General features: G+C 51.8%; 3 protein-coding genes, 1 long non-coding RNA gene and 1 other non-coding gene across 14 annotated transcripts; 3 read left to right on the top strand and 2 right to left on the bottom strand.

Annotated features, from left to right (window-relative positions):
- The first annotated feature begins 2,219 nt into the window (after nt 1–2,219).
- TNFAIP8L1 (TNF alpha induced protein 8 like 1) lies at nt 2,220–21,281 on the top strand. 3 transcript variants are annotated; one of them, XR_008702520.1, is made up of 3 exons: nt 2,225–2,338; nt 2,627–2,854; nt 11,663–11,795. XR_008702520.1 is itself a non-coding variant. In XM_055546874.1 (2 exons), exon 2 carries the CDS (start codon nt 18,854–18,856, stop codon nt 19,412–19,414), a length of 561 nt encoding a protein of 186 aa, XP_055402849.1. In that variant the 5' UTR covers nt 2,220–2,338; nt 18,849–18,853; the 3' UTR covers nt 19,415–21,281. The 3 variants fall into 3 exon arrangements, 1 of the variants encoding a protein (XP_055402849.1); XR_008702523.1 differs by lacking the exon at nt 11,663–11,795 and adding an exon at nt 6,358–6,653; XM_055546874.1 differs by lacking the exons at nt 2,627–2,854; nt 11,663–11,795 and adding an exon at nt 18,849–21,281 and having other exon boundaries at nt 2,220–2,338.
- On the bottom strand, nt 10,310–35,285 carry MYDGF (myeloid derived growth factor). 2 transcript variants are annotated; one of them, XM_055546891.1, is made up of 6 exons: nt 34,995–35,285; nt 33,584–33,634; nt 28,255–28,316; nt 26,668–26,749; nt 25,130–25,202; nt 10,310–10,440 (listed from the first exon to the last, which is right to left on the bottom strand). In XM_055546891.1, the coding sequence occupies exons 1-6, from the start codon at nt 35,169–35,171 to the stop codon at nt 10,382–10,384; spliced, it is 504 nt and encodes a 167-aa protein (XP_055402866.1). In that variant the 5' UTR covers nt 35,172–35,285; the 3' UTR covers nt 10,310–10,381. The 2 variants fall into 2 exon arrangements, with proteins under 2 accessions (XP_055402866.1, XP_055402862.1); XM_055546887.1 differs by lacking the exon at nt 10,310–10,440 and adding an exon at nt 23,271–23,845 and having other exon boundaries at nt 34,995–35,268.
- A 4,354-nt stretch (nt 35,286–39,639) lies between these two features.
- On the bottom strand, nt 39,640–79,910 carry DPP9 (dipeptidyl peptidase 9). 7 transcript variants are annotated; one of them, XM_055546850.1, is made up of 23 exons: nt 76,328–76,508; nt 75,321–75,373; nt 73,840–74,036; nt 72,544–72,631; nt 68,579–68,832; nt 63,160–63,272; nt 61,930–62,103; nt 61,680–61,848; nt 60,793–60,906; nt 58,363–58,491; nt 56,852–56,913; nt 55,088–55,188; nt 53,984–54,161; nt 53,563–53,725; nt 51,600–51,679; nt 48,903–49,055; nt 48,389–48,524; nt 47,254–47,399; nt 46,373–46,519; nt 45,444–45,596; nt 44,708–44,850; nt 43,412–43,523; nt 39,640–40,760 (listed from the first exon to the last, which is right to left on the bottom strand). In XM_055546850.1, the coding sequence occupies exons 4-23, from the start codon at nt 72,597–72,599 to the stop codon at nt 40,668–40,670; spliced, it is 2,676 nt and encodes an 891-aa protein (XP_055402825.1). In that variant the 5' UTR covers nt 72,600–72,631; nt 73,840–74,036; nt 75,321–75,373; nt 76,328–76,508; the 3' UTR covers nt 39,640–40,667. The 7 variants fall into 7 exon arrangements, with proteins under 7 accessions (XP_055402825.1, XP_055402818.1, XP_055402827.1 ...); XM_055546843.1 differs by lacking the exon at nt 73,840–74,036 and adding an exon at nt 70,864–71,159; XM_055546852.1 differs by lacking the exons at nt 73,840–74,036; nt 76,328–76,508 and adding an exon at nt 79,831–79,910.
- Nucleotides 76,751–76,822, top strand: TRNAG-UCC (transfer RNA glycine (anticodon UCC)). The gene has a single exon. It is a non-coding gene; the product is annotated as a tRNA-Gly (tRNA).
- Nucleotides 79,217–81,055, top strand: LOC129627320 (uncharacterized). Its single transcript, XR_008702554.1, has 3 exons — nt 79,217–79,376; nt 79,754–79,856; nt 80,005–81,055. It is a non-coding gene; the product is annotated as an uncharacterized LOC129627320 (long non-coding RNA).
- The last annotated feature ends 40,841 nt before the right edge of the window (nt 81,056–121,896 follow it).

Genomic DNA, 121,896 nt, shown 5'->3' with positions numbered 1-121,896 from the left:
TTCTCCAACACCACAGTTCAAAAGCGTCTTTAGGCTAGTGTAAATCATACTGCTATTAAAATTGTTATGAAAAAATATACTTGTTGAAGTCCTTTCTTTCAACTCCTTGGGGTATATACCTAGGAGTGGAATTCCTGGATGATATGGTAATTCTAGGTTTAGTTTTCTGAGAAATGACCAAGCTATTTTCCACAGAAGTTTCACCATTTTGTATCCCTACCACAAAGTGTGAAGGTTCTAATTTCTTCATATCCTCCAGGACACTTTTCTTTTTTGGCTGCACTGCCCAGCATGTGGAATCTTAGTTTCCCAAGATCGAACCCATGCCCCCTGCAGTTAAAGTATGGAGTCTTACCTACTGTACCACCAGGGAAGTCCCTCCTGGGCACTTCTTATTCATTCTTTTACTTTTTGGCCTCGTGTCTTGTGGGATCCTAGTTTCCTGACCAGGGATTTAACCTGTGTCCTCCCTGGTGAAAGCATGGAGTCCTAGTCACTGGACCACCAAGGAATTCCTTTTATTCATTCTTATTTGTGGGCTTGTAGGCTTTATTTTTTAAAATTTTATTGTTTTAAATTACAAAAGTATGATGACACATTTATAGGAGACTTGGAAAATGCAGAACAAGGTTACGTATAGTTCCACTATATATTACAATTTTTTTAAGTAGATAAAGAATTTTAGTTGGAGTTTCAATATCAAACTCTCAAAAATTAATAGAATGAATATACAGAAGAGTAGAAGGATATGAAGTGAAGAAGTGAAGTTGCTCAGTTGTGTCCGACTCTTTGCGACCCCATGGACTGTAGCCTACAAGGCTCCTCTGTCCATGGAATTTTCCAGGCAAGAGTACTGGAGTGGGTCACCATTTCCTTCGCCAGGGGATCTTCCCAATCCAGGGATCGAACCTGGGTCGCCCGCATTGCAGGCAGACGCTTTACCGTCTGAGCCACCAGGGAAGCCCCTGTAGAAAGATATAGTAGACCTGAAAATCACTATGAACCAATTCAACATAATTAAGATTTATACAATTTCCACACAACAGTAGGATGCAAATTCTATTATTATTTCCATGTCAGTGCATAGGTATGCCAATACACAGTGTCCCGGATGAGAAACTAGTACCTGGCTGTGAATGGGAGGATGTGGGACAAAAATTACTGGGTTAAAATCCTGGACCTGCCACTTTCGCTTGCAGGTCCTCAGGCAAGTCACTTCCACTCTCTGGGTCACAGTCCCCTGATTTTAAAAAAACAAACAACAAAAAAAGGATGGGATAAAGAGACATTTCATCTCTTTTTGCCTCCTGAAGTCTGTGCCAGGGTTGTGTGTGCCCCACGTAGAGGACAGGACTCAACCTGCACAGGTTGTGCAGCCTGCTCTGGCTCCCCCCGGTCCTAGCTGCAACTGGGACCCAGGGTTGGAGATTCCGGGAGGAAATGGAGCGGCAGGGACTCTGGGAGCTGCTCCTGGGTCCAGTTCCCAGGACTCACAGCTGCATCCTCCGGGGGCCCCAGCTGGCCCCACCGCCCCACCCGCCAGCGGCCTGGAGGCTCCTGCAGATCTCCCTGGCTCATTCCCACGGACATCGTGCCTGGGTCTGGGAAGTCCCCTGGTGGGATCTCCAGGGTCCATCCGCGTAGCGACTGCATGAAACCTAACCTGGAGAATTTATCTGCAACCCAGAAAGATGTATCTTCAACCTTGGGTTAGATTCAGCCCGTCTGGAAGGTACAACAATCTACATTTTTAATGGGCTCCCTCCCTGGTCATTCTGTAGTAAAGGGTTCCCCGGGGCCGTTCTTTAAACGGAGTCCCAGTGGGAGAAAGGGGCAGTCCCAGAGCCACAGAGTTGTTCTGTTTTTCTTTTTGGCTCGCTTTGTCTCCATGGCCCTCATATCTCTGCTTTTGACTCAAGTCTCCTTCCTCTCCTTTCTTGGACTGGCCCGGGGTTGGCCTCTCCGCTGGCATCCGGCCCCTTTCGAGATTCCGGAGGAATCCCCCGAGCCGCCTGGCCCCGCCCCAGGCCCCACCCCTCCCGCGCGGCGACCTTCTCCCATTGGGCTCTTCGTACACCGCCCGCGCTGCCATTGGCTGAGCCTATGTCCTCGCTCGCCCCCACCTCCGTCGGCCCCACTGCGGCCCTTTTCGGGAGGGCGGGGGCGAGGCGGGGCCGCACAGAAGGGCGGGGCAATTGGAGGGCGGGACCGAGCTTCCTGCCCCGCCCCGCCGGGTCCCAGTTCTCAGGCACGAGTCTCGCAGCCACAGCAACAGCCTCTCCGAGGCGGCCGGACAGAACTTCGACGGTCGAACCAACGACTGAATCCCAGAGAACAGGTAAGCGAGCGGTGCTGGGCCGCCCCGCATCTCAGCATATCTCGGGGGCCACGTGGTCGGTCTCTCTGTTTCTCTCGTTCCCTCTGCCCTGACAATCCCCCTTCGATCAGTATTCCTGCCTCTGTTTCCATCTCCCTCTCTCTTCTCTCTTTCCCTCTGTCTCTCTTGCTGTGTGGGTCAGGGGAGGCAGATCTGATCTGCCTCCTCCCCACCCCCCGCATGGGTAGTGCTCTGAGACCAGAGCACACCCAACAACAAGGACTCTGATGGACTCTGCCCGTTTCACAGTGCAGGGTGCCAGGTCCCAGGGCCAGACTCCAGAGCCAGGAGGGCATTCCAGGTGTGGGCAGCCAGGCCAAAGACGTGGAGGTGAGGATGTGTGTGACTTCTGGCTGATCCAGGCAGCTGAGGGAGTCCGGAGCCAGGCCCACCCAGACTGGCCACCTGGGAGTTCCCCAATAGCCTGAAGCCTTGGTCTCAGTTTTGTCAGCTGTGAATTGGGGCTTCGTCATTGAGGTAATTGGCAGTTGACCTGACCCAGATCTGTGTGCATCACCACTCCCTCTATCTGAGGGGGCTCATCTGGAAGAGGGGCAGCCCCATCTGTAAACAGGCCTCTGAGGTTACTTCCTGAGCAGGTCTCAGCCCAGCTGGGGGAGGTGAACATCCTGGGTTTGGGGGTGGGTGGGTAGCATAGCAGGGCGAGGGCAGTTCAGCCCAGTGGTTGGGGAGCTCAGATTTTGGAATCAGACAAACCGGACTTCCTGCTCTGCCACTCACCACCAGTACCTTGAACAAGTTGATTCCATTCTCCCAGCTTCAGTTTCCTGTCTGAGGGACATAATAACCCCCCCAGGGGTGAGGGCAGCTTGCAGGATTAAATGCAGGAACATGGGCCCTGCATGTCTCTCCCCTGGTCCCCACCTCCGCCTTCTCACCCCCCTCACTCACTCTGCTCCAGCCACACAGCCGCCACACTCCACCAACGCACCAGGCATCCTCCTGCCTCAGGGCCTTTGCAGGAGCTGTTCCCTCTACCTGAATGCCAGGTGCCCAGGAGCCAACTTTAAAACATAACAAGTTGCCTAGATGGGCCGGGCCAAGGGCCGGCGGGGCCAGGGCTGGGCAGCTGGGTGGCTGGGAGGGGCGGAGGAGGAGCCGATCCAGGGACGCTGTACCTATGGAAACCAGAACAAAGAACTGTTGTCCCAGCCACAGGAACACCTGGGCTGAGCTTCTCCCACTTGGCAGGCCCAGTGGCCTGGGACGCCAGTGGTGGGTGAGTGCCTAGATCTCTTGAGGGGAGGCAAACTGGGGACTCGAACCCCACTCTGATGGAGGGTGGGGGTCCCTAAGTTAAAAGACCAGTCAGGCAGGTACAGATTGGAGGCCCTGTGGTACCCCTTTCTGCTGTGTGGCCTTGGACAGGTCAGGGGCTGCCTGAGCCTGTTTCCTCAGCTGAGGCCTGGGGACGGGAGGGGCCTTTTGGTTGCTTGGTGATCTGATGTGATGGATTCAGAAGGCCTCAATGTCCCTGTCTGTCAAATGGGTGCCTAGAACAGAACTCCTGCTATTGTCATGGAAATAGCTCCAGAGGCAGGTGCTGAAGAAATGACTCATGCTTGTGCTGGTTCAGCCCCAGGTGTTACAGACTGAGATGACCTAGAGACAGGCAGGACTTGGCCTTACAGAGAACTCGGGCTTTCACCCCGGAATCCCCCACGTATACCCCTCCATCAGACGACTTCCTCCAGAATCTCACCACGTGAGGCATTCAGGAGGCACCTCTGGCCAAGTCCTTGGGATCTTCCAAGGCTCCATCCTCCCGGCCTCACTTTCCCCTTCTGTCCAAAGGGGCGGTGGAGGTTGGGGAGTGTCCACCTGGAAGAGACCCTTCCAGAAGGGTTCGTGTTTTGCTTCTATGTGACCTTAGGATATCTGTCTTTCTCTTTGCCTCAGTTTCCCTGGCTGGATAGTGGGGCCCTTGGACAACATCTCTGACTTCCTTTCTGGCACTGAAAGCCATCTATTCATTGAACAAACTGGTTCTGGGTGCCTACTGTGAGCCAAGCCTGGTGCAGGGTGCCTAGGACCCAGCAATGACCCAAGTCCATGTGGTGCACCCCTCCCTCCCACCCGGATTCAGCTCACAGACATTCATCCAGAGAAAGTCATTAGCCATAGCTGTAATTGCATGAAGGACTGGAGAGACAGATGGATGGGGAAGTTAGTTGAGGTGGGGAATTTGGGAGGGACTCCTGAGAAAGTGACATTTGAATTGAAGCTCAATGGCAAGAAAGAAATAGCCATGCAGAGACGAGGAGCAATCCAGGCAGAGGGCACAACCCATGCAAAGGCCCTGGGGCAGCACCAGGCTCCATGTGCTGGTGGAACAACCAGGAGGCCTTTGTGTCCGGAGCAAAGTGAGTGAGGGGGAGAGAGGAAGGAGGGGAGCACAGGGAGGGGACGGAGAAGGTCGTGCATGGCCTTGTGGGCCACGGGAGGACTTGGGATTTTACTTTGAGGGAGGTGGGAGCCCTGAAGGGCTGTGGGCAAAGGAGAGGGACTCGGGTGTTCACTGGCGCCATCTGGCGGCCTCTCCGGAGAGGAACCCGGGACAGGGGACGGGGACCAGAGACAGGATGGAGGCTGCGGAGAGGTGAGAAGTGGGTGGAGCCGGACTCTAAAGGGCTGTGTCCACAGTCCTTCCCGGTGGGTGACCCTCGAACCTCTGCCACTTGCTGTTAAAAATCAGACTGAGTCCCAGCCTATCCTGTCCTTCTCTGCAGTGGGGTGGGCTTCGGTCTCCCAACATTCATTTTTGCCCATCCATTCTTTACCCCCAACCCCCGTCCCTCGCCCAATCCCAGCTCTTTCTTCAGTGGAGATCTGACCACTGTGGAAAGTGTCTCAGTTTTTGCCGCAGCCTGGCAGGCAGGCAGAGCCTGCCCATCCTTGGGGTGGCCCCCGAAGGCTCTGGGAAACCCGGTTTGAGAACCACTGGTATCCCCTCCCCAACCCCCACCTCAAACAGGTAGCCCCCAACCCCGCTTTCTACATATCCAAATGGGCGCCAAATGTGAGGTCTGAGTGATGGTTGATAAAGGGCTGGAAGCAGCGGGTACCCTGGTGTTGGCTGGAAACAGCAGGTGCTCTGGTGTTGGTGGAGGGTATGGAATGGGAACAAGGACCGTGGGGGCGTTTACCATGGAGGGCGGAGGCCCGGAGCCCCTACCCCAACCCCAGGCTGCCCTGGGCCCCTGCAGTGGGGGGCTGAGGGAGAGAGGTGGGGCGGCAGCCCTGGCCCCAGTGAGCAGGCCCATCAATTATTGATGCCCTTTGTTGGGACATGAAGAATTCATGTGGAGGGCAGGCTGCTCCGTGGACCTGTGGCATGCCGGAGCCAGCCTCACCCCAATCATCGGAGTCACTTGCTGTACTGTTGGGAATTTTGCCACCCAGTTGTTAATATCCCAATTTTGCCACCCAGTCGTTATTAAAAACGACAGACTGTCAATAAAACTGGAAGAAAAAATAAATTTTAAATAATGACAGGCTGTGAACTTACAAATACATTATATTTAAAACAAAGGTATGGATGGGAATTCCCTGGCAGTCCAGTGGTTAGGACTCCCAGCTTTCACTGCAGGGGACCCAGGTTCCATCCCTGGTGGATAAATTAATGGCACAAGCTGCATGGCACTGCCAAAAAGAAGAAAAACACCCACAGGGCTACAGAATACTATCCAGCCATAAAAAGGAGTGAAGGCCTGACACTTGTTACAAGGCAAATAAACCTTGAAAATGGGATGCCCAGTGAGAGAAGCCAGACACAGAATGTGTGATTCCATTTATATGAAAAAATAGGCAAATTCATGGAGATGGAAAGTAAATTAGTGGTTGCCAGGGCCTGGGGGAGGGGATGGGGAGTGACTTCTGATGGGGATGGGATTTCTTTATTTAAAAAAAAAGGGACTTCCCTGGTGATCCAGTGGTTAAGAATCTGCCTTGCAATGCAGAGGACACTGGTTTGATCTCTGGTCCAGGACGATCCGTATGTCTCAGGGCAACTAAACCCGTGCACCACAGCTACTGAGCCTGCTCTCTAGAGCCTGTGAGCTGCGAATACTGAGCCCATGTGCTGCAACTACTGAAGCCCAAGCACCTAGAGCCTCTGTGCACCAAGAGAAGCCGCTGCAATGAGAAACCCACACCCTGCAACCAAGGGTAGGCCCCACTTGGCGCAACTAAAGCCCAGGTGCAACAATGCAGACCCATCATTCCTTCCCCCAACAAAGAATAATAAATAAAATATATAGATATAGATGTATTTTATTTACTGGGTTGCACTGGGATCTTTGAACTTTGCTGTGGCTTACAAACTCTTATATGCCATGCATGCGGGATCCAGTTCCCTGAGCAGGGATCGAACTAGGTCCCATTCTTGGAATCTTAGCCACTGGACAACCAGGGAAGCTCAAGGGCTGGGGTTTCTTTCTGGAGGGATGAGAATGTTTCGGAATTAAATAGTGATGATAGTTACCCAGGTCAGTGAATATATAAAACCCACTGAATTGTACACTTTAAAAGCATGGAGTTTATGGTATGTGACTTAAATACTTCAAAATAACTTATAAAAAAGCAAAGGTCATAAATGGTCAAAAATACTTTCAGGACTTCCTTGGTGGTCCAGTGCTTAAGACTCCGACCTTCCAGTGAAGGGGGCACAGGTTCCATCTCTGGTCTGGAAACTAAGATCCCTCATGCCAGGCAGTGCAGCCAAAAAAAGAAAAAATATATCCTTTCTAATTATTTTACTGCATTGTGCAATGACCTCTATGCTCTCGAGGTTATTTCTGTTTGGTGGAAATGGTGAGCAGTTTGTTCCAACTCTGTGGTCAAGTTGGAAGCTTGAAACTGGCCATGGCAAGAGAATTTACACCATGGATATTGGCAGATGCTACAAATCAGGGTTTGATGTATTGTTCAGTCATCATCTAATCCAGAGGTTGGCCAGCCTTTTTCTATAAAGGGCCAGATAGTAAATATTTTTGGCTTTGCAAGCTGTACAGCCTCTGTTGCCTCTATTCAAAGCTGTGCTTTAATGTGTACACAAATGGGCATGGCTGAGTGCCAATAAAACTTTACAAAAACAGGCAGCTGGCCAGAGTTTGCCACCCCTGGTATAATTCCAGGTAATGTCAATAATGAAAATTAAAGGGTGGTGTGTCTCTAGTTGCTTGCTTTCAAATAGCACAAAAAACCTTGAAGGGATATTCCCTCACTATAGGAAAACCACTGTTGGATTCTGCAAAAAAGTCTGTCACCTGGCCGATGAGTAAGTGAAGTCCAAGTTTTCTCTGTTTGTATGAAAGAGAAGATCCAGCGACATCCATGTCAGAACTGCTTTCATTTATCCACAGCAGCCATAGATTGGCTATTGGTACCAGTTTTACAATTGGGGTTCCCTGGTGGCTCAGTGGTAAAGAACCCGTCTGCCAATGCAGGAGACATGGGTTCGATCCCTGGGTCAGGAAGATCCCCTGGAGGAGGAAACAGCAACCCACTCCAGTATTCTTGCCTAGGAAATCCCATGGACAGAGGAGCCTGATGGGCTGTAGTCCATGGAGTCACAAAATAGACGTGACTTAGCGACTTACCACCACCACCACCACCACATTAGGCAAAACTCACTGAGAGTGTTTATCGAGTATCAACTGGCTGCATGAAATTTACAGCGAGGTTTGCTATTTTCTTAAGTTGCATGGTACACATCCCTTATGTCAGAAAGGTTTATGGAAAACATACGTATGACCTACATGCCTACATCACCCCCCGCCCCCCACCCCGGAGAGCTGGTGGCTAAGAACTTTCCAGCAGGTGGTGAATGGGTTGAGATGTAGCATTCCCAGTGCGCCCGGGGAGCAGAGTGGGCCCCTGGGAGTTGGGGCGGAATCCCTATCATCCCCATGCCCAGCGTCCAGCACTGGGAATGTGTGCATGGAGAGGCCACCCGCAGCGTGCTCAGTTCAGGTTGGAGGGAGGGCCGTGGGGAGAGTCTCCCCACCTGGTGGAGACCCTAAGGCTGGACCGTGCCTAGCATGTTGCAGGGACAGTGAGAGAGGAGATGAACTGGGGAAGGTCACTGATGGGGCAGGGGTTGGGGCTGGCCCTCCTGCAGAGTTTGGGGACTAAGAGGATTGGGAGGAACAGATCTGCCGGGACGGGTGCCCTTCCCCTCTGGGAGGGCTCACCAAGTCCTGCCTTCCCGCCCCTGCCTGGGCAAGGAAAGGATGCTGCATGTCTAGAGCAGCCCGAGGCTCCAGGTCAATGTCTGGTCAGTTTAGGAGCTGGAGTGTCCAAAATGGGGGCAAGGACAAAGGTCAGAGCCAAAGAGACAAAGTGGGGTTGGCAGAGGGCAAAAGTCTGAGGTAGGGATGGAAGGCCAGGGTTCTGAGAAGAACATGGAGAACAGGAGTTGACAGAGTCAGGGACTGGACACTCATTTCACAGATGGGAAAGCTGCCCTCAGGGGCTGGGGCTAGTCTGGGGTCTTGGTGGGGAGACCTCAGAGCTGTGGGAGGACTTGGACAGTGGGCTCCTAAGATGCTGGGGACCAGCCTTCCATCTCCTCTGTGCACTGCCCTGCCCCAGGGCCTTTGCACCTGCTGTTCCCTCTGCCTGGCTCACCTTTCCTCAGACCCCGCCCTTCCAGTCCCAGCTGCAGGGGCTCCTCCTCCAGGAAAACTTCCTGACCGCTGGCCTAGGTCACCTGCCATCCCTGGCTGTCACTGCTTCCCACCCAGGCCTTATTTGTCTGAAATTATCCTGTTTATTCCACGTTCATTGGTTCCTGCTGTCTCCTCCTTCCAGCAGCGGTGACCCCTCTTAGATGGCTGTTTTGGAAATTCGGAGGGCTTTTCCCCCCACTTGTGATAATAACAGGATGTGCTTGCATTTCGGAGGCAGGGACCAGGGACACTAGGCATCCAGCCATGCTCAGGGCGGCCCCTCAGCTCACAACTTCCTCACGTCCTGGCATCTACCAATGTACTTTCTATGAATTTGACTATTCTAGGTATAAGTGAAGTCAAACAGTATTTGTCTGCACCTGATGTATACTAGAATGCATTTTTAAGGTTAACCTGCCATATGTCCTACAAACAGATGGTACCTTTGGAGTTCTTTTTTTGATAGAAATTTGTATCTACATGTTCACTGCGATGCTTCATTAAGGGGCAAACCTCTGACAGATTCACTCCATCCTTGAGTGCAGTGGGCCTGAGGTTTTCTTTTTTGAAGATTTTTGTTTTCTTATGTGGACCATTTTCATTTATCTATTTATTTTATAATTTTGTTTATTTTTGGCTGTGCTGGGTCTTCGTTGCTGCGTGGGCTTTTCTCTAGTTGCTCTAGTGCTTGGGCTTCTCATTGCAGTGACTTCCCCTGTTGTGGAGGTTGGGCTGTAGGGCGCTCGGGCTTCAGAAGTTGCAGTTCCCAGGCTCCAGAGCACAGGCTCGATGGTCGTGGCTCACGGGCTTAGTTGCTTCGCGGCATGTGGGGTCTTCCCACATCAGGGATCAAACCCATGTTTCCTGCATTGGCAGGCAGATTTATTATTACTGAGCCACCAGGGGAAGCCCTTAAAGTCTTTGTTGGAATTTTGTTACAATATTGTTTCTATTTTATGTTTTGGGGGGTTTTTTTTGGCCATGAGACATGTGGGATCTTAGTTCTCCAGCTAGAGACTGAACCCACACCTCCAGGATTAGAAGCACAGAGTCTTAACCACTGGACCATCAGGGAAGTCCCAATTTATTTAACATTTTTTAAAAATTATTTATTATTTTTGGCTGTGTTGGGCCTTTGTTGCTGTGTGGGCTTTCTCTAGTTGGGGCAAGCAGGGGCTACTCTCTAGTTGAGGCGCAGGCTGCTCATTGCGGCGGCTTCTCGATGCAGAGCACGGGCCCTAGGGCGCATGGGCTTCAGTAGCTGTGGCTCGTGGGCTCAGTAGTCGCAGCTCCCAGGCTCTGGAACACAGGCTCAGTAGTTGTGGCACGTGGGCCTAGTTGCTCCCACATCAGGGATCAAACCCATTTCTCCTGCATTGGCAAGCAGATTCTTTACCACTGAGACATCAGGAAAACCCTATTTAACATTTTTAAAGTGAGGCATTATATCTATATAGGCTTCCCTGGTGGCTCAGCAGTAAAGAATCCGCCTGTCAATGCAGGAGATGCCAGTTTGATTCCTGGCAATCCACTCCAGTATTCTTGCTTGGGAAATCCCATGGACAGAGACACCTGGCGGGTTACAGTCCAGGGTGTCACAAAGAGTCAGACACGACTTAGTGACTAAACAACAACAAGTATATAGTAAGGGGCACAAAGGTATAAAATATGTCCACTGGATACAGGTGCAGTGAGTGTTCAGCTTGATGATGCATAATTCACGTATTGTAAAATTCACTAAAGTGTTCACATTCCAAAACATTCTTCTACCCCCAAAAGACATCCTGTCTCCATTAGCAATCACTCTCCATTCTGTGCTCCCAGCCCCTGACAACAGGGACCCACTGTGTCTGCGGATCGGCCTGCTCTGCACGTTTCCCGTCAGTGGAGTCACACCCTGTGCGTCCTTCTGTGTCTGCGTCTCTCACTGAGCACCGTGTTCGCAGGGTCCATCCACGTGGTAGCGAGTGTCATGGCTTCACCCCTTTTCAGGGCTGAGTGATGCTCCCATGTGTGGAGGGACCACATTTGATTGTCCATCTGTATGTGGGTGGGTGTTTGTGTCATTTCCGTGTTTTGGCTAGTACAAATGTGCTGCTATCTATGCCCACGTGTGTGTACGTTTCTATGCGAACATATATTTTCACTTCTTGGGCGGGGTTGATGCTTAGGAGCAGAATCGCTGGGTCATGTGGTGACTGTTTGTTCGAGGACCTGCCAGAAAACGGTTTCCCATGGTAGCTGCGCCGTCTTCTGTTTCTACCAGCCTTGGATGAGGGCTTGTTTCTCCCAACCTCGCCAGCCCTGTGTATTGTCTGTATTTCTGGCAGTAGCCGTTCTTATGGGGTGAGGTATTATATTATGAGCTCGACTTCCATTTTCCTCCTAGCCAGTGATGTTAAGCATCTTTTCACCTGCTTATTGGCCATTTATATACCTTCTTTGGAGAAATGTTGGGTTTTTTTAAATCGAGATCTAATTCATACCCCATAAAATTCACCCCTTGAAAGTTTACAATTTGCTGGGTTTTAGTGTATTCACATTGCTTTGCAACCACCCACTGTAATGACTTTTTACATTCGTGTAAACCCAGATGGAGGCACAGAACCTGAAACACTCCCGGGACTTCCCTGGTGGTCCAGTGGCTAAGATTCCCAACTCCAAATGCTGGGGGCACAGGTTCAATCCCTGTTTGGAGAACTAAGATCCCGCATCCTGTGCAGCATGGCCAAAAAAAAAATAAATAAATTTTTTTTTTAATGAAATATTCCAGAGTTCGCCTGTACAATCCTGCTCACTGTTCTCACCACATATTAATTTTATTTTTATACTGGTGGGTGGACAATGCTGCCTGTGGACTCTGTTTCAGGGAAGTGAGGGCACCCACATTATTTTGGAACAAGGAGGTGGCATGGGATCTAGCAGGCCAGGACCCCTGGGGAGGCAGGGACCCAGTCTCTTCTGGTCCAGCTATAGAATCTGCCTGACGAGCAGGAGAACCGGATTCAATTCCTGGGTCAGGAAGATCCCCTAAAGGAGGAAATGGCAACCCATTCCAGTATTCTTGCCTGTGAAATCCCATGGACAGAGGAGCCTGGAGGGTTACAGTCCACGGGGTCACAAAGAGTCAGACAGGACTGAAGCGACTTAGCACACATATCCCCAGCCCTGGGACACAGCTGGTGCTGAATAAACACTCACTAAGGACCTGAATGAGCGTTCCAGTAGAGCCCTGGCTTCATTGGGCATTTCTGGCTCATGATGGTAGTGGGGTGATCTGGCATTGGGTCCGCTGGGCAGACCCTGGGAAGGCCCTGCCCCCGCCAGGCCCCTCCCGGCTGGCCTGCCCTTGGACCTGGATGAGCACAGCTGGCAGGAAGGAAGGCTGGGGTCTATTTTGGTCCCCAGAGTGCTCCCCCGGGAGAGTAGTCATCTCCCTGTCTGGCTGCTTGGAGGGGGTGGCGTTTCTGATAGAACAATGGATGGAGGAGAACGGGGGGGCTACCATGCAGCTGGGCTGGTCCAGGTGTCACAGATCTGGGGACTGGCCGGAGGGGCTAAGAGTATGGGGTCTCCCACTCCACCCCCCACCCCTCTTCCTCCTATGCTTGGCAGGGTGGGGTGGGGCGAAGCCAGTAAATAGGACCAGCCTCCCCTCTGAACCAACATGCACAAGCTCAGGACTTGCAGACTGGAAGGTCAAGGCCCAGAGAGGGGCAGAGCCCTGCCTGGGGTCACACAGTAAAGGAATAGGGCAGGAAGACCTGAGGGCCAGGGTTCTTGGGATCTGGGGAAAGGCCTTCTCCTGTCTCTGAGATTCAGTTTGTTCATTTGTAAACTGGGGGACCCAGGGTGTTGGGAGTTCCCTCTGGGTTCCAATGTCTGCAGACATCCCTCCCCTTATTCATTCAACAAACACTTACAGGGTGCCTGCTGGGTACTAGGCCCCAGGCTGGCCGCCAGAGCAAGAAACATACAGCCCCTGCCCACACCCTCAGGCCTGGCGTGATGGACACTGAAACCAAGCGCTCAGGGCTGCAATGGAGGACGGATGCCCAGGGAACCATGGGCGCCAACGGGGCACCCGGCACAGCCTGGGACATCCGGGAGTCTTCCAGGAGGAGGTGACAGTAACTCTGAGACTTGAATGGGGAGCAGGAGTTTACAGGTGATGAGAGCAGGAGGGGTCCCCATAGAGGGAACAGAACAGAATGCCCTAGGGACTTCCCAGGCAGTCCAGTGGTTAAGACTCTGTGCTTGCAATGCAGGGGGTGTGGATTTGATCCCAGGAACTAAGATCCCATATGCCACCTAGTGTGATCAAAAAGAAAAAGAATAGACTGTTCTAGAGAAATTGTTGAGAAGGCATCCTTGCTGAGAATATAGAGAAATAGGTCTGTTCAGAGAGCTAAAGGACACAGAGCGTGAAGGTCAGAAGTCAGGACAGTGGTCGAGCCTCTTGCCCAGGGAAAGCTTACAGCCTGGGGGTTGGGGGGGGGCTCTCAGGTTGGCCACAAGTTTCTGCCCTGGGATGGAGTCAGTTCTCCATCCTGACAGTCACCATCTTCCATTTTACAGAGGAAACGGAAGCATAGGGCAGTTATGTTGCTTGGCCACATGGTCAGAGCCAGGAGCAGGCCTCAGATATCAGGGCTGGTTTTGTCACAGGGGATATCTCCCAGCGCCCCAAGGCTGAGGCTGACTCCCAGGCATCAACGAGGGAAGGCAGAGGTAGCTGGGGTGCAGAGAGGGTGGGGCAGGTGGTCCCTGTGTTGCTGTGTGGCCTTGGGGAAATGGCTAAGCCTCCCTGAGCCTGGTTTCTTCTGCAAATGGGCAAGCTCAGTAGAATACCAGGCAGAAGTTGTGAAACAGGCACCAGCCACTGCTCAGGGCCTGCCATGTGATGCTGAGTCACTCGCACCCCTCTCTGGCCCCAGCCTGTGGACAGGGTCTGAAACTGGTGTAGGGGGCAGGGAGGCCCAGGTCATTCATCACCAGGCCTATCCTGACCTCTGTGGGCAGCAAGAGGGCGGCCGAGGGTTGGACTCCTCCCGGCGTCTGAGCTCACACAAAGAGGGGCTTTGTGGGGGCTCCCGTGGCTGAGTGGGCACCCACATGGCATTCCTGGTCTGGCTGGCCTGCAGCTGGGGTGGGGGTGGATTCTGACCAGAGCCTGGGGCAGCAGCGGGGGAGGGTTGGGGGTGGGTCTCAGGCTACCTCATTCATTGGGCAGATGTTTCTGGAGTCTCCAGAAACAGAGTGGATAGGGAATCACGCCATTATGTCCCCTGGGACCTGTGGTGAGGCAGATCACTGAGGCAGCAAAGCCAGGGTGTGCAGCAGAGACGGGATGCCTGGGTACTGGGTGACTACTCATAGGAGAGGCCTCACTGTCAGTTTGGCTGTTCAGGGATGGCTTCCTAGAGGTGGTGTCCAGGCTGAGCTGAGGGATGAAGCTGCCAGGGGAAGAGGCAGGGGCTTGGAGGCCAGGGCTTTGGGGCATATATATGAGTCCATCAAGGAAGAGGCAGGGGTTTGGGGGCTAAGGTATTGAGGGATGTATAGGAGTTCACCAGGGAAGAGGCAGGGACCCAAATGGAGTGTGGGGCTTGGTCTCAAAAGCCATGAGGAGCTTCCAGCTGGTTCTTAGAAGGAAAGGACTATGCTCAGATGTTCAGTTTAGGAAGAATTCTGGTGCTGAGGGGGAGGCTTCAGAGCCTGAGAAATCTGGAAGATGGCCATGGCAGGCAGGACATAAGGGACAGGCAGAAATCCAGGCTTCTGCAGTCAGAGGCGTGGCTGCTGTTCCAAGAGCACCAGCCTGCCACTCACCTCAGCCACCTGCCCGGTCCTTTCCTGGGCGGAAGCTGATGCATGTCAGTGTTTCTGTATCAGAGGAGTCATCAGAACGCTGTGCTTCCAAAAACCCCACAAATGGCCCTGGGGAACCCCCAGCCAGCTGCTGCCCTCTGACTCATCCAGGGCCTGACTAAGGCCTCAGGGATGTCTGCTGTAAACTCACGGGGTTGGGGAGATGGGGGTTGCTAACTGCGCTCCTCCTCCACCCTGAACAGCCTGAGGCTGGGGCTGGGACCCTGTTTCATGGAGTTGTGCAATGAGGCCAGGACCCCGTGTACTCACTCATCCTGAGCCCTTCTCAGCTCACAGCAAGGCTACAGTGGGTTTGTGAGGCTGGAGCCAGGGCCCACGTGTAGTGGGATTCAGAAGGCCCTACTCATTAATATCCAAAATATATAATCAGTTCATACAACTCAGTAACAGAAAAAACAAACATCCCAATCAGAAAATGGACAGACCTAAATAGACATTTCTTCAAAGACATTCAGATGGCCAATAGGCACAAGAAAAGATGCTCAACATCGCTGTAGAAGAGAAATGCAAACCAAAAATACAATGAGGTATCACCCCACACCTCTTAGAATCAGTTCAGTTCAGTTGCTCGGTCCTGTCCAACTCTTCGTGACCCCATGGACTGCAGCACGCCAGGCCTCCCTGTCCATCACCAACTCCCGGAGCTTGCTCAAACTCATGTCCTTCGAGTCAGTGGTGCCATCCAGCCATCTCAGCCTCTGTCATCCTCTTAGAATGGCCATCGTTAAAGGTCAATAGCAAATGCTGGACAGGGTGTGGAGAACAGGGAACCTTTCCATACTATTAGTGAAAATGGACATTGGTGCAGTCACTATGGAGAACAGTATGCAGGTTCCTCAAAAATCTAAAAATAGCACTGCCATATGATCTAGCAATCCCACTCCTGGGCACATATCTGGACAAAACTATAACTCGAAAAGATACATGCACCCCAATGTTCATAGCAGCCAGGACATGGGAGCCACCAAATGTCCATCAATAGATGAGTGGATAAAGATGTGGTGGACATATACAATGGACTATCACTCAGCCATAAAAAGAATGAAATAATGCCATATGCAGCAACATGGACAGACCTAGAGGTTCTCCTACTAAGAGGACTAAGTCAGAGAAAGACAAATACCATGTACAATATCACTTATATGTGGAACCTATGGCACAAATGAACTTATCTACAAAACAAAGATACCAAGGGAACATTTAGAGATACCAAGGGGACATTTCATGCAAAGATGGGCACAAAAAAGGACAGAAACGGTATGGACCTAACAGAAGCAGAAGATGTTAAGAAGAGGTGGCAAGAATACACAGGAGAGCTATACAAAAAAGATCTTTATTACCCAGATAATCACGGTGTGATCACTCACCTAGAGCCAGACATCCTGGAATGTGAAGTCAAGTGGGCCTTAGGAAGCATCACTACAAACAAAGCTAGTGGAGGTGATGGAATTCCAGTTGAGCTATTTCAAATCCTAAAAGATGATGCTATGAAAGTACTGCACTCAGTATGCCAGCAAATTTGGAAAACTCAGCAGTGGCCACAGGACTGGAAAAGATCAGTTTTCATTCCAATCCCAAAGAAAGGCAATGCCAAAAAATGTTCAAACTACCACACAGTTGCATTCATCTCACATGCTAGTAAAGTAATGCTCAAAATTCTCCAAGCCAGGGTTCAACAGTATGTGAACTGTGAACTTCCAGATGTTCAGGCTGGATTTAGAAAAGGCAGAGGAACCAGAGATCAAATTGCCAACATACACTGGATCATCGAAAAAGCAAGAGAGTTCCAGAAAAACATCTACTACTGCTATTATTGACTATGCTTTGACTGTGTGGATCAGAACAAACTGTGGAAAATACTTCAGGAGATGGGAACACCAGATCACCCTACCTGGCTTCCTGAGAAATCTTGTATGCAGGTCAAAAAGCATCAAGTAGAACTGGACATGGAACAACAGATTGGTTCCAAATCTGGAAAGGAGTACGTTAAGGCTGTATATTGTTACCCTGCCTATTTAACTTATATGCAGAGTATATCATGAGAAATGCTGGGCTGGAAGAAGCACAAGCTGGAATCAAGATTGCCGGAAGAAATATCAATAACCTCAGATACGCAGATACCACCACCCTTATGGCAGAAAATGAAGAACTCAAGAGCCTCTTGATGAAAGTGAAAGAGGAGAGTGAAAAAGCTGGCTTAAAACTCAACATTCAGAAAACTAGGATCGTGGCATCTCGTCCCATCACTTTATGGCAAATATATGGGGAACATGGAAACAGTGACAGACTATTTTTGGGGGCTCCAAAATCACTGCAGATGGCGACTGCAGCCAGGAAATTAAAAGACGCTTGCTCCTTGGAAGAAAAGCTATGACCAACCTAGACAGCATATTAAAAAGCAGAGACATTACTATGCCTACAAAGGTCTGTCTAGTTAAAGCTATGGTTTTTTTAGTAGTCATGTATGGATGTGAGAGTTGGACTATAAAGAAAGCTGAGCGTGGAAGAATTGATGTCTTTGAACTGTGGTGTTGGAGAAGACTCTTGAGAGTCCCTTGGATTGCAAGGAGATCCAACCAGTCCATCCTAAAGGAGATCAGTCCTGAATATTCACTGGAAGGACTCATGCTGAAGCTGAAGCTCCAATACTTTGGCCACCTGATGCAAGAACTAACTCACTGGAAAAGACCCTGATGTGGGCAAGATCGAAGGCAGGAGGAGAAGGGGATGACAGAGGATTAGATGGTTGGATGGCATCACCAACTTGATGGACATGAGTCTGAGCAAGCTCTGGGAGTTGGTGATGGACAAGGAAGCCTGGCAGTGCTGCAGTCCATGGGGTCGCAAAGATGGGGCATGAGTGAGTGAAGGAACTGAACTGAACGAAACAGAAACAGACCCACAGACATAGAGAACAGGACTTCCCTGGTGGAGCAGTTTAAGAATCTGCCTGCCAATGCAGGAGACACAAGTTCAATCCCTGATCTTGGAAGATCCCACATGCCATGGAGCAACTAAGCCTGTCTGTCACAACTACTGAACCCTATGTGCCTAGAGCCCAAGCTCAGAAAAAAAAGAAGCCATCACAATGAGAAGTCTGTGACCTGCAACTAGAGTAGCCCCTACCTTCTACAACTAGAGAAAGCCCACGAAGCAACAAAGACCCAGAACAGCCAAAAATAAAGACACAGACAACAGACTTGCACTTGCAAGTCTGGGATTAGTTGGGAGTTTGGGAAAGGCAGGTGCAAAGTATTGTATACAGAAATGGCTAAACCACAGGTCCTAGGGTATAACACAGGGATCTATATTCTGTAATAAACCATAACAGAAGGCCCTGCCCAGATTTCACCACTACACATTAATTCCTTTAAGAAACAAATTCCCTTAGGTCCCTTAGGGTCCCTTGGGTCATTATCTCTTCAGTGTGAATGTTGTTTGTTTTTACAAGCTTTTCCTAAAAATAGCTTTTGCTATTTGTTCACAAGTTTCTGCATCTGGTTCTCCAACAACTCTGAATTTCTCTTCCCTAGGCCTTGGAGCTCCGTAATCTTCCTGCCTGGGATTTCCTCCCCATCTTGTTACCTGTCCCTTTGTCCAGGGCCTTCTTGACCTGCTGGGGAGCCCCTGCTAAGGGCTCTTGCAGCATCGCAGATGGCGGCACTTGCTGTGTTTGGTGCAGGGGGGAGGAAAGGTCTCCCAGTCAGCTCTGCACACCCAGTACCTCTGTGGTGTGGGTACATGGGCTCCCCTGGGGATAGGCTGGTGGCGCGCGCCCATTTCTCGGATGGGGAAGACAGATCTCCAGCATTAGCTGCCTGCCCCTGAAAGTCCCACACAGCTGGGCCCCGCGGGCTGACGGCAGGTCTGTGTGTCTCCCCTCTCAGGGAAGATGGACACCTTCAGCACCAAGAGCCTGGCCCTCCAGGCCCAGAAGAAGCTCCTGAGCAAGATGGCCTCCCGGGCAGTGGCGTCCGCCTTCATCGACGACACCAGCAGTGAGGTGCTGGACGAGTTGTACCGCGCCACCAAGGAGTTCACCCGCAGCCGCAAGGAGGCCCAGAAGCTGGTCAAGAACCTGGTCAAGGTGGCGGTGAAGCTGGGCGTCCTGCTGCGCGCCGGGCAGCTGGGCGCGGAGGAGCTGGCGCGGCTGCAGCGCTTGCGGCAGCAGGCGCGCCGCCTGGCCATGACCGCTGTCAGCTTCCACCAGGTGGACTTCACCTTCGACCGGCGCGTGCTGGCCGCCGCCCTGCTCGAGTGCCGGGACCTGCTGCACCAGGCGGCTGGCGCGCACCTGACCGCCAAGTCCCACAGCCGCATCAACCACGTGTTCGGCCACCTGGCCGACTGCGACTTCCTGGCAGCGCTCTACGGCCCCGCTGAGCCCTACCGCTCCCACCTGCGCCGGATCTGCGACGGCCTCACCCGGATGCTGGATGAGGACAGCATATGACAACTTCCGACACCGCTGCGGTTGCTTGCAGGGGGTGCAGCTTGAAGTGGGACGGAGCTAACCCTTTCCTTCCTGTCTGACTCTGGCCAACCACCCCTCCCACAACACACACACACACAGGTGACTTGTGCAGCTCCAAAGACCCGGGTCCCCTGTCCTCGGGCCCAATCTCACCGGGCTTAGAGCCCGGCTCAGTCTGCCTGTGCCTGCGGCCTCTCCCAGGCACCTGGAGACCCCTGCCTGCTCTGGCATCATCTGAACTATGCCCCTTAAGCCACCGTCTGTACCCCTCAAATCACTGGGTGTCTCTGACAGCTGGGGGCTTCTCACTTCAGTGTTACTTGGGCTTTTTCATTCCCGCAGAGAGGGTCACAGGGAACCAGGAGAAAGGGGGTGTTACAGAGTGAACTGTCTCACCCCACCCCACCTCCCATTTCCCGGATGGAAGTCCTAACCCCTGGGACCTGTGAATGTGACCTGATCTGAAAATCAGGTGATTGCTGATGTAATTGGTTGCAATGAGTTAATATTGGAGCCGGGCAGCCCCTAATCCACCATGACTTGGGGTCCTTTTGAGAAGGGGACATGTGCACAGAGTCAAGAGGGAGAATGCCATGTGAAGGTGGAGGCAGAGACTGGGCGGATGTGTCTATAAGACAAGGAATGCCAAGAGCTGCAAGCCAGCACCAAAAGCTGGGAGAGAGCCTGGGACACCGGCCCAGCCCACACCTTGATGTCGGGCCTCCTGAGCTAAGCAAACAAGCTTCCGTTGTCTCAGCTTCCCAGGCTGGGCACTTTGCTCCGCAGCTCAGAAAATGAGGCCAGGGAGCCGTGGTGAGGGCTGTGGTGGGCTCAGGCCTACTGGTGAGGATGCCCCTCTGTCTGCTTGGCATCGTGGCCCTGACTCCCAGGAGCGAGTGGTCAGAGTGCACCTCCAATGAAGGCCGTTGGGAAAGCCATCTGAGACACATGCCTGTTTTTAAAGGATCATTTCATATTTGGAAACAAATACACATAAACACTTGTTTTTATAAGACAGGCCTCAGAGACAAAGCTCAACAAACCTTGGCTTTGGCAACACCCAGCAGGTGGGACAATGCTTAACTTGGGGCGTGGATGGACACGTGGGGGTGTGGGGGGTGTATCTGCAATTTGTTGGTCAAATTGCAGTGGGCACAGGTTGTAAAAGATCGTGAAGCCCCCTGCAGGTCTGGCTGTGTCGGGTTGTTTTGAGCACCCCGAGGGAGGGGGAACAGTGTCCGTTTCTGTAGAACCTGGTCTGTTTAGGGGAAACACTGCCAACAGGAGGGCTGCAGGCCGTATTAGGTGAGAAGATGGGTTTGCTTAGCCTCATTCAGTGTTTGAGACATTTGGAATTAGTTGCCAACACTTGAAACCAAGGAAATTGCATGTCCCAATCTATCAGTGGATCTTGAAAACTCTAGAAAACTCGCCTGCACTGCCGGTTGGTGAAGCTGCAGAGGCGGCCTGTCTGCTCTGCCACAGCCCTCACCACTCCCTTTTGTCTCTCCATGGCCTGCTGGGCTGGCTGCTAGATTAGGACCCCAGATCCAGGGCAGCATTTCTGTTTGGTTTCGGCTGCCCTGAAAAAGCCAAAGGCTTCCACCCAACGGTCAGCTGTCCCCTCTCCACCTTCGACTTCCAAAGCAACTTCCCCCCTTTGTGTGCCAAGAGACAGATCCTCAATTCAAGAGCAAACGGGTATTTTGATTACACCGAGAAGCCCCAGATGAAATTCTTTGCCCTCTGCTCTGCTGGCTGAAGGACATCCACGTGACAAGGCTTTGGACTTGTCTTCACTCTTTTCATACACTTGAGATTTAATTTAGAAAAAAAAAAAAAAGAACCAGGACTTCCCTGGTGGTCCAGTGGCTAAGACTCCACACTTCCAACGCAGGGGGCCCGGGTTCAGTCCCTGGTCAGGGTACTAGATCCCACGTACCACAGCAAAGACCTGGTGCAGCCAAATAAATAAAAAGAATTTAAAAAAGAACCAAAGAGAACTATGTAAATAAAAGCATCTGATAGCCTTCTCTCACCTGCCCGGGGTTTCTACCTATTAAAAATCAAGTTTGGGGACTTCCCTGGTGGTCCAGTGGTTGAGAATCTGCCTTCCAATGCAGGGAACACAGCCTCCATCTGCGGTCCAGGAACTAAGATCCCACCTGCCACAGGGCAACTTAAGCTTGAGCATGGCAATGAAGACACAGCACAGCCAAAATAAAAAAAAATAACTCCAGATTGCACATAAATGTCATAGGTTCACAGCCTGCTGGCAGGCTGAATTCCCGCTGGGCTTGACACCCTAGCAGAGGTGGCAGAGCTTGGCTCTGGCAGCACAGAGGGGGCTTGGTACCACTCCTCATTGTGACCTGCAGCGGGGCGGCTCTGCTTACCAGGCCCTTGGGGTAAAGGGGAGGCTTCTTTATGTCCAGAGATGCTCTGCCCTGCCCCGCTGCATCGCACCCAGCGCTCTGCCTCTCTGCCAGCACCCGGGATGTGGAAGTGGTAAGTGATTCCCAACTGACCGTACAAAACTCAGTACCCCTCTTGGCTGGGGTCTCCTCATGTAGCTTAGGCCCAGGGACCACCGTTGCCTCTGCCTCTGTCCTGCTGCCTAGCTTCTGCAGGCAGCCCCAGGCAAGCGTCTCCTGGCCCTGTTGAGACCTGCAGGGTGCTGTGCTCGGTGAAGCGAGCATCCCCTAGGACTTGTGTGCGTCCAGAGCTGCTCTGTTGTGCTGTCCAGGGGGCTACAGGACAGAGGACGAGATGGTTGGATGGCATCACCGAATCAATGGACAGGAGTTTGAGCAAGCTCCACAAGATGGTGAAGAACAGGGAAGCCTGTCATGCTGTGGAACATGGAGTCACAAAGAGTCAGACATAACTGAGCAACTGAACAAAAAAAGAGCTGCTCCCGAAGTAGCACAGGGCATGTGCACTTGACCACTGCGGCTGCTGGTTCTTTCCTCAAGTCCTGTGGGCCCAAGGTCCCTGTCAGTCATTACTGGTTCTGAGTGCAGCTGTTCTTCTTGCTGCAACTCCCTTGGGACGGCTCCTACACCAGTAGTGCTGGAGCCCTGGGGCTGGACCCCGTGCCCTCGGTCAGCCGGCTTCTTCTCTGGCGGGCGGGGTCCCAGCAGCGCCTGGCTCCTCAGCAGCACGAGGGGCGGGCCAGGTGACTGACAGACCCAGAGAGGCCTCAGCCAGCCCAGTGCGGTGATTCTGATTATCAAGGACCCGATTCACAGCCACAGGTTTCTTTCCTCCTGGTCAGAGGCCAGGCAGACAGTCCAGTGGGGGTCAGACTCCCAGGCCCTGCTGCTAGGACCGGCTGAGGCATTTGGGGATTTCATTTATTTATTTTTGTTTGCCTGTGGGTGTTTTGTTATTTTTTTTAAGTCACTGAGTTTGCAATCCAGCTTCCAAAAAAATAAGCAGAGCCAACTATAGGGCACAGAACAGTTGGTCTGGGAACTTCCCTGGTGGCCCAGTGGTTAAGACTCCACACATCCAAAGCAGGGTACGCTGGTTCAATCCCTGGCTGGGAAAGTAAGATCCCACATGCCATGCCAAAAAAAAAAAGAAGAGCCAGTCTTCCCCGGTGCATTCCCCTTCAGCTAGGAGTGGCCCCACAGGTGAGGCCATGTGAGCCTTGGTGAGGCTGCCTCGGGTCCAGCACATCTGCACCTGCAGGAAAGTCCTACCAGGAGGTTCCCTCTGCCTGGGGGTGACTCAGTTCGCCCGTCTTTAGCAGCAAAGGAAAGTAGGGGACCCCAGTCCTGCAAGCCCAGCCGGTGGGGGGGGCACCAGCACCGGATGCCAAGACTGTGGGTGCTCTTTAGTTGTCTTATTTATTTAAATATGAAAGAACATTTCATTTCTGCCCAGTGTGAAAGTTGGTCCCCTGGGGAGTGAGAAGAAGGCGGCTGGTGTGGGGTCTCTGGTGGCGGGGGGCTCCCCCGCAGAACATCCTGGAGCCTGGCCTGATCCCAGCGGGGAGGAGGGGATGCCCTGGCTTCACAAAAGCCATGATTCCAGGGAGACGCCCCCCTGTTCCCCTGGCCATGTGTTCTGATGTCTCTTCTGATGAGAAGAGCAGTGGGTCTCAGACCCACAATCTTCGGGGTGAGGGAAGGTGGGAGCCAGGTGAGTCCTAGCCCTCCAGACTCCATTCTGGGGCCTTAGCTGTCCTCCAAACAGGGCAACATCAGCTGGGACAGAAAACCAAGAGCCCCCCCATCCAACCTAGAAAACAAATACTGGGCCTTCTTGGGGTCCAGCTCCTTGCAGGGAGAGGAGGAAAAGCTACCCTCAGAGGGGCTTCAGGTCACAGTTCGCTGCGTGTTGCCTTGGCCACGATCACCAGCTTGGACAGCTCAGCCTTGAAGGCCCCAGGCCTGTGGAACACTGCAAAGGAAGAGACCCTGGGTCGGCGCTCGCCTCTGCAAGTCCTCTGGGTCCTGAGCTGGGGGGTGGGGTGGGGGCAACTATGTGGGCAGGGCAGTGGAGGGGCCTCCAAGTGGACTCCATAAGGAAAGGCTCCTGGCCCTGAGAGGCTTATGGGTGATGGACAGGGAAAGGTGGGGAAGTCGAGGGCCTGACTGGAGGGAAACGAGAGGCCATGGGAGAGGCTGAGGTGGAAAGAGCTGTGATCACTTCTGCCACGTTGAGAACAGCTGGCCATGCCCTGCTCTGCAGCCCCAGCCTGCCTCCCATTCCCTGTCTATCCTCCCCATTGGTGCTCCCTGGGGCTCAGGGTCTGCCAGCATCCCAGGCCCCTCTGTCCTTGATCTCCACTCTGAACAGGCCCTGTGCCCTGGAGGACCTGAGGGCAGGGCGGGCCTCCTTCCGGGCCCTCCTAAAACCCCCAATCACACCACCACATTCCCTCCCCTCCCACTCTCCACTTTGCTGCCTGGTGACACCCATGGCCACATGGGTTCCTCATCTCACTTCTCCCCTGTCCCTCAGGACTCTCAGGCTCCCTGAGTCAGCTCAACTCCATGTCTACTGTCTCACTCACTCATCCCCCATTGCTCTCACCCCTCCGAGCCCCAAGTCTAGCACCCGCTCTTTCTGTTCTGCATTTGGCCTGCATGGCTATAGCTGAACAGGGGTCAGAGGTCACAGGGGTCTCGGAGCCTCAGGATGTGACCCCCTTGCCTCTCCAGTCATGCGGTGCACACGAGGTCCCAACTTCAATACCTGAACCTGTCACAGGGCCCAGGATGCCCCCTCCCCCATACCCCACTGTGGAGCTGAGCAGACTTTTACACCCTCTGTTCTCTGCAAGGGACGGGCCAAGCGTGCCTGCCACCTGTGAGCAAACAGTGGCTTCTACATTTATAAACAGAAATCAAAGGGAACACGGCATCCTGTGGTATGGGAATGTAGTATGACATTCACATGTCAGTGTTCACAAAACAAGGTCTTATTAGCATGCAGCCACCCACATGCACTGACTAGTGGTTCATGCCTGACTTGGCCCTGCGGGGGCAGATCAAGTTATTTCAAAGGGGGGTGTCTGCCCCTAAAACCGAAAATATTTACCAGACGGCCCTTTTTACAGGAGGGATAGCAGCCTCCTCTCACCAGTGGTCCCTGGATCGACCCCTCATGGGGGTCTTGTCCCCCCTCTCACCTTCCCTGCTGGAGAACCTGGGTTCCAGCCCCACAAACCCCTCCACCTACCTGCTGTTTTGGTCACCTCAAACTCCTCATTTTTCAAGGGAACATCGCTCTCTTTCTCAAAAGCAGCTTTCGACTGAAAGAGAACAAGTGGAAACTTTTCTAATCAGAAAAGAACACGGCTCGGTTTGCTTCCTGGAGCAGCAGAAACGACAGACTCGAGATGCTTTTTTAAGCACAGAAAAGAGAATCCGGTGGAAGTGGCGGGTTAATCCACTTACGAGATCGTCAACTGGCTTCAAACCTCATGCCTTGCTGCAAATCCAAGGAGGGAGGCATCTAATTCAGTTTTTCCCTTTAGCTGATGTATGGAAATGGCATACAAGCATGGCAGTCTCTTGAATGTAATTTTTAAAAATCAGAACTGTGTCTTTCTCAGATCAGTTAGAATAATGGAGTTTTATAGTAAGAATAGATTACTTTAGACACAATTTTGTGGTTGTTTAGTCGCTAAGTCGTGTCTGACTCTTGCGACCCCATAGACTGTAGCCTGCCAGGCGCCTGTTCTTTAAGAAGTGGAGTTTCCCAGGTGGCGGAGTGGTAAAGACTCCACCTGCCAATGCAGGAGAGGTAAGAGATGTGGGTTCAATTCCCTGGGTCGGGAAGATCCCCTGGAGGAGGGCATGGCAACCCACTCCAGTATTCTTGCCTGGAGACTCCTCATGGACGGAGGGGCCTGGCAGGCTACAGTCCGTGGGGTTCCAAAAGATTTGGACGTGACTGAGCATGAATGCATGCACAGTGAGAAGAGACCCAAGAGAGTGATGAGTTAACAGACTGATGGTCAGTCTGATGTGTCAACTGGGAGGAGCCGTGGTAGTGTTAGGCAATCAGACCCTGGTGGGGGCTGCTGGGGCGGGGGGCACTGCTCTGACAGAGGTTTATCCTGAGCTAACTTTAAGTCAAAGGGACAGTCCTTGATTACCTGGGGATGCCTAGGGGAAGAGCTGAGGCTTCCCTGGACGAATCCCCGCCAACAGCCAGGCCCCCACAGCAGAAGCCAGTTCCTAAAGTGAATCTCTCATGTCTGTCTCTTGTTGGTTCTGCTTCTCGGGCTGATAAAGTGGTTTTCAAACTGTTCCCAACTCGGATGCAGAAGCAGTCATGGGCTCTGCAGAGTGGCCGGGCCCTGAAGGGGGTTGTGTGGATCAGGAGCATGGCGGAAGGTGCTGGCTGAGCTGTGAACCACAGCTCACTGGGGCCAAAGGACGTGGGACCCTTCCAATCCTAGTGAGCCTGCCCCCTGGGCCCACTTCCGCCCCATCCCCAGGGCTGAGCCCTCCTGCCTCCTCACTTCCTGCCAGCTTGGCTAGCAGGGGACATAAGCGGGAGGCTGGTAAAGCCTTACTGGAGGAAGGCCGGTCTCTAGGGGCCAACTGGGATCCCCTCTGGGTACTGCAACCTGCGACCCCCAGGCCTCCCTCTAAGGGCTTGGTATCCATCTCCTCATTATTGCCGCCTCCCCACCCCCCACCTGGGGGTCTTCAAGGCACAGTCCATGGTGGGCCAGCCAGGCAGCCCCCAGTCTAGGCGACACTCACGTAGGCCATGCCATACTCGATCTCGGCACCCCGCACCTCTGCCTTGAACTGCGTGAAGTACAGGTAGGACTTGCCCTGGGGCCTGCGAAGAAAGGTCGGGAGACAGATCAGCCTGGGGCTACGTGTCCCCCGCTCCCTAAGAATCTATTTGGGGATTCCATTTTGGGGAAGGACAGACTGGGTGCCCTTAACATGATCTGCTCTTTGCCAGAACATTCTTTCAGCTCCACGATGGACACGCCTCTTCCCTTTCTGCACAGGAGCTGTTTGAGGACAGGAACACTTGCGTCCATTTGCTGAACACTTGTCATCCCCTGGACAACATCCCAGGTTTGCAGTGGGGGCAGGGTGGGGCAACATGCCCAGAGGGTGAGAGTACAGGGGTTAACTAGGTAGCAGAGGAGGGTGTCTACAGCTGAGTGTGTCCCTAGGGGCTGCTGCTGGGTGAGTCAGCTAAGAGGCTGCAGGATGAGGACCCCGCTCTGGGCCTGTGTGGCCCAAGTCTATGCCCAGCTGGAGGGCTGGCACTCCCAAGCCCATGTGAGATGATGGTCTACAGGCAAGGGGATGCAGCTGGGATGACTAACCTGTAACGAGGGGGCCCCACCCCGGCTCCTCTCCTCTAGATGCTTCCCTCTGAGGCCAGGAAGGGGCACAGACAGGGTCTCGACAGGGCTGGTGGTGGCGTGTTAAGGACATGAGGCTCCCACCCTCACACTACTCGGTACCCTGGAGTGGGGTACTGCTGCTGTGTGTAAGGTATCTCGCAGGAGACAGGGACTGCACCGAGGCCAGCATGCATTTTCTTTGATTAAATGTCACCCTCCCTGCTCTCTATCATATCCCATTTCTTGATCTGTCCCCTGGATTGACCCCGGTCCCTGATGATGAGAGCGTGGCTGGGACTTCTGCTGTGTTGGACACGTGTCGATGCTTGAGAAATTGGTTCTATGGGACCTCTCTGGCAGTCCAGTGAATAAGAATCCACCCGCCAATGCAGGGGATGCCAGTTCGACCCTACATGCCATGGAGCAAGTGAGCCGTCGTGCAACTACTGAGCCTGTGTGCCACAAGAAGAGAAGCCCCTGCACCGCAGCAAAGATCCCACATGCAGAAACTGAGACACAACACAGCTAAAAAAAATCAGTTCTGCTCAGGTGATCCATTCCAGGCCACAGGGCCCAGAGGAGAAGGGCCAGGATCCGATGACACTGTAGACCCTCCTCCCCATCAGGGGGCTGACCGCCTCCTTCTCAGGCTCCTCGAGCTGGGCTCCAGGCCGTGGGGTTACAAGAAGGGTGGGCATGGTGTCAGCCCCAGGGCAGGAGGTTAAGCCCTTGAATGATGAATGTAACTGAGGGTGACAAAGAAGGGGGCGGCGTCTGGGGAGCCCGACCCCTCTCCCGGGGGCTGCAGCCCCTGCCTCCTGCCCCCTCAACCCCCTCTCAGCCTCAGTGTCATGGTGATCTCCTGGGGAGCTCTCCCCACCCCGGAGGTTCGTAGGACTCTGTCAGCCTGTGGGCCGCCTAGAGCAAAGGTGCCTCATCTGAGGAGGGGGGTAATCCCACCCCCAGGACCCTGGCTTACCTCCAGATGGTGCAGGTGAAGTGCTGGTGGTCTTCGCTGGTGCCCAGACTCATCTGCCACTTCTGGGGAGAGAGGACAGACAGGTCAACCCAGGACACACAGCCTAACATGGTACACAACCTGCACCGCACCGGGGGTGAACCCCGATGTCAGCTCTAGACTTGGGGTGCTGATGTGTCAGTGCAGGTTCACTGACCCCACAAATCCACGTGATCAGGGATGATGGGTGGGGGGACAGGGATACGGGAAATTCCTGTGCCTCCTCCTCAATTTTGCTGTAAAAAATAAAGTCTGTTGGGAAAAATAAAAGAAGGAAAGACAGTATGCTCCTGCTTGCTTGTGTAAGTGCAGAGCAGTTCTTGGAGAAGATGCAAGACTGCGATAACCATGGCGACACACCGGATGTGGTGGGGGCTGGGCAGATGGAAGGTGCCAGAGAGCTTTTCATGGTTTTTTTTTCTCTTTCTGAATGACACATATTAGCTTTTTTAAAAAATTAAATTAAGAAAATAATACTTTAGGGACTTGCCTGGTGGACCAATAGTTAGGTCTTTGTACTTCCACTGCAGGGGCACAGGTTCGACCCCTGGTCAGGGAACTAAGATCATACTTTAAGATGGTTCCAAAACATACCACTACCAGTTTATTCTCATTTTCAGGGCCTCCAAAAAATTGGCCAAATGCAACGTCTGGTGGCCTGAGGTGTTTCTGAGCTTGACTAGTAAAATGAGAGTGTCTTGTTTTTCTGAAAGAGTAAAGATGGATTCCAATTGCTGATAATCTGTTTTAACGCTAGAGCTTTTCCACTAATAAAAACAAGGCTGTTTTTATGTTAATTATGATGGGAATAAATGGTCACTTAGAAGCCTCCTGCTTGCAGCATGAAGGCCGGAGCCAATTACTTAGGTGGGGCAGGCAAGGCAAGTGGACCCATATATTTATTTTCTATTTAAAAACTACTGGGGCTTCCCAGGGGGTCCAGTGGTTAAGACTCCGCACTTCTAGCGCAGGGGGCGTGGATATGATCTCTGGTCGGCGAACTAAGAACCCACATGCTGCACAGTGTGGCCAAAAAATAAAACTGGACAAAACAAACAGAAAAAAAACTCCTGCCCACAGTTTCAAGGGCTCACAGTTTTATGCTGTGAAATATATCTGGGATGGTCTTCTATAGCTCTTAAAAGTTCCATGACAGGCAAATCTTTAAGCATTTTTTTTTAAGACTATGAAAGCAAACTAAATTAAAACCAAGCGTTTCTTAGCAATATGGCCAACCTCCCTCTGAGTGGTTTGTTAAATGAACTTGACTGTGGTCTTGAGGCTGAAGGCTAGGGTGGGCGGTAGGTGCCCTTGGTGAGGCTCAGATTTTGGCATCAGATACTCACATGAGGGTGTGTTTTGGGGCAGCCCGTTCAGACAGAGCCTCTGTGACCTTCTCCGGGAGGCTGGGGAGATCAGGATATAAGCGACCGGGTGTAATTAATACAGGTAAATGGTCACCGCTATTGTTTTTCATTAAGATATATTGATAAGTAACAGATGGTGAAATGGACCCATTTGTGTATTTTTTTTTTAATTTTTGGATGTAGACCATTTTTAAAGTCTTTACTGAATTTTTTACAATATTGCTTTTGTTTTATGTTTTGGTTTTTTGGTCAGGAGGCATGTGGGATCTTAGTTCCTCAACCAGGGATTGAACACTCACCCCCGGTATTGGAAGGCGAAGTCTTAATCAGGACCACCAGGGAAGTCGCTGTGTCTGTTCTGAGTTACCCAACTGTGACACAGGTCAGTTCTGTCTCCCCAGCTGTCTATTCACCACCCCTGTGCAGTCAGTCCCTTCCTGCAAATCCCCAGTCATCACTCATCTGCTCTGTCCTCATAGCTGTGCCTTTGCACAATGCCACCTGAGCGGAATCACACAGGCCACGATCTCCTGAGTCGGTCAGTCTGACTCCACCTAACACATGTCTGATTAATCTGAGTGGTTGCATGTGTATCAAGAGTTCACTTACCTTTAACAGCTTTATTGAGAAACAGTTTATATAATACACAATATGCTCTTTTTAATTGGACACTTCAGTGTTTCCTCGTACTTTCAAAGCTGTGCAACCATCACCTGTATAGCCACTCTCTTTTCCCGGGGATCCTCCCTGCCCAGGGATCGAACCCGGGTCTCCTGCATTGCAGGCAGATTCTTTGCTGTTTGAGCCACAAAAGAAACCCCTATCTAATTCTCACCATCCCCCAAAGAAGTCCTAAACCCATGAGCAGTCACCCGCACTCTCTTCCCCAGGCCCTGACAACCAGGAAACCACTGTGTCTGTGGATCGGGCTGTTCTGGACGTTTCCCATCAGTGGAGTCACACTCTGTGTGCCCTCCTGTGCCTGCTTCTCTCACTGAGCATCGTGTTCTCAGGATCTGGCCACGTGGTAGTAAGTGTCTGGGCCTCACCCCTTTCCATTGCAGAGTGATGCTCCTGTGTGTGAGGGACCAGGCTGTGTTCATTCATCACCTGTTGAGGGACACTTGGGTAGCTTCCACTTGTTGGCTATGGCAAATCATGCTGCTCCGAACAGTCACGTGCAAGTTTTGTGTGGACGTAAGTTCTCATTTCTAACAGGAAGATAAAGAGGATCCAGTGGGCTGTTTCCTGCCACCGGGGCAGTGGGCCAGCAGCCAGAGAGCCTGTGGGTCGCACTGTCGTGTTTCCATGCTCCGCTGGTGGCCCGCGGTCTCTGATGACCAGAGTTCTGGCTGGTGCTGCTAGAACAGGTCATGCCGGACACGTCTGCTCTGAGGTATTTCCTTTGGGAAGAATTCCCTCATCCGAAATGGAAGAACTGAGCCTGTTGCTGGCTCAGAATCTGTGACCCAGCCTCTGTCTCGAGAGTGAGCCTGGCTCTCCCGTGAACTGTCCACCCGCAGGGTCCTGTCAGGGAGGCACTGCTGGTGATGCAGGCTGTGTCCCGCCTCAGGGTAGTGGTCAAAGGTCTGCACCTTGGGGACCTCGGTCACATTCCAGTTGAGGGGGCCTGGGTCCTCAGCCTCAGGGGCTGCCATGTCCTCGTGTGCGAAGTGGAGGTAATGACAGCCTCCCAGGGTTCTGAAGATGAAACGCGACATGTGCCTGGCTTAGCACCGCTTGGGGCGCCTGGTAAACTGCTAGGTGGTTGGGGACATCACGATTTTATTATCCTATGAACTGACCATGGACACATCCATAGGCTTCCCCGGTAGCTCAGACGGTAAAGAATCTGCCTGCAATGCAGGAAACCGGGTTTCGTTCCAGGGGTCGGGAAGATGCCCTGGAGAAGGAAACAGCAACCCACGCCAGTATTCTTGCCTGGAGAATTCCACAGACAGAGGAGCCTAGCAGGTTACAGTCCATGGGGTTGCAAAGAATTGGACACGACTGAGCAACTAACGGTTTCACTTTCACAACCAAACAGGCAAGGAATGCGCTGATGAGGAGAAGGAGCCCAAGAAGGGGCATGGCTCTACCAAGAGGTATGGACCGGGGTAGAATGTTCTACCACATGTCACCACCCCACAGTGGACTGGACTGCTTGGAGAAGCAGCGAGGCCTGGAGGTGTCCGAGGGAGCAGTGGACAATCCCAGGATGCCTGTGGTCCTGGAGGCAGGGGGAAGGGCTGCAACGACCCTTGGTTCCCCTGGGAAGGGTGTCACCAGGCAGTCACTACATTTCATTACAATTCTGTTGCTGGGGGACATTTATTTATAAATCGAATGTATCCAAAATCAGGAAAGTGGATTTCATGTCACTTTTTAATTTTAATTTTCTATTTATTTATTTGGCTGCACTGGGTCTTAGTTGGGGCTTGTGGGATCTAGTTCCCTGACAAGAGATAGAACCTAGGTCTCCAGCATTCGGAGCACAGAGTCTTAGTCACTGGACCACCAGGGAAGCCCCAACTTCATATCATTCTTGCCCAGTGGCTTTCGCCTGGGGGTAATTTTGTCCTCTAGCGGATACTGGAGGACATTTAGACATTGTCTAAATTCACAGGTTCTAGGAAGTAAGATGTGGACACATCTTTTTTGGAGGACCTCATTCAACTCACTACATTATGTGAAGAATTACCACAGATTTAATAGCTTGAAAGCGACACCCATTCATTAGCTTACAGTTCTGTAGGTCAGAAGCATGGGCGTAGCAGGGCTGCGTTGTTTGTTCAGTCTCACAAGCTAAATCAGAGTGTCAGCCAGGGGCTTCCCTGGTGGTCCAGTGGTTAAGACTCTGCCTTGCAATGCAGGGGACGTGGGTTTGATCCCTGGTCGGGGAACTGAGATCCCATGTGCTGCATGGCCCGGTCAATGAAATAAATGAAATAAGAGTGGAAGCCAGACTGCATTCCCAACTAGAGATCTGGAGATTAGGGTCCTCTTCCGATGCACCTGGTTGTGGTGGGGTTCAGTTCCTTGTGATTGGAGGGCTGAAGCCCTGATTTCCCTGCTACCAGCCAGGGGCTGCTCTGAGCTTCTAGAGGCCACACATCCTACCTCCTCAAAGTCAGCTGTGGTGCACTATGCCTGTCTTATGCTTCCAATCTCTCTCACTCCATCTTCTGCCATCAGCTGGAGAAACCAGCCAGCAAGGAACTGGGGACCTCAGTCACACACCAAAAGGAACCAGGTTCTGCCAACAACTTGAATCAGTCTGGAAGAGGGTTCTCCCCAGAGCCTGCAGGTGAGAGCCCAGCTGGGCTGACACCTTGATCTTGGCTTTGTGAAGCATCCAGCTGAGCTGACAGGGACTTCTGACCTTCAGAACCGTGGGACAGGGACTTCCTCTGAGGTCCAGTGGATAAGACTGTGCTCCCAATGCAGGGAGCCTGGGTTCCATCCCAGGTTGGGGAACTAAGATCTCACATACTGTAACTAAGCCCTCGTGCCACAACTACTGAGCCCTCGTGCTCCAGAGTCCATGCACCACAATTAGAGAAGCCCATGTGCCCCAACGAAGACCCAGGGTAGCCAAATAACTGGAAAAAAAACAAACAAACAATGATGCGATAATAATTGGGCACTGTTTTAAGCTGTTCAGTCCATGTTACTCAGCACAGAAGATGAACACGATACTGCTAACGGAGGCTCGTGAGAATGGCAGATTCAGGTCTCACATCCCTCTTTCTGTCCATATGTCTGTTCACTCTAGGGAATTATTAGTAGAATCTGCCATCACCATTGGACTTGAGCACTGTCTTTTATCACTTAGGCAAGAATAGTCCAGTGTCCTCTAGAGAACATGTCTGTATGACAATGGATGCTATCGTACTAAACTACAAGAGTTTTGAACAGCTCACCTCATTGGTCCCTCCTTGAGATGCATAGGTGAACACACAGGTATATTTGTCCTAGAGAATGGAAGGAAAAAACGTCTCAGTAGTAGATAATTGTTAGCGCTGGAGGTTCAGGGTCTCTGAATGTCCCTCTGAGATCCAGAATCAAGATCCTGCTTTTGAGTATCTACACTTAGGGGGAGGAGGTAGAGTCAGAGCTTTCTGGCTGATGTCCCTGGAGGCTGATGTCCCTGGAGGCCTGGAACTCCCCCACCAGCCTTCCCGCTTGGGAAGCTCCTGGCTCTGGACAAACAACCCATGTGGCTTCTAGAAGGGGGAGATCACATCTCTTCCAGCACCCACCCATTTAGGAACATGAAATCTGGAAGTAGGGACCCCTGGGGTCCCTGTGTCCACATCTCTGCTCCGCTGTGGGCCTTGGGCAAAGCTTTCTGTTTCTTCACCTAGAAAATGGGCCTCACATAAAGAATCTGGCAAAATATCAGGTTATAAGAAAGTAATAAACAAATAGTGACTATTGATATCATTGTTAGACTGGAAAGGGGGACTGAGAGAGGAAGCAATTTCTCCAACAAGCTGAGGATGGGCTAGACTAGACCTAGGCCTGCTGCCTCTAGATAAGGAGGGTCTGGCCTCAGATTTCAATGAAAAAGATGGGGGACCTTGTGCAATGGAAGGAAAAGCAACATCTGTCCACTCCCTTCCTGGTCAGAGCTGAGGCAGAACGACTTTCTGTGGGGTCTGGAGGCATATGCCCCTGGGCCTCCAGCTCTCCTCTCCCTACCTCTGGGCCCATCCTGCCCTCCAATAAGGAGAGGCTCACTTGAGTCTAAACCAGACAATCCTGAAGGAAATCAACTCCGAATACTCATTGGAAGGACGAATGACTGATACTGAAGCTGAAGCTCCAGCACTTTGACCACCTGATGTGAAGAGCCGACTCATAAGAAAAGATCCTGATGCTGGGAAAGATAGAAGGCAGGAGGAGAAGGGGGCGACAGACGACGAGATGGTTGGATAGCATCGCTGACTCAATGGACACGAGTTTGAGCAAACTCGGAGAGATAGTGCAGGAAAGGGAAGCCTGGCGTGTTGCAGTCCATGGGGTCGGAGACTCGGACACAACTGAGCGACTGCAGAACAACACTTCGGTCTGAGGGATGGGGCTGCTTGGGCACGATGGGCAAGTGAGATGAGTTAGGGACTGAGGCTAGAAACCCAGCCCCCTCAAAGAAGCCAGCCCCCAGGGGCCTCACCTCCTCTTAATTCAAGTCCCGCCCCCTACCCTCAGGCCCTGCCCACGCCGGGGCCGCCCCCCGGTCCCGCCCCCGACCCCGCCGGTCAGCTCCCCCTCCCCAGGCCATGCCCCGGCTAGCACCATCCCTCAAGCCCCCGGGGTGTCTGAGGTACGTACCCCAGGACCCACGTTCTGGGAGAAAGAATGCACCACGCCGCCAGGCCGCACGTCAAACGCCACCGTCGTGGGCTCAGACACCGTCTCCACCGGCCTCAGCGCCACGGCCGCCAGGAGCAGAGAGACCCACAAGTTCGCGCCGCCGCTGCCATTCCTTCTTCCGCTGGGCGCTGCCATCTTGGAATCAGGTTCGCGGGGGCAGGAACGGCGGACGGAGCGCGGCGAGGGACACGTAGGGAGTCTGGCGGAGGCCACGTCGGCGTCGGGCGCGACCACGTGATCCGAAAGGCCCCGCCCCTCCTACCCGGGCTGCCATCTTGGGGCGGGGCTTGGAAGTCCCAGGAGCGTTCTGGGGCTGAAGGAGTTGAAACAGGTTTCTTGGTTTGGGGTCCATTTGTCCCTCACCAGCCAAGTGACTGACCCTTCAACTCTTCTAGTTAGTACGTGTACAACGAATGAAGGATATTAAGGCGCACCACTGAAATTCAGGTTAATACATGTAGGCAGAAGGAGGGAAATGGAAGATCACCATTGAGCAAACAACTCTTTGATTGTTACTCCAGGATTCGTGGATCCATGCTAAAAACCGGTGGGGAAGAGGATTTTTGCATTATCTCAAAGTATTTCCCCCCGAGATACATAACAGTTACAAAGAGAAAAGTAATTTTACAGGGGCGACACCATCTTTAGCCCACTGAGCAAAGTCAACGTCGTTAAAAAAGACAGTGACTTCATGGAGTCACCACGGATACAGAGGACATTCTGAGTGGCATCTCCTTGGAATTTCTGTGCAACATGCACGGCCTTAATCTGATAGAGCAGATACCAGAGAAACCCAAGTTGAAGGATACCTAGGTAGCTGGCAGTTCTCTTTAAAAATGTTAGGAAAGACAAAGGCTGAGGAACCATCGCAGAATGAGGAGACTAAGACGTCGAAAGGCAACTGGGATCTAGGATTGGATCCTTGCCTTAGTCTGGGTTGTTATAACAATATCTCGCAGACAGGCTGGCTTAAACAACACATTTATTTCTTACAGCCTGTTCTGAGTGGGGGTACTTGCTCCTGTTAAGAAATGCTTTCCTCTTTGCAGCCGGCTGCCGTGGACCTGTTAGGAATTGGCTCCATAAATCGGAGGACGGCAGACTATTTGGTGTTTTCACACAGCACAGTTCTTTTTATGTCTCCATTTCCCTACCTCCCGTGTTTGACCTTCAGTGGGTCCCTATGAAGGATTCAATTAGTGGCCAAATGCTGTAGCTGACAAGGTATTTGGTTGTGAGTGGTTTTGAGTTTCCTACTCAAGAGGGGTAGGTGTGTGTATGTGTGTTTTCTTCTCAGACTGAACCCCAGCCTCTTGTTTCTGTTTTTCCTTTTTGCCTATAAAACAAAAACCAAAATAGGAACAAACAAAAAACTTAAGGGATTTAAAGAAAAAAACCATCATTCCCAAGATTCTGCTTTTTAATTATGACATGAAATCTAGCAGTCAAAAAATATTTGGTAACAACTACCACGGCTTCTGTCTCCATGGTCAGGACACCATAAACAGGGTTGGTGTGGACATCATAGTGTGAAGGAACTCCCTTGTGGTGAATTAACAGCTGTGTGTGTGTGTGTGTGTGTGTGTATATATATATATATATATATATATATATTTTTTTTTTTTCCCCCTGCCATGAGACATGTGGGATCCTAGTTCTCTGGCCCAGGGATCAAACCTGAGTCCCTTGAAGTGGAAGCTCAGTCTTAACCAACAGACTGACCACCAGGGAAGTTCCCAACAGCTCTGTATTTTGACTGTGGTGGTGGTTCTAGGAATCTGTACAGGTGACAGAGTGGAATAGAACTACACACATATGAGTGCCCGTGAAAGCTGATAAAATCTGAATAAGGTCTAAAGTTTAGTTCATTTCGTTGTATTCACATCATGTTCCTGGCATGACAGTGTATTAGGGTTAGGTAAGATGTACGCTGGGTGAGAGTACAGGAGACTCCACACTGTTTTTGCAACTTCTTATGTGTCTGTGGTTAATTTAAAACAAACAAACAGGAACTTCCCTGGTGGTCCAGCGCATGCTTACACCGCAGGGGGCACTTGTTTGATCCTTCGTCAGGGAACTAGGATCCAGCATGTCACAAGGCAGCTCCCCCCACCCAAAAAAAACAGTTTCTGCTTGAGATGGTTGTGGGTTGCCAATTGCCAAGCCTCCTGGGCAATCCTAGTGACTCCTTTCTCATCAACTTCTGTCATTCTGTGACTTGTGATTAGTTGCCTCTCCACTTTCACAGTGGATTACGGGCAAGATATATTCTTATTCCTGAGATGATTATTAGCATTCATTGGCTGAGCTTCCTACCCATCAAACATTTTGAAATCAGCAACATTGTTCAGGTTGCAACATGTATGACAATGCACTTATTTCCTTTACATATAAAGAGTGTCTACAAATGGATGAGGCCAACATATCAAAAGGTGAGCAAGGAATTCCCTGGTGGTCCTGTGGTTAGGACTCTGTGCTTTCACTACCAAGGGCTTGGATTCCATCCCTGGTTGGGGAACTAAGATCCTGCAAGCCAAAGAGAAATTTAAAAAGTTGGCAAATAATTAGCAGTAAACAAGTGCCTTAAAGCATGAAAATATTCATACACACAGAAATATGAGTTCAGATTACAGTGAGCTGCTGTGTTTTACTCCCTAAGCTTTTCAAAAATAACAGGTGGTACTGAAGACTCTTGAGAGTCCCTTGGCCGCAAGGAGATCAAACCAGTCAATCCTAAAGGAAATCAACCCTGATATTCACTGGAATGACTGATATTGAGGCTAAAGTCCCAAAACTTTGGCCACCTTTTCCAGCCGACGCACTGGAAAAGACTCTGATGCTGGGAAACATTGAAGGGAAAGGGAGAAAGGGATGATAGAGGATGGCATCATTGGATGCCATCATTGACTGGCATCATTGGATGGATGGTTGGATGGCATCATTGACTCAATGGACATGAACTTGGGTAAACTCCAGGAGATAGTGAAGGACAGGGAAGCCTGGCATACTGCAGTCCATGGGATCACAAAGAGTCAGACATGACTTAGCAACTGAACAAGAGCAACACTGAAGGAATGGAGCAAGGGGCACATTTCACCAAGAGGTGTGTACATGGAGGCATTCTCCTTGGAAGGCAATATTGCAATATTCTTCAAAATTAAAAATATGCCTTTCGATAATTCTAGGAAATTATCCTATAAATTCAGACATGCCCAAAACATGTACAAGGCTGTTTGTTGCAGGATCTTTTATAGCAGAGGTTGGTCATTGACAACCTGTGGCCAAATTTGGCCAGCTGTGTGGCTTTGTAAATAAAGTTTTATTGTCACACAGCCACATCCACTCATTTATACATTACCCTTGGCTACTTTTGAGTTGCAAGGGCCAGAGCTGAGCAGTTGGAACGGAGACTGCCTGGCCCACAAACCCTGAAATATTTACTCTCTGGTCCTTGACAAAGTCTATTGACCCCTGATTTATACGAAAAGCCCAGAATAACCTTATCCCTTGATAAGTGTCTGGCAAAGTAAATTATGGCATTCCCAGAGCAAAACAGAAGGCAGGTATTAAAAAGAGAGACTGGGGGACTTCCCTATGGTCCAGTGGTTAAGAATTTGCCTGCCAATGCAGGTGACACAGGTTCAATCCCTGGTCCGGGAAGATTCCACCTAACATGGGACAGCTAAGCCTGTGAGCCAAAACTGCTGAGCCCAGGTGCTGCCAGCGATGTGAGCCTGCATGTTCTAGCGCCCACGCTCCACAAGAGAAGCCACTGCAGCTGGAGGAGCCATTGCTTGCCACAACTAGAGACACCCTGAGCACATAAACGAAGACCCAGCACAGCCGAAAATAACATTTTCTTTTTCTAACAAGAGAGACTGGGGAAGGGTTACCGCCCCTGGAGGTGGGGAGGGCATCGTTTTCCTCTCTATACCCTTTTGTACTGGTTTATTTTTGGCCACACTGCGGCATGTGGAACTTCCCCATCGAAGGATCGAACTTGTGCCCCCTGCAGTGGATGCATGGTTTCTTAACCACTGGACCACCCAGGGAAGTCCCTGCTTTATTCTTTAAGCCATTAAAAATAAAAGTGGACCTTCACAAAGGATGGAGCAGGTGACGGCCCTGGGGCCGAGGTCATTGTGCCATTAGAAACTCAAGTACCATGAGTGCCCTCAGCTCGGGCAGGGTCTCCAGTCCTATCTCTCAGCTGTTGAGACAGACTTGAAGAGTCTGCACCCTGCCCCCACTTGTTGGTGTGTCCTGATGCTCCGACCACTGAATCAAGCCTCTGGATAAGGAAAGGTGCAAAAGGAAGTCAGGCCCAGGCTGCCCACGACAGCCTGGGCTGGGTCCCTCAGTGGCACCCACGAGCTGCCTCAGGACCTCTGAGACTGTCCTTTGGGCATCTTCCAGCTGTGGCATGGGACCCCCTGCTGTTTTGTGCCAGGGCAGCAAGGCTGAGCAAGCAGCCCCTCTCCTACCACTGCCAAGACTGCCCTGCCCTTGGCTCAGTTGCCTCCTGGGACTTCCCTGCCCACCCACGGAACCCCCATCACCAGCCCCGGGGAGTTTAGCTTAGAAGGAACCTCAGGCAGGTGGCAACGCTTCCATCTGGAATTGTTTAATGTGTCTACTTCTTACACGCATAATTATAAAAGAATAAGAATTGACAAAAATATTTTCTTTCCATAATATGTAGAGGTGGTTCGGCTCTCTGGTGGGATTTTTTTGTTGTTGGGTTTTTTTTTTTTTTAACCCGCCCCTGGCAGAACTCTTGGCAGGAGGGAAAGGAAGAATAAGGATAACCCTGAGGCAGGGAGGGTTCCACTCCCAACCCTGGAAGCCCGGTTAGTGCGGGCCAGGCAGAAACATGGGACCAGATGGCCCAGCTGGAGAGGGAGCAGCAGCCGCTGGCCAGCAGACCCCAGCCAGTCACGTTTCAGAGCCTGCCTGAAAGCCGGGGGAGAGCCGGGCCAGAGGGCTGCCCGCTCCCCTGCGCACTTGCAGTCTGCTGGGCGCACGGCTCCTCTCTCGGGTGCTGGCTGGGGTGAACCCGGCGGCCGGCGGCAGACCCAGATTCTAGATTTAGGCACCCCTAGCTTTCTGTCTTTTAAATAATAAAGAAAAACGCCCCTCCCACACCCCGCCAAAAAAAAAATCACAAGTGGGCGCAGGTGGGGAGGACAGGCAACCGCATGCTTCTGCACCGCTGGCTGGCCTGAGCCTAGGCCTGGCCACCCCCACCCCACCCTGCCCCCGGGGCGAGCGGTGCAAAGGCCAGGCTTCTCGGAGTCTTTTCAGGCCTCCACGTCCAGTGGAGTTGAGGCTCCCAGACAATGGGGAACGGTGGCATGGCTTGAGGAAGTGCTTTGTGGACATTGGCCTCAGCGCTCCATCCTGGCAACCCTGAAGCAGCAGGCAGAAAACCCAGGAGCATGAACAAAAACGATCAAAGGCGTGGGGGCAAAGGTGGTGGCTCCCGGGGCGGGCAGTCCCGCGGGCCGGTGGGAGGGCGCGGTGCCGGGCCTGCGAGGCCACTCGGTCCCTGCGGCACCCTGCACGCGCGATGGCGGCTGTGGAGCCACTTGTGCTCTGACTGTGCAGGCCCCTCCCGAGGCGGCCCCGGGCTCAGAGGTGTTCCTGAAGAAAGTGCAGCAGTGTGACTTCATAGTGCTCACCGGACTCAGGGCAGCGGATGCTGTGTCTCTCGTTGGGGTAGATCTAGGTGGAAAGAGAAGGCAAGGCTGGTGGCACCGAGGACCCTGCATCCTGAACCTCACCCTCTGAGTCTGGCTCCCAGCGTGTCCCCTCAGGGCCTTGGTCCCACCCTTGCCACCCTGGGAAGAGGTCTTGCTCTGGAACTGAGGGACCCAGGTTTGAATCCCTACTCCATGGACAACTTGCTGGGCAAGTGGCAGCCTCCCCGCAATGAAGGCTGAGTGAAAAATTCAGACCTTGTAGGGTCTGTGTGGCCTGGGCCAGCTAGTGCAGATACGAAAGCACATATGAAAGCCTTGAGAACGTGTGCTGCTCCTCTGTCCCCCAAACCCAGGGAGCGTGAGGAACTCATATCTGCAGAGGGGCTGGAGCTTCAAATCATGGAGACATTTGCTGCCCTCCACTTGAGCCACTGCATTTTACCAACAGGCCCCAATGGGGATTGGACACACCGAGGCTCCAGGAAGCCCTCGCTCTAGGAGGGCCTCCCCTGAGGCTTTGCCAAGTGCTTCCTGGGCCCTCTCAATAACCAAGGGGGGACCCGCCCCTGAGAGAAGTGGCAGTGTGCTGGTGATAGGGGCCATGCCCAAGGAATCACCCAGTCCCTGAGACCTGGCTGAGTGGAAGCAGGCTCTCAGGTGGATGGTGACAGCGAGGCAGGTCTTGCTTCTGGCCATGGAGTGAGGGTTCCTGGGGCAGGTGTGAAACCTGCTTCACACCCTAGGAATGCATCTAACTGCTCAGAGATCTCCCCTCCTCCACCCTTGCCTTCAGTATTCCATCCTGGATGAATCACAAGTCTCATCATACTGTCCCCAGCTCAGAGGAGTTGCCAGGCTGAGATCAAGACCTGGACTCCTGGGTCCTACTGCTCCCAAGGCTTCATAGGTCCCACTCCTTCAGGGCCCGGGGCAGTGGCATGACCTGGGAGAGACACCCACCCCTCTACGCCACCCTGGGTCCTGGGTGCTTGGTCACTTCCTCCTCCTGGGTTGTGAGGGCAAGGAGAGGCTCATCTGGCTCCCCACTCTGCTCCCAACCCCCAGTCGCGGGCCTGGTCTGCGGCAACAATGTGATGTGTGAACAAGTTTGGCCTGTCAGCCTCCAGGCCAAGTGTTTCAGGGTGTCTGAAGCGGAAAGTGGGTGTGCTCCATCCCCCCTCTACCACCCTCCAAGGGAGCATCCTGTCTCACTTTCAACTTCCCCTGGGAGGCAGAGGCAAAGTCTCCAGGCCTCCATGTGCCCAATGTTTTTCCTGAGAGCACTCATTTGACCCTCAACACCTCTCAGAGGCAGGGGTTATCAAGCCCATTTCATAGATAAGGAGACCAGGCCCAAGGTTAAAGGACCTGCCCAAGGTTAAATGACCTGTGGTCATTCAGGGAGAGGGGCTACCCCAACCAGGAGACTCAGGCCTTCAGGCTCAGAAGGGACACTTGAGGATCCACCCTGGCCCTGCCTGACTCCTCAACTCTGATATGCAGCTGCTGCTGGCCTGTGTTGGGGGTGCATGTGAGGTTGGGGGCAGGGTTGCTCCCAACAGCTCCTCACCCTGTGGGAGCCCCGCCGCCCTCCTGTCCTGTCTGGCCAGTGCATGCACAGCCATGGATTTTGAGGCCTATCCCTCCTGCCCGGTGACCTTCAGTTTTTCCATCTGTTGAATGGCAACGTGTCCTCCCCTGACAGGACTGAGCACGTGAAGGTGTCCAGGATGCAGAAAGACTGCGTGGTGGCAGCAGGTAATCAAATCTGTCCTTCTTACCTCCAGCATCAGGCCTCCCCCAACCACCCCCCTCACCCTCCCACCCGCCCCCCCACCATGTCCCACCCCTGGAGTCCACCAGGCCTCTCGCTCCTCACTCCCGGCCCCTTTCCTGCCGGGACAACTGACTGGTGCATGTCCCACTGGTCTCATGAGCCTCTGTCTACATGGCTGCCTGAAAGATGACCAACCTTTCCTCACCCTTAGAAAAAAATACAGCCCTCGCCTGAGACCCACTCCCAAAGCCTGGCCCTTTACCACAAAAGCCCCACCCTTACCACCGAAGCCCCACCCTCTCGTGAGGGCCTGCCCTCGCCTGAGACCCCGCCCTTACTGCTTAAGCCCCGCCCACCACTGGAGGCACCGCCCGCCTGGCCACGCTGGTCACCAGGCCCTGGTCCTCAGCTCTTCTGCTGGCTGCAACCACGCTGGTCTCTTGTCCCTGAGCTGCTCCCTTTCACTAATCTTCTGTGTCTAGTGTCCTCCACAGCCGACCCCTAGGCCTAGCTGAATCCCCACTCACTCATTAGCATCCTTAAATGTCACCTCCTCAGGGAATTCCTCTCCAACAGCTCCCCCCACGCCCCTTATAATTTCTGGGTGGGGTTCCGAGCTTCAAAGCAAGCTTCTTGGTTTAAAATAACGCATGTGCTCCTGCAGTAAGAGCGTGTGCTCCCCCAGTTCCCAGAGGTGGCCAGCAGAGGGCGGAGTGGACCGCGAGGCATCTACTGAATGGACTTGGGGACCCAGGGAGCCAGGGTAATTACCAATTACCGTGAGGAGCCAGGCAGTCAGATATGAGGATGGGGGCAGGGACATGGGTTTCCCCCCACTGCCCCCTACCCACCCACGCTGCTGCCCACCCTGTGAGCTCCTGGGAAGAGCCACTCACCTGGAGCTGGTAAGGCTTTCCTGCGCGGATCAGCTGGGAGACGAGGAAATTTGTATGGAAAAAGTGCACGTTCTCATCCAGGAAGCCGTGCAGGATGAGCAGGCGGTTGGGCCTGGAAGACAAGGTTGGGGTGAGGGTCTGGGGCCGAACCCCCTTCTCCCACCCTGCCCCATGGCAGTGAGGAGGCAGCAGCAGCAACTTGGCAACAGATGGTGGAGCAACCCAATGATCTGGCATGACTGGCACGTCTGGGAGACACCTGGCCAGGAGGGGAGGGTGTGGCCGATGGTACCTGGAATGCCCTGAGGTCCCAGAAGCTTCTGGAATGTGCTAGACCTGCCTCACCCAACACCACCAGTGGCTACCAAGCACTTGACATGTGGCATGGGTGGTGGAGGATGATTCCTTTTGAAATTTTGACATAAAAATAGCTTACTGAGGTGATACATGATCTAAAATTCACTCATTTTAAAGAGAACAATTCAGGGGCATTTGGTGCATTCACAATGTCAAGTAGCCATCACCTGGATCCTGTTACAGGACATTTCCATCACCCTGAAGCAAACTCTATACCCATGAGCAGTCGCTCCCAGTCCCTGGCAACCACCAGGCTTCTGTCTTTTATTATTCCAGTGAACTGAGATGAATGCAAAAGTGGATGGAAGTGGCTGCAGAGCTGTGGGTTCTGAGCTTGGCTGCACCATGGTGGCCCCTGGAGTCACCCTCTAGACTGAAGAGAATGGCCTCGCAGGGAGAGAGGCCAGGGCGGGGTCAGTCTGGGACAAGAACCTTGGCACTAAAAGTGAGGCCAGGGTGGATGTTCACCAGACACAAGGCACATCAGAAATGGCCACGCCATTTTCTTTCCGATGGGAAAATCAGAAACCAGTGCCCAAAGCATACATGGAATATCAGAGCTGGGCCAACACACGTAGGTTTTACAACCACTGTGGACCTGGGTTCTGAGGCAGAACCCACAAGACAGGCGGTTAGGGTTCAAAACTGACTCACAGGGCCCACAGCAGGCCATGTGCTTAGGAGCTAAGGGGTGCCAGGGTGTCCAAAGTAGTATCATTCTAGAGCTTCCTCTCCATGTTTCTGGGGGCAGGGCTGGGGGCTTCCCTCCCTCCTTGGGCCAAGAGAACCCGGGGGCCTGCTTTCTGTGAGGCGGATGGAGGAAGAGGAGGGGGCGCCGGCAGACAGAGAAGCGGGTGTGGAAGCCACGCCCACACGGCCCCAGGAGAACCCAGCTTCAGGGAGGGCCGGCCTTGGTGACCTGGCGGCAGGGGGCCTTACTCATTGGGCAGCTTCTCCACGTGCAGGGCCACGGAACCCGCCTCGTAGCCAAGCTGGTTGTTCTCTGGGACATCCATGTAACGTTCTGTGTAGCCCGTGTCGTAGGCCATCCACACTGTGACCGGGGCGCCTGCGATGGCCACCTGGGGGCCACCGTGGGTGAAGGGGTGCAGAGAAAGAGAGAGACACACACACACAGGGGTCACGTCCTGGGAGCCTGCGTTTGGCCTGTGGTCCCGGGGCCTCCCCCGGAGGACATGAGGAGCGGGCATGCACACGGGGGCTGGCAGGGAGGGGCCCTCCGTGTGTCTCCCCCGTGGACCGTGCACTGTCGTGGGAGGGTGGGTGAGCTAGGCGAGCGCTCAGGCTTAACTTGGCCCCTCCCTGGGCCCACTGCCTTCCTGCCTCCTCCTCCTCATCGCCCTGGCAGCGCCGCCGGCCTGGGGGCCCCTCCCCCGACGCTCTCCACACCATGCCCCACCTCTGCCCGTCCGGGGCCGGGGTCCCGAGCTCAGCCTCCCACAGAGAGCTGCTGGCGGGGTTTTGTGCAGCCGGACGCCATCCTGGGGTCAGCAGTGGCGGGCAATGAGGAGGGGGGCTCGTCCCCGTGGGGCTGCTGCGGGGAGAAACAGCCACGTGGCAAGGCCCCTGCCGAGATGCCTCCCCCAGGGGGGGTGGGCTCCAAGGGGCACGAGGGCGCTGGCAGACAGGGGGGAGAAGGCGGGGCAGGACCCACCTTGAACACCTGGGGCTTGTGGATCAGCCCCATGAGCGAGAGGAAGCCTCCGTAGGACCAGCCGTGGATGGCCACCCGGCTCAGGTCAATGAAGCCATACTTCTCGGCCACGAACTGCAAGCCCTCCACCTGGTCCTCGATTTCCACCTGGCCCTAGGAGATGAGGCCAGGTACCCCTCAGTGGCCTCCTCCCAGGCCCATGCCCCACTGTCTCCCTTCCCTCGCAGGGGGCCCTCTCTGGAAGTCACCCTCTCTCCAGGTCCTGTGCAAACCTCTTGGGGTGGTGGTCAGCTGGACCTGGCACCAACCCTGCCCTGCCATCTCCTGGCTGGCTCTGATAAAGTCACATCCCCTCTCTGGGCCCTCAGTTTCCCCATCCCCCAAATAAGGAGGTTAACATGAAGAGTACGGATTTTACAGTGGGTGTGAGGATGAAATGAAATGCAAGGTATCCTGTATTCCGAGGCCTGGTGTGTGCCAAGACTCAAACAGCTGGTGTTATCACCACCACCAGCACCACCACCTCCATCCTCATCACCATCAAATTCCTCATCATCACCAGCATCACCCCCACCACCATCAATATCCCCACCATCATCACCATCTCACCACCACCACCACCACCACTTCCACAGCCACCAGCGCCTATCTGGCCTAGCCCTCGGGGCTTCCTGCTGATGGGGCCTATACTGACATGCCTGGCTGCATCTGGGTCTTAGACACCATGTAGGGTATATGTATACCTGTCTCCCCACGGGGCACCGCTCAGAGCTGAGCAGCAGAGTGGACATTCCTCTAGTTCCATAGGCCGCCCCATAGGGCTGACACCCTGGCCAAGACTGTCCTTGAGGAAGGTGCCTCAGGGCCTCCCCCAAACCCCAGGTCCCCCCACCTTCACCACACAAGAAGGGAATGGGAAAAGACATTACCATCTGGTTTTTCAGAGCCCCTTCGAATCGAAGCCCTCGCTGACAGGAGCCCCTGCCGTCAATCACGACCACAGCATAGCCCAGGGATGCCAGGGTGTTGAGCCGCAAGTACTTGATTCCTTTGAAGGAGTTATTGACCAGCTGCACCTGTGGGGAAGGCAAGGCAGGTGTGAGTCTAACGATGAGGCCTGCACTCTATCATGAAGACTATGGATGGCCCGGAGAGGAAGGCCCCTGCCCCAGGTCCTCCCTGGGATTACTCCCTTATTTCTTCAGCTACATTTTGCCTCTTTTCTACCCCTCTGTTATATCTACAAACAGACACAGAAGCTGACGGGGAGCGTGGCAGGCTGGCGGTGCCGGGCGGTGTGTCCCCCAAGTAATGTGGCTTATGCTGGTCCCTTACTTCGGCACAATTCATGTTTGGGGCCTCATCATCTTCTGAGTGGTGTCCTGCTGGCTGTAGGGTGTTGACAGCACCTCCGGCCTCTACCCACTAGATGCCAGGAGCACCTCCACCCCAGCTGTGATGACTACAAATGTCCCCAGATGTCACCAAGTGTCTCCTGGGAGATAGCCACCCCAGCTGAGAAGCGCGGTCTTAGGTGCACCTGCTTGCCAACCTGCCTGCCTGGCCTGTCCCCTTCTCAGAGGGCTGGGCCCAGGGCGTGAAGCTGGTGACCAGGGGTAAGAGTGGGTCACTGCTGGGTGGGTGGCCCAGACACACAAACGGGGTTTAGGGGGGCTTCCCAGAGGGACAGGGAGTATCACCAGGTGAAAAGGGGAGGAGGCTGTGCAGTGAGGTCAGTGGGGACGGGCAGCAGCGCTAGGAGGGGCCCCGCGAGCCCTGGGTGGGGGGTATGGGGGAGGGGCGTGCCCACCTGTGGGCCTCCATACACAAAAAGGACAGTGGGGTGCTTCCTCCCTGGCTGCACGGCGTGGGGCTTGTAGATCATGCCATAGAGCCGCACGTCGGACCGCGTGTGGAAATGGAAGATTTCCGGAGGCACGTAATCCGGGGGGCAGCCTGTGGAGACAGAGTGACTGTGGCTCCGAGGGCCAGGGTGAGCCAAGGCAGGCTCAGATCTGAGCGGGGCCCACGTCTGGCCGAACCCACACTCCCCCAAACCCAGAGGGTGGACCAGAAGCACCCTGTCTTCTGTGCTTCCTGGCAGTTATAATCAGGGGGCCCTTTTTAGTGAGTGATCCCCATGGCGGGGTGCTCTGCAGAGCATTCAGTTTACAACTCGTGGGCTGCTACGGGGCCATTCAGTAGGTAATGAAACATTTAAGAGAGATGAACTGAACTGACTGGCCTTCGCTTCCGCAGCTAGAATTGGAACCTGGGGTCACCCGGGTGGAGGCCTGGCTGCCCTGGAGGCTCCTGGGTTAATTAACCAGCTTCCTCCCACTCCCTGAGGCCCCTGGCGACCGACCCCAGGCAGGGGCCATCTGCTCTGCACAGGTGCACTTGGCCCTGTGTAGGGACCCCTCTGGAGAAGGCACTGGCACCCACTCCAGAACTCTTGCCTGGAAAATCCCATGGATGGAAGAGCCTGGTAGGCTGCAGTCCATGGGGTCACTGAGGGTCAGACATGACTGAGCAACTTCACTTTCACTTTTCACTTTCATGCATTGGAGAAGGAAATGGCAACCCACTCCAGTGTTCTTGCCTAGAGAATCCCAGGGACGGGGGAGCCTGGTGGGCTGCCGTCTACGGGGTTGCACAGAGTCGGATACAACTAAAGCGACTTAGCAGCAGCAGCAGCAGCAGCAGCAGGGACCCCTCCACCTGGCAGAGCTGGCTGCTGCCCTTTGCATGTGCTCTCTCTGGGACAGCAGCACAGAAACTTGAGGCTGTCTCGGGGGCCCCACAGGACAGTTCAGGGCTGTGGTTACGCTCAATTGGTTCTTGGGGCTCTGGGCCACTTGCTGCCTTGTGCTCATCCGCGTTATTCACCAGGGCTCAGCCGGCGATGCACGCGGTCAAGGTCCCAGGGGTCTGGGGTTACTCACTGGCTGCCTCCATCATGCTGGCCCAGAACCGGGGCTGCTTGTGCAGAGGGTCGTCGTCGGGGCCGCTGAGCTTGTAGACGTGCACGCAGGGTGGCGTACCCACGCTGCTATAGTGGCTGATGAACATGTCGAAGTTCTGTGGGCGGGATGGGGCGCTGAGACCGCGGGGTGCCTCCCATTACCCCCACTGTGCCGGCGCCTTCCCCATTACCTCCACCTGCATCAACTGCCTACCGTCCATACCCTGTGTGGTGTGTTTGCTCGTGTGACCCTGCTGTTACCACCACCCCTACCCTGAAAGGTGAGAGGAGCCTGTCCCCTGACCAGGGGGGCTCTGGGTGCTGAGGGACCTGGGGGCGGGTTCAGACCCCGACCTCCCCATCTTGCTGGTCCTACAGCCAGCAGACTACACTGCCTACTTGTCTGGGTTGGGGGTGGCCCTGTGGTCATGTTCCAGATTGCTGCCTGATATTTTGGAATGTTCCAAGGGAGGGCACGTTGGGGAGGGGCCCACCTGGCTCATGGAGCAGCTGTGGGAGAAGCCGGGCGTGGTGAGGCGCACGATCTCGCCGGCCACCTCGTAGCTGACCACATAAAGGTGGTGCTCCAGGGGCGTGTCCTTCGTGCCTTGGAAGTACACCAGCTTCGTCTCCTCGTTGACCCAGATCTGCAGGTGGCACAGGAGCTCCTGGTGACATGGCCCCCGGGGCCTCCCTCCCCGCCCCCAGGGAGGGCTCAGTGTTCTTTGAACAGGGAGGACGGTTCTCCCTGAGCTGGCTTCAGCCCTCCGGCTGGAGAGCTGTCTGGGAGACTGTCCTGGATCCCGCAGGGAAGAAGCCCACTCCACTAGAGCTGGGCTAACCACATGTTCTCTGGTCCAACTTGGAATCAGAACTCCCAGTCTGGACAGCTCCTTCCAGGTGGGCCCAGAGCCGCCGGAGGAGGACTGAAGGCACAGTGTGGGGGGATACCGAGGCTGAGGGAGGGCCTGTCCTGGGTCCAGCAGCCCCCAGTCCTGGTCCCCAGTGGGGACAGCCCACCCTCTGACCCAAGTGCTCAGGGTTAAGAAGTGGTAACTCCCTGCCCCGCTATTTCCTGGAGGAAAAGCCCGTCAGGCCTGAGTGTGGTTCTCAGGCAAGGACCTCAGGAGGAAGGGGAAAGAACCTCGTTCTAGGGACGGAAGAGGCACTGCCTTGCTGGGCTGACAGTGCAGCACAGATGCTCTGAACAGGCCTTTATGCCCCTGGGGACCGCTCCCAAGGATGACACTGGAGGGGCAAATTCCAAATGAAGGCACAGCGATGCCTCAAGTGCTCTTCAGATGAGAGAGCTGATGATAGCTGGAATGTCCTAAAGACAGGCTGGCTCCACCCTTACGGCACATCTCTCTGGGGCCACAAGAAGCCATGCAACCCTACAAACCCTACAAACCCTCTAAAATACTCATGTTTCTGTGCAAACAGGAAAGACCTACAGTGATTCCCCACTGTGGTCACTTCTGAGGATGGAGGCAGGTCACGGGGGCCTGGGTGAGGATGGAAGGGGACTGTATAGAGAAATTCAATTTTTACAACCAATGCTGATATGTTGGTTGTCATGTGCTCACTGGAAAATAAATGCAGGTTTTCTGAAAATGGACGATGTCATTAGAAAATCCCAAATCACCCATAGTTAAGTCATGTGCTGGTTTTGTTACCAAGTCTCTGTGAGAAGCTGTGTGGGCGGGAAGGAGAGTCTGCAGGTGAGGGACCCACCCAGACCTGGGGCACAGGAGTGGAGCATGTGGCTGTGGGCAGGGATGGCAAAGGAACGGCAAAGGACATTCTTTCCTTTTCTTTCTTAAAATGTGGCTTTTTTTATTTTAAAGAAAATTTCTAGGTAAAAAGATAGGGTGTGCAGAGGATTAAACTTTGACCATGGAGAAAGGTTTTTTGTTTTTTGTTTTTTCCCAGCCGTGAGCACGGCATGGGGGATCTTAGTTCCCCTACCAGGGAGTGAACCCAGGCCCTGGCAGAGACAGCACTAAGTCCTAACCACTGGACCACCCAGCAAGTCCCCAGAGAAAGATTTTAATACTGTCCTGTGTATCTGCCAGCTGCGAAAGGCCTTCAAAGTACTTTAAAACAGGGTTCTCACCTGGGGCCGCTCTGTGCCCCCAGGCCATTTGGCAGCCTCTGGACACATCTGTGGTCATCACAGCTGGGGTGGGGGCCAGGGAGGCTGCTCCACACCCACAGTGCCCACAGTTGCCCCAAGTGTCCACTGATGTGGAGATGGGAGGGTTGGAGCTGTTTGAGGGCCCCATGTTGCAGCAAGGAAACCCAGTCTTAGTGCCTAGCTGGCTGGGCCAAGCGAGGCTATGAGCCCAGGGGCACCTCCAGCAAGACTCAAGCACAGCAGAGCCACCCAGGAGGGACAAGTGTGGTCCCACTGTCATGGGCACCGTGCCTTACATTACCTGGGCCCAAGGAGGTCACTTGTCTCCTGATCGAGTGTTTTCACACTGCTGTTTCCTACCATATCAACAGTGCACATTTGTGTGCTAACCTGAGTGTGTCCCGGGTGGTCTCGCCTAGAATAGGGGCTGTCAGGTCAGATGAGGTGCAGGTTGACACTGTAATGGATGCCCCCTCTGTCCCCTGCCCAGGGGTGCCCAGGCCCATTCCCTTGGAAGCACACGGGCCACCCAGCTCTGGGCTTTAAAAAGGTTGGCCTACATCTCCTCTTGGGCACTTGGACAGTTTAGGTCTGTCTGAGTCTTTGGACCAGGAGACCTTTATAAAAGCTGGGAAAGAGGGAGGGCTCCAGGACATCTGATTAAGGGGTCTCTCTGTAAAACTGAGAATTTTGCAGACCTGGCCCCCAATGATGGATGCAGGGCAGTTCCACGGTGGGCCCCACCAGTGTCCACAGGTAGCTTCAATGCAGCGGAAGGAGGCCAAGTGGACGCTCCTGGTGGCAGGGAGAATGGGCCAGGGCCCACCCACCAGGATCCAAGGAAACGCAGACAACCCTGCCTCCAGACCCAGGATCTCCTGCTGGTGGGAAGTGCAGCCCCATGGCCCTTAGTTGCAGAGCAGGAGCGGGTGGCTAGGTGCAGGGCGTGGGGGTGGAGAAGAAGCCACAGGCTCCCAGGGTCTGGACGGGTCAGGACCATGTGTGCGTGTCTGGGCACGTGTATGTGTACAGGCGTGTGTGGAGACTCGGGTACCTTGGAGCCGTGCCTCGCCAAAACCTCCCACTCGCCGCTGGTCAGTGCGATCTCCTCCTTGATGGGGCATTTAAATTCATCTGGAAGGATAGGAAAAGAGGTGAAGGGGGCCCAGGGAAGCTGTGACGCAGACTCAAAGCACAAAATGGACTTGCTGCAAAACCCAGGCAGCTGGGAGACAGGCAGGTGGACCGGCTGGGCCCCTGGCATGGGACGCAGACCTGAGATCTGCATTTTTATCAGAAGCATCAGATTTTGGGGACTTCCCTGGAGGCCCAGTGGTTAGGACTCTGAGCTTCTCCTGACCCCAAGCTTCCACTGCAGGTGGTGTAGATTTGATTCCTTGTCAGGGAACTATTAATAAGATTCCACATGCAGACTGGTAAGGCCAAAAAAAAAAAAGGTACCCAGTTTTAGAACCCTGCGGGCCAAACCACCTCCTTCCAGGCCTTGGACTTGTGACTGGTTAGGACAGGTTGGGAACCAGGTCTTGACTAAACTCTGGGACTGACCAAAGGCTCAGTGGAGTTACAGTAGGGTTTTTTGGGTTTTTTTGAGTGGGTAGGTCTCTCTCTTTTTTTAATATATTTATTTACTTATTTTTGGTCGTGCTTGGTGTTTGTTGCTACACGTGGGCTCTCTCTAGTTGTGGCGAGTGGGCTTCTCATTGTGGTGGCCTCTTTTGTTGAAAAGTACGGGCTCCAGGGCACACAGGCTTAGTTGCTCTGCAGCATGTGAAATCCTCCTGACCCAGGGATTAAACCTGTGTCCCCTGCATTGGCCGGTGGATTCTCAACCACTAGACCACCAGGGAAGTCCTCGCTTTAGAGTTCTTATCAGGTAAATAACAATATGTAATGTTTCTTGCCATGTGTTTGAAATTTTATATTAAAAACAGTTTATGAGCAGTGGCTACAGATCTTTTCTATTCTCTTGGGTCTGAACCAAACTACTGTCAACGTATCCTATGGAGGAGCAGATGTCCCCACACGGATCCACAGGGCGTACAGAACAGAGACCTGGGCTAAGTGACCATCACCAGAGGACCCAAGAGGGACAGCCACTCCTCGGTCCCTCACTCACTGCAAGGTGGGTGCGCCACTGCCTGCCCCCAAACCTTCCCCGATGCCCGCACCGTTGGGCCCACGTGGGGAGCCGAGTCGCACAGGCCTCCTCTGGGGCTGGCGGCCCTGCCAATGCACTGCTCTGGCTCTATAGCCTCTGTGCCCCTCGTTACCAAGCCACCCCCATGAGACCCCCCCCCAGTGGGCCTGGGTGATGGCACAGCCTGCTGGTCCCCCTGCCTTGCTCCAACTCACTCTGAGCTCCTGAACCTTCTTCTGGGTTCAAGCCCATGCTCCTCATGGCCTAGAGGGTCCCACTGACCACACCAGGCCTTCCCGCCCTTATCCCCCCAACTACTCTGCTCCAGCCACACGGGCCTCCTCACTGTCCCTCCCCAACACCAGGCCCAGTCCTGTCCCCAGGCCTTTGCACCGGCTGTGCCCTCTGCCTAGAGCACTGTGTGACCACCTCTGCCACAGGTCTCTGCCCTGTGTCACGTTATCCACTGATGTGCTCCGGGCCTCCTGGTGTCTTTCACCGTCTCTGGATGTCTGCCTGCCTCCCCTCTAGAGCAGAGATGTCCACACTTGTCTCTTTCCACAGTGACCCTCCCTGCATGCAGGGCAGGGCAGCTTCTCCTATAAAGGGTCAGATGCCACAGCCTTGGTACACAAAGGGCCTTGGCATGCAGTTGGTGCTGGATGAACCCTGCTGCCAAAAGAAACCAGTCATGGCTGTGACAGCCCTTCCAGACCAGGAACGGCATTGGGAAAGGCCAGTCTCTCAATCACAAACACCCACTCCCTGTGGGGTGGTACCCGTGAACAAGCCGTGCACTGAACCACCAGCTTGAACTGCAGGCAAGAGTGGTGAGTAAGTATTAGTCGGGCTTGCTCACCGTCCCCAGGGCTGAAGGGCTGGGTCCAGTCGTAGCCGCGGGGCCGCAGGACAGCGGTGACTCTGTACAGGTGGCAGAAGCCAGTCTTGCACTCATTGGCGCGGATGAAGCAGAGCTCGTCCGCTCCCTCTGCTTGGGGGAAGGGGTAGAAGATGTCGTGAACCTGTCCGGGCAGAGAGAGGAGGCGTCATGAGTGGGGGGAGGGGGGGGGCGGCGGGGTGTGTGGCAGGAGCAGGTGCAGGGAAACTCGGGCTGTGTCTCTTTGAGAAAGGGGAGGCTCGGACAGTCTGGCCAGAGGGCAGTCCCCGCCAACCCTCCCTCCTGAGCTGGCTTCTCCACACTGAGGAGCTGGGGGCCTGGGGGCGGGGACATGGGAAACCAGGAGGTGCGTGAGGACAGGGCCCCACATCCCAGCTCTTACATTGATCCACACGTCGGTGACCTCCTCATACACCACGTACGGCTGGACATCCCTGGGCACAGCCCTGGCGAAGGCCGCCCGCTGCTCTTCGTTGTCGGTGGTAGGGATGAACAGTGCTGGGGGCAGGAGGACCAGCTGGAGGCGCTGCTGGGGCCGGTCCAGGAACATGGCCCAGGCACTGGAGGGTGAGATGGGAGGGCTGGAAACTCAGGGCCTGGTGCAGGCCAGCTGGGGCCTGACACCCCCTGCCCATCCGTGTGCATGGTCAGAATGGCTCCTCCTCTGTCAACTTCAGTGACACTCGAGCAAGTGACTACGCAGTACATAAAGCCTCCCTGGCTGGCAGGCATGCCCAGGACGGAGATGGGGGTGGTGGGGACGGGGGGCAGGGGGGGTGGGGACGGGAGTGGGGTGGATGCTGACAAAACTGTACGATCCGGCTTTTCTGCAAACACCTTGCGTCACTGGTGAACTTGGGCAACTTCTGCCAAATCCTTGGCCCTTATTTGTCCTTTGTTTCATACCTTGCTCTAAGTGGACAGTTAGCTTAAATCTTTTTTCTGTTTGTTTCTTTTTTTGTCACAATGCACAGCATGCAGGATCTTAGTTCCCAGACCAGGGATTGAACCCTCGCCCTCTTGCAGTGAAAGTGCGAGTCCTAACCTCTGCACCACCAGGGAAGTCCCAACTTCAATGTATTGTGAACAGAGATCTGTTGGCATCAGAGGTGGAAAAGTTGACTCTCAACAGAAAGACAGACCAGATGCCCTCATCGCAGACCACTGTTCCTTTCTCAACTACTCAACCCTGCCTGTGTGGGGTGAGTGGCCACAGAGTTGTGGCCATGTGCCAATAAAGCTTTATCTCTGGACACTGAAATACGGATTTCCTATCATTTCCATGTGATGAAATACGCCTCTTTGGATCCCCGGCCCCTGCATCACTGGAAAATGGAAAAATCATTCTTGTGAGCTGCATGGTGATGGGCAGCCGGCCAGGTCTGGCTCCCGGGTATGCTCTGGGGCTCTGGTGTAGTGTGTCTGCCCCAACCCAGGGCAGAAGTGGCTGTGAGGGGTGTCTTGGACTCTGAGGGATGATACTCACTACTTGCCATCCTGGGTCCAGCCGGCCCTGGCGAGGTACTCGACCTTCGGGAAGAGCAAGCTGAATGGCTGCACCAGCTCCTTCTCCTGCGTTGACACGATCTAAAGGGGACAGACAGACGTGGGTTACCATCTGCTGGCCGTGCGCTGCCACTGCTCTGAGGCGCTGTGTCTCCCCAGAGCCACACACTGGAGCCCTAACTCCTGGGACCCAAGGAGGGGGCCTGACTTGGAAATGGGGCAGTTACAGATGTAGTCAGTTAAGATGAGGTCATACTGGGGTGTGGGGGCCCAAACCCACAGGATGAGCGTCCTTATAATAGGGGGAGATGTGGACACAGGCGCCACGCATCCCGTCTTGTGACACGACGCAGGGAGAAGGAGGCATCCCCAGGCCTCGGATAGCCAGGGACAGGTCTTCCGCCAGGCCTCCGGAGGAAGCCACCCTGTCGACACTTTGGTTTCAGACCTTCAGCCTCCAGAACAGGAGATGACAGGCTTTGGGGACTAAAGCCTCCCAGCGGTCTTTGCTGTGACAGCCTGCTGACTGGAAACCAAGGGTTCTGGCATGGCTGTTGCTGAAGAGCCAGGTGGCCTTGGGCAAGACAAGCCTCTGGCCCCTATGGCTTCCTGGAGGTGACACGGGGCTAGCAGGGCATCTCCTGGGGAGGGTGGGTGGGAGAGAGGCCAGCAGGCCCAGCACATCCCACACCCAGGCCTGCCCCCAACCTCTGCATCCCCCAGCTGTGGGTTAGTGGGCAAAACCCCCCAGCCATCTCAGGACCCTGCTCATCTGAGGGGGGGCCTGGAACCATTTACAACAGCTGGTGGGGCTCGGCAAAGCTGCTTAGCGCAGGTCCCTGGAGGATCCACCAGAACATTCTGGTCAGGAGTGGAGAAGGGGCTTGGTTAGGGCCTGCTGCTGCTGCTGCTGCTAAGTCGCTTCAGTCGTGTCTGACTCTGTGCAACCCCATAGACGGCAGGCCACCAGGCTCCCCCGTCCCTGGGATTCTCCAGGCAAGAATACTGGAGTGGGATGCCATTTCCTTCTCCATGGTTAGGGCCCACTCGTGCCCAAACCAAAACCAACCCCTAGATCGTGAAAAGAAGTGTAGTTTATCTCAGGCACTTTTCTGAAATGTTACACAAGAAGCCATTCTGGCCAAAATACAAGGGGCTTCCTGGCTCACCAGCCTGCTTTGATCTCTGACATGAGGGGCATCCCCCCAACATCCTCACATGGAGTTGGGCATCGCCCCCACCCTTCTCCCCACAGCCTCCCCTGCCCTCCTGGCTATGGATCCTGAAAAGTGACTCCCTGAGTGATGAGGACCCCCATCTGTGAGGCTGACTAGGTGACGGAGAGAAGGATCTGGAACACTGATGCGTCTGCTGAAGTGACCGATGAGGAACTGCCCAGAGGCGGGGACAGGGGTACCCTTGGTCGAAGGTCAGATCCCCCAGGTGACTGCACCCCCGCCCTTCCGGGCACCCCAACCCCTGCAGGGCCTCTGCTCAAAGCTCACTCACAGGGGTCCCCTCTCCGCACCTCAGGGCCACTCCCTGTCTGAGTCCAGGTTCAGGGTGATGGATGAAAGGATGTGGCCTGGAAGCTGGGGCTCTGGGTGGAGCCTCTTTGGGTTCAGTTGGCCAGAGAAGCACCTGCCCTGGAGTGCTTCTGATCTGGCCACCTGATCTCCCAGCACAGACCCTGACCTCCCCTCCTCATCTGGACGCTTCTTCCAGGCGCCCCAGCCACATTTACCTTGCCCTGACTGTCGGTCTGGAACTCAGCCAGTTTCAAGGCGATCTTGGGGTTCTTGCTGCCTGTAGAAATGAAAGCAAGGTGGACCAAGAGGGCTGACAGCAGGTGCTGGGGCGGTGGCTGGTGGGGTGCAGGGGATGCTCCCAGGCTGTGACCCAGCTGACATGGGGGGAGGGGATTAAGACACCAACTGTCCAAAGGTCCCTCTGTGGGTGTGTCACCCTCTCTGGCCTGGGGAACCAAGGCCCCCAGGCAGGACTGTGAGCCTGGACCATGGGCCCAATGGTGATGTGGCTACATCTTTGCTATGTAAGAACAGAGATCAGGCCTGGGCTGGTCGGGGGTCATGGAGGGACACAAAACAGGAGCAAGATATCTCCCTGCCTCGGGAGACCTTGAAAGCTGGGTGCAAAGATGGCACATGCCCCTAATAAAAGCACCCATGACGCAGAAACAGGGCCCATGTCTGGCAACAGCTGGTGCTCAGCAGTCAGGAGGCAGGCAGGCTATAGGCTGGGGTAGCCGAGACAGGTTCTCCAGGGTGGGATTCAGTTCCTATGACATGTCTCAGCTCTGGCCCATGGCTCTAGCACCCTGGCAGGTGGTATCTTGGAGCTCCGCTTCCTCACCTTTCCAGCAATGGAAGGAAAAGACTGACCTCCCCATTCACACCAGGGCCTAGAAGTTTCCCCAGGAAGGCTCTGCCTAGCACAGCTCACAGTCGGCAGGAACAAGTCTCTTAGAGGCTTCCACGGGGGCCCGAAGATGCTAAACCTGGCCTGCATGAGTATTTTGTGTGGCTCACCAAGTTTGTTTTTCTTTTTAAAAATTGTGTGACTGCGCCTAGCATGGCATGTGGGATCTTGGCTCTCCAACCAGGGATCGAACCTACACCCCCTGCATTGGAAGGCAAGGTCTTAACCACTGGATGCCAGGGAAGTCCCGCTAAAAGTATTTTTAAATAATTTGAGACATGTTTAAGAATTGGTAGATTTCTGGGACTTGGTAGTTCAGTGGTTAAGACTTGGAGCTTCCAATGCAGGGGGTGCAGGTTCGATCCCTGGTCAGGGGGCTAAGATTCCACAAGCCTCTTGGCCCAAAACTGAAATATAAAACAGAAGCAATGTTATAAAAAAATTCAATAAAAACTTTAAAAATGGTCCACGTTAAAAAAAATAAATTGGTAGATTTTGTGAGTGAGTCTGGATTTCTGGCTTCTCTTGAGACATGGGGCAAACTGTACTCTCACAAGGCAATGAGTGTCCGACACGCCTTCAGAGAGGCCACACCCTCCACTACCTCCCCAGGGTTCCTGTTGTTTCCTGGGCCCCAAGGCAGGACGCCAGTCACCACTGATGCTGGCGCTGGCCCGGCTGTTGTTCCCGAACCCAGCCTGCTTCTCTGGGTCTATCCCTGCCTGGGTCCTGTGGGCCCATCCTGGTTGGTGCCTCACCGGGTTCCATGAGGCTTCAGACATCTCCAGGCTGCCCTGACCTATCCCAGGCCCTCACCTGTCCGGGGGTACCGGTAGGAGTCCGTCTTCCTTTCCTCCAGTGCAGGGGAGGGCACATGGATGATCTCCACCTCGGACTCGTCCACTTCCTCATACAGGATCCGCAGCGTCTTGCAGCCTTCTGACCCTGGGAAGGAACCGGGCACCTGCTGAGGGTGCCAGGCATCCCCCCGCTGCCCCCTACTCCTGCCCACACAGGACTCTGTTCCACCACAGTGGGGCCCAGACACCCAAAGCTGCCAATGCCTCCACCTAGGACGTCCAGTCTCCAAGCTGTGACATCCAAGCTGCCCATCTGTGGGACTTGGTTACACCCACCCGAGCAGACCAGCATTCGGGGCTGGGGCAAGAAAGGGTGCCGTGAACATTGTCACGAGAAGGAAGCGAGTAGCCAGGAGCTGCTGGCTTAGCAAGCAGCATGGGGGCTGCCAGTGCCAAGGTCAAGGGACAGAGCCCTTAGCCATTCCTTTCTCGGTTGCTGAGAAGGGTCCCCTCTGCATCTTATACCCTCATCTAACTCGCTAGGGTGGGCCAACATCATCCACCAAATGTGGCTAAGCCCACTTGGCCTGCAGATGTCCACACCTGCTCTGTAGGGTGCTGGTTACAGCAAGCGGAGTGAGTGCCCCTGGGCTCCTGCATGCGGGGGGCTCTATCTGAGGGTTTCTGAGGTGCTGAGAATAGCAGAGTGAGAATCCTGACATCATCAAGGCCAGCAGATGACAGCAGGGATCATTCTGTGTCCCCAAGGGACCTATGCCATGTCCGGAGACATCTGTGGTTGTCATGAAAGCTCAGGAGACCACAGCCCCCCACAGAGAAGAAGCCCACCTCCATGCCCACAGGGACAAGGGGAGAAGACCTCATTTTATAGACCATGAAGTCGAAGGGTGGGACAGTCACCTGCTTTTGGCAGGCAGAGTCATGAGCAGAGTGACCTGACCCGACCCCCACTTCTGACCTGGAGCCCTTCTCCCTGGTGGGCCTCAGGCACACCAGGTGTTGCGGTGGTGAAAGACACTGGCCAGATGGAAGAGTGTGGACAGTGTCCTCCCCAGAAACACGCCAATCCCCGCCAGGTCTCGGGAGTGCCAGCAGCCTACCCAACCCTGACAATCCAACCTCTGCCTGGGTGCTGGCTAGACTGTAGGGCACTGGTTTCTCCCCACTGCACAATTTTCAGGCCAAGCTTGTATTCATGGTTGGACCATGAAGTTTTCTTTACAAATCAACTTAAGGAAAAGGTGAGCTGATGTAAAGGTGGCTGTGGATGGCCGATGGGGTGGTGCATGGCTGGGGTGCTGGACACCAACGCCTGGTCCCCAGGATCCTGGGTTTTGTGGCCCCATGCCCACTGGCGCTCAGGTCAGAGGGACTCTGAGCAGCGGAGGCCTGGGCCAGTTCTGCTCATGCTGTGAAGAGTCTGATGCTACTCACTGACCCCGGAAATGACTGTTCCCTCCCTCATAAGACAGACTGTGCTCTGCTGAATGGGAAAAGGTGACACATCCTGGCCTTAGGCACAGCTAAGAAAAACAGATACAAAAGGGCCCACTGCTCTGGCTTCTTCCTAACTTGTTGGCAAAACCCACCAAACTTCTAGGTGCATGTAGCTTCAACTCATCTCTCTTCCAGCTGGGAATTTCTCTAAGGTGGGATTTTCTTTTCTTTCCTCTTTTTATTTTAAATTAATTTATAGCTGTGATAGGTCTTCACTGCTGCAAGTGGGCTTTCTCAAGTTTCAGCTAGTGGGGCTACTCTCTAGCTGTGGCACCCAAGACATCCACAGGTAGAGGACTGATTCTCTGTGTTCTGATTGCAACGGACGGAATGTGGGCATCCCCCCAGAATTCAAATGGTAGATCCTAGCTCCCCACTACTCAGTGTGATGTACTGGAAGGTGGGGCCTTCGGGACGTGACCAGGTCATGAGGGTGGAACCCTCATGAAGGGGATTAGTGCTCCTTACAAAAAGGAGACCTCAGAAAGCTCCCTGCCCCTTCAGCACGTGAGGACAGGGAGATAAGATGGCACCAGGAAGCTAGGGAAAGTCCCTCACCAGCAATGAATCCGCCTTGGTCGTGGACTCCCAGTCCCAGCAACAGTGAGAAATAAACATCTGTTGTTTATAAGCTGCCCTGGCTGTGGTATTCTGTAACAGCAGCCTGAGTGCCACCAGCGAGCTAGCCGAGGCCGATCTTAAATGAAAAGTGTGAAGGGTAGACTAGCATGTATACTGTGCTTCTATTAATAGAAGAGCATTTGCAGAAGTGGGTTTATTTTTTTGCAGCACCTTGCAGCATGAGGGATCTTAGTTCCCCAGCCAAGTATCAAACCCACATCCCCTGCAGTGGAAGCGCAGAGTCTCAACCCCTGGATCACCAGGGAAGTCCTTTGCACAAGTGTTTTTAAACCGGAGAGGCACTTACCCTCCCAAGAGGCTGTGGGGCACCACCAGTAGCCAGTGAAGCGGTCAAATTCCTCCTGGATGACAAAGGTGGCCACACCTGCAGACTTGGGGTCATCGAGGACACTGGACAAGCCTGGAGAGGACACAGCCAGATGGGAGATGAGGGGTCTGGTTCAGAGGAGGGCTGCTCTCCTGGCACTGCTGACGTTGGGGGCCATCCTGGGGGCCGTACTGGGCGCCATGGGGTGTAGGGCAGTATCGCCACTCCACCCACTCCATGCCACGTACATTCTTTCCCCATTGTGACAGCTAACAACGTCTCAACACATGGCCAGTGTCCCATACGCCCCAGCTGAGAAGCTCAGGCTTATCGAGAGGGCACCAGGACCTGGGGCAGGATGGTAGGCAGGGATCAGCCATAGCCCTCGGATTTCCACAGGCGTCTGCACAGGGGTGCCATCACACAGGGCAGGCAGGGGCCTGAGGCAAGCCCGGATCTGGTGAGCTCTGGGCTGGAAGTGTGGAGACAAACAGGAGGGCAGGGGTTGGAAGGCTGAGATGGGCAGCAACTAGTGGGCAGGCCAGGTCCCCATGGCCTGGGTGATTCACAGAGAAGAAAACCAGGCAGCTGGACTTTGTAGGGCTACCATGGGGGTGGGGTGGGGCATTGCGGTGGCTGGGAGACCAGGCTCTAAGCAGGTGCTGGTGGTCTTGTGGCGGCGCATGGTGGGGCAGGGGTCTCCAGCAGAAGCTGGAGTGGTGGCTGTGGGGACTGACCACAAGGGGGAGCGGGTTCCCATCCGCCACCCTCCACACAGGGCCACAGGGAGGGGATTGGTAGGTAGTGGTGGTGGTGTTCCGGTCGCCCCTGAGTCCACCCCCACCCCACCCCCCGCCCAGCCTCACCCTTGTGGCAGAAGGTCAGCCTCTGCTCCTCGCCCGTCTCAATGTTGGCCACCCACAAGTCACTGTTGTTGATGAAGGAGAAGAAGGCAGGGTCAGCGGGACAGATCTTAGGGTCCATCCGTGGCCCCGAACACTGGGTCTTGATCTCCAGGGGCTTCATGGGGGACACCTGCAGAGAGAGGGGCCTGGCTCAGCAGGGTGGGAGGCCCCAGCCATTCCCCCACCCTCTCCACCAGCAAGCGCAGCTCACCATGAAGCCATTCTTGCCGCCGTCCCGGCAGTGGAAGAGGCTGTTGCTGGCCTGGAAAAGGAAGAGGCCGCTCTCGCTGTGGAAGTCGTAGGAGGTGATGCCAAAGACACCCAGGCGTTTCCGCTCCCGCAGCAGCTCCTCCTCCCGGGAGTAGACCCCGTGGTGTGGTGTGGCCTGGGGATACAAGGGGGACATCAGCGTCAGCAGCTGAGGCCCCGGCCCCCTTTCCCCACTGACTCTCTCCCAGACAGATGGGGCCGGGCCCCTAACCAGTGCCACCCTACAGAACCCCACCCTCCGTATTCGATCACAGCCCCTTCCTGCAAGAACATTTGAGCTCATTCCACCCACCACCACACATTCCCACTCTCTGCGCGGGGGAGGGGACGGGCAGATTCAGGACCACCCAGATGCCTGACCTGGGGTGGTGGGGGTAGCGGGCGGGTGAGCGGGTGCATTATGGGGGACACCATGCAGCTGCCCCACGGAGAATTCTGAACATCACATGGGAATTCAGAGAAACATTAAAAGGAAGAAACACGTTATTTTTTAAATTTCTTTTTCTCTGGCAGCGTTGCAAGGCCTGCAGGATCTTAGTTCCCCGACTAGATATTGACCCTTTGCCCCCTGCAGTGGAAGTGTGGTGTCCTAACCACTGGACCGCAGAAGAGAGATCCCAGAAATGTGTTTAATTTAAAGAGCAGAATCCAAAGCAAAATGAGCACCCCTCCACCCCCACCCCTGCTGCAAGGAAAGCCATGCAAATAGGAGTTGGTGGGCTTGGCGGCCTCTGTCCAGGACAGGCGACAAGCAGAGAGGAGAGGGCTGCGTGGGTCCTCTCCCCGGAGTACTGTCATATGTTTATGATCCAAAAGCAGTCAGTGTAAACCAATACAAGAGGCACTCTCCCCACTCACCAGCCACATCCTCTTTGGAAGCGAGATGGCTTGGACCACATGGGTCATTAGTTAAACGTCTATAAAAGGGCCTCAAGCCCAAGTTACTCGCACCCTTTTGATGAGGCTTTTAAAGGGAGAGGTGCTTCCAGCAGGCGCTGTCGTCACAAGCCTGTGCTGCGCTTCGGGTGCCCGGGGGAAGGGGAGGGCGGGCGTAGGGCAGGTGTCCAGGGCCAGGCACTCCTCCCCGGGGGAAAGGCTGGGACCCCTCAGAGGCCAGGTGCACCTGCCCGCCTCAGCCACAGGGAGGGCCCAACTCAACCACGGGGCTCACCTGGAAGTGATCCAGCATCTGCTTCCACGACAGGAGCAGCAGTGCCTCCTTGCGGACCTTCCTGGGGATCTCGGAGTAGAGGAGGGAGTTCTCTCGGCTGCCATAAGGCATCCCTTGTGGGGAAGAGAAAAAAGCAGAGTGGGCACCCTTGCCAACTCTAGCCTAGCTCAGGGCAGGAAGAGAGCCTCAGGTGGGACGGTCCTAGGACCTAGACTCCCCACGGCTCCTGGGACTGGGCCCGGCTGGCTCCTCCTGCTTCTCCAGCCCCTTGGCTACACGTCCCTCCCCAGAGAATCCATAGACAGAATTTACACTGGCCAGCAGGAGCAGCAGGCTCTTCCACCTGAAATGTTAGAGCCAAATATGTCAGCCTCAGTTACTGAACAAAAAGCACCCAAGAGGACAAAAAATGGGGGGTCAGTGATCCCCAACTCCCCACAGGTTGGGCTCCGGTCATGTATCCTGCTCTACTACGGGCTCTTGCAAAGGCCAGGAATTAGTCTCGGATCAGAGGAAGGGCAAAGCTCAAAATTGACAGGGAGAAGTGTATTCAAGTCCAGCCCCTCCCCCTCTCCAGTGCTGACACCAGGTTGGTCAGCTTCTGCGGGGCCATCCTGGGCATTGGAGGGTGTGAAGCAGCCTCCCTGGCCCTACCCCTGGATGCCAAGAGCCCCATCAATGTGAAAACCACAGGATGTCCCCAGACACGACTGAGCATCGTCTCCTGGGGCAGGAGCACCTGACTGAGAGCTGCTGATGTGTAGAGCAGAGTGGCTGCCTGGGGAGAACTCTGTGTGGGTGAGTGAGGGAAGAAATACAGAGCGCTCAGCACAGACAGCAGCAAATACGGCAAGGACACATCTTCCAACCCGAAGTGTCTTTGCCTTGATGGACAATGGCATGATGGCTGTGGGAGCAGGATGGTTCTCTTGGGGAGCCTGGGGGTCCCTGCTCTCCAGGTACCACGCTGGGGGACTGAGGCAGGGCTCCCTGGAAGCAGGTTGTGGCCAGGAATGCACCATGACCAACAGTGGATCACAGAGAGTAGGCGCCTCTCTTTGACCCCTTTCAATCCCAAACTCCTCCAGGAGGAAGACTGGGTTTGGTACTGGTCTCCTGGACTCATATGCACCCTCACTTCTAAGACTGGAGGCTGGGGCCCCAAGTTTGGTGCCTCTAGAGCTAAACAGAGCTTCATAAGTAATACCCATCCCACCACAGTGACTCTTATAGGTAGCTTCTCAATACAGCAAGCGACTTGCATTTTAGACTCATGACAGTTTGCTCATGAAGTATAGTTGGTAAAGAAGTGAAAATGCAAAGCTAACTTGGATGTACAAGTGAGAAGTGTTCACAATTCAACACCTAAGGACTTTAAGCAGGGGGTCCCTAACCCCGTCTGGAACCAGGCCTCACATCAGGAGGGGAGCGCTAGTGAGCAAAGCTTCATCTGTGTTTACAGTCGCTCCCACTGCTTGTGTTACCACCTGGGCCCTGCCCCGTGTCAGATGAGTGGCATTAGTCTCTCAGGAGCAAATCCTACTGTGAACTGCACACTCGAGGAACCCAGGTTACAAGCTCCTCATGAGAATCTTCCTGAAACCATCCCACCTCCAGTCGGCAGAAAAACTGTCTTCCATGAAACTGGTCCCTGGTGCCAAAAAGGTTGGGAATCGCTGCTCTAAGCTGCCACAGCTAGACTCACCCTCAGCTCGAGACACAGACTCTACACCGCCCACCCAGGCCACCCACAGGGACATCTTCCTTCCCAAGTTCACAAGACAAGTGGGGATGGGAATCATGTGGTGGGTGACTCCTTTCTTGTAAAATGTCCAGAACAGGCAAGTCCAGAGACAGGAAGCGAGTCAGTGGTTGCCAGGGCTGGGGGCAGGGATGGGGAGTGACCGCTCACGGGGCTGGGGATTGCCTTGGGTGATGGAATGTTCTGGAACTAGACAGTGAGGACGGTTGCGCAATCCTGTGACTGACTGTACCCAAAACCACCGTGCCATCTGCCTTTAATAGAAGGGATTTGATGGGACGTGAATTACTTCTCAATTAAACAACAAACAAGGCCCAGTGTCGGGGCCAGTGTGGACAGCTGGGAGGGGGCAGGTGGCCATTCTCAACCAAGCACCATGGGCTCTGAACAGCCCCGGTCCACAGGCTCTCTGGGAGCCCGAGCCTTCCAGACAGGAAGTTGGTGGTGCAGCCTTACCAAAGAACACCAGACACACCTCCCCTCCCCACTGACTAATAAGTACTGACATGAAAAGGGGCATGTGCTCTGGCACATTCCCTGAAGCAGCTGCCCAGGCCCTGGTGTTGGTGGGGATTGGTGTGCACAGTGAGGGTCTGGGATGGCTGAGCACGGCCCCTGACTTCTGCTGTCACTTCTCTTACCAGCTCCACCATCTCAGCACCCCATCCCAGAGCCCCCCAGCATGTCAGGTGGCCCAAGACCTGGACACAGAACACGAGGTATCTCCCTTACGCCTGAAGGGACTCCCAGTGCCATCTGGGGCCCAGTGCCCTCCTCCGCTGAACACGTGACACCCATTTGCAGCAGGGAAGAGCCGACCCACTAGGAGCAGTGGAGCCCTGGAACCAGAGCCCGTCTTCCGGGATAGCAGCAGGCACATTCTCTTCTCTGCTCTGTCCCACATGCACTGGGCTCCAAGAGAGACTTCCCAAAGGGTGGTGATGGGGCCCGCCAGGGAGGAAGGGGTCCCGGAGGAGCAGCGGCACAGGCCACATGCTCAGAGCATCAGAGCACGCTGGGCATCAACCTGGGAGGTCCTTTCTGTTCAATCCATAAACGTGTCTTACTACCAGCACTCCCCCAGCACTGAACTATAAATACATGGGGGCTCGGGGGAGACCTGATCCAGGAACCTGGACGTGACGTGAGGTCAAGGGCACCCCAGGGTGCTGAGTGATACACACTGGATCAGCTCAAGGGTGATCTAGCCCAAGAGAAGCGGGATGGCTCTGGGCTGTTCTGGGCACGTTTCGGGGTCTCAGTGGCTCTACCGCCCTTGTCTGGAGCTGGCCCAGACCCCTGGGGTGGGCTCTCAGAACCTTCTGCAAACCCCAGGCCCAGACCCGTGCACAGGCTGAGGCCAACCAGAGGAGTGGACATCTGGCCTACATTGAGTGAATCATATTCAGAGAAAGGTGGTCAGTTTCTGCTGGTGGCCGGAACCAGTCGTGCGATCCTGGGAGTGTGGCAGCAGAAGGCAGGTGGGAAGTGAGAGTGGAGCCACAGAGAGAAACACATGAAGCGGATGCCCGGACTCCATTTAGCTCAGGCTTCTCAGTGTTGGGAGGCACGGGGCGGGCTGGAGGAGGTCCCTGACACCCACATCTTTACTATGAGGCTCAGAGTAACTCAGAGCGTTTCTGCCCTTTCGGCAGCTCTGTGGTTGGCTTAATGATGGCTCCCAAAGACGCCCAGATCCCAACTCCGGGAGCTGGTGAGCATGGTACCTGCCTGGCAAGAGGGCCTTTACCATTGGGATTATGGTAAAGATCTCGAGATGGGGAGATTAGGCTGGATTATGCAGGGGGGCCCTAATGAGCCTGATAAGAGGGAGGTGAGGAGATTTCAGACACACAGGCGAGAAGGCGATGTGACCAGGGAGGCAAAAACGGCAGCAATGCAGCCAGAAGTCGAGGAACGCCGACGGCTGCCGAGAGTAGGAGGCGACAAAAAACACACCCCCAACCCCTTGAGCCTCAGGAAGATGACCAGCCCTGCAGACGCCCAGCTCTCGGCCGGGAAACTGATTTCAGACTTCTGGCCTCCAGCACTGAGACAGAATACACTTCTGTCATTTTAAACCACCAGGTCAGGGGTCACTAGTGTCAGCAGCTGTCCTGGACACTCAAACAAGTATCTTGACCTGGGAGGGCAACTTGAACTTGAGCAAGCTAGGGACCCAAGTGAGACTGCATGCAGGATAGGGGAGGGACTGGGGACCACGGAACCACAGGAAAAAGAAAAAGAGAGGCTGTAGCCTGCCACGGTCACAGAGTCTGGGCCGCATTCAGTCCTCTCTTTTTCCTCTCCCCAGGGTAAATGAAACCTGAAGCCTGCCCTAATCTCTCCTGGCAAACTTTTTTCCATAGGGGCCAGAGACAGTAAGTATTTTTGGCTGTGCAGCCCACATAACCTCTGTCCCAGTTACGCTCGAAAGCCGCCCGAGATGGTCTGTATACCCACGGGTGTGGCGGCGCACAGCACAACTGGATTTCTAAAAACAGCCAGCCGCCGCTCACCAGCCCTTCTAGACCATTCTTCCCTCTGACTCCGCCTGCCAAATTGCCATCTGGTCTCCATGTGGGCCTCTGCAGGGAGGGAGAGCATCCGGCAGCCCCCACGGTCACTGTCACAGGCCTCGGCATGAGGGCAGCACTGGTCAGGGTCTTGGTGTGGGGGCAGCATGGGGCGGGGGATGACCTTCAATTGTACGTTCGCTCCATTACTCATTCCAATAATGACCGAGGGCTGACTGGGGTCAGGCTGAGGGTATGTGGAGAGTGACCTGGCCCCGAAGATCCAGAGCTGGGGTTAAAAACCTGCCTCGGATCAACAATCACATGTCAGGCTGTGTCCAAAGGAACAGGACTGGTACCATTCCTTCTTGGCCTGGAAGACCCTCAGGCAATACTCATTTGCTCAACAGGTTATCTGTCATCCACCTCCTAGGAGCCAGGCCGGGGCAGCTGTCCAGGCCACAGGTGTGCGTAAGGCCACACCATGCCCCGAAGGCCAGCGGGGAACACAAGCGCAGACGTAACTGCCGATGACATAGGAAGCCCTGCATCGAGGCACACCCCAGGAGGCGGAAGTGAGCAGCAACTGACATGCTTATCCGGGGATCCAGGGCTGGGAGAGCAAACCCCCAACCATCCGCCCACGGTGATGCAATCCTGCCACCTCTCTGTGAGCCTCCGGGTCCTTCTCAACACGCCATGAGCCGGCAAGCCTCCACGGGAGTGACCTTCCACTCCCACTGTGGGGAGTCACGTTGCTCACCAGCCACCCCGGCCCAGCCCAAGCCGCTGGGAAGTGACTCAGGGGGCGGGCCTAGCTGACAGGCCCTGGAAACAATCTCAGGGCTGTGGGCCCACCTACCAGGCCCAAACCTGGAGCTGCTGCTCCATGGCGGGGGCAGGACTGCCCTCTGTGCTGGCCTCCACACAGCGGAGGCCCTGGGGGACCCTTGCCCCAGGCTATCACTGCTCCCAGCTGTCACCTGTGGGTGGGACCACACCATTTGCGGAACAGCTTGCCCCAGGCCCAGACCTCTGTCTGGACCTTCTGACTCACTGGACTGGCTGACCTCTGGCGACCAGAGGAAGGCGTAACAGCTGGCCCGGCAATGTGGCGGGGGCGGGGAGCCCAGAGCCTTACCCAGGTAGTAGAGGCGGTGGGAGTGGGGGCCTGACTCGTCAGTCTTCTGCACGAACTGGAAATCGTGCGGCGCCTTGTTGACCACAAGGCCCGAGTTCTTGCGGCTACCATGGATGATGCTGCGGAGCCCCTCCCACGAGTGCTTCTGCACCTGGAAGCGGGAGGCCGGGTCCTCGGTCTCCGCCGCGTCGCCCCGCTCAGATGTCAGCGCCCCGGTGGCCATCCTCTCCGCCCCCTGGGAATTCAGCGAGAAGCTACGAGGAGGGTGGGGCAGGGAGACAAGGACAGGCGGGAAGACGATGAGAAGATGAGAAGCAGGGTGGCACCCAAGTTCCGCTCACAAGCTGCCCCCTACCCCCGACTCCCCTGGCCAGGCCCGACCTTGGGCACCCTGCCCCGCCCCTGAGGACACCTCAAATTCTTCCACTTCTTTCCAGCCATGAACCCGCAGACCCCCACCACCAGCACCTCCTGACTGAAACACTGCCACTGTCTCCCAGCTCAACCTCGCACGTGTTGCAAATCTGACCTTGTGACTTAAAACCCTTCCTTGGTTTCCCGCACTCACCTGGGATAAGACCAAGCACTCACATGGCCTTTGCTGGCTTTTGTCCTCTGACCTCTGCCAGGCCTTCAAACCTCACCCCCTTCATCAATCTAGGCCTTCTCTCACCTTTGCAAACAAGCCAGGCTCCTTCCCAGCCCACAGCCTTTGTCTGTGCTAGCCTTCTGCCTGGAACACCTCTGCCCCACTCCACACTGGACTAGCTTCTAATCAGATCTCAGCGTGTCTGTCAGGGCTGTGGATGGCCATCTGGACCAAAACTGTCCATCCATCTTTCACTTGCCCCCTGGCTGCTCCACCCTCAGAGTGTTTTGTCATGCTGACTGTTCACGGATTCCCTGCCTGTTCCCACCTGCCCTCCCCGCCCCCACGTTGTCTGTTCTGGCCATGGCAGTATCCCTGGAACGTCACACGGCCCCTGGCGCACAGGAGGCGTTCTTTGGAGAGACACAGAGTGACGATCTCTACTGGGAGACACTCTCTCACTCCCTAAGAACTGAGCCTAAGGTGCAGATGGGCAGATCTCGTGGCCCATGCTGTCAGCTCGCCAGCCAGCAGGGGAAGCTGTCCTGTCTCACCAGAGGGGCTCAGAGAGCCAGGCAGACATCTGCTGGTCATCAGAGAGCCTCAGGTGAGAGGACGGACAGGCACCCCCTTCCCCAGAGGCCACTCCACTCTCTCCACCCACAGCAGAAGGTTGCTGCTGTGTAATACCCTCCCCACCCCCTGCACTAGCGGCTTCTTGACTGAACTAGACTGGCCAGGCAAATATTTATTTTATGGAAATCTAAACACAGCCTCAGTGACCTGGTTCTAGAAGAGCCAGGGTCGTCTGGTGAGGCCAGCCAACATGGGCAGGCCAGCCTGGATTTCTTGTGAGGGCACCAAATAGCCAGAGGTCTTGCTTAGACTCTGGGATACCTCATCCTCTGGGATTAGTGCCTCTGTGGGCACATGTACGTGTTCCCTTGTAGGAGGAACTGGCTTTCAAGAAGTTGTGGACAGAGCTAGGGTTCCACCTTCACGTGGGGGCCTTAAGACTTCCAGAAGGCTTTGCTCCTTGCTAGTACGAGATCCCTTGCCTGCTGTGAGAGGCGACAGAAGAAAGAGATATGGCAGGCACCCATGGCTGCTGAGCACCCACTGCAGGCTGATCTTCACTCCTCTTTGCAACTGGGCCCTGCTTGGTCCTTTCTGACCCAGCTGAGCTGGGGGAGGGGCAACAAACTGCTCCCCAGACACTTCAGCTGCCCCCACGCTGGCTCTGAAGACATGGACCACAGGCCAGCAGAGCCTTTTGGGGCCCTCAGGTCAAATAAAGCAAACCCTGGCAGGACAGCACCCTTGCCGAAGGGTGCCCATGGCCTGCCCTGGACTGCCACAGAGCTACGGTTCACCTTGACGGCAGCAGGGGCCATGGGCGGGGCTGGGAAGGGGCCGGGCCAGGACCAGCTGGGTGCTACAGAGCCCACACAGCCCCCGCACTGTTGGCAACAAGCTCAGAAAACCAAGGCAGGGCAAGTCCCCTAACCGCCAAACCCCCCGCCTCGCCCCCAGCCCCACGCTGCCATCACAATTCCAGCTGCAATCACGGCAGAGAAACAAACTGGCCTCGGGTGCTCCCATGGGGGACCCCAGAGGCAGAAAGCAAGCCTGGCAAAAACCCTCATGGAATCTCATGGCTTATATCCACAGCAAAGGAAAATAAAAATGATCTTGCCTCCGATCAGTGCAGAGAGCCCAGGAAGCAAAAACACGATCCAGGAGATGAGAAAAGAAATGAAACATCGGGAGGACCTTCTAGACGTGGCTCGGCAGCCCAAGCTCGCAGGCAGGCCAACACTTGCTGCTGGGCCTTGGCCCTCGGCTCGCCTCTCTCCTCCCCAGGGGTAGAAAGAGAGGATCGGAGAGGGGAACAGGTGAACAGAATGCAGCCCTCAGGAAGCAAGCCTGTGCCGGCCCTGCCTCATTCAGCGTCAGCTGGGGCTCGGCTTCTTCAGTCAAGAGTTTACACAGCTGGGGAAATGAGAGCAGATTCCAAGCCACCTAGGCCAGACCCACCTACGCCTTTTTTTTCCCAATCGATAGGACGGCCCACAGCCCACACCACCACCAGCACCCAGGTCGGGCCCTGCCAGCAGGGACACCGTCAAGGCCCGCTCGGCTTCTGAGATTTGACTGAGCCGGCGCTTCTCAAGCTGGAACCACCTGCCCCTGGGGTATCAGCCAGAGCCCCAGGTGATGAGGGAAGCAGGTGGAAGGCAAGAAGGCAGGAGGTGCCAGACGAAGGGAGGTGGGGCCCGGTGCCACCACGCTCCAGAAATGCCTGGGAGTGGCCTCAGGGACCTCATAGCACCCCTCCTTTTGGGGGCTCCCCGGAAACAGCAAGCCATCCTCCACTCTATGAGGACCACCCCTAGCACCGCCCAGGCCTTCAGCTTCTGTGAGTCCTTGTGTAGCCCAGCCCATGCCCGCCCCAGACCCGGTGCACAGGGGAGAGGAGACCCCAGTCCCACTGTGGACCAGAGCCTGAATGCACAGGCACCACACTGACTCAGGGCCGCCTCTGGGTAACAAATCACGCACTTAATGCCAGCCCTGTCTTCCAGAACCGTCTTCTGTTCCCTGCCTGCCCTCCCCTGCCCCGATCCTTGCATTCACTGAAAGCAGGTGAGCCTGCGGATCAGAAAACTGATACTGACAGAGATCGGCTCAGCTGAGGAATTTTCATGGTCACTTCCTCTTGTGCCAGGCCCCACATGTAGAACGGACAAGTGACTGGGCCTTGTGAGGATAACTGTATTTGATCCGCACTGAAACCTTGGGAAGTGAGTTCTCCCTAAAGGTGACTGGAAAGCAGGCTCTGAGGTCAAGTGGCCCACCCAACCTTCCCCACAAAAAAGGGCAGGAGCCCCAAGCCCACATCCTGACCATCTGGCCAGTGGTTCTCAGTCTCCACCCCAGGGGACACTGGGTGATGTCTGGGGACACTTGGGGTTGTCATGACTTGGGGTGGGGGTGGATGCTCCACTCCTGCAATGCCAGGGCAGGCACTGAAGGACTAGCCCAGTGGCGAAAATACCAAGGCTGGAACTTCCACATTCCCAGTGCAGGGGGCCTGGGTCGATCCCTGGTCAGGAACTATATCCCTCATGCCACAACTAAGACCCGGCACAGCCAGATAAATAAATAAAAATATAGTTTTTAAATGCCAAGGCTGAGTAACCCTGCTAGCCCATGCTGCCGCCCTCACAGAAGAGTCAGAAGCACACTTTGGGGAAAACCAGAAACCTGGGGACCACCAAGGTTTGTCTTAGACCCTCCAGACCTAAGATTCCATTAGAAATTCGGGAACCTCTGCGATATCCCCACTGACCAGGGATCCCCAGGCGCCCCTTACCTTCTCCAATGTCCTGTGTTCACGTTGTCCAGCCGCAGCTTCTTAACCTTCCGCATTAACCACTTGGCTGACCTCAGGGTGGGTGAGCCTGCGAGGGGGGAGACTGCAGGGTCACAGCTCTGGCAGTGTGGAGGGGCGAGGTCTCGCTCCCCTTCAAACACAGCCCTCCCGGGACTTTCCTGGCTATACAGTGTGCTTGAGTTTGATCCCAGGTCAGGGAACTAAGATCCCACATGCCATGTGGGGTGACCAAAAAAAAAAAAAAAAAAAAAAAACCCAAAGGCAGCCCTCTGGTCTGCAAAGAACACTCAGCACCAAAGGCCTTCTCATGCTCAGTCGTATCTGACTCTTTGCCACCCAATGGACTGTAGCCTACCAGGCTCCTCTGTCTATGGGATTCTCCAGGTAAGAATACTGGAGTGGGCAGCTATTTTTCTTCTCCAGGGGATCTTCCCGACCCAGGGATCGAACCTGTGTCTTTGTATCTCCTGCATATACAGGGGGATTTTCTATCACTGCACCACCAGGGAAGTCCTTCTCATGGGGCTGACATTAGAAATCTGAAGGCCTATCCAGGTATTTGCCAGCAAGCGGGCAGTTCTCCCCAGTTGAGAGTCCTGAGAAGACGCGAGTTTCACATGACTAGGGACATACCACCTACTGCACTTTTGGGGAATCAAATAAACCCACATTCGCCACTGTGGTTGCTCCCCGATGGCTGTTCCGACCCCACTCCTCCCAGATCTTGACCACCATCTCCAGCGACACTGGCCTCAACCTCCCTAAACATTCAGGCAAGCCCACCTCTGGGATTTTGCACTCCCCAGCCCCTCTGCCTAGAACACCCCTGCCCTGCTTTTTGTAAGACCTGCTCCCTCTTGTCCTTTGGGTCCCAGTATCAGCTCTTCAGAGGTCGTTCCTGGTACTCAGTCCAAAGTGCTACCCTGTCAGCCCCATCTCAATGCCTGAGCATTTCTGCAGGCACTCATTCTAAGACAGTAGTTCTCAGTGGGAGTAATTTTTGCCCTCCACCCTTGCCCAGGGCATCCTTGGTGATGCCTGTTGACATTTTTGGTTGTTCTGATGGGGGGGTGGAGGTTACTGACACCTAGTCGGTGGGGTCTGGGATGCTACTTATCACCCTACGGTGTCCATGAAAGCCCACCCCCACTCTCTCCAAGAGTGATCTGCTCTCAGTGTCCTAAGTGCCAAGGGGGAGAAACTCTGTGTTTACTGTCTGGGGGGCAAAAACTGAGTAAGATTCTTAGCCTCACACTAGACATCAAAGTAAATCACCTGTGGTTTAGGTGGTATACCAGGGTGGCCCCCAGGGCCTGTGAATCACCCCTTCTCTGTTTGTGTGCTTAGATGTGTGCAGCCTCCCAGGGCCTCTGCAGGTCAGGTGATCGTGGTACGCAGATGGGTCTCAGCGAGGCCCAGTGTCCCCAGAGGACAGTTTTGGTTGTCAGGACTGGGAGGCAGGTGGCTGGCATCTGGTGGGTGGAGACCAAGGATGCTGCTAAGCCCCCACAATAAGCAGGATAAATCCCCTCCCAACACAAAGAATAATCTGGCCCCTAACGCCACTAGATCTGAGGCTGAGAACCCCTCTCTGGGTAGATGACCACTCCCAACAGGATGTCAGCTCCATGGAGGCAGACCTTCACTTGTCTCTTTCCCACTGTGGTCCTGACAGACAGGATGCTCTCAACAGACATCTCAGGTTGCATGAACACGTCCTTGTCCTCACTTGAATGCTGTCTAAAGTCAAAGGGACCATTGGTGTGGGGGGCACTCCACCACCTTCTTGACAAGACAGGTGCTCCGATGGTTAAAGAAAAATAAAGCAGTGGAACTTCCCTGGTGGTCCAGTGGCTAAGACTGTGTACTCCCAACACAGGGACTCAGGGTTCGATCCCTGGTCAGGGAACTAGATGCTGCATGGCACAATGAAGATCTGGCGCAACCAAGTAAATATTTGAAAGAGAAAAAGAAAGCAGCACCTGGTCCAGGATAGAGAATCACCCGGAAGTGAAGCAAAACGTCACTAGAAAGCAGCACCGATTTCACCACAGACCAGGGATGAAAACTGTGGGCTCTGGTGTCAGAGAGGTTTGGGTCAAATCCTGACTCCACCACTCGTGGGCTCTGGTGTCAGAGACGTTTGGGGTCAAATCCTGATTCCACCACTGTGACCTTGAAGGAGTCGCCTAACACCCCTGTGCCTCAATTTCCCCAGTTGTAAAACAGGATCAACCCCCTGTTTGTTGGCAGGGCCAATGCCTAATGCTACTGTGAGGATTGAATGAGATTACAGGGGTTAAAATCACACACATAGAAACCACAGGGCAGTTAATACTGGCACCTGAACAAGTTATTTAAAATCAATAGTTACTTAAACAAGTACTTAATAACAAAGTAACAAGTTACTTAAAATCTCCAAGAGGAGAACTGGACTCAAGCCCCTTTCAGAGCAAGAATCCACATCATTCCAGAACCCCGTGCCAGGCACCCTATCAGATGGGGAATGGGGGGTGGAGGGTGGGCGTGGTGTGTCTGTCTGCATGTGTAGCCACACATCCACCAAACAACTTTTTTTTCTCTTCCTGGATAGAAAGAAAAGTCTCCAACCAGAGCAAAGCTAAAGCCACTAGCCTGGGGCCAGGCTAACTGTCCCCCAGGGCTGTAGAAAACCACTTCCTCCCAGATTCTATATCCTGGAACAAATAAACCCCACTCACTCATACCCAGCACTCCAGCCACCCTACCCCACTGACCTTCTAAAGGGTCCAGAGAGCCTCCATTTCAGCTGCAGATGTGGTTCACAGACCTTGACAGAGTAAATGTGTCATTAACGCGGCGACTTAAAAGATGGACTGACTAACCCCCTCACGCTCCTGCCACTGGCGAGTCCCCAGTGGTTGGGCCTAATTCACTGTAGCCAGTAGATCTTAATGATGCCTCACAGCCCCGCAGCGCTGTGTGCACGCCCTGGACCACACCCCGCAGGAAAGTCCTGCCACCAGGCGCCAATTCGACCAGGATCCAGCAAGAGACTACAGGGACTGGTGACCACACTGCACCCTTCCTGGGCTTTTAGTCCCAGCTCCTGTAAAGGTTTATGCTTGCCGCTCAGGCAAGTGACTTCCTCACAGTCCGGGGCAGGGATGCGCTCAAAGGGAACAGGAGCCACTTCTGCCGCACAGATGGGGAAGTGTCAAGACTCTGTTGGAAGAGGGTGGATGGCTGGACAGGGCTGGGAAGGAGGCTGAGGGAAGCGGGCTGGACCCAGTGGGGATGTGGGGTGAAGGGGTGGGGGCCGGACGCAGGGCGGGGCGGTGGCCTCTGCTCTCATATGGGTAGCATGTGTCTGTATAAAGAGAGGACAAGGTGAGGACCTCCAGAGCCGACGGGGAAGAGAAGGCATTATTGAGTGCGGCCACCCCGGGAAAGGGGTCAGAGCCCGGTAGCCCGGACAGCAACGGGATGCGAGAGGACGTCGGGTCAGGCCGGGCAGAGGAGAGATTGAGAGCTGGCCGGGCAAGCGGAGGGAACTGGCGGGAGAGGAGTGAGGCGAGAAGCGGGGCGAAGGGGAAACGGAGGCGAGGACTGGAGGAACCGCGCGTACGGTCAACGGCCGGGCCGGGGAGCGCGGGGGCGGGGACGGAGGGCCCCCGGGGAAGCCGTTCCACGTAGGGTCCAGAGTCGGGACTGAAGCGGGGCGGGTCAATGGCGGGTTCAGGGTTGCGGCCGAGGCCGGACGGGGCGTGGGGGTGCTGCTCACCGGGACTGGGGGCCGGCGCGAGGGCTGCAGCCGGGCTGGGCAGGGCGTCCCGGAGCCGGCGGCACCTCAAACTCGCGGCTCCATGCCCGGGACTGCGGCCCCGGAAGTGGCGGGCGCGGGGCACAGCGGGGCAGGCGGACACGGGGTACCCGGCAGCCCAGGCCCCTTTGACCCGGAAGTCGAGCGGCCCAGGCGGCGGCCTGGGATTGGTTGCGGTCCGGCCTGTACCAAGAAGCCCGGGGCGCCTGGGGGAGACGCGTCAGCGGGGCCCCCCGCAGTAAGAGGGGTGAGACGTGCCACGGGTGGCGTCTTCTTGTGCTAGGAAGGGACACTGGGAAGAGACACCTCTGATAACTTGGTATCACCCAACCAAACCGCTAATACTTTTACTAAGGGCATTGTGAGGAACCCTCACTTGTTCGGGCGTTGGTGGTATAGTGGTTAGCATAGCTGCCTTCCAAGCAGTTGACCCGGGTTCGATTCCCGGCCAACGCAACGGTTGCTTTTTTTATCTTTTTTTACTGTCTATTTAAAGTTTCCTAAACATCAAGCTAGTATTTCTATTACTTTGCAGTAAGTTCTACAATTCCAGAATAGCTTTAAAAAAAAAAAACAAGAAGAAATTTTAAAAGCCTCTAATCTGAACTTCTACTGTAGTAAATTTTAAAGTCCTATAGTAAAGATATCTAAGTGTTTCCATCTGGGTTTTGAACCAGGGACCTTTCTTGTGGGAGGTGACAGTGATAACCGCTACACTAGGGAAACGGACAAGAGTCACACTTCTTGAGTTTTTTATAGACAATGTTACAGAAGTTGTTAGTTACATTGTAGCTCCTGAAATAACTATTATTTGGTTCGGTCCCCCCACGTTGATTTCCACTCTTCCTAAATGTCCATCACTCTGCCTGACGCCGTGGAAGCTGCTAAGTCACTTCAGTCGTGTCCGACTCTGTGCGACCCCATAGACGGCGGCCCACCAGGCTCCCCCGTCCCTGGGTTTCTCCAGGCAAGAACACTGGAGTGGGTTGCCAGTTCCTTCTCCAATGCATGAAAGTGAAAAGTGAAAGTGAAGTCGCTCAGTCGTGTCCGACTCTTAATGACCCCATGGACTGTAGCCTACCAGGCTCCTCCATCCATGGGATTTTCCAGGCAAGAATACTGGAGTGGGGTTCCATTGCCTTCTCCGGCCGTGGAAGCTAGAAGGAGGAAAAGAACCCCCTCTCAACAAGCACAAACACACTATTAAAACAAACAAGACAGAAATTGCTCTCAAACCCATCCTGAAGTCAACGTTTCGTTAGTTCGTCTCATGGAGTCCTTATTCTAAACCCTTTCCTGTCTACAAATATTAACCATGCTGTTTCAGCCCAAACCACTTTCTACAGTAATCTTCTGTAAAAGATCTCGCTGCTGGGTGCATCGAATTTGGAAGTGGGGGGAAAAAAAAAAAAGCAGGACATAGAAGTTAATTGAAGATAATTTAAATGAGTTTTCATCTTAACTGGAGTTAACTCATTTTAGAGCATTTCTTTTTTTAAGAGAGATAGTGGAAGGAAGGGAGGTAATCATAAGGATTTAGATTCAGATTACTAAAATCTGCTTTTTTTAAATTTTGCCTTCTCCAGGATTAGAAGAAGGAAAGTGAGGCACAGACCTCAGGTGCAAAAATTAAGGTGGCTCTAAAAAACTCAACAATCAAGATAAATAATATTTTAATACATTATCCTAAGATATTAATATCAAATTAATGACAAAAAGCAACCTCACAGTGGACAAAATATCAAAATCTTAAATCAAGACAGGTTTTGGCAGTGTCTTACCAAGCCATATTGCAGTCTGAAGCAAGAACAAAAATGTGTGCCCTTCTATGTCTGGTTTTACATATTTTTAAGTCCTATTTCCCTCCAGAACATCATTGAAAATATTGAAACTTTAAAGTAGGTATATTAAAATTCACAACATTATAAGAACTTATAATTTTATGTTTCTGTGTTTAATGGAAGCAAACATATGGATAACACTTTCAACATAGGCTCGAGGGGGGATTTACTATTAAAAATTGCTTAAAACATACTGAGGGACTTCACTGGTGGTCCAGTGGCTAACTCTCCAAGCTCCCTGTGCAGGGGGCCCCAATTTGATCCCTGGTTAGGGCACTAGATCTCACATGCTACAACACATAAAAGTTCCAACATGCTGCAACTAAGACACAGGACAGCAAAATACATAATCTTTTTTAAAATCACATTGAGAAGCACACAGTTTTCCTTTTCCTGAACTAGGTCTTAGTTGCAGCATGCAAGGTCTTTGATCTTTGTTGTGGCATGTGAACTCTTAGTCACAACAAGCGGGATCTAGTTCCCTGACCAGGGATTGAACCTGGGCCCCCTGCTTTGGGAGTATGGAGTCTTAGCCACTGGACCCCCAGGGAAGTCCCCTCTTCTCCTTACAAGGATCCGTTTGATTATAATAGGCCCACTCAGATAATGCAAAATAATCGCTCCAGCTCAAGACCCTGAACTTAATCTCACCTGCAAAGTCCCTTGTGCCATGGAAGGGAGCATCTGGGCATTAGGTTCTGGGCATTAGGATGTGGACATTGTGGGGGGCATTATTCTTCCAACTACACCTTCCCTTGCCATTAAAAATTCTTCTGCAGCATCCTTTTTGACAGCTGCATGGTATTCCATCTATTCATTCATTCACAAGTATTTGCTGACTACTTATTATGTGACCATCTATCTCATCCTCCCCCTCATGGCCCATGTGGACCAGTGTGGTCACCTGCATCCTCTCAACCCCCACAGCACGTGGTTTCTTGCAGCAGCCACTGCACCTGTGAGCACCTGACTCAGGCCCCACCCCTCCTCTACCCACAGCCCTCCAGGACTCCCATTTCCCTTGGGATAAAAGTCCTCATCCTCCCATCGCCCATAAGCTCCTGCACAACCTGCCCCATCCTCTCCCTGCCCTCCTCTCCTTCTTCTCTCCTTCCCCCTCACTCTGTTCCAGTCACATGGGCCTGCTCACTGTCCCTCCGCCATACGAGGTACGGTCCTGCCCCAAGGACCATACAGCTTCGCACAAGCTGTGCCTGCCACGTTCTCCCACTTATTTCCAGGGCTCGTTCCTTCTTCTCCTCCAAGTCTTGGTTTTAATGCTACTTCTGAAGAGGGGCCTTCCTTGAGCCCAGCTAACCTTAATCTTCTCCCCTAACTTTGGCAGCCATAAATTCAGTCCCTATCATGTCACTGTTCTTCAATGACTTATCAGTCTCTGAAACAACCCCATATGTAGATCTGTTTACTTCTTTCTCCTCTGTCTACCCCACTGGACTGTAAGCTTTACCAGTTCAGGGTTTTTGTTGTTGTTACTTATTTGTTTGTTTGAATCTATTTTGTTCCCTACATGTCACTATGGGCTCAGGAAACATGTGTTGAAATTACAAACAAATGAATAGCTGCTCAGAGGAGAGAAAATACCAAGGGATGGCGTGAAAATACCTGGTTATGGGGATGGAGTAACACAGGTAGGCTTCCTGGTGAAAGACAAAACCTTGCAAAGCCTGTTCTTTCCTGCATCAAGGTCTGAGAGGTCACTTATCTGCAAACAAAACAAAAACAAAAAACAACAAAAAGAAAAGCTTCTTTAAAATTATTTCTTGTACTTCCCTGAAGGTCCAGTGGTTAAGATTCCGCCTGCTGGGGCTTCCCTAGTGGCTCAGTAGTGAAGAGTCCACCCGCCAATGTAGGAGACTCGAGTTGGATCCCTGATCCAGGAGGATCCCACATGCTGCAGAGCAACTCAGCTCACTGGCCACAACTATTGAGCCTGTGCTCTAGATCCCGGGAACTGCAACTACTGAAATTCGGTGCCCTCGAGCCTGTGCTCCACAGCGGGGGAGGCCACTGCAGTAAGAAGCCTACGCAGTACAATGAAGAGTAGCCTCTGCTCGCTGCAACTAGAGAAAAGCCCACACAGCAGCAAAGACCCAGCACAGCCAAAAATATATAAATTTTTTAAATTATTAAAAAAAAATCTGCCTGCCAATGCAGGGGATATAGGTTCCATCCCTGGTCCAGAAAGATTCCACATGTCACAGGACAACTAAGCCCACACGCCACAACTACTGAAGCCTGCGTGCCTAGAACCTGTGCTCTGCACAAGAGAAGCCACTAAATGAGAAGTCCATTTACCCCAACTAGAGAGCGGCCCCCACTCGCGGCAACTAGAGAAAGCCTGAGCACAGCTATGAAGATCTAGCCCAGTCAAAATAGAAATAATTTTTTAAAATAAAAATAAAAAATTTTTAAAAGCTCATTGAAGGAATTCATTAAACAATCATTTCTTGTGTCCTTCAAACTGACTCGAGGCAGCGAGTCTGCTGTGTGATGCCCAGAAAGTCGCTCCCCTTCTCTGAGTCTGTGTCCAGTAGATGTCCTTGAGGAGGCTAGAAACTCAGGTGCCTCAAATGAAAACGACGATAGTTTCATCTTTCCACTAGGTGTCAGCAGGAGCCCAGACCACAGGCACCTTGCATTATCCATACCACCCCACCATTATCCCCTTCCTGCCATACATCCCATCCTTCCTTCCAGCTCCTCACTGAGGCCTAGATTTCTCTCCCCTAACACCCACCCCCAGTACTTGCAGAAGTGTCCTTGTCGCCAAGCAGGCAACCTCAGCAGGCAGAGTCTATTCTACCAAAGTGCTCAGCCTTCCAGGGGCCTTCAGGAAGGTTGGAGAGAAGAAGAGGAAAGAGGAAAGAAAGAAGGGAAGTGGGTAAGGATTCAGTGTTTTCAGTCTGGGAAACATCTCTTGTAAAGGCTGTCTGCGACAGATCCCTTTGTACCTCCAGCAAATGTGAGCTGAGAGCCTTTCTAAGAAAATGTCACATTTTACACTCCTTTAGGGGATTTCCCAAGTGGTCCAGTGGCTAAGACTCCAAACTCCCAATGCAGGGGACCCAGGTTCCATCCCTGGTCAGGGAACTAGATCCCACATGCCACAACTAAGATCTGGTGCAGTCAAGTAAATAAATAAACCCCCAACTACCCCCCAGAAGCCCCCTTTTTAATGGGTGAAGAGACCCAGGCATGGAGAGTTTAGTAACATGCTCAAGGAGACACAGAGAGGTTAAATAACTTGCCCAAGGTCACACAGCTTATAAGTAGTTGTTTCCCAGGTGACTCAGTGGTAAAGAATCCGCCTGCCAATGCAGAAGTGGTTTCAGTCCCTGGGTTGGGGAAGATCCCCTGGAGGAGGAAATGGCAATCCACTCCAGTGTTCTTGCCTGGGAAATTCCATGGACAGAGGAGCCTGGCAGGCTATAGTCCATGGGGTCTCAAGAGTCAGACACGACTTAGTGACTAAACAACATCAACTTGATGACAGACTAGAGATTCAAAGACAGGTGGTCTGGCTCCAAAGTTTGTGGCACAAAACTAGACTGCATACTACATAGATGAAGTTCAAGGTAATCAAGATGACTAAAGATAAAATAAAAGCTCATTGAAAAGGAATCAGCCACTAGAACATTCGGCCTGGGCCCTACCAGGGTCATTCATGAGAATATTAAGACATAGTAGACCAAGAACTTTCTGGGCAAAAGAACAGAAACCAGGATTCCCAAGTGGCTACGTGGCTAAGACTTCATGCTCCCAATGCAGGGGCCCTGGGTTCCATCCCTGGTCAGGGAATTAGATTCCATATGCCACAACAAAGTTTGATAATCTGACATGTCACAATTAAGATCCAGTAAGAGGAACTAACGGAGAAGGCAATGGCACCCCACTCCAGTACTCTTGCCTGGAAAATCCCATGGATGGAGGAGCCTGGAGGGCTGCAGTCCATGGGGTAGCTGAGGGTCGGACACAACTGAGCGACTTCACTTTCGCTTTTCACTTTCATGCACTGGAGAAGGAAATGGCAACCCACTCCAGTGTTCTTGCCTGGAGAATCCCAGGGACAGGGGAGCCTGGTGGGCTACCGTCTATGGGGTCGCACAGAGTCGGAAATGACTGAAGCGACTTAGCAGCAGCAGCAGAAGCAAGAGGAACTAAAAAGCCTCTTGATGAAAGTCAAAGTGGAGAGTGAAAAAGTTGGCTTAAAGCTCAACATTCAGAAAACAAAGATCATGGCATCTGGTCCCATCACATCATGGGAAATAGATGGGGAAACAGTGGAAACAGTATCAGACTTTATTTTTTGGGGCTCCAAAATCACTGTAGATGGTGATTGCAGCCATGAAATTAAAAGACGCTTACTCCTTGGAAGGAAAGTTATGACCAACCTAGATAGCATATTCAAAAGCAGAGACATTACTTTGTCAACAAAGGTTCGTCTAGTCAAGGCTATGGTTTTTCCTGTGGTCATGTATGGATGTGAGAGTTGGACTGTGAAGAAGGCTGAGCACTGAAGAATTGATGCTTTTGAACTGTGGTATTGGAGAAAACTCTTGCGAGTCCCTTGGACTGCAAGGAGATCCAACCAGTCCATTCTGAAGGACATCAGCCCTGGGATTTCTTTGGAAGGAATGATGCTGAAGCTGAAACTCCAGTACTTTGGCCACCTCATGCAAAGAGTTGACTCATTGGAAAAGACTCTGATGCTGGGAGAGATTGGGGGCAGGAGGAGAAGGGGATGACAGAGGATGAGATGGCTGGATGGCATCACTGACTCGATGGACGTGAGTCTGAATGAACTCCGGGAGTTGGTGATGGACAGGCAGGCCTGGCGTGCTGCAATTCATGGGGTCGCAAAGAGTCGGACATGACTGAGTGACTGAACTGAACTCATAGCCAAATAATTTTTTTTTTTTAAAGAGCAGAAACAGCCCAATTGTCCACCCACAGCTGTGTGATAAATGAGAAGACTCTTTATGTTCTGAACTGGGGCAGTCTGGGCAACTGTATGGCCTATGCCAGCGTTTATCAAAATAATCACAACCCAGAAAGGACACAAATGTATATCAACATGGTGGGGTGTGCCCACAAAATAGCCCTAGAAGGAGCCTGTGAAATGGGCAGCAAGGGTGACTGCCTATGACCTCTGGGTGAGAGGCTCCTGGAGGCTGGGGGCTGGGGGTTTGGGCAAGACTGACTTTCTACTCCTCAGCTTGTGTACAAGTTGTATCTCTATTTTGGAAACCATTCCAAACATACAGAGAAACTTGTGGGACAGAAGAATCGTGGCTCTAATGAAAAAACCTTTCTTTTTTTTTTTGGCCGCACCGCTTGACAGGTGAGATCTTAGTTCCCAGACCAGGGATCAATCACATTTTTGATTAGAAATTAGTTTACAAAAATCATGATAGTGAACTACTAGCTAATGAATTGGTTAGCTAGTAGTTAAATAATGATAGTTAAGGTGCCAAGTCCTGAACTAGTTTTTTTTTTATTATTATTATTGTTAAATAATTTTATTTATTTATTTATTTATTTTTGGCTGTGGCGGGTCTTCACTGCTGCACGGGCTTTCCTCTAGTTGTGGTCGAGGGCTTCTCATTCTGCTGGCTTCTTTTGTGGATCAGGGGCTCTAGGTCACGTAGGCTTCAGCAGGCTCTAGAGCACAGGCTCAGTAGCTGTAGCACACCTGCTTAGCTGCTCCGAGGCATGTGACATCCCCCAAGACCAGGGATCGAACCCACATCTCCTGCCTGGGCAGGCAGATTCTTTACCACCAAGCCGTCAGGGAAGCCCCTGAACTACGTGTTTCCGTAATTTCTTTATCATAACTCTCATTATGTCCATTTTACAGATGGGGAAACTAGGCTTGGTGATTTAAGTTACACAAGAAGCAGTGTACTGGGGAGACAGACACCCAGAGAGATTAATTTCATAAACAACCTCGCTCACTTGTTTTTTGCTATGGAGAAATATTTTTAAACTATTTATTCCCTAGGTGTTGGAACCACAACAGTCATGTTTGAATGAATCAATTCTTTGACTGATTACCTGGGGAGGTTTGCAGTAGCTGGGAACTCCCCTGCCCACCTTATCTTTATAATTTTCATCGATTTATGAAATGATGCCTTCTTGCCTGCAGCCCATGTGGATTCTTCCCCCGACGCCTGCCATCTGAAGACAATCCCTAGTGCTGGGGGTGGGGGCTCCCATAAATTCTTTTTTTTGTTAATTTTTAGATTTTTTTTAACTGGAGTATAATTGCTTTACAATGTTGTGTTAGTATCTGCTGTACAACAATGTGTCAGCTATGTGTATACATACATCCCCTCCCTCATGAGCCTTCCTCCCACCCACCCCATCCTACCCCTCTAGGTCATCACAGAGCAGTGACTTGAGCTCCTGGTGCTATACACAGAGAGGGAGGTCCTTAAATTCTATTCCACCCACCACCATTACTACAACTGCAGAGAACATTAATGGAAGACCTCGTAGGGGCTGGGTGCACTTCTAACCTACTTCATCCTTGTGACACTGAGAGGTATGATCATTAATCCCATCGTATAGATGGGGAAACTGAGTCCCAAAGAGATGAATTCATCTGTCAGCCAGCTGGGGAGCACCGACTCTAACCTGGCATTCTGACTCCAAAACGTACGATTCTAAACCTCTCCATGGCTAACCTAGCGCCTATAAATATAGACAGGACCTTCTCCATCAAGAGACGATGACACAGTGAGCTTGTTATTTCTGTCATGGGGAGGCAGGGATGGCTGATGGGAGAAGCAGAAGCCTTGGGCTGCTGGCAGAAGCTACAGAGTGGAGAGCTTTGGCACCGGGGTGGGGGGCATGTGTGGATGAGACCTGCCCTTTACCCCGCCTCCTTCCTACAAGCTCTACCTCTCACCTCCCTGCAGCTCCAGGGCACTTTACAGTTGGGGTTATTCTTAGCTCTGCACAATCAAACCGTCATTCTCTGAAGGCTAAATGTGGGGGGAGATGGGATGTGGTGGGGGCAGGGTATAGAGGGATGCGAGAAAGGTTTTCTCATTCTGCAGATCTGTCTCCCCGACCCTCACACACACACACACACACACACACACACACACACGTATCCTACTGGAGTTTGCCCAGGACTACACTCCTCTCTTACTCGCTCTTGGGCAGCCTGGTGAACTCAGCCTCACTGTGTGCCACTGGGCAGGTGGTTTTCCCTCTCTGAGCCTCAGCTTTCTCATCTATGAAATGGAGATGATAAAAATAGTGCTCCCTCATGGAGGGCCGTGTGTCTGTGTGTGTGTGAGCCGTGTTCAACGCTTTGTGACCCCATGGACTGCAGCCTGTCAGGCTGTTCTGTCCATGGGATTCTCCAGGCAAGAATACTGGAGTGGGGTGCTATTTCATTCTCCGAGGATCTTCCCAACTCAGGGATCAAACCAGAGTCTCTTGCATCTCTTGTGTTGGCAGGCAGGTTCTTTACCACTAGCGCCACCTGGGAAGCTGTGAGTTCACAGCAAAGAAGTGCAGGAAGGGTTTCCTACCACAGACCCCTGGCTCCTGACGAGTCAGTGGAGTCCTTTCTCCTGTTGCTCAGCTCAGTCCCCTCCCCACTTGTGCCCTGACCTGTCTCCACTCAGGCAGGGAAACACCTTGGTCTCCAGGTTGTCCCTTGGACATCTCCTTGTTGTTTCTGCTTCTCCCCAAGCATTGTCTACCTATCCGAGCCATGGCTCTGTCCATGGTACACAACCTGTGGTATTCAGGAAGGACATTAACTGTGTGAGTGAATGAATGAATGTTTTGTGACTTTCCTCTAGAAATCTCTTTCCTTTAGCCAACTTGCCCATGAGTCTACTACATTCAAAGTTCATCCCCAGGACTCCTGGTAGTCCAGTGTCTAAGACTCCTTGATCCCAATCCAGGGGTCCCGGGTTTGATCCCTGCTTAGGGAGCCGGATGTCACATGCCACAACAAAAGATCCCACACACTGAAACTAAGAACCTGTGCAGTCAAGTAAATAAATATTTAAAAACAAAAACAGCCCCCCTAAAACAAAGTCCATTCCCTAAGGTAAGTTCATCCGCTAAGTTACTGTAGCATAGTGATTAGGAACATGGGCATTGACTCCCTAAAGCCTTGGTTCAAATCTCAACCTTGCCCACATCCCCCACCTCTTTTTTTTTTTTTTTGGCAGCACCATGCAGCTTGTGGGATCTTAGTTTCTGACCAGGGATAAAACCCACACCTCCTGCCGTGGGAACTCGGAGTCCTGATCACTGGACTTTGGACCTCCAGGGAATTCCCTCAGCCTTGCCCCTTAATTACTGTGTGACATCAGATAAGTGTCTGACCCTCTCTGTGCTTCAAGCCATCATCAGGAGTGGTTTCGTGTCAGGGTTAATTTACATGAGGGGAGGAGTATCCAGTCTGGTGGGTCCATAGTCCTTTCCCAGATTCCCAGACCTTGACCTTGATTTTGGGGGGATGGAGTAAGAGAGAGTCCACTAAAGAATGGGGCCCACTGGCGTGCCTAGGACATGGCAGGGTGCTGATTTGAGCAAGCTGCTGCTGCCCACACCCAACCCAAGGTGCAGGGGAGACAGATGGGCACCAGCTCCTGGGGACTCATGCTATAACCATTTCCTAGATGATTGAAAGGAGATCCAACTAGTCCATCCTAAAGGAAATCAGTCCTGAATATTCATTGGAAGGAGTGATGCTGAAGCTGAAACTGCAATACTTTGGCCACCTGATACGAAGAACTGATTCATTGGAAAAGACCCCGATTCTGGGAAAGATTGAAGGCGGAGGAGAAGGGGATGGCAGAGGATGAGATGGCTGGATGGCATCACCGACGCAATGAACATGAGTTTGAGTAAACTCTGGGAGTTGGTGATGGGCAGGGAGGCCTGGCATGCTGCAGTCCATGGGGTCGCAAAGAGTCGAACACGACTGAGCAACTGAACAGAACTGAACTGAGATGGCAAAACTGAGGCTTGGAGGCCCTGTCTGTTTTCCTGCCCTCTCCTGGCTGTGGGAAGGGAGAGGAACAGAGCAGCTGGGGGGAAGGGTGGAAGCAGGATGGAGGGACGCATGAGACAAAGGAGGGTTGGGGTCTATTTATTAGCTGTAATCGCTGTCTCCAGGGCTGAATTAGACCAAATTACAGCAGCCTGCCCCTAAGGACAGCAGGCTTCCAGCATTGTCTGCGGGAGCAAGCAGACAGCAGCGGGAGCGGGCGGTGGCTTGGGGGGGCCTCCTCTCGACAATGAAGCCCCCCAATTAGCCAGGGAGGGAGGCGGGAGAGCAGCAGCCAGGCCCCACCTCGCAGGTCTGTGCAGAGTCCCAATGAATTCAGCTCCACAAAAGCCAATTAAAGACGTCAGGGGGCTGAGTGGGCCGAGGAGGAAGGGGGAGGGAAGGGGGATAGGGGATCATGTGATCCAGGGTGGGGGCACACCAGGCCCACAGGGACTGTGCAGTGGGGGCAGTTGAACAACCCCTGAAAAGCACAGAAGGAGCGAAGTTCTGTCCTTGGCCAGGCCTATTCCCTCAGACCTTACTAGGAAGACAGGGATGCCCTGGGGACCTGGAAGGGCAACAGGGCTCTTTGGGGAAAGGTCCACAGGACAGCCTTGGGAAGTGCGCGCACGCGCCCACACACACACATACACACATACCCCTGAACAGGACATGGGCTTTCCTTAGTCAACAAGGGTCAGCTGGTCAGTCCCTTGGTCATTAGTTGGTGGGCTCTGGAGTCCACTCCTTCAAGCTGGGAGGTGGGGTGGGAAGGACTCTCCCGGGGGAAGCAGGCCAGGCCTCCTGGAAGCTCTCCAGGATTGCTGCAGGCCCTCTCTGGGGAGTCTTCAATCCTGGGTGCTGTCTCCTCCCCACTCTCTGTGATCCTCTTTCAGAGCCCCCTCCCACTCTCTGAGCTCCTGTCTGACTTCCCTTCTCTGTGCCCCCTCCACTCCGAGTCCCCTCTGTTTCCAGAGCCCCTTGCCTCCTCTTTCTCTTCCTCCTCCTGAACACCCTACCACCACCACCAGCCTCCCTGCCTGGGATCCTAAAGATGGGAGTCCTCAGCCTGGCCTAGCTTGAGAGGCCTCATGATCCTTCCTCGGCCAGGTTTTGGGGGTTTTGAGGGAGACGGGCTTCCATCCATTTCCCCTTCTTGGTGTCAGAGCAGGCCACTTGTGGGTCTGCAGTCCACACTTGGTGGGTGAGATGGGATGGGGGCTGCCATTTACCACACCGTGACTGTCAGCCGTGGATGAGTCCTCCTGGGGATTCAGTGGCGGGGGCGGAAGAACTCCGCTGTGAATGAGTGTGTGTGAGGCATCAGCCACTGCCATGGGGACCCCACCCCAAGGAGGTGCCTTCTGTGCCAACATACACCCAGCACTGGCTGCCAGGGAGACGCAGAGACTCCAAGACAAGAAACAGAGAGACGGGGGAAAGCTGGGAGACCCAGGATGGGGGAGAGAGACTGGGAGAGAGGAGAAAGGATGCTCGCCCAGCCATAAGGCCAAACTGCTGCACCCACGCAGGGCTCTCACGTGCATGCACGCACACACTGGCACACCCCCACGCCCTCTCACCCATCCTCTGTACCAGATGCCTATATTTGGGGTCTTGCTGTTTCTCCCCTTTCCCTGATCAGCATCAGTGTCTGATGATCTCTTGGGCATTCCCCAGCCACCCACGTATTCAAAGCACGTACTAGGGACCTGGGACAAGTCTGTGTCCATCCATTGCTTTCTGTCGAATCCCGAATCCCTCTCTGTTTCTCTCTCTTTCCTCGATTCTTTCTCTTTGTCTCTGTCCCCACCTCCCCACTTTGACCACATCATGGGGCATATGAGAGCTTAGTTCCCTCACCAGGGATGGAACCCATGCCCCTGCAGTTGAAGTGAGCAGTCTTAACCACTGGACCATCAGGAAGTCTCTCTCACTGCCTTTTTATTCCTACCTTGACTCTGTCTCTCCCCATCTCTGGCGCCCTGTCCTGAATTCTCAACCCAGACTGCTAGGTGCTAGGGATCACAGGAGGTGACATTCAAGCACACAGCTGTGTCACAAGAAGCAGCCTCCATGACTATCTGGAGGTGGGGCTGGAGCCAGACGACCTGGCTTCACATTTAGCCCAATGACTCCAACACTCCATGCAGTATCTTCTCCATCTATGAATGGGTATAATAAGCATTGCTGTTTAGTCCCTAAGTCATGTCCAACTTTTTTAGAACCTGTGAGCTATAGCCCACCAGGCTCCTCTGTCCATGGGGATTCTCCAGGCAAGAATACTGGAGTGGGTTGCCATGCCCTCCTCCAGGGATCGAACCTGTCTGCATTGCAGGTGGATTCTTTACCATCTCAGCCACAAAGGAAGCCTGAGAACGCTGGAGTGAGTAGCCTACCCTTTCTCCAGGGGATCTTCCCAACCCAGGAATCGAACTGGGGTCTCCTGCGTTGCAGGTGGATTTTTTACCAGCTGAGCTACCAGGGAATCTCCTTGTCCAAAGGATATCAGAAGGGAAAGGCAGTCCGTGCAGACAAGCTCTGTGAGGCAGATCAAGTGCCTGATGTACACTGAGCGCAGTCATCATGGTGATGATTATGAGTTTGACCCTCACAGTGATGGGCCATGGAAAGATTTTAGGTGAGGGAGGGCAGGACCACACTTTCCATTTGAAAGATTTCCCAGGACCCTCTGGGGGAGCCCCAGAGTGTTCCACACAACCAGCTGGATGGTGGTTACAATGTCTACACACGTGTGGTCTCAGTACGCTGAACACGCAAGATTTGTCTGCCTCACATGAGCAGGTGATGTCTCCATCCAAAGTAGAAGAAATACCACAAAAGGTATTCCTTCATACAAAGAGAGCTGTTTGGCACCAGGGAGAAGATGGGAGTATTGTCCCAAGAACCTCAATGTCCTTACCTTGTTTGGTTACTTCTATGTCCTCATCCTGAGTTTGGGGGGGATTGGAAGTGTCAGAAGCCCACAGTGCAGGAGGAGCCTAGAAAGCCTGGAGCCATGAAGCCAGGCTCCTTTCCTGACTGTGTTGCCAGTGATCTGGGGCCATCTGCCCACACGCCCCATTTCTCTGCTTGCACTGCCCCCAGCCCAGAAACTCGGCCCCATCTTGGCTGGAGGAGTCAGGTCCAGGGCTCTAGGGGCATCAGGCTATGGAGAATAGGTGAAAGGTCCTCCTTTCTGTCTTTTTGAGTCTAAAATGCTAACAGTGCTAAGATTTCATTGTTCCCAACACAGGGGGCCCGGGTGCAATCCCTGGTCAGGGAACTAGATCCCACCCGCCACAACTAAAAATCAAGCATGCTGCAACAAAGATTGAAGACCATGTGTACCGCAAGTAAGACCCAGTGCGGCCAAATAAATAAATAAATATTTTAAAAAGTTAACCCTATGTAGTGTGTTTGATGTGTCCCCCCCCAAAATTTGTAGCTACCTCGAACCCCCAAGTGTGACCATTTTTTGGAAATTAGATCTTTGCAGATGTAATTAGTTGAGACGAGGTCATGCTGGATTTGGGATGGGCCCTGGACCCAAGGGCCTGGTGACTCAGATGGTAAAGAATCTGCCTGCAATACAGGAGACCCAGGTTCAATCCCTGGGTCTGATCTCTGGGTCAGGAAGATCCCCTGGAGGAGGAAATGGCAACCTACTCCAGTATTCTTCTTTGGAGAATTCCAAGGACAGAGGAGCCTGAAGGCAGGCTACAGTCCATGGGGTTGCAAAGAGTTGTTCACGACTGCAGATCCAATGACTGGTGTCCTTCTAAGAGGAGGGGACCCCCAGGGAGGCACAGAGTAGAAGACGATGCTAAGCTGGAGGCAGAGATTTGACGGGTACATCTACACACTGAGGAACACCGAGGATTTGGGGAAAGCACCAGAAGTTAGGAGAAAGGCATGGGGCAATTTCTCCCCATGCCCTCCAGAAAGAGCCAACCCTTCTGGCACCTTGATGTAGGACTTGTGGTCTCCAGAGCTGTGAGAGGAGACATTTCTGTTGTAAGCCACCGAGTTTGGGATCATTGTTACAGCAGCCGCAGGAGATGAATATACCCTGTTTTCCCCTAAAGTCATAGATATTTGTTGTACTAATAAAGCCTTTAGGAAATACAGATTTTATTTGTTTAGCTATGGTTTTTCCTGTGGTCATGTATGGATGTGAGAGTTGGACTCTGAAGAAGGCTGAGCGCCGAAGAATTGATGCTTTTGAACTGTGATGTTGGAGAAGACTCTTCAGAGTCCCTTGGACTGCAAGGAGATCCAACCAGTCCATTCTGAAGGACATCAGCCCTGGGATTTCTTTGGAAGGAATGATGCTAAAGCTGAAACTCCAGTACTTTGGCCACCTCATGCGAAGAGTTGACTCATTGGAAAAGCCTCTGATGCTGGGAGGGATTGGGGGCAGGAGGAGAAGGGGATGACAGAGGATGAGATGGCTGGATGGCATCACTGACTCGATGGATGTGAGTCTGAGTGAATTCCGGGAGTTGGTGATGGACAGGGAGGCCTGGCGTGCTGCGATTCATGGGGTCGCAAAGAGTCGGACATGACTGAGCGACTGATCTGATCTGATTTATTTAAAAATTTTTAAATTATTTATTTATTTGGCTTTGCCAGGTCTGGGTTGTGGAATTGCAGCACAGGATCTTTTTTTTTAAGTTGTGTCATGTGGGATTTTTAGCTGCAGCATGCAAACTCTTAGTTGTAGCATGTAGATCTAGTTCCCTGATAAGGGATTGAACCCCTTGCATTGGGAATGGAGAATCCTGGCCACTGGACCACCAGGGAGGTCCCAGATTTGACTTGGAAATATAGTTGGGCACACCTGGTCTCTAGCTGGGTGTCGCTGAGGACAAGTCATTTCACCTCTCTGAGCCTCAATATCTTCATCTGCAAAATAGGATAACCATGCCTGCTGCAGGGAGCAGTTGTCCAGATAAAATAAGATAAACCATGTACTAAAGGGCTTGGTGCTAAGAACACAGCAAACACTCAAATAGTAATAAAAGCTTAAAGTCTACAGCTGACAGACACTGAGGTAAGCACATTTTAAAAATAAATTTTAACGATCATTATTACCAGCTATACCCAGAAGAAAATAGCAGGCACTCCTAATTTCACTTCCCACTGGTAACTTCACCCCCGTCCCCCACCACACTGGTAACTTTTTGGTGAGCATTCCTTTAGATTAAAAAAAAAAAACAAAACACCATATTCCAGCACCATATGTGGGCTATTTGAACAAACCAACTGTACCAAAATGTTATGAGCTCTAACAGGCTCCTAGTCCACACTATTAAGTTTATTAAAGACTATTGCCAGCTTTTAAGAGAGTGGTGATAATACTAGGATTACATTTTTTTTTTAAAAGAGTCCTTATCTTTTATAGACCATTAGGGTATTTGTAAATGAGATGTAATGCCTGGAAACAGCCACAAAGGCTTCCCAGGTGGCTCAGTGGTAAGGAATCCACCTGCCAATGCAGAAGATTTGGGTTCGATTCTTGGGTAGAAGATCCTCTAGAGTAGAAAATGGCAACCCACTCCAGGATTCTTGCCTGGAAAATCCCTTGGACAGAGGAGCCTAGTGGGCTACAGTCCATGGTGTTGCAAAAGAGTTGGACACAACTTAGCAATTAAACAACAACCAATAGCCACAAATTTGAGACAGGGACAGGGAATGGGAACTCACTATTCTGTACTCTTCCTTTTGCCTGTGTTTTGAAAGTTCCCCAAATCAAATGCTTTTAAAATGCCATGATGCAGGGACTTCCCTGGTGGTCCAGTGGTTAAGACTTTTCCCTCTAATGCAGAGGGTATGAGTTCGATCCCTGGTTAGGGAGCTAAGATCTCACATGCCTCAAGGCCAGAAAAAAAACGAAAAACCCACAACTCATAAAACAGAAACAATATTGTAACAAGTTCAATAAAGATAAAAACATGGTCCACATTAAAAAAACAAAAACTTTAAAAAATGCCATGACTGTCTTTTTACTCCTATGTAATAATATTTAACGAAGAGAAAAGGGAATTTATGTTCATATAAAGACTTGTGTTCATGAGGTTCTCAATCCTTTGGCCACCTGATTTGAAGAGCCGACTCACTGGAAAAGACCCTGATGCTGGGAAAGATTGAAGACAGGAAGAGAAGCGGGCAATAGAGGATGAGATGGTTAGACAGCACCACTGACTCAGTGGGCATGAGTTTGAGAAAACTCTGGGAGACAGTGAAGGACAGGGAAGCCTGGTGTGCTGCACTCTATGGGGTTGCAAAGAGTCGGACACAACTTAGCAGCTGAACAACAAAAAAGACTTGTACACAAATGTACATAGAAGCTTTATTCATAACCAACTATTGTATTGTTTTTTAAAAAAACGTATCTGGTCTTTGTCCCAGGTTCCTGAAAGATAACCTCTAGATCCTTGGGTTTTCCATGAACGAAAGAAGTGTCGATTGTTGACGGTGGGGCTTGACCACATCTGAGTTTATGTAAATGAGACAACTCAGGATGGGGACTGGTCGTGCAGGAAACACTGACTGACCTTAAGGGATGGGACAGGAGGGTGGCTGAAGATTAAGTTTAGTCTCACAGCCAATGATTTGATCATTCATACCTATGTAGGTGGTGGTTTAGTCGCTAAGTCGTGTCCAACTCTTGCGATCCCGTGGACTGCAGCCTGCCAGGCTCCTTTGTCCATGGGATTCTCCAGGCAAGAATACTGGAGTGGGCTGCCATTTCCTTCTCCAGGGGATCTTCCTGACCCAGGAAACGAACCTATACCTGTGTAATGAAACTCCAGTTAAAACTCTGAAGCTTGAGCACTGAAAAACTCCGAGCACTGAAGCTTGGTAGAGGTTCTTGGTTGGTGAATGAATCTGAAGTGCGGACAGTCTTGTTGGCAACTGTGCCCTTAACTTATGGGGTCTACCTCAACTCCAAGTGGTTAGTGTCAGAACTGTATTGTACTGTATCACAAAAAGCCCAGGAATGACGGAGATGTCATCCCAGGTAAATGGAGAGATTGTGGTACATCCACACAATGGAATACTATGCACTAAGAAAAAAGAACAAACAGTACATCCACACAACACATGAATGAATCTCATACAGTTATCCATAGCGAAATGAACCAGACAGAAAGAGTACAGATGGTTGGATTCCGTTTACAGACGACTCGAGAAAGTGCAAACTCATTTTAGTAACTGACAGGTCAGTGGTTGCCTGGGAATTGGCAGGGGAGGGTAGGAGGGAGTGATGACAAAGGACAGGAGGAAACTTTTGGGGTGATAGATGTGTTCCCTATTTGGATGGTGGTGATGGCTTCATGGATGTCAATAACTAGCAAGTTGTACACTTTTTTTAAAAAATCACTTCATTGTTTGTTTTTTGGTTAAATAGTAATTTTTATATATATATAATTTAATTTATTTATTTATTTTTGGCTGTGCTGGGTCTTCATTGCTTTCAGGGCTTTCTCTAGGTGTGGACAGCAGGGGCTACTTTTCATTACAGAGCTTGGGCTTCTCATGCAGTAGATTCTCTCGTTTTAGAGCATGGGTTATAGGGTGCATGGGCTCTAGGGTGCATGGGCTCAGTAGTTGTGGCTCCCAGACTCTAGAGCACAGACTCAATAATTGTGGCTCACCAGCTGAGTTGCTCCAAGACATGTGGGATCTTCCCTGACTAGGGATCAAACCCATGTCTCCTACACTGGCAAGTGGATGCTTTACCACTGAGCCACCAGGGAAGCCCTGTAAGTTGTACACTTTAAATGCAGCTCATTCTATGTCAATTATACCACAAGATAGCTGTTTAAAACTGTATCCATCAGGGACTTTCCTGGCAGTCCAGTGGTTAAGACTTCATGCTTCCAATACTGGGGGCGAGGGTTCAGTCCCCAGTTGAGGAACCAGGATCCCATATGCTATGTGGCCAAAATAGAAAGGCATCCATTGGTTCTTTCTTTGTCTACCAGTAAGTATTTATTGAGCACCTACTGTGTGCCAGTCTCTCTCTTTAGAGCTAGGCGACATAGCTGTGAACAAGAGCAATCAAGACACCTGCCCAGGTGATAATTTAGCTGGGGAATACAGACAGCAATAATGCAGTTTAAATACACGTTCTTTGGGGGCTTTTTTTTTTTTTTTTGGCCACAATAAGCAGCAAGCAGGATCTCAGTTCCCCGACCAGGGACAAGGATGGAACCTGCGCCCCCCGGCACTAGCAGCACAGAGTCCCAGCCACTGGGCCACTGCCAGGGAATTCCCTGGACACACATTCTTTATAGAGTCAATCCTCAGTATTTTCAGGCTTGAAAATGAAAGTTTTCATTTTCGAGTCATGTTTGACCCTTTGTGACCTCATGGACTGTAGCGCTCTAGGCTCCTCTGTCCATGGAATTCTCCAGGCAAGAATACTGGAGTGGATAGCCATTCCCTTCTCCAGGGGATCTTCCTGACCTAGGGATCAAACCCAGATCTCCTACACTGCAGGCAGATTCTTTACTGTCTGAGCCCTACAGAAGATCCATTTTCAGGTTTGGTATATGCAAAATCACCTCATTGTTAACATTTTTTTGTAACTCCAAAGCAAATGCATTTTGACTTTCACGGTCATTCCTGGACGTGTGCAGAATGGTGAAAAATGTATCCCCACCATGCGTTCTCCCTGCTGAGGCTGAGCCAGGCAATTCCTGTCTTCTGATTTCACTCAGATTGTCAACAAGTGTCCTTTGGGGGGTGATTTGAGTGCCATATTTTCTGCGTCATCGGTGGTGGTGGCGGCAGCGGTGGCTTGGTTGTCTAAAATGGCTCCAAGTGAACCAGTGGCACTCAGAGATGGGAGCTGGGGTGGGATGCAGCTCCTGGGATGGGGACCCCACCCACGGAAGAGGGGTGAAGGGGCCTCTCTTTAAGAAGATGAAGATCCAGTTTAGGGAGAGGTGGGACTCAGAACGGCCCCACCCTACCACCCACTTCAAACATCTGCCTAGGACACATGGAACCACACACCTGTGAGCTCATGGCTCATGCCTGCATGTAGGCAAAGGTACACATGCAAATGTGGGCACACCAGTCACCTTCATGCATGCGCGTGCACACACACACACACTTCTCTGCAGACTCTTCAAAATCAAAGACCCTATGAGAACCCAGCTCAGTCCAGTGGCCTCTCTGCCTCCTCCTGGCTGGGACTCCAGGCCACTTGTGTGAGTGTGTGTGTGTGTGTGTGTGTGTGCATGTGACAAAAAGACACAGAAGGGGTAGGACCCAAGAGAGGAGCAGAGGCAGGCAGGCGTGGGGATATGCAGAGGGCAGGAGGCCCTCCCTTTGTCCCATGGCTGAGTTGGCATCATGCCACAGTCCTCACATCAGGCCTGGGAAAGGAGGTTCTTTCTGATGGAGTTTTCTAGAAGAGGGTGTATGTGTTAGTCACTCAGTTGTGTTCGACTCTACATCCCCATGGATGGTAACCCACCATGCTCCTCCATCCACGGAATTCTCCAGACAAGAATACTGGAGTGAGTTGCCATTTCCTTCTCCAGGGGATCTTCCTGACCCAGGGACCGAAGGTGGAGGCCTAGAAAGGCCTAGGGTTGCCCAGATACTCATGGTGTGGCTGGGGGCCTTTGAAAATAGAGGCTAAGGTTAAACCATCAGTTCTGCTGGTCTGGGAAGCACACATTCTTTTTTGTCTCCTTTGGCCACAACTCATGTGGAACTTCCCTGACCAGGGATCAGACCCACACCCCCTGCAGTGGAGGCACAGAGTCTTAACCCCTGGAGCCCCATGGAAGTCCCAGGGTGGTGCACACTTTATCCTCTTTTTAAATGCTTTCACATAAAAATCCAGATCTCGGGCTTCTCCATAAAAAATGGTTGGATCTGGCCAAGAGAGGCTTGCTGTTCTGTGGTGACATGTGGCTGTGAGCAGAGGCTGGGGCGAGACGTGGCTGGCTGTGGTTGTACCTGTCATTTGTCTCTGATGCTGCCGCTTCTGTGGGTGTCCGCAGGTTTGTGAATCTGTGGGTCTGTGTAGCATGGATTGTGCCTGACCATGGTGTGAGGGTGTGTGACGGGGGATTTGTGGACCACGTATATGGGATGTGGTCACCGGGTCTTGTCCGTGCTCCCGCAGCCCACAAGTGTGTGTCTGGTTGCATGTGAGAGGTTTCCTCATGGGCGCCCCTGCTTTTCAGTTCCCCGCATGTCTCAGTGCCCTGTGTGAGCATGAGTGTGCGCATGAGCTGTACAACTATGACCATTGGTGAGGGTCTGCGCCTGTCCTGATGCATGGGTGTGCTGATGACATCTGTGATCATAAGGGGTGGGGGCCGGGGTGGGGGCCTACGGTGTCACTGAGTGGAAACCTATGGGTGGCGCTCTCTGGGGTGTGCAAGTTGTGTGTACAAGGGATGGCCCTGCTCCTGGGGTCCAGGGTCCAGCCAGTGCAGTTTTCCAGGACCTACCAGGCCTGAGATGAAGAGGCATTTTCCTCCCTTCCTCCCTCCCCACCACTTCCTTCCCCTCTCTCTCCTGCCCCCCTCCCTCTCTCCACCGCTCCCCCCTTGCTCCCAGTCCCCGCTTGTTCCCTCTCTCCCCTCTCTCAGCTCTCTGCCTGAAAGCAGCAGGGGAGAAGTGGCCGCAGGCTGCTATCAGCTCCAATAGGCTTAAGTGGCCCATTTCCTGGGCCGGCTGGGTGCCCACCGCAGACACCATTAGGGTAATGAGCCCACAGCCCCTCCCAGGCCCCAGCACCCTGGCAACCAAGGAGGGGGTGTCCCCAGGCCCACGGGGCTGCTGTTCCCTCCTGTGTGCACTTAACGGGGGATGGGAACAGAGAGGAGGGGAAGGACAGCCCCAGAGAGAGGCAGACACGGAGGACAAAGATGCGCACGGGGTCACATAGGGCAGAAAGGCTGAGAAAAAAAAGAAAAAAAGAAAGACAGCAGGAGAGCCAGAGACACAGAAGTTCAGAGATGGAGAGATAGAGGGAGCCGGAGGGGAAGAGACAAAGAAGCTGAAGACAGACCGCAAGTCTGGCGGGGAGGGAGAGAGTGCAAAGATAAAGGCAGACAAAGATGGAAAGACACAGAGTCTCTGAGGGGGAGAGGCCCAGAGGACTGGGAGAAAAAAGGAAGAGGGATGGGCCAGAGTAGGGGGAGCCATGGAGAGAAATACAAGAAAAAGAGAGAAAAACAGAGAGAGAGAGAGAAAGGAGAAAGAAGCAAACAATCAAACATTAAAAGAGAGAAAGTGATCCAGGCCCGTGAACCGACAAGTGACATCTGTCAGAGGGAGATGCGGGGGGCGGTGCACCATAGAGAAAGCCTGGGCTATCCTCCCAGGGAGGGAGGCAGGAGTGGTGGGGGGTGAAGGGGAGGCTAAACAGACTCAGGCAGGGACTCAAGTGATAGAACCAGCCCAGGGCCTTCCCTCCACCCCGCCCCTAAGGTATTTTGGCAGTAAAACCAGTAGTTACAGGTACCCTGTGTTCACAAGCTCTCAGACCCTGCACTGAGCCCTGGATGGACCTCATTTTGATCTTTAACTTATTTACCCAGCACCTGCTACATGCCAGGCGCTGAGCTAGACCCTGGTGACAACGCAGCAGAGGGGAAAAAAAAAACAAAACAGAGGGAAACCCCTGTCCTGATGGTGCTGACCTTCCAGTGGGAGAGACAAACCAAAAAGTCTGTAAGAAACAATCAGAGACAGCGGTTACAATTGCTCAGCCTTGGGCTTGGAGCACCCCCTCCTCAATAAGGTGCCATGTGATTCAGGGAGTCCACCCAAGACAAATTACAACACAGGAAAATGTACCCACCAGGGTTGGTAATAGCATTATTCATAACAGCCAGAAAGTGCAAGCAATCCACATGTCCATCGATGGATGAATGGACACACAAAATGTGGTCCACCCAGACAATAGAATATTATTCAGCCTTAAAAAGGAACATGCCTTCCCCGGTGGCTCGGGCAGTAAATAATCTGCCCACAATGCGAGAGACCTGGGTTTGATCCCTGGGTTGGGACGATCCCCTGGAGGAGGGTATGGCTAACCCACTCCAGTATTCTTGCCCGGAGAATCCCCATGGACAGAGGAGTGTGGCGGGCTACAGTCCATGGGGTTGCAAAGAGTCAGACACACTGAGCGGCTAAGCGCACAGCACAGCACAAAACGGAACAAAGCGCTGATTCATGTGACACGTGGATGAGCCTTGAAAACTTGATGCCTGCGATGAAAGAAGCCAGACACAAACGGCTACATAGTGTCTGAGTCCATTTATATGAAACATCCAGAACAGGCAGATCCGTGGGGACCGGAAGTGGATTAGTGGTTGCCAGGAGCTGGTGGAGGGGTAATGGGGAGGGTCTGCTGATGAGCACGGGGTTTCCTTCCAGGGGAGGGAAAGTGTCCTGAATTAGACTGTGGCTGCACAACTCTGTGAATATATTAAAAACAGAAGAAAAAGAAACCCAGTAGGAATTGTATATTTAAAGGGGTGAATTGTTTGGCATGTGAATTATATCTTAATAAAGCTGTTTTATGGGCTTCCCAGGTGGTTCAGAGGTAAAGAATCCACCTGCCAATGCAGGAGACACAAGAGACATGGGTTTGATCCCTGGGTCAGGAAGATCTCCTGGAGGAGGAAATGGCAACCGACTCCAGTATTCTTGCCTGGAAAATTCCACGGACAGAGGAGGCTGGTGAGCTGCAGTCCATGGAGCTGCAAAAAGTCGACACATCTGAGCATGCACACTCTTCTAAAGCTGTTTTAGAGAGAGAAAAAAATCTTTGTATCCAAGCTGGAGCTCATAAGAATGCCTTGAACACCAGTTCTTTGCAGCTCCAGAGACAAGATCTGGGGACTGACAGGGAATTCCCTGGTAGTCCAGTGGCTAAGACTCCATGCTCCCAATGCAGGGACCCTGGATTCAGATCCCAGGTCCGGGAACTATTAATAGATTCTACATGCAACAACTCAAGATCCCATGCATCAAAACTAAGACCCGGTGCAGCCAAATAAATAAGTTAAAATATTTTTTAAAAAAAGATCTGAAGACTGACAGCTCATGTGGGAGCAGAGGAAGCCCCAGAAGCAGGCAGGGAAGAGAGAGCAGGCAGGGGGCTGGCAGAAGGTGCTCCAATAGGATGCGCCTTGGAGTTGCCTCTTCCTTAATTGATCATTCCAGGGTCCCTCCTGGGGTAGTAGCTCCCTGACATGCTGACCAAGTTCAGTGCCCAGCCAGAGAACACCCCCAGTTTACCACATTCTTGAACTAAGAAGAGGTGACATTTGAGGTGGGCTGAGGGGTTGTGGAGGGGGTACCAATGGTGCCGGAGCTGGAAACTTGGGGATGTCCTGTTGGTTTGATCCTCCACATCCATCCATATGCTCAAATCATCGGGTTAGGCGCATCATCTTGTTGTATCTTCCCCAGGATACTTATGACTTGCAAAGGGAAAAATGGTAACTTTCCAGTGGAGAGTCCTGGTTGGCACCACTGTAATCAAGTGATTAAGGTGAACGTCGTCAGTGATGACACAACTCGACATCACATGCCTCTCCAGAAGATGCCCTGAGAGCACACTGCTTCTGTGGCATCCTTTCCACAAAATGCCTAACTTCAATCTAGTTATGAGCAAACTTCAGGCAAACCCAGACTGGGGGACATTATACGAAACGACTTGACCCATGCTCTTCCAAAGTATCAAGGTTGTGAAAGACAAGACAGGAGGAGATGAAATGCCATGAGGGAGCCTGAACCAGAATCCTATTAATATTTAAGAAGATTAGGTTAATATGTATAATAATAGGATTAATCATTCAATAATATTAATCCCATTAAGAGGAAAAATTGGTGAAATCTGAGTAAGATCTGTTGTTGTTGTTCAGTCGCTCAGTCATGTCCGACTTTTTGTGACCCCATGGACTGCCGCACGCCCGGCTTCCCTGTCCTTCACTATCTCCTGGAGTTTGCTCAAACTCGTGTCCATTAAGTCGGCAGTGCTATCTAACCATCTCATTCTCTGCCGCTGTCTTCTTATGCCCTCAACCTTTCCCAGCATCAGAGTCTTTTCCAATGAGTTGGGTCTTTGCATCAGGTGGCCCAAGTATTGGAGCTTCAGCATCAGTCCTTCTAATGAATATTCAGGGCTGATTTCCTTTAGGATTGACTGGTTTGATCTTGCAGTCCAAGGGACTCTCAAGAGTCTTCTCCAACACCACAATTCAAAAGCATCAGTTATTTGGTGCTTGCCTTCTTTATGGTCCAACTTTCACATCCATACATGACTACTGGAAAAACCATTGCTTTGACTATACAGACCTTTGTCAGCAAAGTGATGTTTTTCCTTTTAATATGCTATCTAGGTTTGTCATAACTTTCCTTTCAAGGAGCAAGCATCTTTTAATTTCATGGCAGCAGTCATAGTCCGCAGTGATTTTGGAGCCCAAGAAAACAAAATCTGTCACTGCTTCCGCTTTTTCCCCATCTATTTGCCATGAAGTGATGGGACTGGGTACCATGATCTTAGTTTTTTGAATGTTGAGTTTCAAGCCAGCATTTTCACTCTTCTCTTTCATCCACATCAAAAGGCTCTTTAGTTCCTTTTCACTTTCTGTCATTAGAGTGGTATCTTCTGCATATCTGAGGTTGCTGATATTTCTTCCAGCAATCTTGATTCCAGCTTGTGATTCATCAAAGCTGTATATTGTCACCTTGCTTATTTAACTTATAGGCAGAGTGCATCAAGCAGAATGCCGGGCTGGATAAATCTCAAGGTCTATAGTTCAGTTAAATAGTATTCAATGGGACAACTAGGGAAACTTGAATAAGATCCTAAATCAGTTCACTATGTTGTATAAGTGGCAATTTCCTGCAGTTACCAACAGTGTTAGATTATAAGATGAGTCAAGGGTAGAGAGGTTTGCTGTGTACTATTTTTGCAATATTTTGTAAGTCTAAAATTATTTCAAAGTAAAATAAAAGGAAACAAAATCTGAATACCATCCAGCCTTTGCCAACAAATGTATGAGCAATCTGAGAAGCAGCTCCTCTAGTCCCAGTCAAACCTTCAGATCATACAGCCCTGGCCAAGAATTTGACTAGAACATCATGAGGGACACTGAGCCTGAACCAGTCAGCTAAGCAGGTCTGGATTCCTGGCCCGCAGAAGCTGTGAGATAACACATGTTCATTGTTTTAAATGGCTACACTTTAGGGAAATTTGTTACAGAGCAATAACTGACTATTAGAGCAGGAAATGGACTGCTACAAAGAAAATGTTTCAAAGGCAGCCACCAAGATTTTAGAGGCTTAAACATCCATTTGTTTGTGGTGGCCATCTAGAATACCTGTGGGCAGCTTCAGACCTCAGAGAGAGATCCACTCACTCATTCAACCAACATTTGCTGAGTATCTACTGTATGCTGCTGCTGCTGCTGCTAAGTCGCTTCAGTCATGTCCGACTCTGTGTGACCCCATAGACGGAAGCCCACCAGGCTCCCCCGTCCCTGGGATTGTCCAGGCAAGAACACTGGAGTAGGTTGCCATTTCCTTCTCCAGTGCATGAAAGTGAAACATGAAAGTGAAGTCGGTTACCAGGCACTATTATAGGAACACAACATGCAAAAAGCACGTGATAAAAAAAAAAAAATCACCCTCCTGGTGGAGTTCACACTGTTGTTCGGTAAAGAGTTAAGAAACAGTATCAGTACATAAATATATTAGATGGTGTTAAATGCTACAGACAAAAATAAATTAAGAAAAAGAGATGAGATATAAGATGGGAGTTGTGTGAAAAATCTTAGATAAGGCACCCAAAGAAGGCCTCGCTGAGAGGTCAACATTTGAGCAGAGGCTTTAAGTAGAGGGAATGAGACCTGTAGAGTCTATAGTAAGAGCATTTTTTTTTTTCTTTTGGCCACACAGCATGTGGGATCTTAGTCCCCCAACCAGGGACTGAACACATGCCCCCTGCAATGGGAGCACCGAGATTTAACCACTGGATCGCCAGGGAAATCCTGGGAAGAGCATTTTTTTTTTTAATTGGAGGATACTTGCTTTACAATGTTACCTTAGTTTTTGTTGTACAACAATGTGAATAGCTGTAAGTATACATATATCCCCTCCTTCTTGAGGCTCCCTCCCATCCCTCTAGTTTATCAAGTGAAGAGCATTTTAATACTTATTTATTTATTTGGCTGGGGCAGGTCTTAGTCTTGGCACGCAGATCCTCACTGGTAAGCCGGTTTCTTTCTACGTGCCTCGAAGGCTCAGAAGTTGTGGCGCGTGGGCTTAGTTCCCTGACCAGGGATTGAACCCATGTCCACTGCATTGGAAGGCAGATTCTTAACCATTGGACCACCAGAGAAGTCCCCAAGGGAAGAGCCTTTTAAGCAAACAGCCACTGCAAAGACTCTGAATGGAAACATTTCACCCACATGCACATACACACATGATCAACTGGTAACAACCGTTAGGCACTTTGCTTTATTCATTTAATAGTAACATCTGGAAGGTTTTTCTCAGTACATAAAGAGCTTCTCTCTCAGTACATAAAGAGCTTTCTTGTTGCTTTCACTCACTGTATACTATCTCATGGCATGGATTTCTCATAATTGATTTAACCAGCCTTTAGTTAATGGGCGTTTATGTGGTTTACACTCTTTTGTTACACGTGCACACACACTGTGCTGTGAGAAACAGTCTTCTATGTGTGTCATTTGGCACGTGTGTGGCCCCATCTGGAGTGTAAATTATCAGCAGTGTGATTATAGAGTCTGAGGGCAAGCTTATTTGTAATTTTGGTAGATGTCATCCGATGGCCCTCATGGGAAGTTGTCACTTTTAAACAGCTTTCTTTCGATTGGCAATGACAGATAAAGCTGCTATAAACATGTATGGACATATCTTCATACGGACATATGTTTCTCTTTCTCTGGGGTAAATATCAAGGATCGCGACGGCTCCTAAGGGAGGTGTATGTTTAACATTTTTAAAAGCTGTCAAGTGGTTCTCCCGAGAGGTGGTACCATTTTCTGTTCTCGTGGGAAGCTTTTATGCAAGAGAGTGACTAGCTCAGGCTGACATTTCCCAGAGCTGCCTGGGGACATGGGAGGGGGAGGCAGGTGTGTCACAGTGAGCCAGGAAAACTCCAGAGGGCTTCCCTGGTGGGCCAGTGGTTAGGAACCCACCTGCCAATGCAGGGGACACAGGTTTGATCCCTGGGCCGGGAAGATCACACATGCTGTGGAGCAGCCAAGCCCGGGTGACCACAACTCGAGCCTGTGTGCTGAAATTACTGAAGATGGGATAAGGGGTAGCTAGGGAGTTTGGGAGGGACATGTACACACTGCTATGTTTAAAATGATAACCAACAAGGACCTACTTACTGTATGGCACATGAAACTCTGCTCGGTGCTGCATGGCAGCCTGGATGGAAGGGGAGTTTGGGGGAGAATGGATACGTGTATATGTATGGCCCTTCACTGTCTACCTGAAGCCACCACAATATTGTTGGTTAATGGCTATGTGCTCATGCTAAGTCCCTTCAGTTGTGTCTGACTCTGTGCAACCCTATGGACTGTAGCCCTCCAGGCTCCTCTGTCTATGGGATTCTCCAGGCAAGAATACTGGAGTGTGTTGCCACGTATAAGGGATATGATATTTCTCCTTCTCTGTCTGACTTACTTCACTCAGTATGACAATCTCTAGGTCCATCCATGTTGCCACAAATGGCATTATTTCATTCTTTGTAATGGCCTGGTGCAGCCAAATTAAAAAAAAAAATGTTCTACCTTGAAATTGGCTATACCCCAATAAAAAAATAAAGATTTTCCTTTAAAATGGGTTGCACTGAATCTTAGTTGCAGCCTAAGCCGTGGGATCTTTGATCTTCATTGCAGCACGTGGGGTCTCTTAGTTGTGGCATGCAGGATCTTTAGTTGTAACATGCAAACGCTTAGTTGCGGCATGTGGGATCTAATTCCCTGACCAGAGATCGAACCCAGGTCCCCTGCATTGGGAGCACAGAGTCTTAGTCCCTGGACCAGCAGAGCAGTCTCAAGGTGGAACATTGTGGATGGCATAGGCAGTTGTGGCCCCCTGTTGGGAGACTGTCCTTGACTGTCCTCCTTGGCTTTCCCTGGCTCCACCTACCTGGTTCCCAGCTCCTCTGCACCAGCTAGACCTGGCTCCCAAACCGTCTGCTAATCCTGCAATTCAGCCCACATGGAACTCATTCCTCTCCCCAGTATATTAGTTCTCTGTAGTGGTGGTCGTGGTTCAGTCGATCAGTCATATCCAACTCTTTGTGACCCCATGGGCTGTAGCATGCCAGGCTTCCCTGTCCTTCATCATCTCCCAGAGCTTGCTCCAACTCACATTCATTGAGTCAATGATGCCATCCAACGATTTCATCCTCTTTTGCCCCCTTCTCCTCCTGTCCTCAATCTTTCCCAGCATCAGGGTATTTTCCAATGAGTCGGCTCTTCACATCAGGTGGTCCAAGTATTGGAGCTTCAGGTTCAGCTGAATGAGTATTCAGGGTTGAGTTCCTTCAGGATTGACTGGTTTGATCTCCTTGTTGTCCAAGGTAACAAATTCCCCTAAAACATTAAAGCTTCAAACAATATTTATGATCTTATTGTTTCTGAGGATCAGAAGTCCAGGACAGACTCATGGGCTGATGCTTGCTGAGAGTCTCTTATGAGGTTCCAATCAGATTGTTTTCAGGACTAAACAAATGGTTGGTGGGAATTTGAGAATGATGCCCTTGCATGACTGTGGATAGGATGCCTCAGTTCTTCACCACGTGGGTCTCTCCAAAGGGCTGCCCAAGCATGAGAGAGCTGAGGCACAGACAGGATAAGTTCCTGACCTAAAGTCACACAGCTAAGAAGCAGACAAGCCAGGGTTTGAGTCTGTATGGTCCAAAGCCCCTGGGTCTAACCACAGACCCATGTTCAAAGCTCTCTTGGTCCATGGCCTCTGTACAAATGTCTTCCATATCTTTAAGTGAGTGCAGACATCTTTTCACAGCTTTCCTGTGCCTGCCCGGCTCAGAAATGTTTCAGTGTCCCCAAAGCTTATCCTAACATCCTCAAGTGTGTTACTTTTGTCCTTGGGCTGGTTGTCACCTTGAGAGTCCTTAGGGGCTCCCATGGGGTCCAACAGCCACTGACATCTCTTGGCCTCTTTTTTTTTAGCCCTGAAGTCTCTGGATTTGAGGCATTATAGTGTAGTGCTTAAATGTACCAGCTTTAGAGTCACACTGCTTGGTTTCAAATCGCTACCTCGGCTACTTCAGAATTTGGGTTTTTAGGCTAGTTTTTGGGTTCTTAGGATACCTAACCAATCTTTCTGGGCTCAGTTTCCTTATCTGTCAGAAGGAGTTGTCATGAGAATTGACTTAGTAAAGTCGTATCAAATGCTTAGAATAGAGCCAATATCCAAGGGCCTTAGAAATAGTTAGTCTTAAAAAAAAACCTGGTATGAGTGTGATTTTACTGGTGGTCAAGTGGCTAAGACTGTGTACTCACAAAACAGGGGTCCCAGGTTCGATCTCTGGTCAGGGAACTAGATCCCATATGCTGCAACTAAGAGTCTGTGTGCCATAACTAAAGATCTGATGTGTTGCAATTAAGACCTGGCCAAAAAAAAAAAAAAAAAACCTGGTATGAGTGTCTCATTTCTAGAAAACATTTCCCCTCCTCTGTCTCTCAAGTTAGCCAAAAATGCTGTTTCCCTAAAATTTCCAGTCTTCTCCCAGGCAGAATTGCACTTCCCTGTCCCCCCATGAAGTCAGCTGGGGGCCATGAGATTGCCTTGAGCCAGTTAAATGTGAGCTTAAGTGACATGTGGTATTGGATAAGACTCTTGAGAGTCCCTTGGACTGCAAAGAGATCCAACCAGTCTATCCTAAAGGAGATCAGTCCTGGGTGTTCATTGGAAGGACTGATGTTGAAGCTGAAACTCCAATACTTTGGCCACCTGATGTGAAGAGCTGACTCGTTGGGAAAGAACTTGATGCTGGGAAAGATTGAGGGCAGGAGGAGAAGGGGATGACAGAGGATAAGATGGTTGGATGGCATCACCGACTCAATGGACATGGTTTGGGGTGGACTCCGGGAGTTGGCGATGGACAGGGAGGCCTGGCGTGCTGCGGTTCATGGGGTCGCAAAGAGTCAGACACGACTGAGTGACTGAACTAAACTGAACTGAAGTGACACATGCCCTTTCTTTGTGTGTGTGCTAAGTTGCTTCAGTCCTATTTGACTCTTTGGGACCCTATGGACTGTAGACTCCTCTGTCCAAGGAATTCTATAGGCAAGACTACTGAAGTGGGTTGCCACGTCTTTCTCTAGGGGATCACCAAGGGGTTGAACCCATGTCTCTTATGTTTCCCGCATTGGTAGGCAGATTCTTTACCATTAGCACTACCATAGGGAGTTGCTCTTTCTAGGTGGAAACTTTAGTAGCCAGAGCACAATGCATCACATTGTCTCTTTCCTTCAACTAGTGACCAGTAAAGTTTGAGACAGTGGTGACTCCATCAACCTGTGTCCTGAAGAAGTCCATATACAGCCCTCAGCCAAATCCCAATAGAGGGGCTGGCACAAGCAAGAAGTACCTCTTGAGGTTTTGAGCCACTGAGACTTGGGGGATGTTTGTTACAGCAGCAAAACCTTAGCCTTCCCTAACTGATACATCCTTGGTTTTTCTGAAATCTCACTGTTTCCATCACAGAAACAAGCAGAGATTTTTCATTACCTGATACAATATGCCATGCCATAACTGTTGGTATGGCCATAGCTAGGACAATAGAGGCCATTTTTGCACCCTGGGATCGTGGTAATATCAGCTACTGTGTGCTCTTCATCCAGGAATTCAGAGACTAAATCAAGAGCTTAAAAAACAGTCATCATCCCTGTCACCATCTCCCCTGATGTCTGTCTGTACATCTCTCCATCTTTTCTCAGAGCTGGCCCTTCCCAGACCAATGACATTTTAAGGCTCTATCTCTCAGTTATCTTGCTGATGACACATTTGCTATTCCTGTTCTGCACACAGAGAAATTTCCTCCCATTCCCTCCCACATCTTTCCTTCCCCCCAGCCACAAACAGGAAGAGAGCTTCATCTGGCATCACAACGTGATCCTGGGCAAGCCTTTCTGCTTCTGCTGGACTGTTTTCCTTGTTGTGGTTCCAGTAACATTTTTATGAGGGCTATTCTGTCTCTGCTATCCCACGTGGCTCCAGCATTTTTGCTCTTTGCTCTGATTGAGCTGGGAACCTGACCTCATGGAAATAATTTTCCTTAAACTAATTCCTCTGCTTCCTTGTGTATAAAACATCCATCCGTGAAGATTTCACCTTCCTGACCGCATCAGTTGGGATTCTTTGGGTTGCAAGTCACAGAAAACCCATCTCAAACAGGTTGTTATTGGTCAATAAATGTCCATGAAAACAGCAACAAAAATTGATTCCCCCATGTCCTGCCTTTCAATGCCCACAAAAAAAAAATGGTACCTGGACTTTCATGCCTCTGTTCATATCATATCACCACCCTGCTTTCCAAGAAATACAGCACAGGTGTGGCAGAAACACAGCCTCGTGTTTTCCTGGCGGCTCAGTAGTAAATAATCCATCTGCCAGTGCAGGAGACACAGGTTTGATCCCTCATCCGGGAAGATCCCACATACCTCAGAGCAACTAAGCCCACACACCACAACTACTGAGCCTGTGTACTGTAGAGCCTGGGAGCCACAACTGCTGAACCCATGTGCTGCAACTGCTAAAGCCTGAGTGCCCTAGTGCCCATGCTCCACGACAAAGAGAAGCCACTGCAAGGAGAAGCCTGAACACTGCAACTAGAGAGTAGCCTTTACTCTCTGAAACTAGAGAAAAGTCCACACAGCAACGAAGACCCAGCACAGCCAAAAATAAATAAAACAGAAACACGGCCTCTGCATCACCATATTCCCTTAACAGAATGTAATTGCCTCCAAAGTTTAGCTGCATAGGATTCTGGGAAATGTTGTTTCTAAGCTTCCAGACCCAGAAGTAGAAGGAGAGGACTCCAGGCTTCCAGAAACCTCATGATGCCCCAGACACGTGGATGAGACCATTTTAGAACTTCAGCCCAACTTGTTGCCCTTTGAGTCCAGTTGCATGAATGACCCCAGGCAAGAACCACCCAGCCAGACCACAGAATAATTGAAAAATAATAAACTGTTGTTGTTTGAACCTTAAAGTTTTGGGGTGGTTTGTTATACAGCAATATAACTGATAAATTACTGGCCTGTTGCGAGAATGCCACTGATGGACCAATTAATTGATCTATCCTTTTAGGCAAGGAAACAGAGGCTCAACAGAGACAATAAAAGCTTGCTTTCTCTCTGCCTCTCTTTCTCTCTATCTCTACGTGTCTGTCTGTCTTTCTCTCTTTCTCGTCTCTCTCTGTGTGTCTCTGCCTCTCTGTCTGTTTCTCTGCTCTGCCTGGCCTCTGTCTCTCTTCCTCTCTTTCACATTCTCTCTCTGTATCTCCATGTTATCTCTATGTCTCTGCCTCCCTCTGTACCCCAACACCCACTCAACTCGGGACCCTGGGGTCTAGGGAGGACCTCCACTAAGGCAGGTGGTCAGACAACTTGAAACACAGGGATTAGCTGCTCTGCCCCTCCCTCTCCTGCCAACCCAAGCAATTTGACACTGCTGACTTGTCCTCTCCGCCTTGATTAAATTTCCTCATCTTCACCTGTGAAGTCCCGCGTGTGCACCAATGCTGCCCTTCACTCTGCATGTTCCCAGTCCCCTCCCAGGTCAGTAGACAGCCACGTGCCTGCTAACACTGACTGCACCTGCCTGGGGCCAGCCTGAGCCTCCCCACCTCCCCCAGCCTCACCAGCATGCATGCCTGTATCTCCATCCCTCACCCAGGAGACTTGGGGACATCAACCATGTTCTCAGATAAAACCTCACTGAAAAGAAATCTTTGGTTGGCAGCTTAGGTTTTTTCCATTTTTCTACTGCTTGTTTTGAGGAGACAAGAAAATATGTGAAATTCATGTTTCTCATCTTCAGATTTTTAAAAAAAGTTTGTTTTCTAAATAATTATAGGCTTTACAGGAAGTTGTAAAAATAGCACAGACATTCTCTTGTACCCCCTGCCCTCCCCCTCCACCAAGTAGTAACATCTTACATAACTCTAGTACATTCTCAAAATCAGGAACTTGGCATTGGGACCAGTTGTTAGGTAGGATGTGGGTCTTCATTTTTCCAATTATCATTAAGCTCCCCTCTGGCACTCACATCTAAACATGTGCAGACACACTTCTGGTGTTACACACACATGCTATACATACACACACCTGAATCCATGGGCGTGAGTCACTCACACAGCGTTGCACACACACATATGTACAAGTCGATTCAGATGCCTTCACAGATGTACATGTGCACACAGTTGATTACACACACGCATGGAAAGGGGCACTTGAACACACGTAGGGCTACACAACTACGTGAAAGTGCATGCTCGTGCAGTCACGCCCATGCACAACTCACATACAGCCACACACCTGCAATCCCCATGCACAACAGTCATTCACACACACAGAGCCCCATCCATGCATGCATGCACACACGCATACACAGACACACACACACACAAGCAAACATGTTGTCTTGCCCTTACAATACCCATGCTGGAAAAATCCACACAAGCTCACAGGGATTCATTACTAATATCATCAGCAGACCCCCAAGTCATTATTCTGGTCACCATGGTTTCAGGAGGACACAGTCTGCACTTGCCAGTTTCTCTCCCTCCCTCCACCCCTTTTTCTCTCTCTCTGTTTAAAGAAGACATTTGCTACCTTGGTATAAGTTTTACTGGCTTTGGGGACTTCCCTGGAGGTCCAGTGGCTAAGATTCCATGCTTCCAGTGCAGGTGGCCCAGATTCAATCCCTGGTTGGGGAACTAAGATCCCTCATGCCATGTGGTACAGCCAAAAAAAATTTTTTTTTAAGTTTTACAGGCTTTGGATTTAACTGACATAGACAAATATTCAAAGTTCTAGGACAGAGAAAGGAGGCTGTTATAAAGGTCTGCAATTTGAACCCTCACAGACCCCCAACCCGTGATCCATCCCCTGTAAACCTGGCCTTCATCCATCCGGACAGGGTCTTGGGAGTCCCCCAACACTTCCACTGCTCCCATCTGAAATTCCACCTCCCCACACCCAGTTTAATCTCTGCCAGCATCACAATCAGGACCCTTCCAGCAACATGGGATCCCCCCACACCCTCTGCTCCTCACCAGCCTGGTTGCAGTGCCCCAAATAGTTCATTTTCCCTCGAACCTCAGGGCCTTTCCACATGCTGTGTCCACCACCAGGAACACTCTTTCCTCCTGGGCCTCTTATTTGTGCCAATGCACCCTTCTGTGTTGGCTCACACAATCAGAGAAGCTGGCCCTGGTCACCTGTTATTTACTCACAATATCGTATACTTTTCTCCAATGCTCTGTGTTAGAATGCTTCCTCGTTTCGTGTCTGTCTCCCTGTCTGAGTTGTAACCTCTATGAAGTCATGGATCTTTGTCTGTCTTGCTCACTGCTCATCTAGAGCAGATGCTCAGTAAATACGTGGTGGATAAATGGATGAATGGATGCGGACATTTTCCACCCTCAGGTCACAACACTTAAGAAAAATGAGAATCAGATGGGTCTATGCTTTTGAAGTGATTAGGAGACGAAAAGAGGGGATGACAATGGTCTTACTCATTTTAGGATTTTTTATTGGGGGTACAGCTGCTTTACAGTGTCACGTTAGTTTCTGCTGAACAATGAAGTGAATCAGCTATCAGTACACATATATCCCCTCTCTACCGCTCCCTCATCCCATGCCACCAGCTCATCACAGACAACTGGGCTGAGCTCCCTGTGCTATATAGCAGCTTTCTGCAAGCTATCTATGTTACACATGGTAGTGTATACATGTTGATGCTACTCTCTCAATTCCTCCCATCCTCCACTTCCCAAACTCTGTCACTGTATCCATTCTCTATGTCTGTGTCTCTATTCTTGCCCTGCAAATAGGTTCATCTTTATCATTTTTCTGGAGTTTTATAGTTAGGAACAGAGCAAGCTCACAGTTTAGAGATGTGAAATTGGTGATCAGAGGTTTGTGTCCATGTAGAAAAAGCTTTGGTAAAGTGTGCTCCAAACTGGCTAGAGAGATGGTACTAAGAAGTGGAGCTAACTGAAACATTTACTTTCCTGCTTCATATCCTTCTTTAATCCTTTTTTTTTTTTTTACAAATTGCATTGTAGTGAACAATGTAATTATCAACTACTTGCAGTTATAGGTAGCAGATAAGTTGTCATTTAAAAAATACTTCAAAATGAGCATGTTTGTTAGTATGGCAATTCGGCCTCCAACTGCTTATCTTAAGGAAATAGATATGAACCAGTATAAAGAGTTAATCCCAAAGAGCTTTGTCACAAAGGTGCATTAGCTCTAAACCGCGACCAACTGGGATGTCCAATGATGAGGCTCCTACTTAAGTGTCAACGTGGCCATATCAGAAAATAGGATATAGGAGAGAATTTCAATATGCAAAAGATCAGGACTACCCTGGCAATCCAGTGGTTAAGAGTCTGCCTTCCACTACAGAGGGTGCAGGTTCCATCCCTGGTCAAGGAACTAAGATCCCCCCATGCTAAGGGGTGCTGTCAAAAAAAAATTTTTTTTTAAGATGCAAAAAGATTTTCCCATCTCTTACGTGAAATAGTGTGCTGAATGATTCAATTTTTGTAACTATATGAATGAGAACACAGATATACTAGGGGCGAGGATATTAAAAAATTGCTAGCAGCAATTCCCTCTGCATGGGGTATTTGTGGGCGACTTTTATGTTCTTTATTGTTTTTCTCTAATCTTTAAATTATCTGCAGGCAACTTGCACTCATGTAATAAGAAGAAGACAACAAGGGAGACTATTTTTGAAAAGATGAGATGAAATGAACCCCTTTTCATCTTCACAGATCAGGGCTCCTCCCACTCAGTACTATTGACATTTGGGGCCAGATGAGTCTTGTTTTTAGGGATGGTCCTGTGCACTGTAGGATGTTTAGGGACATCCCAGGCCTCTACCTATTATACGCCAGCAACACCTCCATCAGAAATATCTCTAGGGCTTCCCTGATGGCTTAGTGGTAAAGAATCCACCGGCCAACGCAGGAGACATGGGTTCGATCCCAGGAAAGATAGGAAAGGTAGGAAAGATCCCACATGCCACAAAGCGACTAAGCCCAAGCATCACAACTACTGACCCTGTGCTCTAGAACTCACGTGCCACAACTGCTGAAGCCTGAGTGCCCTAGAGTCTGTGCTCCGCAACGAGAGAACCCACTGCAATAAGTCCACACATCGCAATCAGAGAGCAGCCCCTGCTTGCCGCAACTAGAGAAAGCATATGCACAGCAACAAAGATCCAGTATAGCCAAAATAAGATAAACAAATAAATGAAAGCACAAAAAAGTTTTAAAATGTCTCCAGACATTGCCAAATGTCCTCTGGAGAGGGGTAAACCCCCCAGTCCAGCTGACTGCCACTGGCTGTTTCTGTATGCTCACCCACCCACATATGCTCTCACTGGTTCTCGGACCCCTGAGCTGGCTCTCACAGGTGACCTGGGAGACTGCAAGGGACAAGGGTGACACAGGGATTATTTGACTCCTTCCTCGTCAGCAAGGCCTCACTGCCAAGTCCCTCACCTGCCCAGGGCCTCCAAGCAGCTGCTCTTAGCAGAAACCTGAGCTCCTCTTCTCGGCCACGGCTGGCGATAGAGGCTGGGCAGGCAGGTGCATCCAGACCCATAGAGGCACAGTGTGGATGAGCCAGGGGTAGAGATCTGGGGACCGGGTGGGCTGGGCAAAAAGCAGAGAGTCTGACTACAGCTTGGGAAATCTTACCCTTGTGGAACCAGAGACCCTTGGATGCTTAGCAGTTGCCTATATTCCTCAGCATCGTTCAACACTTGGTTGAGTACATATGTAGGGCTTGGTGTCTGATTCATGGATTGCTTCAATCATTGCGTGTCTGCGTGCTCAGTCGCTTCAGTCCTGTCTGATTTTTTGCCACCCTGTGGACTGTAGCCTGCCAGGCTCCTCTGTCTGTGGAATTCTCCAGGCAAGAATACTGGAGTGTGTTGCCATGCCCTCCTCCAGAGGATCTTCCTGGCCCAGGGATCACACCTGTGTCTCTTAGGTCTCCTGCATTGGCAGGTGGATTCTTCATCACTAGTGCCACCTGGGAAGCCCACCTGGCTTGGTAGATGCTCAGTAAGTGTGTGCTGACTGAATGAAATGAATTAGAGACAGACAAATTTGTTCATCAGACAAATTCCATCTATGAAACAACTTTTGGACTTCCCTTGTGGTCCAGTGGTTAAGACTTGGTGTTCCCAATGCAGCGGGCACAGGTTCAAACCCTGGTTGTGGAACTAAGCTCCTACATGCCACGCAGTACAACCTTAAAAAAAAAAACTTTTCTGCTCTCTTCAAATGTCATGGAAGACAATGGCAGCTGGTTGAGACAGGAACACAAGTGCAACATGTGATTCTGACTACACCCCAGATGGGAAAAGGAAAGGGCTCTAACAAACACAATGCTAACTGTTGGAGAAATTTGAATATGGATTACATATATTGGATAATAACATCGACTCGATGTTAAATTGCATGAATATGTTGTATGATTATGTAAGAGGATGGCCTTTTTCTTAGAGGTGCCAAATCCCCTGGAGCGTGGTGACAGTGTAAGATGTATTTATTAAAATGTGAACAACAAAATGTGAGGTAGAGCAATGGGTACCCAAGAGGTCATGGTACCAGTCTTATAACCTTTGATATTCTTTTCAAAAGAAAAAATGAAAATCTAATATATTGAACTACTCAGTAGTTACAAGAAACAAATGACTGATAACATGCAACAACTTGAATAAATCTTCCAAAAATTAGGTTGAGTAAAGAAAGCCAGTCCCCAAAGCTCACACATTGTATGCATTCCTCTAACAGGCCTTCTTGAGATGACAAAACCGGAGAAACAGGAGATGTATTAGTGCTTGCCAGGGGTTTAGAGGGTGGACTAAGGGGGATCCCATGGCAGCCCAGTGGTTAAGATCCCACACCTCTAATGCAGGGCACCCAGGTTTGATCCCTGGTTGGGGAACTAAGATTTCACATGCTGAGCCCAAAAAAGGATGGAGTAGAAGGAAGTTGGGGGTAGCTTTAAAAGATAAACAGGAGGGCCCCTCACAGTGTCAGAAGTGTTCAATGTCAATTTTCTGGATATACATCCATAGTTTTGCAAGATGTAGTCATTGGGTAGACCCTGCTGTGTTTCTAGAACTGCATATGAACCTACAATTATCACAAAATTAAAAGTTTCACAAAAGGTATGTAATACTATCTAAAAATTTTAGGACTTACCTGGTGGTCCAGTAGCTAAGACTCTGAACTCCCAATGCAGAGGGCCCAGGTTTGATTCTCTGGTCAGGGAACTAGATCCCACATGTCTCAACTAAAGATCCTGTATGCCGCAACTGGGAAAAAAAAAATGATTCTGCATGCTGCAACTAAGATTCTGTGTAGTCAGATAAATAAATAGATGTTTTCTTAAAAAATAAAAATTTCTGGGCCCTTCTCATATCCTCAGCACTGGTTAAGCATTTGACACGTGGGTTTAAAAATATATGCACCACAACCTTTCCAACTCAGTGACTGAACAACAACAACAAACCTGTTGGTGGCGGGTGGGGGGTTCGTGTCACTGTGTCCATCTCACAGAAGCAGAAATAGTTTCTGAGGCATAATGGGAGTTTTTTGAGCAGAAGGAAAGTATATTAGAATCTCCAGGGGTGTTTGAGGTAGGGATGTGAAGGCTTGCAAAAGACTGTATAATATCCATCATAAAGATAATTAACATCACATTCATACGTGCTTAGTCACTCAGTCATATCCAACTCTTTGGGACCCCATGAACTGTAGTCTGCCAGGCTCCTCTGTCCATGGGATTCTCCAGGCAAGAATACTGGAGTGGGTAGCCATTCCATTCTTCAGGGGATCTTCCGGATCCAGGGATAGAACCCGGGTCTCCTGAACTGGCAGGCAGATTCTTTAGCCCTGAGCCACCAGGAAAGCCTTTAATTATCATCATGGTCACTTTCATTTCTTAAATGATGACTACATGCCTGACACTGTTTACGCGCCCTCCCTATGGTAACTCATTTTATTCTCACTGTATCCTGAGGAGGCTGATTCTATTAAAAAGAACAATAGCCCTGTTTTGCAGATGAGCAAACTGAGGCATGGAATTTATCCTGAGGGCAATAGGGAGCAATGGAAGAGCTTAGAGCAGGGGAAGAACATAATCAACCTTGTAAGACTATATGACTTGGGTGACTCTGACCACAGACACTTTTCTCCTGGACTTGAGGGTCAGCTCATTCCTCTTTGTCCCAGTGCCTGGGTTCCTGGGGCACTATTTATAGTGAACTGGTGGGATTTTTAGGGCTTCCCTGGTGGCTCAGATGGTAAAGAATCTGCCTCCAAAGAGAGAGACCTGGGTTTGATCCCTGGGTTGAGAAGATCCCCTAGAGAAGGGAATGCAACCCACTCCAGTATTCTTGCCTGGAGAATTACATGGACAGAAGAGCCTGGAGGGCTACAGTTCATGGAGTTGAAAAGAATTGGACACGACTGAGCAACTAACACTTTCATTTTTTCACAGCACCCAGATTTACTGCTGGGGAACACTTCCTTCCCTAGATGCTGGGTCCTGGATGGGCTGTCAATCCACACATCCCACTCAAGCAGGTGACAGTTTCATGAATCTGAGCCAATTAGGAGAAATTTCTCAGAATTTTCCCCCTGAGTGGGAGGAGGTCAGGATGAATAATGCTTTTGCAGCATTATTCAGTCAACCATGGTGACCAAAGCTCCCTCAAGCGGACATCCACTGACTCCTGTTCCCCAGATCTCCAGAACTGCTCTGGGTCCTATATTCAGCCAACCCTGTGAACAATCCATTTCTTCTGTGGGGCTCACTGGTGTGGCTTCTGTTGCTGGCAACCAGAGATCCTCCACTGAAACTCCACCTGGAAGGAAGAACTCCTGTGTTTCCTCTCTGCTGCTGCTGCTGCTGCTGCTAAGTCGCTTCAGTCGTGTCCGACTCTGTGCGACCCCATAGACGACAGCCCACCAGGCTCCCCCGTCCCTGGGATTCTCCAGGCAAGAATACTGGAGTGGGTTGCCATTTCCTTCTCCAATGCATGAAAGTGAAAGGTGAAAGTGAAGTCACTCAGTCATGTCCGACTCTTAGCGACCCCATGGACTGCAGCCTACCAGGCTCCTCCATCCATGGGATTTTCCAGGCAAGAGTACTGGAGTGGGGTGCCATTGCCTTCTCCATTGTTTCCTCTCTAGGACTGCTCTTAATACTTCAATTCTGACACCAAAATGTGCAGGTTTTATCACACACAAAACAGTTCTCAGAGACCAGTTGGGTGCCCTGAATTCAGCTTAATTCTGACACAAACCCTGAGATAGCATCAAATCCCATAGGTTGAGGACCCAATCCCAAAAGACTTCCCCCTGCCTTCAGATGCTAATCACAAGTCCTGGCCATCATCACTTGGGCCTGTGACTGACCAGCTTATAAATAAGGCTCCCTCAATGCCTTCCTCAGGTTAGGTAATTTGCTAGAGTGGCTCACAGAAGTCAGGGAACTGTTTTGCTTAGTTTACTTACTAGATGGCACAGGTATTATGGAAAAAATGCAACAGTCAGATGGAGGAGATGCACAGGGCAAGGTGTGGAGGAGGGGAGGGTCTTCTGCGCCCTCTCTGGGGGGTGCCACCCGCCCAGCATCTCCACGTGGTCATCGACCTGCAAGTTCTCCAGACCCACAGAGATTTTTATGGAGGTTTCATTACGGAGGAAAAACTGATAAAATTGTTGGCTATTGAGATAACACCCATTTCACCTTTAATTGCTCTTACCATTTAGGAAATTCCAAGGGTTTTAGCAGCTCTGTGCCAGGAACAGGGGGACGGACCAAATATATCTATGTCTGTATCTATTATTGTTGTTCAGTCTCTCAGTCGTGTCCAACTCTTTGTGACCCCATGGACTGCAGCACGTCAGGCCTCCTGGTCCTTCACCATCTCCGGAGCTTGCTCAAACTCATGTCCATTGAGTTGGTGATGCCATCCAACCATCTCATCCTCTGTCGTCCCCTTCTCCTCCTGCCCTCAATCTTTCCCAGCATCAGGGTCTTTTCCAATGAATCGGCTCTTTGAATCAGGTGGCCAAAGTACTGGAGCTTCAGCTTCAGCATCAGTCCTTCAATGAATATTCAAGGTTAATTTCCTTTAGGATTGACTGGTTTGATCTCCTTGCAGTCCAAGGGACTCTCAAGAGTCTTCTCCAACACCACAGTTCAAAAAACCATAGCTTTGACTATATGGACCAGTATCTATCTTATAATAAATCAGAATATCGGGACTTCTCTAGCTGTCCAGGGGTTAGGACTCAATGCAAGGGGAGCAGATCTGATCCTTAGTCAAGGAAGTAAGATCCCACACGCCAGCGGCACAGCCAAAAAAATTTTTTTTAATTTTTAAAATAAATCACAATATCATAGCACTCCAACAAACTCTTCCAACAGCTTTCCTCTCTGCCTTTTATCCCATAATCATCTTGGTATCCTTCCACATGACCCCAAAGCTTTGGGGTGAACCTGTAATGCCTATCTTATGGCCAATACGTTGATTGATTGAGTCTCCCTGTCCTTAATCACTCTTTGTCCTTCAAGCCTTTCAAACTCACCTGGAAAGACCTTGATGCAAAATGCACCCAATTGCCACACTCATTAGCATTAAAAAAAAGAAAGAAAGAAAGAAAGGTAAATAGCAAACAGAGACTTCCCTGGCTCTTCAGTGGTTAAGACTCTACACTTCCACTGCAGGGGACACAGGTTCGACACCTGGTTGGGGAATTAAGATCCCTCTGCCACGTGGTACAGCCAAAAAATAAAGTACAAATAAATAATAAAATTAATCTCCCCCCCAAAAAGAAAGAAAATAGCAAGAGTTGGCAAGGATGTAGAGAAGTTGGGCCCGTTGTGCACTGTTGGTGGTAATATAAAATGGTAAAGCCTCTGTGGAAAACTGTATGCGCAGTATGTAGGTTCTTCAAAAATGCTAAAAATAGAATTTCCAGATGATTCAGCAGTCCTACTTCTGGGTATATATCCAAAAGAACTGAAAGCAGAGTCTCAGAGACATATTTTCACATGTTCCTAGCAGCATTATTCACAATAGTCAAAAGGTGGAAGCAACCCAAGTCTGCATTGAGAGATGAATGGATAGACAAAATGTGAGCCACCCCTTAAAATGGAATATTATTTAGCTTTTTCAAAGGAAGGAATCCTAACACACACTACAACAGGGGTGAACCTTGAAAACATTATACTAAGTAAAATAAACCAGGCAATAAAGAATAGTGTAGGATTCCATTTGTTATACATGAGGTTCCTATAATAGTCAAATTCATAAAGACAGAAAGTAGATTAGAGGTCACAGGGACTGAGGAGAAAGGTGAATGGGGAGCTTTTGCTTCTGTTTGGGGGTGAGAAATAGTGGTGATGGCTGTACCACATTTTGAATGTACTAAATGCCACTGAAATGTACGCTTAAACCGGTTATAAAGGCAAATTTTGTGTTGCATTTATTTTACCACAATAAGCACACACACACATAAAGTAACGGGATGTCATCTCCGTGATCAGGTTATACTATAAAAGACTCCGACTTCCCATCTTGCTAGCAGACTGTTTGTTGTCTCCTGGGCTAATGTGCTATGAAGCAATCTACTGTGATGCAGAGACCCACATGGCAAAGAACTGACAGCCACCTCCAGTCAACAGCCCTCTAGGAACTGAGTCTTGCCCAGAACCACATGAATTAGAAGTGGATCCTTCCCCAGTCAAATCTCAGATGAGACCACAGCCCTGCTCAACACCTTGAATTCAGTGGGAAAGCCTCTAAGGCAAAGAACCCAGCCAAGTCACATGCAAATTTCTGACCACGGACACTGTGAGATGATACATATTGTTGTTCTCAGCCACTAAGTTTTGGGATAATTTGTTACACAACAATGGCTAATACACTATCATTATTACTACTTTTACTGTTATCATTAGCTTAACTTTATAAACGGAAGAATTATATGGGCTTTAATAGGCACACCCTTGAAGGGTGGAGTCCCTGCCTCCTGGCTACATGTTTGCCCCTTTAGGAGCCTCAGTTTCTTCATCTGTAAAATGGGATTAATATAGGCAGATAATGAGGATGAGATGCAGGTGATGTGCTTAGCTGAGGCCCTCCAGGTGGGAGTCATCAGGTGCACGGGGTCCCGTGATGAGATTAATGATTGGGGGCACAAAGACGTCTCATCTCTGCCTTGTCTGGTGTCACCCCTCTGAATACAGGCTATGAGGCTGGAGGGCTTTGAGCAACTGTGTGCTTGTTAATGCAGGATCAGTGCCTCTCCATTCTGCCTATATACCGTGTCTGCACATGGGGGAGTCCGTGGCAAGGGTGCTGCGTGTGCCCTGGCTCTGTCTGCGACCTTGAATCTGCTGGGTCCGTCTTTATAGACGACGCGTTCTCAGGAGCCTAAGGGCGACTGGGCTGCGGGGAGGTGGGGGTAGGACGGGCCTGGAGAGAGCTGGGGGAGAGACGCAGCTCGCCTCGCTCTTCGGATCCCCCCTCCTCGCCTCCTGTGAGTCTCGAGACCCTCAGCACAGGCACTTCTCCCCGGCTCTTGACAGAGGACACGCGGCAGGCGTTGCCTTGGCAACGCCGGGATGCCCAGCAACAAGTCCGTGGTGGGTGCCACATGCCTGGCGCAGACCAATCTGAGCTTCGGCCGGGAAGCAGGTCAGTTTGGGCCAAAGTCCGCCTCCCTCTGTCCTCCCTCCCCCGCCAGCCGCTCGGAGCTAATTACCGTAATTGCTGTAGGAGAGCTCCCGAGTGCGCGGGGGCTGGGGCTGGGGGCTGGGCAGGCCCCGAGAGGTTGAGCATGCAGGGCAGAGAAGCAGGACCTTCTTACCTCAGCAACCTCGCCTTTGCCTCCATAATTGTCATCAAAGCGTTCATTAAGCGCCTACTGTATACACCTACTGTAAGGGAGGAGGGCCAGCTCGCTAGCGGTAGGGGTGGGGAACCCTAGCCTTGTGCTTGGGTATTTCTGGGTTTGGGGGCGAGAATCAGATCAATGGGTTTGATTCCTAAAATTCGTGGTCTCACGGAGCTGTTCGATAGCGGTTGGCTGTACTGAATCACACACGAACCCCCACCTCCCACCCACCCTCCTCTGAGTTTCGGTTTCCTTCTGTATGAAAGATATGGAAAATACGCTCTTGTAGGGAGTGTATACAGACTCAGTTCTGGATAGACAGGTTCGAATCCCATCGCTTCCATTTAGCGTTGTGTGACTCTCCCTTAACCACTCTGGGCCTCTGATTCCCCATCAGTTAAAAAGC

The sequence above is a fragment of the Bubalus kerabau genome, chromosome 1 (genome assembly GCF_029407905.1).
Source record: "Bubalus kerabau isolate K-KA32 ecotype Philippines breed swamp buffalo chromosome 1, PCC_UOA_SB_1v2, whole genome shotgun sequence".
Classification (NCBI taxonomy): domain Eukaryota; kingdom Metazoa; phylum Chordata; class Mammalia; order Artiodactyla; family Bovidae; genus Bubalus; species Bubalus kerabau.
Note: the sequence above shows the minus strand (reverse complement) of the source record. Positions and strands in the feature narration are given on the sequence as shown.

Bases quoted from the DNA above. Each gene is read 5' to 3' on its own strand.
- TNFAIP8L1 (XM_055546874.1), top strand. From the start codon at position 18,854: ATGGACACCTTCAGCACCAAGAGCCTGGCCCTCCAGGCCCAGAAGAAG.
- MYDGF (XM_055546887.1), bottom strand. From the start codon at position 35,171: ATGGCAGCGCCCAGCGGAAGAAGGAATGGCAGCGGCGGCGCGAACTTG. The intron at 28,317-33,583 runs GTGAGCTGTTCA...CTCTCTCCCCAG, and splicing joins CTCAAGGAGGGACCAATGAG to AAGTGGCAGATGAGTCTGGG. The intron at 23,846-25,129 runs GTAGGTGGAGGG...CTTCCTTTGCAG, and splicing joins TGAGGTGACCAAAACAGCAG to TGTTCCACAGGCCTGGGGCC.
- DPP9 (XM_055546843.1), bottom strand. From the start codon at position 70,931: ATGTTTCATTTCTTTTCTCATCTCCTGGATCGTGTTTTTGCTTCCTGG. The intron at 55,189-56,851 runs GTAAATGTGGCT...TGTCCCCTTTAG, and splicing joins AGACCGACAGTCAGGGCAAG to ATCGTGTCAACGCAGGAGAA. The intron at 54,162-55,087 runs GTGAGTATCATC...CTCACCCTCCAG, and splicing joins TGGACCCAGGATGGCAAGTA to TGCCTGGGCCATGTTCCTGG.